This window comes from Manacus candei, unplaced genomic scaffold (genome assembly GCF_025592945.1).
Source record: "Manacus candei isolate 608988 ecotype Guabito, Panama unplaced genomic scaffold, ASM2559294v1 h1tg000037l, whole genome shotgun sequence".
Classification (NCBI taxonomy): domain Eukaryota; kingdom Metazoa; phylum Chordata; class Aves; order Passeriformes; family Pipridae; genus Manacus; species Manacus candei.
In genome coordinates, this window is record NW_026138085.1 from 16134150 (window position 1) to 16276964 (window position 142815).

Sequence of the window (142815 nt, forward strand, 5' to 3'; positions counted from 1 at the left end):
ACAAGGAGTGTTACTTTGCCAGGGAAAGTGCTCAGCAGTTCCCACTGCTGCCATACACATCACTGAGGAAGTCAGATGCTCTGGCAGTAAGATCCCAGTCCCAGCTGAAATGCCAGGAATTTTGGCATTACCACCTTCCAGTGAGATTAATGTGTCACCCTTCGTGGCCATTTCTCATTCTTTTGCCAAGTGTGAGATTTTCATCAGTCAAATTCACAACAGTGTATTTTTAACTTTCAGGATATTTGCCTTATGCTCAACTCCAGGGAGAAAAGCCAGTTTAGAATGACATTTCCAGAGCTCATGAGGTATTGTGGATCATTTGGCCAAATCCAATTCTGTGAGACTGAAAAGGGGAAAAAAGAAAGTTATGGACAGGGAGAGGGATAGAGGAGAAGAATAGTAATCAGGAAGAATGGGTGCTAGCTTTGATGTGATAAAGGCATTGATCAAAGAGGGAGGTCACAGCATGCAACAAAATAGGACATGAAAAAATAAAATCTGCTCTTCAGATAGAAGAGATCAGGGCTTGTTGTTATTGTGATCACAGGGAGAGCAGGGAAGCTTGTTTCTGCTGAATATTACATCTAATAGATCTAACACATCTAATTGTAATATTAATGTACTGTAATCTTACATCTATGACATCTAATCTTCGCAGGATTGATCACTACCTCTTCCCAACATTTTTCATCCTTCCCAAGTCACATGTGATGAGGAAAGGTGGGGAAAGGTGACACAGCTCAGGGATGGAAGGGTGAATGTCTCAGCTACTAAAAATGGAGACAGTACTTTGTGTATGAACACAGTGTTACTAATGAGGAAACTCAGGTTTATCAAGTGCAGCTCTATCCACCTGGGGGTTATTCTAAGTAATTTACCATTGTTACTCCATTTTGCATGTTTATATATTTACTATTCTTACACTCACAAATATTTTGACTGTCATTGAGTTGGAATGACTGGTAGTTTCTGCTTAGGCAAGGTAGGATTTCCAAGGATGCTCATGCTCAGGACTGAGGTGGGCTGACCTCACAGGACTTTGTAACTCCAAAGCTGAGGCAGTCCACACATTTTGACTTTAATTAATATCTTTATTTTTATTAATATTAAAATGACATCTCAAAAAAAGAGGAGACAGTTCTATCTAGACTCTATATAATAGTGCAAATAATTTCAGGTTGCTACAGCATGTTCTTCCAGACCACCCTTAAAATAAAGCTTTTGGTGGGAATGCTGTTATGTAAGGCTGCAAATGAGATTTGGAACAATAAAAATAATTATACAACTTGCCACCTATTTGTAATACCTAAGATGGAAGGCAGTGAAATTCTGAATGAGAATATTTAAAGAGCAAAGCACAGCAGTGAACCCTCCTGTTACAATGAGATCTGATTCAGTATTAGGTTAAAAATAAGGTCAGGTTCTTATTTGTAACTAGCTATTACTAATAATACACTTGTTAACCACAGTGAAGCAAAATCAGGACCTAAGAATAAGTGTGCCTGTGCAGTGCATTTCTCCTTTGTCCTTTAGCACACACACAAAGAGATTTCAAAAGAAAATACCCCTCCCCAGGCTCTCTATTCAGGGGAAGCATTTAAGCAGCAGCCAGGACACAGCACTGCTTGGAACTAAGCTTGAGAGCTGGATGGCAAGGCAGCAGTTTAGCCAAGCCATCTTCAGCAGGTCATGTGTACCTGTTTTGTCACACAAGACACCTGTGACATCTCCAAACCAACACGGATATTACATTAACATGCACTAGAGGTCATGGGTTCTCCCCAACTGGGTTCATGCTTCCTTCACTTCAAGATGGTGGCAGGAAAGTGAGGGAGGAATAATTCACATTTTCTTGCTGCAATTCTTTTTTGCACAGTTTCTGTAGCTTAGCTGCTTGGCCCAGATCAAGGTCATTAAGACAGTAACTGTGATGTAATATGAACTGATGAGTAAATATCTGAAAAAAAAAAAAAAGAAAAAAGCTTTAATATGCAGAGAATCTTCTGCATTCATCCAAATAAACAGGGTACAAAATTGCTCCAGCAGTTGCTTGGCTGAAGTGTAACAGGATCTCCAAGAGGCACAGAATAAAGGTAAGAATGGTTAAGTGCACAGGGAACGACTTTGCAGGGGCACAGTTAAAGAGCAGAAATGTTATGATAATCACAGGGAAAACGTCACTTGGATTTATAGACATTTAATGGGATAGCAGTCTCATTCCAAGGAAAACGATCCTCGTTATGTCCCTGAAGCCTCCCCAGCTACATTAGCCAGCTGCCTTCTTTTGGATTAATTCCTGCATTTTGGCCTAAGTCTGTGTAACAAGAGGAAGAGAGAAAATGCATCCTGCAGAGGTTTTAGCCAGAATTCGGCTGCCTCATTGTATTGTTCACAGGAGTGAGCAGAGCAGCCCCTTGCTAAGGTGTTGCAACTTAAAAAGCCCCACCTCTTACAAGTCCTACGTTTTTCAGATTCCTAAAGCCAACCATCTGAAAGCCAGAAACTGGTTTCTCCATGGGGTGCTGGCACAAAAAGCCAAGATATAATATATCTATCCCATATCTGACACAGGAAGCTTTACGTAGGAATTGTCTGTACAAGGCATGTGGGATGTGCCAAGTTTGTACCACTCATAAAAAACCCACTTTGGATCGTATTATCTCCATGACAACTGCTTGTGTGTATTAATAATTTGTTGTGTGCTTAAACAGAGCCTATGGGAAGGACTGAATAATAGGAGTTCTTCCAAAGCAAGCACTTGTAAGGCAAGCTGTGCTGATCAGAGTCACACCAGCGATCAGCGAGCCTAAAGCCTCCCAGCACGAGCTTAGCAGGACGTTTCACAGATGCTTATCTGTTTAAGAGGAAGGAATTTAAGGATGCGCCTATGTATCTATTGAACTGGGCTCTCTAATCCCGACTCTAAATGCTTCTGTCATGTTTGGAAAGTGAATTAACTTCAGGATCTGTTTCCTCACGGGGCTGAAGCCACGTGTTTGTCCACCTGGCCACAAAGTGACAGTATTTGTCCTGGCAGAGGTAGCATTGTCCAGCGCTCTATGGATTAGAGCTGTTAGGTGGTGGATGGGAAGGACCATGTGCTCAGCTGCACAGGGATGTACCCACTGCCCCAAGGCTCCTTCCAGCCAGCCAGGCTGGACTCAAAGGTTAAAGTACCACACTCTGGGGAGAGAGCAGGGCATAAAATATTAGCAAAATACTAAACCCCTAACATTTGAGAACGAGCACTCCGTTCTCAGCCTTTTAAAGATTCTTGACTATGAAATATCTGTAACCATAGTGATTTGAAAATGTGATTTTCATGGTTACTTTGTAATTTCTTCTTTCAGTAAGACACTGCTCTTCTGGCTTTATCTGCAACACCAGGGAGGATGAACTAGCAGATCTCAGTAATGTTTTGTGGTATATGAGGTGATTAATAATGAGATTCCATCCTTTACAGGAGCTGTTCAGCTCAAGTGAGTGGGCCTCTGCTGATAGTGGTACTACTGATGTCAATGATTCTGTCATGTACTATCTGGACTCTGACATGAGTCAAATACACAGAAATAGTATTTGTTCATGGTGATGTAACAAATATCTGATATAAATTGTGTTCTTCTTCCAATCTTTTGCAATCATTCTACTAAAGATGACAGGATTTGTCTGACTTAATGGGACTGTTAAGACACCAAACTTGTATTTTGTCTCAGTAAGTGGCCAGTATCTGAATATGCAAGAGATTACATGATATATACTTCTGACTTCATTCGGCCAGGAAGAATCCCTTTCCCCACAGAGGCAGTTGACTCCCATACTGATGGATGAGTGGCTATACTCTTTGCTTGCAAAAATATTAATCAAAAATATTAATCAAAGAAGGCAGCCCTACATCAAAAGGTGGCAGCTCATTATTACAACATTGTATAGCCTTTTAATTGTATAGTATAGTCTTTGTATTGTATGGCCTTTTAATTCTGCATTTAGTATTAAAACACCATAGCAACAGACACTTGGGACATGCATTGACGGATAATTTAGAGTCAGTAAAATATTCAGAGAGAGACAAGTGTGAAGAAAACTGATTTACGTGTTCCTTACTCTACAATGCTTAATTGACACTACATTGCATAGTTGGACAATGTGATATAAATCTGCATAGTTTAAACACTGATGTCTCATAGTACAATGGAAATGTTGGTGTTACTGCATTAACTGATAGGATTATTGCAGTTGCTAACACGCTCATCAACGAGTTTGGGATTAATTTCAGACTGTTACAGAATTAGTTGGCACTATAGGTGGCTTTGCAAAAAGCTGAATAACCTACAGCTGGATGTGTGTAAACAGCAGTGCAGTGAGTGCCCAGTTCACCTCTCTCAGGAATGCCACACGTGTGACACACAGGTTTGACTCAGGTGTCAGCACAGCACTGTGGCCTCACTACCCCTGAGTCATCAGGGCAGCCACACCCAGCAGCTCCCTGGTTACAAACCACACACACACAAGCCTGGCATATATTCACATACTAAATATGACTTATTACTGCCATCTCACAGTTCACAATTTAATCTTCCCGTGCATCTGAAGCACTGACAAACCCCCACCTTACGCAACAGAGCAGGTATTCTTTCATTATTGTGTTCTCCTTTGAAGGCTCTGATAACTATCTAAGAAGAGAAAAGCAACTGTGATTCTCTAAACTATTGATTATCACTCTCAGGCACGAGGGAGGAAAGAGATCTGATTTCTGATCTATTCAAAACAGTATGAGGAGAAAATGCACAGCTAATGCTTGAGATGGAGATGGAAACCAAAGTTTTCCCCTTCTCTGTGACTGTCCAGATAAATGAATCCCGAATTTCCTTTGCTGAGTCCCGAGTTCTCCCCTAGTCAGTGGCTTCAGCTGCAAGCAGGGAGTGCTGAATCACCTTCCCCTTCCCAAGTGGCATTTGTCACTGTGACTGTGCCACTGAGTCTTTTGATTATGACTGAGCCTTTTCAAACAGAAAGTGTTCCTTTCTCTAACACTGTGCTCCCGGGAACCAGCACAATTGCTCTGAAGACAGCAGTGATTGATACTCAGTCTGTGAGGAGCCCTGGCTAATCCACACTGGCTGTGCTTTCCCCACACCTACCAGATAAAACATCGCAGGACTTCAGGCGCAGTTCCATCAGCAAACAAGCCAGGTTAACAGTTTCCTGCTGCTGAGAAGGTTCTATGTCTCCTCTCTCGCTCAATCTTTCCTTTTCCAGAAACCCAGATGGGTGCAGGGAATGCAATCCTGCCCCGTTCTGAGCTCTAAGATTGGTACCCAGCACCCTCTTTCTCAGCTGGATGGACTGCCTGCCCCAGAGTTACAGCTGATCACCCAAGCTGGACCATCCCCACAGCTCCTGACTGACACCACAAGGAGTTCAAAGATGTAATCGCCTCAAGTTTCATCAAGAATTTCAGTATCTGTATGGAAAATACAGAGCTAAATGTGCTCTTCAAACATCTGACTATGTCAGAAGGTCAGCAGTCATTAAAGAAAATGAACTTTTGCTTGGCAAGTTGCACAAGAGTTGATGTTATTGCTTCATGTTATTTGCTCAAGATTATTTTGGGACTACTAAGGAAGATGTGAATTCTTGAAACCTATCACTTCTCAGTGAATAACACTTTTCCTTCTACAAATTTAAGCACAAAACTAAGTACATCTGAAGATGGGAACCTATCTAAAAAGAGCAACAACATTCTGGAAGGAAAACAGAGCACCTGAGTCAGGTCATTCAAACAAACCCATGTCTACCAGGAGAGTATGACACCAAGAAACCGAGACTGACCTACGAAAGTAAACATTCCTTACCCCTTGCTCACTATGGAATCCTTAATTTGCTTCAATAGTAGGCAAAGAATTTAACAAGTCAGACTCTGTATTAGGCAACTGATGACCAAGACAATTAGCGCAAATTAACGAGGAAAAGTCCCTGTACCCTCTTGAAATGAACAAATCAACATTTTGTCTAAATTTTGACCCATTAAGTGAAAAAATAATTTATTTTTTTTTTTACTGATCGTTTCATGCCTTTTGGAAGTTATTTGAGGGAAATCTTGCATTGACTGATTTCTCTCCCATTTAAGATGCAAATTGCAATAAGACACATAATCTATTACAAATCGCTGATGCCTATTTTCTTCCATTCCTTTTTGTTGCATCTTATCCCTGTCTTACTGACATATTTCCCATTAGGAAGAAAGGAAGCGTCTGAGAGCACTAAGGTAGCTGAGGTCCACCACTAGTTTCCTGAAAGGACCTGAAAAATGTCCACCTTCCTGAAAGGTTCCTGAAAGGTCCACCACTAGTCTCCTTTACTGAAAGCTTACACTGCACTTTGTGCATTATTCCTGTCCAGAAAGGTCAGAATAAACCCCGGTCTTCCAAGAACTCTTTCAATATAAATTATTTTTTAAAGAAACGCCACACAGCCTTTCTAACCTAAGCACTACATGGTGGTACAAGCGAGCTGATATTATGCTTACGATTTAAATCTGAAAAGCTTTATTTTTAAATACCAACACCAGCAAGCGCCCTCTCCTTCCCTGTTCCCTGGAGGACAGGGGAACGGTGCTCAGGAGTACGGAATCATGGAATTGCTGGGGTTGGAGGGCACCTCTGGAGATCGCCCTGCCCAGGCAGGGTCACCTGGAGCAGGTGACACGGGGACGTGTCCAGGCGGGTTTGGAAGGTCTCCTGAGGGGGGGACTCCACGCCTTCCCTAGGCAGCTGTTCCACCCTCAGCCTTAAGCAGTTCTTCCTCATGCTGAGGTGGGACTTCTTGTGTTTTAGTTTATGGCCATTTCTCCCTGTCGTGTGGCTGAAGAGAGCCTGGCACCGTCTCATTGGAGATATTTATGTGCATTAATTACAGGGAGAACCACAAACACTGCGGAGCCGCACAAAGCCATTGGAGACCCGCGTCCCGCCTTGTGCCCCGCGAGGAGCCGGCGCTGGGCACACGGGGACGGGAGGGGTAAGCACGGCCACGGCAGCGACCCCGTCACGGCGGTACCGCCGCTCCCGCCTCAGGGATGGGAGCAGCCCCGGCAGCCAACTCCCCTCAGCCCCTCACGGGCTCCAACCCCTCGGCCCGCGCGGCCCCTCAGCGCGCACTCGCGGCCCCGCCCGGGTGCTGCGCAGGCGCCGTGCGCTCCCGCGGCGTCCCCCTCCCCGCGGCGGGGCGGGCGGTGACGTCAGCAGCGGCGGCCATTACACGGTGCGGAGCGAGGAGCGGCAGCGCTGCCGCAGCCGGAGCGCCCCGGGCCGGCCCCGTCCCTGAGCCCCGCGCCCGCCGCCCGCCCTGACGCGTCGCGGCCGCCGCCGCTGTGGGGAGCGCGGATCGCAGGGGCCCGCGGGGCGGTGCGGCAGCAGCAGCCGGTGAGGAGGAGGAGGAGGGAGAAGAAGAGGAGGAGGAGGAGGGGGAGAGCGGGATGGAGGAGAAGGTCTTCACCAAGGAGCTCGACCAGTGGGTGGAGCAGCTCAACGAGTGCAAGCAGCTCTCCGAGGGGCAGGTGAAGAGCCTCTGCGAGAAGGTGAGGGGCTGCGGGGCCGGGCGGGGAGCTGGGGCGGGGGAGGCGGCGGGCGGGGGGTGCCCGGGCGGGCCGGGGGCGATGCGGGGGCCGGGCCGGGCCGGGCCAGGCGGGGAGCGGGGCCGGGAGCGATCCGGGAGCCGCTCCGGGCTCGCGGCGGCCGCTCGGCGCTGCCGGAGCCGCGGCCCCGCCTCCCGCCCGCTCAGCGCCTCCTAAAATGGCGCCGCGGCCGCGATGGATCCTCGGGAGAGACCCCCGAGAGACCCCCCGGGTGAAACGGTAAATCACCCCCCGGAGCGAGAGGGGCACAATGGACATAAAAGCTTGCGGTGATGGGGTGGAAATCACACGCCTTAAAGAGCTGCTGCTTTGATTTTTTTTTTCTTTTTGTGTTTTTCATGATATGAATAAGCACCGATACGTTTATAGTTCATTGAAAAATAAACTGGCATCAGGGCTGTGGTTTCTCTGAATGAGGTTCTGGATTTCATGGAATTCACAGAATAAACGTTCGAGATCCTGCATAACTGGATGTGTTTTTAAGGTGATGGATGGTAAACATTGGAACTCGGATGTTACAGAGAGCTGTGTTGATTCAGGCATTTGTGGCATAGAAAGGTTGGAAAGCCAGCCCAGGATAGATTGGTTGCCTTTTGGAAATTCAAGAAAAATTTTGTTCTGGTAGCATCCATATGCATTTTCCAATTGGATTCTAATTCTGGGTGTAACTTAATAGCTGAGTTGGGTTTTTTTTTTGGTGGTTTTTTTTGTTTTTTTTAACTGAGGGTTTTGTGTATTCTTACATTCCTAAACTGAAAGATGGAATATTTGTGAATTGTATGGGAACTGGACATTAAGGAATACGGGGAGTTATCACTGTACTGAGTTCTAAAGAAGCCTCCACACTTGCCACAGAAAGTAGTTAGAATATTTTAAATTTGGAATCATGCCTTCAAATACTACACCATGTTGTTTTTGAAGCAAATTGTTTCCAGAGGACTGTCTTTGAACCTAATAAAGAACTTTTGGCCAGACGGGTTCTTGCTCCAGTACAGATTTTAGTTCACTTGTATTCCAGCAACTCAACATTTTTTCCGTTTGATCCAGGCTGTGTATTTTAAACGGAGCTGCGAGCAAGTGGCAATGTCACTGCCTGGATGTTTCCATGTGCTTCTCCAATGACAGTGGTCCAGCTTCTTCCTTGTATTGCTTTGTTTCAGAGGCGAGTGTGTCACTTGCCATCATCTCTAAACTGAAGGGTGCAGAGTCCTGAATCCCACAGGAGTGGGTGCGTTTTGTGGGGCTGGATGGTAACTTGCAGGACCATGAGGGATATACAAGAAGCTTTCAGTTCATGGGGGTTTTGGTTCAGTGAGGAGCAGGCATGCCACTAGAAATTCCTTACAGAGGATACAGTAGTCCCAGTCATCATTGTTGCACGAGATGACGTTTTCATTTTTTCCCAGTGAAGAATGGAAATGAGCTTTATTTGTGGATAAATGTGTAATGCTCATCACCAAGCTAATGGTAAAGGAGAAAAGAAAGTTGTATGTCCACCTGCTGGGTGTTGACATGAGAGACCAGGAGAATGTTTGAGAGAAATCTACCTGAAAAATATCATTTAGTAGCAACCTTCAGGTTGTCTCAAGTCGGGTGTCTGTGAGCAGCTCCAGACCAAAGGTGGCTGTTCTCTGGATAGTGGGATGGAATTCCCTGCGTGTGCCGGGTGTGGGCTCAGCACTGTGCAGAGAACAGCCACAGCCTGGGGATGTTACAGAAAGGTGATTTGTTGCTGGTAACTACAGATGGATTTACTGGGACTCTCTGCTCAGAGTTGTTTAGTTTCTACGTGGTTGCTGATGCAGGGAATTGGAAGCAGGCCCTTGAGGTCTGAGTTTTCCATCAGGTTGTCTCTGCCCCTCAAGTGGGAAACTGTGATTGTGGAAGCAGGGCATGAGCAGAGTTCTGCACCTTCCTGCTGAGGGACAGCACCTGCTTGAAAGTGTTTCCATGTCTCCAGCACTGACTCTCAGAACCCTCACTGAGTTATGCTTCATTTGGACTAGTTAAGTAGTTTCATGGATGTAATCACACCAAAAGGTGGTTTTTCCACAAATAGCTTAATGTCTTAAGGGCAATGCCAAATATAGCTCGTGTTCCAAAGGACAGTAAAGACCCTACTGGGTATGAACTGTTGTTCTTCACCACATTTCATTGTAGCTAGGGCTAGTTAAAATAAACAAATAAAAAATGTCTTTGTGAGAGCTTTTCCCCTATAACATGTGGATGGGATGATCTCCCTGACTAGTATTTCTTGATCTGCTGGGGCTTCATGTGTGCAGTGTGGTGCCTGTGTAATGAGAACAAGCCTAAGGGCTCTCTTGTATTTCAGTATTGATACCTGAAGAACATAACAGCATTTTATGAGCATGATAATTAAGTGTGGCCTTTTGTGCATCCCAGTTACTGTCTTGGTGCATCTTACATCAGCCATGGTTACCTGGGTGATGGTGGTGGTGGGAACTGGGCAGAAATGTCTTTGAAATCTGGGAGTAATTTGTAACCATGAATAATACATAATACATTCACAGATGATTTGAAATAATATCAACCTCTGAGTGGCAGCTAAATTATTCTGGGCTTAATACATGCTGTGTGTTTAATGTTGCATCAGTTGAGTGACCGACTGTGTGTGCTTTGCTTCAGCATTTAAGTGCAAGTTCTGAAAAAGTGGTCAAAATATGCCCAGTATAGTTCACTGTTACGTGTCAGCAGTGTTTGTCCTGTTAACACTGAGTTGTTTATTGACAGAGGAGAAAGGAAGTCCTTTATTGCCAGGTGAGGGTTTTTCCACTGGCCATTTTGAATGAAAGGATGCTGGTTTGGAATTTCTTTTCCATACATTGTGAGGGTAGAGGGAAATGGTGTTGCCTCGTTTATAGATGGCCTTTATGACAGGAGGTTGGGGGTGTGGTGCATTGCTCAGGAAGGTGGGATGACAGTCTAAAAATGCACAAAGGAATGAGCTGAATTTGTGGATAGTTTCCTTTGGTTATTGCAGAAGGGATCTAGTGCAGGTGGAGGCAGAGGTGTCAGAGTGTCTCCCCTGGAAACACTAGTTTGTGATTAACTGGGTTTGAGCACAGCATCAGGTTTTTAGAGAGAGAGGACAGTTGGGTCATATAGCTGTGTAAAGTGTTCAGGGCTCTTGAATTACTGGTGAAATGCCTCTGAATGGGCAGTGCTGCTAGCCAAAATATTTTTAAACTAAACAAAGGGCTGATATTGGGAAAGGCATTCAAGAAACCTTGATTCAGGCTTTGTCTCCTGCAGTTTTTGATCTGTAACAATGATCTTGGTTACATATGCTTTTTGATTTGTCATCAGTGCTAATTTTCGTAGAATAAATACGTTTCTGGGCCATACTGTTCTCTGGTATGTACCTTGTTCATCGTGTATTTTTCTGATTTTTTTTTCCTGTTGCAGAATTTTGAATTTGTTTAACACCTGATATTCCAAGTTAGATTTTCTCTAACCAAACAGGCTTGTACCTACTGCAGCTGTGTGAGCTGCTCCAACTTGTGTAGCTTGAGTGCCTTAATTCTGAGAGGGCAAGTATGTTACTGGTGAAGCTTTCTTTTGGGTCAAGAAAAGCCTCTGCAATCAAAGTTCAGTTCCTCCAGTGCATAGGACTGGCATGTTTTGTGGATCTCACTCCTGTGTTTTAAGCTGAGTTGTCTGCCCAACTTCTTTTTCAGACAGAGGCACATGCTCCCTTCTGCCTCCTCTGCTGTTCAGGAGTCACCTTTCTTAGCTGATTATTTTTGGCCAGAAGTGAATGTTTTAAACTGTCTCCAGCTGCATTTGCAAGGGCTTTTCCATTAGCTAGCTTCCCATATCCATCACGTATAACTGTTCTTCAGACTAAGATGATTGTGACAATTATTGTTCCTGTCTGAACTTGCTGTAGATCAACCAAAAAAGCTGCCCCAGCAGAATTCCCTGGTAGTGAGAGTATCTGTGTGGTGGGCTGTGCAGTGGGCAAGGTGTGTGTCCCTCCAGCCTGGCCCTGGCACAAGAGGAAGGTGCAGCACTGCACTTCTGCCTTGCTCCTGCACTGGCTTCTGGATTCTCTACTGAGGGAACCCTTCACCTGCTGCCAGTGGCAGGAGGGCCCCTCTGGAGCTGTTCAGGGGGCTCTGGGAGACCAGAGGTTGGTTTACATCTCCTTCACTGCTGCTTTGTGAAACATCCCCAGGGGCCAAGTCATTGATGGGGGTTATGTAGTTACACCTTCCATCTCTGAAGAGTTACAAGTGTAGTGTACAGAGCCTCTTGTAACATTTTAATAACTCTGGTTTCGATTATTCCAGAACATTTTCACCAAAAAAGTCAGTCCTTTTACTCCCAGTGTCCTGGTTTGTTGTTGATTTTTTTTGTTTTGTGGTGGTTGATAATATAAAATGGAAATTCTTTAAACAGAAGGCATTTGAAGTGTCAGCCTTCCAGTCTTCTCACCTAGTCCTGATTATACTCACAACACCTTGATGTGCATGTGAGAATTTAGTCTTGTGTGTGCCAGTGATTGTAGCATCAGCAGCTTTCTGCTTTTTTTCGGTTCTAGTAAATTCTGTAAAAATTGAATTGTGCTGGCAGTGAGGTGTTTTGGTTTTGGCTTTTTGGTTTTTAATTACAGCATTAGTTGTGATCAAATAGGAGTGAGAGATATTTGGGTTGTTTTGGGGATAGCTTAAGCTAACAGAAGTAAGCACTCCTAAGTCAGAGCAAGTTCCTATTTGAAAATACCTTCCAGTGCTGGTTAGCTCTGAAGTACCTCTCTTGGGTTTTGACACACGTGCCTGCCCCATCCTCCATCTGGTGTTCTGACTGCACCTCCACCGTCACTGTGCCAAGCTGTGGTTGGAGTTGTTGGAGCAAAAGGGTTGAAAACCTTTGGAGTTCATTGTATGAAGCTGGACTTGTGGATATCAGGCACAACTAGTTTAGGAATGGCTTTAGCCTGTTTCTTTTTTTACAACTGGAATGAGTCAAAATGAATACAGCTTGTTCTACAGATGGGACTGAAAACAGTGTAAGTGGTCAGCTTCTGCATTACTGCCCTGGCTGCGTTTCTTGGAAGTCCCATGAGGGGAGGAAGGCATCTGGATTTCCCAAGCTATGTGGCCCCCTATGTTTTGAAAAAGCTTTTCTAGACTTTTTTTAAAATTTAAAATTAAACACCCTAAGATCTTTTATATGAAGCAAAATAAGGACATTGAATTTTTTCAGAGAGGCTCCTTCCTTCAACTACTGATTGTTAAATAGCAGTTCTCCTTCTCTTATATCTGCATCTGAGGGAAAGAATATTCCATCAGTTACACTGAGTTTGTAAGACTGCTACTGATTTTTCCAAATGGAAGTGTTGAGGGGACTGTCAGGGCTACAAGTGGTGTCAGTCATGACTTCATGATACAAAGGCATACAGGGTTATTTGGCAGAAGTTCAGTGCTTGCATGCTTTCTTGTAGACCTTCTAGAATTGACAGGAGATAAAGGAAGGTGGTTATCTCAATCTTAGCTGCAGTACTGGCATTGGGATTGCTCTTCTGGCTGGCTAACATCTTGTATTTAAACTGGTCTGTCTTTGAACCAAACAGAAGAGATGAGAACTGAATGTTTAGATGCTCGTCAGAACCGGAGAGAAAGCAGATCTGTCATCTTCTGTTTCAGTCCTGGCAAAAGAGTATTTTGCTGCTGTGACTTCTCTGTGGATGGAAATCCTGGTTTTACTTACTTTGGAATACTAAATAATTAAATGTCAGCAGGGAGCTTTGTATTTTAATTTTGTTCCTACTTATACATTCACATTGAACTCCTTAGTGGATTGCCAAGTTCAGCAGAAATCAGTTCCCCATTTGTGTCGTGTAATCTGGCTGCTGCCATGGCTTCTTCACAGAAGGGTGATATTGGAGGCTTCATTTACCTAGTTTTGTTTAAAATGTCAGACAGTGAATGAAAATACCTTTTGTTTTAAAAATGAGTCCACTTTTTGTTGGAACACGTTCTCTTTCCTCCTCAAGTAAAGGGGTGATGGGGGGGAAACCTTTACATTGAAAAGCGTGGACTCTGCAGAAGAACTTGCTGACTGTAATGGATGACTTTGCTTGGGACTGGAATCTCTTCCAGGTCATGATGTTTGGCCAGCTAAGACCAGTATTCATCCCAATTAGCTGATCACTGTGCCTTTAGTCACATCCTGTGCACCTTGGCCACAGGAAATCATGGGTGTGGTCGAAGGCTTCGATCTCATCAAAATGTCTTTGTGGTAACTCCCAATAACTATTTGTCTGGGTTACTGTGGATGCCTCTCATCACACACTTTACTAGACAACGTGGTGGGCTGCAGGTGTGAATTCTGGTCTGCCAGGAGTGACACTTCACCATCTGCAGCCATGGCTTTGGAGCTGTGTTGTCTAATTAAAAGAATGGTTGTATATCCTTTACTGAGTTAGTGGTGATCTTTGGTAAGTGCTTCATAGTGCTGCTTCAGGCATTGATTTACAAGTCTACACAGACACACTGGTGTTCACTGTTTGATTTAGGTCTTGTTATTTTTCTTTTATGTGCCCCAGAGTTTTTCAGGATAGGTAACTGGGCTGAGTTGTCAGAGCTCCTGCTACAATGTAGGGACCTAAGAAGGGGCTGGAGTAATAAGAAATATCTGGTATGTTCTGGAAACACAGAGGAATTTGGTTGCAGATTAATTCAGAGGATTTTGCAGAAATGGATCACTTGAAATTAATTCTCTGAGACAAGGTTGAGGTACTCTGCTCAAGAGGGAAACTCGCTTATCCTCAGTGTAGCGAGAGTTGAGAAAGAAAGAAAAGGATGGATTATGGCTTTTGTGGCACTTACAACTCTGAGCCCTAATTTGTGGCATAGAGGATAAAATTATATATAGGGAACAGGGGAAATAAGAGAGATGTCTGCATACACACAACCCCTGCATGTCATGAAATATGTTGTGAGGCTCTGAAAATCATACTGTAATAACTTTAGTAGTCATGCATTTTTTTAAATTCTCATCCATGGCTGTTCATTCACTTGGATCTTGCATTGTCTTAAAACAATGAAGCTGATCTTTGTGTTTTAAGAACAGTGCTTTGCATAGATGTGCTTTGTAAACAGAGGCACCCAAACAGTGTGGTACTGTTCCACTGGCCCTTTAGATGCTGTGCAGCAGGCCAGGAACAGTTTAATTCTGAAACACTAGGTTTTAGGTATTTTTATGCAGTGCTGCTTGCTTCACAATAAAGTGAAAATGCGCTGTTTTCTTGTGTGTTTAAACCAATATTGGTTTTATTCCTGTTATGCTTTGGGATCATACAAGTTGTCTTTTTACAATGTCAGCAAAATGGCTGAGCAAGCCAGTATCAAGTGAGAATGAACTCCAGTTGCTGTGACTAAGCTGAGGTGTATTTGATATGTGCTTATTGTGTGAACTTTGAGATTGTTCTAAGTAAAATACGTGACTTTCCACCTCAGCAGTAGTGTTGTGACAACATTGCACTTGGTTCTTATGCTCTTCTTGTGCAACTGTGTTGCACAGCTACATGGTTTTTTGCATTAGACTTTATTGATGCTTGGATGTAAAATCAGCATTTACCAGCTTGAAGTAATTGTGTTCTTTTCATCTTTGTATCTGTTTGCACTTGATTTTGAAATCTGAGAAAAAATAGTTGGACTGCTTTGGAGTTTAGGGTCTTACAACTGTAATGTAGTAGATTGTTGGTAACAAGTTTTTGCTTAAGTTAATTAATCTCTAAGTTGTAGAATATCACCACAAGTCAAACTTCTGTGGTGTGGGGTACTTACAAGGGCTGAAGGTGTACAGAAATAATGTTAAGAATTGTTAAAAACTGAAAAAAGGCTGAAATACAAAAGAATAAGTGTCCAAGAAAAATCTGTTTCAGAATTGTATAGTTGTTTGTCCTGATGATAGACAATGAAACCTGGACATTTCAAGATGTTGATGTCAAAATACTGCAGTGTGTTGCACTGTTATCCTTAGTGGCAATAAGTCACTGAGTTTTTGAAGTTCAAGGGGTTGTGGGTGTGCTTCTTTCTCTTTCTTAGTTCACCTTTGTGAGATGCTTGGATCAGTTGTTTTTTGCCTTGTACTGAAGGATGCTGAAGATTGCTCTGCTGCTTCCTCTCCATGAGGAAGTGCAGGAGAGCTGCTGGTGGGAAGTCCATGTGTTGGAGGGGAGGATGGGCAGGGAGGGAGTTGTGTGATGTGGCTGAGTAAGTAGCATCATCATGGATCTGGCAAAAGGATCAATAGAGAGGGAGTGGAACTAGGTGAGGTTGCACAGGGTGGTGTGTGATCCAGTACAAGGTCAGGGGCACAGAGAGTGCAGTGGTGTTGTTAGTGATCACTTCCCTTTGTGAAACTGGAGTCTTCCATGTGCTGCTGTTTTACCAACCTGTGTTCCTTCCATAGGAACGAATGTGGAAATTTGGGGTTTGGTTGATGGAATGCTTGTTGGTGGTTTGTTTTCAGGATGTTACTTTTCCCATGTTCAGCTCTGCCAAACCTCTTTTCTGGAGTGCTTAATCACTTTAATATGTACCACTCTTAGTGTTGTGGGACATAAGGCTGTAAATGGACTAAGCAGTTAGTAACACAGTATTGCATGAAACTGGTTTTAGAACATGGAGATGTTGGAATCCCTGCACCAGCATTCCTCCACTGCAGGATTTAAATAGAGATTGCTGTTCTGCAAGTTGACCTGGAACAGTCTTTTTCCATCAGAGTAGCTGTCTGAGTTATCTACGTGTTTGGTCACGTGAGTATCTGAGTGATTTAATATTTCAGAAACCAAGGAAGCAACAGCTCCATGGCTGAGAAGTTCTGCCATTCTCATCTCAGTCAGCACAAACGCTGCATACCTTTGATGAAAAATGAATGCTGCATTCTTTGTGCAGTGCTTCAAGTGTGTTAAGAAAATACAGTGGTAGAAGCAGTCTAATTAAAGAGTAGGGTTTTTTATCGGGGTGCTATAAGCATCTGTAAGATTCTCTGTCAAAAGGATAATTAAGCTGGCTAAAGCTTCTGAATGTAAGAGCGTATTAGAAGAGGCTAAAGCTGTTAAAACACCTTCAAAACATCCGGTGAGTGTCACTGCATTAAAATGAACTTAAGTCAGGCTATCTTAAAATAAATCTACACTTTTAGCATCTACCACAAGCCAGCAATGACCTATCTTTAGTAGGAGGCACAGCACGAGTGGAAATTGTCACAGGGGGGTTGACTTCTGTTGTAAATATGTCTGTAAATGCGTCTGCAGAGTGGTTCCAGCCTGGGCTGGTGCTGGGGCATCTCAAGCTCTGTACTGTGCAGGGTGCTGAACCATGTTACACGCTTCTATTTTTTTTGCAGTGTTCAGTAAAACATTTCATGTTCCATCTCATGAACCTCCATCATTAAACTGTGTGGTGCTTCTGTTTGAAGTGGTGACCATGGTGGTCAGCTAGGATGATGTGAGGGGACAGAGAGACCGCTTTTGGGTGGGAGAGTCAGTCACTGTCTTGTGATACCTTGTAGATACCTTGGGTTATAGAACAGAATACAGTTCTTTGTCATTCTGAATAGGAGCACTGACGGTTGAAAAGCAGGGAAATCTTTGTAGATGGTAACTTGTAAACTTGTTACTATTTATATTTCTAATACCTTCTTGATATAGAAAATTATTGTGGCATGTGTCTGGTGACTGTTCTGAGAACAAACTGTAACAACTGTCTTTGGCTATTTTAAAATTACCTTTCTGATGCTATATTTAACCTGTGCTGCTTCATACAAATTGCCTTTGTGTGCAAGTTTTATGTACAAAATTCTGTGGGGAAAAAATGGTGATGACAAAGATGTTTCCCAATTTTGATTTATAAGGACACAACTTGATGTTATTAGTCTGTGTTTAAACACAAAACTTGTTGAGAGAGCTTGTGCAGGTAATTACCTGCTCTGTAATTGCTGGTACCAGTGAGGGCTTATGTTCTCATTCTGCTTCATGTAGGACTCACTGCCTTTGTGGGTGAGTTGGTGTCTGTGCAGATGGATGTCAAGATGTTGGTAGTGTTTTAGCTATGTCTTAAGTTTGGGCTTTTGGAGGACATTGGCAGGATTTTTAGATTTAATTTTTCCAAATACTTACAAACCTTTTTAAGTTCCAGCAGTGATGATAATTTTTTTATGTTTTTGTAGACAGTCTGAAATTTCACTGAAGTTGGAAATTACCTCTGAAATACCATTCTCAAGGAGAGAAAACCCCCACCAAACCAAATTTCTGTTGCTAATACAGGGCTGCATAAAGCAAAATATTATTTTAAGTAAAGGGAAACTCTTATCTCAAATGCCTCAGACAAGGAAGGGACAAGAGTTCCTGAAGAGAGCAGGTAGTAGAGAGCAGGAAGTGGTAGAGTGTGCTTTGAATAAAACAACTGTTCATAGACAAACTCACAATGAATGTGTCTTTTGTTTTGTAGGCTAAAGAAATTTTGACAAAAGAATCTAATGTACAAGAAGTGCGATGTCCAGTCACAGTCTGTGGAGATGTCCACGGACAATTTCACGACCTCATGGAACTTTTCAGAATTGGAGGCAAATCACCAGACACAAACTATTTGTTTATGGGGGACTATGTTGACAGAGGCTATTATTCAGTGGAAACAGTCACATTGCTTGTAGCTCTTAAGGTAACTTTTCTTCTCAGCTGCACAGTTCTGTATAAACATATACAATTACTCTGCTGACTACACTTAATATCTATTATGATTTTCACTATGCTGGTATTAGAGGTACACAAACTGACATGTTGGCTGTCTTTAGTTTTCTAAGTCACTCCTTAAAATAAATTAATGTTCAATGCAAGCCTGAGCTTTATCTAAAATGAATTCTTTTTACTTGCCTAAGTAGCAGTCTTTAAGAATTTGCTGAGAGAGATCAGCTTAATGCACAGTTGTACTGAAGTCCACTAGTAATAGTAAATATAATTTGTAATTAATCCCAGAAATATTTGGCAGTTAAAAATTATTCCTTTTTTTCTCAAAGGCTATAGGTGAACCTTAATCTTAAGAAGGGCTTGGTTTTAATTGCTTTATTGATGGGGATTAAGGGGTGCAAATTGTGGTTTTGGGAAGCCACACGTGTTTTGATGCCTCTCCCATGCACTGCTGTGTTTAGGTCCGTTACCGCGAACGTATCACAATTCTCCGAGGGAACCACGAAAGCAGGCAAATCACACAAGTCTATGGGTTCTATGATGAATGTTTAAGAAAATACGGAAATGCAAATGTTTGGAAATACTTCACAGACCTTTTTGATTACCTGCCTCTAACTGCCTTGGTGGATGGCCAGGTATGTTGACATTTGACAGAGTTAAATGTTCTTGGTTGTAAAGAGAGCTCCTAATGCTGCATTCTGTTGGCTCTCAGTTGTAAAGGAATCTTGTGCAGATTTTCTCCTAATCATTTATTCTAAACCATTATAATTGCACTCATTAAATAAATAAACTTCATATGTCTGAACTCTTGCAGATTTTCTGTCTACATGGTGGCCTCTCTCCATCGATAGATACACTGGATCACATCAGAGCACTTGATCGCTTGCAGGAAGTTCCCCACGAGGTACTGAAAAATCATTTTCTAAACCAATGAGTTTCATGATTCAGCATGTGTTGGGTGGTTGGGTTCACAGGCTGAAAATGAAATTCAGATCAGCTTAGCAATAAGAAAGTGCCTGTCTTCCTGTTCTGGGTTTTTGAAGGAAAGGTGAGGGACACCTGCCTAAAGAAAGAAACATATTAAGTCTCAAAGTGTTGCCGCAACAAGTTGCGTGGGAGGGGAGTGTGTGCAAGTTTTTTGTGGGTTTTTTTGGTATTTTGTACTTCACCTCTGAAACCTCTTCTGCATCTCTTACAGGGTCCAATGTGTGACTTGCTATGGTCAGATCCAGATGATCGTGGTGGCTGGGGAATTTCTCCTCGAGGTGCAGGTTATACATTTGGACAGGATATTTCAGAAACCTTTAACCATGCCAATGGCCTTACGTTGGTTTCAAGAGCTCATCAGTTGGTAATGGAGGTGAGCAGGACATCCTGTGTGTTCCAACCTTGAATTCTGAGCTTGGTCCATTAATTCTCTGTGTACCAGAGGTGTGCACGTGCTGCTGTCACAACTGATGGTCCAGCTGAGAGTCTTCCAGAAACTTAACCTTGACAGTATTGATGTGTTACTGAAAGAGCTTCTCAGTTTGACAGTGGGATAACCTTTATTTTGGCCTTTTCTTCTGAAAATTTACAGTAATGTCCCAAACCAGGCTTCAGTACTAGATGTGGCATTGCTTTCTGTGTAGATAAAAAGGTTCTTAAATATGTGTTCCTTGAAAAAAGATGGTTTTTTTTTTCTTTTTATCCTACATGTGTGCTTTTGTTGTCAGTCTGTAGTTATCTCTGGCAGTTCAGATCCTTAAATGTATGTCTGGATTCTGGTTTTGGTGATCACAACTGAAGGTTCAGAGTAGACTGTGTGCTTCAGAATTGCTGTTTTAACTTTCTAACACTAATGCAATGGCAAATTCTGCTGCTTTGTTTTGTTTTTTTTTTTTTTTTTTAATGTTTAACTCACATCTACTAGTAAGAAGCAACCTGTGAAGGCCAAAATTCCTTTTTCTCTCCAGAAGTGAAATAAAGACATGGCCTTACCCTTATTTAAAATGGGGTGCCACAAGTGCCACTTAGGGCTTTGCACATTAAAAATTCGATGAGTAGTCAGGTGGTTATGTGTGGTACAACAAGTGAACTTGACTGTCATAATTCTTTTCTTTCCCTCTCCAGGGGTATAACTGGTGCCATGATCGGAATGTAGTAACAATTTTCAGTGCTCCAAACTATTGTTACCGTTGTGGCAACCAGGCTGCAATTATGGAACTTGATGATACTCTAAAATACTCCTTGTAAGTATGTTTAAAAATGAGAATTATATTGCCTGTGGTTTTAAGATATAGTTGTTGTAGCAAGTTATTTAATTATTGTGTTAAGGTATGGGGTTTTTTTTCCTCCTCTGTGCTTTTTGGAGGTGGAGTGAGTGTGGTATTGTTGGGTTAGTCACATTTAAAGTCTTGGAGTCAAATATCTGGGACAATTGTTGAGATCTTCTTTGTCAGATAAAAGTGAGACTCCTCGTTTTTGTTTTGTATAACTAATTGGAGTTTAATGAATTACTACAGAGGTACGTGATTTGAGAGTAGGAGTAGTCTGTCACATCTGAGGTAATGCTCTCCTGTAGGTCTAGGCCAAGAGACTTTTGGAATCTTTGAATTCTTCAGATGTTGGGATGTCAGCTTTTTAAGTGAGGTTTCTAATTAACTACCACAGCAACAACTTCACTAGTAAATGGGGGAAAAGCTTAGTGTAAACTGACCTCTTTGACAATTACTAGAGACTTTAACTTTCTAAATATATGTTAACGTTTAACCAGTTTGAGTCTTAAAGCTAAAATTAATATCTCTCCAGACCTTTTAGTAAGAGGAGTTTTAAATGTGGGGATTATAAGTTCATACTGATAGAAGGCGTGGAAGAGGTTGAACGCTTGGTCTGCAGGACTTCAGTTGGGTGGTAAAACTTGGAAAGCCTTACCTGGGGTAAACCACTGCTGCTGTAACTCGGGGCTGGAAGGTACCTGAGGGGAAGCTGAGCCCTGGTGTCCTCACTGCTGTGTGCTCTCAGTTTGCAGTTCGACCCGGCGCCGCGCAGAGGGGAACCGCATGTGACCCGCCGCACCCCAGACTACTTCCTGTAAAGAGATTTTAGACCTGTACAGTATTGCCATGAACCATATGTTGACCTAAAGAAAATGGGAAGAGCAACAGTAACTCCAAAGTGTCAGAAAATATTTAACATTCAAACTTTGTTTTCACATGGACCAAAAGACGTGCCATATTCAAATACAAAGCCTCTTGTCGTCAACAACTGTGACCACTTTAGAATGAACCAGTTCATTGCATGCTGAAGCAACATTGTTGGTCAAGAAACCAGTTTCTGGCATAGCGCTATTTGTAGTTACTTTTGCTTTCTCTGAGAGACTGCAAATAATAAGATGTAGACATTAACACCTCGTGAATACATTTAACTTTCCATTTAGCTATAGCTTTATTCAGCATGACTGTAGATAAGGGTAGCAGCAAACAATCATTGAAGCTTAAAGAACATTTTTAAAATAAGTACCAAGGCCTCATATTTGTTCTGAAACTGTTTGTTTGTTTTATTTTCAGGGAATACTGTTTAATTTAATTGTATTGATTTTTTTTTTTTTTGTCTGCACTCAGTTCCCTTTTCCACTCTGCCCTACCATATTGTCCCTTGTAATTGTCCAAGGATAGTGAATTACTTTGAACAGAACTGTTTTTTTCTGTAAAACAATTGTTACTGCAGGACAGAGCTGCAGTGTTTTTCATAATAAACTTGTGAACTAAGTATGGAAAAATGTCAAAATCCTAATTGCATCTCAGGTCAACTGTGGTTTAATAAACTAACATGTAGCTGGATGGGTTTTATAAACTTGCATAGAAATTTCCACCTTAAGTAACTAAAATGAGGTGATCTGGAGTGTGCTGGAAAACTCTGACCTTTTGAATCCTGGGCCTGTGTCTTGCAGCTGAGAACAGCTCACTGGTTACTCACATGTTGCTCTTTCCCTCTTGGTGCTCTACTGAAATACTCAAAAATGGAAGAATATAGGATCACTTAATTGATTGTGTGGCTTATTTTCAAGTGTAAATCTAAGTTTGAGTCATTTACAATGTAGGTGCTAATACTTAAAATCATTTTTCTGAAAAACTTAAGAATAAAACCAGTTTTCTAAATATTAAAGGAAACAACGTGAAGTTTAGTACTACGTGTATTGCCCAAGCTTCTATTCTGAAAAATAGTGGTATGTGGTTTATGTTAACTTCTGTTCAAATATTTCCTTTCTACTAACTTGTTTCAGAATTAGAATCCCAATTTGATAATTTTGTTCAAAACAGAAATTCAAATTTTTTACCTTCTTAAAGCTTGTGCTTCAAACTTCTTGGGCATGTTGAAAAGACACACTGGGATGTTGGCTTTATGGAGGACTCTTAATATTCATGTTGTTTGAGACTTTAAATTTTTTGGGCACAATGTAGATTCTGTAATAACATGGAGATTTGTTTTCTACTGCTTGTTTCTAAGGGAATGCACTGAAATTTTGCAGATTTCCAACCCACCTGGAGGCCTGGTCTTAGACATGCTTTTTGGGGCTTTCTTGCTTTTCTGAAAAGCTGAAGGCCCACTTAATTCTTTACCTTGCAACAAAGGTGCTGCATTTCACAATGTTCCTTCACCCCCTTTCAGAAAGGCTCAAGGGGTTACTTTTCCTTCAGCAGAATCTCACCCTCGTGTCATAGGTTGGGTTCCAAATGGCTGCTGGGGAGCTCAGTCTGCTGCAGTTTGATCTCTTGCAGGAAGAAGTGCATGCTAAAAATAAGTGCATCTGAAGTGGCTTTTTTTAGTATATTGGGAGCTTTTGCTTTGATTGCTGTTGAAAACCAATCCTTTGCCTGTGGAGAGCAGTTCACGTTCCATTCCTGTCACTTGCCATTCCCTGTGTTTGTGTAGATAGAACTGTGCTTTCATTGACACCATTCCTTCAAGAGGAATGTCTTTGCCCTATTTTCTGTTTTCCTTGTTGCTTTAATTGGCGTGACTCATCTGCTCTGAGCCCCTTCCTTGCTTCAGTTTCTGTACACAAATCCAAGTGCTTGTTAGTAAAGTCCATGGACAATGTTGGAGTCACTCCAGTTTTTGTGCTTTCCCCAAATTATGCTGTGAGGGTCTGTGTGAAGATTCCATTGAGAAAACCACATTGTGAGCAAAAACTGGTTACCCTGCTGGAGTACTAACCAGCTAAAAGCATGTTGGGAAGATTCAAGAGGAGAAAGAAAACTTCAAATTGGTGTTTTATTTATTGGTAGCTGATCCATTAGTTCACCTGAGCAAGGCTTCCTTCACTTCAGCCTGTGAGGACACTGGCTGCAGAGAAAGGAGCATGATTAGGGTTTGTCCTTGTTCTGGAGATCAGTGGTGATGTTTCCTCTGTCATGACAAAGACTGATGAATTCCAAGAAATGCACAATAGTAGCTGAGAATCCCAGATTGTGGTAGTTCAGTGTTCAAGCAGGAATGTTACACCCAGGGCTGACACTGGGGTTTAGTTTTGAGAATGAAATTACTTTTCTGTGAACCACTTTAAAGACTTTCTCCTTCTTCTTTCTCAGAACTTGGCCAGAGCCTGGAGAATCCTGGTGGACAGATGGGTGTGGGTTTTGGGTTTTCCCTGTTGTGTTTTGCTTTAGACAATTGGCCATATCAGCTGGAAGTGAGCACCCTGCACTGGTGGAGGCCTGTCCTGAACTAAGGGACCATTAAATCAAGAGACCAAATCACACTCCTACACAGGAAAACATCTAAGTAACTTTGGTTTTGAAAGGAAAAATGAGACAGATTTGAAATGCGTGGATTTGCCAGGGTTTTTTCCCCCCTTTGCCCTCTTTCTGCCCCTTTCTTCTGCCTCTTCCCACCCTGTGCTTTGTTCCCTCTTGCTCATGGCCTCCCTGGGGATCGGGGCTGGCTGCTGCCACAGCCCCTGCTCGTCTGTGACTGAGCTGCCTCTGGAGAGGGATGTTTCTCCAAGGTAACCAGTGTCTGTGACTGTCACCTCCTGCTCATGGATGATTGTTTCCAGCTGCTGATGCTTCCATACACACTCAGTATCCCAAGTGTTTGGGCAGTGTTACCTGGTTTAGGTCTGATAATACCTTGGAAAGATACTGGATACATGGGAGAGAGGGAAGACAGAGCCTTGCCTCCTTCTTCCCATGTGTCTGGGTGGTAACAGAACAAATTCTGCCCTGGGGAAAAGGTGGTGAGGGGACACCCCTCTGCTGAAAGCTGGGACATTTTACCTGCCTGTATCTTAGTCTGCTTACTGTCAAAATCCATCTGGAAATAGAGAAAAAACTGCTGAGAGCTGCCAATCCACATTCCATGAGAGGGGAGTTTTGTTTTTGTAATAGTCAACTGAAATACTGAAAGGCATTTTCATAAAGCAGTTGTAGGTTAAGAGCCTGGGACAAAGTCTTTGACAGTTTAAAAATTCAGCCAGAGTCTTAAAGGTAAAGAATTTCCTCCTGTAAAAGACAAAACCAACCTTGTTACTCAAGGGCTGGGTTTATTTTGGGCCTTTTTTTCATAGTTTGATAAACACATTCATCTGTTTTTCCCCCTCTCACCCCTTTGTTTCCTTAGTAATACTGGAGTGCAGTTCCTGCTGTTGGAGAAGCTGTGACCTCAGGAGGGGGCTGAAGGATAAATGTTCATTCAGGAAAAATGGTCTGTAAGAAGAGGCAAGTGCGATCACAGCTTTGAATTTCAGATTAAATACTTCTCCAAGTTCAGTGAGTTGAAGGTGTGGCCCCACTCCCCACCTCCTTATGTACCTGTCACACACTCATTTATCACTTGAGTTACTGCCTGTTTTCTCTGAGTGCAGAGCACTCATTAAAACTCGAGGTGTGTTTTAGAGGTTGTTGCATAAGTTTAAGCAAATTTTACCCAAGAGGAGTGGCTTTTTAGTGTTCCATGGTTTTTGGCAGCCATGTACATGGTTTTCACGAGCTTGGATTTTGGAGCCAAATGCAAACAACGATTTTTGAAGCCCTGTAGAAGGCATTGGGTGCCTTCTGTGTGCTACAGCAATCTCAACACGGAGTATTGGTGCTCTGCAAGTTCAGGAGAAGGTTGGAAACGGGTAGAGAGCCAAGTAAAAGTCACACTGGGCTGTATAAAAATCTTTCAGTACCCATGAACACACCAGCAAAGCCCTGCAGAGTCAGCAGTTCATGAGTCAGCCTTCTGTGGTTTTACAAAAAGTTATTTCAGTGCTCTAATTCATTTGGCTGTGCTCCTTTTTGGATGGGAATAAAGGCAGGCTGCTCTCTTGAGCAAGGGACCAGAGTGCTTTGGCATATGGACAGGAAAAAAAGGCTGAAACAACACTTCAGGTTTGAAATTAAGCAGTGCTGCATGTTTTAGCCTTTTAAAACCTGTGCTGCAGCTTAAAAGCTTTTTTCTCTAAGATGGGTTGAACTACTGATCTCTTAATTACTCTCTGGTGAACAGAACTGCTTTGGGGTGGGAATTAAACTGATTGCTGCTGGTGTATAAAACATTAGTTGGTTATAGTATCTGGGACTGTGATGGAGCATCCTGGATGAAGACTTGCAGGAAAATGATTGTGAGGAGAAAACTTTCCTTTTTGCAGCTCCTCATATCATTACACAAGGTTGTATAAATCGAACTAAACCTTTGCTATCTGGTTATCTTGACTTCTGTGTTCATCTTCCTCGTCAGATTTCCCCCAACCACATCTGGATTTTTGGAGGTTGGGTTTTGGGGCTTTTTTAGTTGTTTCATTAAACCTATAACCTATTTTCTGGATTATGCATTTAAAACCCAAAGCGCTGAACTGTCAAAGAGGAATGTGACTTGTTTACATTGCTAATTGCATGATCGATTGGGCTGAAAGGCTTTAGGCTGGCTCCCAACTGCCTTTATTTTTCAGGAGTTTAAAAAAACACCCCCCCACACCCAGCCTAACCATAAACCTTGTGGGAAACCCTTTATCGCGGCAGTCAGTGCAGGAGTGGGCAGTGACTGCTGCTCTCTTCCTTGTTTTATAAGGAAAAAGCCCTGTCTGGGAGGATCCTGTGGTGTTTCATTCCACGCTTGACCCACTTTACAGGCAGCTCTGCTCCTTTTCCAGCGCCGTGTTGTCCTCGGGGAAGAGGAGCACAGCCGGCTGCTGCTGGAGCGGGACCGTGCCGGGGGAGGGAGGGGGACCACAGCTTCCCGGGAGAGAGAGAGAGAGGCTGGGGATGGGTTCTCTGACTGTCTGGTCATGAGTTTATCCAGCTTTAGCTCTGCCCCTTTTTCCCCGGAATCTCTTTTAAAAATGCTTTGAATTAGCCTGACTTCTGAAACACACTGTCTTTATTCCCATGGACTTTGAAACCTCAAAGCAACTGCTCGTTATCATCCGTGGCGTCAGAGCCAGCCTGGAATCTGCTTTTTGGACTTTGAACAGCTCCAGGGTTGGACACCAGTGCCAGGCAGCCCTGTAGAGCCAGCACAGTTCCCTTCCCCTCGTGCTTATATCAAGGATATTCACAGTTCTATGCGTTACCACTTAACGTCGTTCTTAAGGCCACATACAGCGAGCCTGCGCTTCTCCCGGAGTTCTTGGAATGCTCGGGAGCGCATCTCCCGGGGCTGAGCTCCCTCGGAGCGAGCCCCGGCGCCACCGCGTGGCACTGCCCGGCCTGCCGTGACCCTGCTTAGGCGAGGCTCTCACGCGCTGTCTCCGGGCTGGGCTCCTCTGGAACGGTCCAGATGATTTCAGAGGATGCCAAGGCACAACTGGTACAAAAATCACTGTTTAAAGTGTGCGGAGGTGGAGGGAGGATGAGGTTAGGAAGTAGATGCTGCAAATAGGTTTGAGGTAGGTGTTTCTATTTTTAGTCTTCCCCCCCCTTCATCTTTAGTTTTTTAAACTATCTTGAATCCCTGCAGTTATGTAAGGGGAATGTGAGCAGAGTTAGAGGAAGAAATAGAAGCTGATAATGAAAAAAAGCCAGTTGGTGTCTGCTTGGCAGAATTTGGTTGTTGGGTTTGGTCAGTCCATTGGTGTCTACTTTGCTCTCATGAGACCCCACCTGCAGTGCTGGGTCCAGCTCTGGGAACCCCCAACAGCACAGGGACGTGGAGCTGCTGGAGAGAGTCCAGAGGAGGCCATGGAGATGCTCTGAGGGCTGGAGCCCCTCTGCTCTGGAGCCAGGCTGGGAGAGCTGGGGGGGTTCATGTGGAGAAGAGAAGGCTCCAGGGAGAGCTGAGAGCCCCTTCCAGGGCCTAAAGGGGCTCCAGGAGAGCTGGAGAGGGACTTGGGACAAGAGGGAGTGGCATCCCAGTGACAGAGGGCAGGGTTAGATGGGATATTGGGAAGAAATTCTTCCCTGTGAGGGTGGGGAGGCCCTGGCACAGGTTGCCCAGAGAAGCTGTGGCTGCCCCATCCCTGGGAGTGTCCAAGGCCAGGTTGGATGGGGCTTGGAGCAACCTGGGCTGGTGAAAGGTGTCCCTGCCATGGCAGGGGGTGGAACTGGATGGGCTTTAGGTCCCTCCCAACCCAAACCTTTCTGTGACTGATTCTATGGCCTGGACTCTCATCCAAGTGCTGGGCTCTGTCACCCACCATCTCATGCTGGGGTACAACGGGAATGAAAAGTGACTCCTTCTCAAGGATGCTGCTGCAACAGAAGTTTTAATGAAGTGGAAATGCAATAATTAGCTTTCATATAATTGGCTCTTTCAGATTTGTACTGAGAACAAGAATTTTCCTCTTCTGCCACTGCATTGTTGCAAGACTGCTTTAAACAACAGTGGCACAGGCCTTTGAGCTCAGTGGTGTCTTCCTACCATCTCTCTAACATGAATAATTCTGATGTTTTCTGGTTTTACACTGAATCAGTCACTTCAATTGTTTTCAAACTTGTTGATGTGGCTGCTTGTTTTAAAAAAACCATTCCTTATCTTTTGTATTCCTGGCGGGGAGGAAGAGGATTTTTGGATTTTTGCAGCATTCTCCCCTAGATGTAGATGAGGTTTTTGTTCAGATTCTATGGTTGTACCTGGCTCAGGGAACCTCTCTCTGGTTCAGAGAATCCAGGCTGAGTTCTGTGCAGTTTCATGGAGCAAAGCTGAGCCCTTTCAAGCCTGATTGTCATTAGACCTTGACAATCCCATGTCACGCTCATAGTATTGAAAAATAATCAGTGTGTTATCTCCGTAGTCTCTAAATCACCCAGCAGCAGCAAAAAAAAAAAGGCAGTTTCTCAGTCAAAGTGTGAGGTGTTCTGAGGGGCGGGAGGCTCCGTGATTTTTGCCTGGGAGAAGCAGCCAGGAAGGGAATGCGGGGCTGTGGAGCCGGGGCAGGGCTGCGTCCGAGAGCTGCTCCCCCCGCTCGGCGCGTTCAAACCCCTTCCCCCGCTCAGCCGGCTGAGCCCCAGCCCGGGGATGCTGCGAGTATGTAGGTCAGAGCTCTTCTGGATCTGATTAAGCGTTAAACCAAGCTCAGTTGCTCCAGTCTTTTCAGGTATTTGCTTTAGTGTTAAGCTTCCCCCTCCCTCGGCTGCGTTCGCAGCGGTTTTTACCTCAGTTGCGGCGTCCCCGTGGCCGACACACGGTGCTATTCTCTGCGCTCGGGGGGCGATGCTCGCATTGAGGATTATTTTGCGTTACAGTCGTTACCTGCGCGCGGCACAATTGAAATCGGGCCGGCCCTTTTCGGAACAATCATGTTCTCTGCCTCGCAGCTTTAGCCAAGGACGGGTTTTTTGTGCCATTAACGCTGCCTCGCAGGCAGCACTCGGGCTATCGGCGCCGCAGCAGCTGCTCTTGCGGGGCAGATAACGGGAGGCATCTGGAGCGCCGGGGAGGTTCTTTGTACGATATGTGGGGCACAGCGGGAGGTGCCGTCCCGGCATTTGGCATATCTGTGCCAGCCGGCTGCCTCTTCTTGGGCCGTGCGGTGTTTATGCTGCTTTGACTTTCCCAGACTTCGAATTCAACAGCGAAATCCCCCGAGGATGGAATTCTCTCCTTTGGAAAGCTGTAGAGAGCTGTATCGAGTATAAAACTCATCAGGAGTATAATTTTTAATTTAATTCACCCGCAGCTATAATTAAGGAGGGAACTTCGCTCTCTGCCTGTTCGAGATTCCATGAGGTTTGTCTCCTGGTGAGAGCGAACCCCATCCCCCCTTGGCCGAGCCTGATTTGCAGTCTGAGAGCTTGTGCTCACTGGTCATGAGCCAAATCAGAAACCTTGGGCTTTGGCAACATCGGGAAAGGGGATTGAGGATTTTGCAGATATGTTCTCCACAGACCACCTGCTGTCATTCTCTGATCCTCTAAACCAAGGAGTATTAATATAAATAAATTAAAAAAAATGAACAAACAACAACAAAAAAAACAAACAGGAAAAAAGGAAAATAAAGGAATAAAAGGAAAATAAAGGAATAAAATAAATAAAAGGAAAATAAAAAGAAAATAAAGGCAGTGTTGTTTATATGGAGTGAATGTGGTTCTCAGCATTGGAGATGGAGTGATTGAGGGGGAAAGAGGTAAATGTGACGAAGGTACAATCACAAGGTCTCAGTAGACATAGTTTGGAGGCTTCACACTCTATGTATGTGATATAGGGTTGTCACTGTGTAACTATCTTCCCTACTTAAAGGCCACTTTGCCACAGAGGGCTCAGCACCAGAGTGTGGAGCAAGTGCTGTGAGAGCACAACACAGTGCCCTGGACACCTCATGGAACCGCAGAGTGGGTCAGGCTGGAAGCGACCAAAGAGGGCCATCTGGTCCCACCTCCCTGCTCCAGCAGGGCCATCACAGAGCACATGGCATTGTGTCCAGAAGGTTCTGGAATATCCCCACTGAGAAGGCTCCACACCCTCCCAGGGCAGCCTGTTCACTGCTGGGTTCACTGCACAGCAAAGAAGTTCTTCCTCGTGTCCAGGTGGAACATCTTGGGCATCAGTTCCTGCCCGTTCTTCTTGTGCCATCGCCGGGCCCCCCACCCCGAGCAGAAACTGGTCTATCCTCTGTCCTCTCTCTGTAGACACTGATAAATATTTCCTGCACCCTCACGACGGGGTTTCCCTGCACGCGCTGCCGCAGGGGTCCCGGGACGGGCCGTGAGAGGGATCGGGGCCCCGACGGGACCCCCGCGGGCCCCGATCCCTCTCACGGCCCGTCCCGGGACCCCCGCGGCGGCGCCTGAGCGCTCATGGAGGCCCCCTGCCCGCCGCACACTGCCTGACAAACTCAGCACCCTTCGCTCCGCTCCCCGCCTTCCCCCCTGCCCCTCTCCCCGCTCTGCACCCCGCGGGAGGCAGCGCGGGCCCGCGTTTTCACCGCTCTGCCGCGCTCGGCGCCGTTCGGAGCGCGGTGGCGGGGCGTTCCGCTCAGGCGTCCGCGGCGGGCAGCCCGTCGGTTGCGAGGCGGCGGGTCCTTGCCCTTCCCCCGCCCGCTATAAAAGCGCCGCCGCAGTCGGGCCCGAGCGCCGCCGCCACCGCCTCCTCACGGTGCGAACGGAGCTGCCGCCGCCTCCTCCTCAAGGTGAGGCCCGAGCGGCGCCTGGGGTGTGCCCACGGGAGCGAGGGAGACACTGTGAGGGGGCGGTGGGAGCGGCCTGGCGCGGGCAGAGCCCGTGGGGTCGTTGCGGGGGCCGCGGCGGAGCGTTGGGCGCTCCTGGGCCCTGCGGGGCTGAGGGGCTGAACCCGCCCGCGTTCGGAGGGGATGAAGCTCTCAGGGGTCCCATGTGGGAGCCCCCGGGGGTCATTGTGGGGAGCGCTGCCCGCGGGGGCGGCCGGAGGAGCCCCCGGGACCCTCCGGTGTGTCCGGGGCGGCCGCGCCTTGGGGGTGAGTTGGTCACCTGGTTACCGCGCCGGGATCCACCCGGGATGGGGCTGAGCGCGGCGTTCCAGGATTATCCGTGTAAGTGATCGCCGTGGTTCAGGTCGGGCTCTGACCGCCCCCCCAGCCTGTTCTGCTGCTGTCGAATAAAGCTTTTAGGACTCTCCTGCTTAGTCACCCAGCGGTGCTGCTGCCCAGGGACCGGCACCTGCCAGAGCTCTGCTGCAGCTGCTGAAAATGACTCTTTTAAATATATTTTCCACGCAACTGAGCTCTGTGGTGTAAAATAACGAAATGTGGGTGAAACCCCAATTTGTTATCAGTGACAAGGCAGTAGATTAACTTCATTCTCACTGTTTCAGACCCTCAGCAGGAGCTGAAGGGCTTGTTTAGAAGCGGGTTTGGGTGACACGAGGGTCTCGCTGGAAATCCCCGGGCAGCATCCCCCCCTGGCCGGCTCTGCTGAGCAGGATTATGTAAGCCAGGCTCAGGAGGCTGGGTTTGTTCTGGAGAGCTCCCAGGCAGCCACTGCAAGAACAGATGCATCAAATTTGATGTGTGCCTACAGCACTTTTTTCCAGAGCATCACTCAGACTGCTAACCCAAGATTTTATTTTATTTATAATCCAGGTTTTATTTCTGTGCACGTGTGTGTATTTATACGTTTGTACCTTTGGAACAATCATGACTGTGCCCCTCCAGAGCACCCATCTTAATTAGAAGTAGCACTGTCATATAGGGTTTCATTGCTGTGTAAACATTAACTGGCTGCTCACTGCCAAATGGAAATTAAAGCAATGAGTGCTCCAGGCTGGTGTGAGCTGCTTAATAACGTGTGTTGGCCAAGCCTCCCTTGGCCTGGCTTTGCAGCAGCTCTGTCAGGCTCAGCCACACTGATGAGCTTTCAAAAAGGGGTAATGCAAGTTTGCTGCAAGTGGCCCAGCTAATTCACTGTTGGTGGCTCAAGTACTGCTGCCAGGAACTGGTGTGCAAGGCTCCTAAGTCTGGTAGGGGAAGGACGTTGGAAAATTGAGATTGATTTGAAATTCTTTGTTCCTAGAGCTGTTGAGTGCCTTGCAGGCTGTACAAACACATGCTTCAGTGATCTTGAAGCAGGTAACTCCAGGGAAAAAATGAAACTGTTGCAATAGTTTGCTGCTAACAAAGGAACTTAGGACACATCCTACTAGCTGGTTGAGAATCAGTTTATGAAAGTTATACGGGCAGACAGTCGTGTTTATCATGTCCTTCAGCTGGTTCCAGTGCAGTGATACCCCCACACTCTGCATGTGCAGTGTCCTGGCTGCTGTGTCATGTGCTTTACTTCTGGGTTTGAGTTGTTAAACATCCAGAAAGATGTTTTCTTGTAAAATTTGTATTTCTGCTGATGACATCTTCAAAGCCTGCTGCTTTTTATTGTAGGTATGATCACAGTTTGTTTGAGAAACTTTGTTAAAGTGCATGGTCATGTCAGGTACTAACAAAGTGCTGATCTAACTTCCTGCTTTGCAAGAGCAGCAGTGAGTGCTGAAACCTTCCTCCTAGGGGTGTATTGCTTTTTAATCTCCTGAGAAAACCAAACACTGTTCTGAAGGGAAAGCCTTTGATCCTGAGTAACCTGGTTTGTTTAACTCTGTTTGGAGCAGGGGAGGCTGGACTAGGTTGTCTAGAGTAATTCCTTCCAACCTCAATGTTGTCATTCTGTTCCAGAGGCTATCATTTGAAACTGCTTTTGAGATCTGACATCATTTGAGCAAAGTGAGTAGCAGTTGTTTGGATTTGGAGATAAGTAGTGTTTGGGGAGTGTTGAAAATTAATTCAAGAGAAAATAGCTCCAGTGTTGCACTGTAAAAAAAATAAAAATACAAGCACTATTGACTGATGAATTCTATGTATTTTATGCTTTCACATTAAGAAAAAAGCTCTTAAACTAGTGTTAGGCTTTGATCAATCCGTGTTTCTTAATCGTGAGGATTAATGAGTTTAGGGCTGTTGATTCAAGCAGTGAATAATCCGAGTGTGCTCTAAGTGGCACCAGGCTCTGCTGTTGAGAAGGAGCAATATAAACAGCAAAGGTGATGTACCTCTTTGGGTCAGCTAAACTTGTAACATCTGCTGAATGTTGGGTGGAAATAACTGTCAAATTCTCTTGTAGATGCCTTCAATTAAACTGCAGAGTTCAGATGGAGAGATCTTCGAAGTTGATGTTGAGATTGCAAAACAGTCTGTGACCATAAAGACTATGCTGGAAGGTAAGTGTGAGACCCTGGGGGTCACAGTGTGTTCAAAGAGGCCTCTTGAGCAGGAATTGTGACCAGAGGAGACAAACTGGCACTGTGCTGGAAAAGGATTCCCAGCCCTCTGGAGCAGCTTGGTGTGTCCTGCCAGAACAGCTGGAACAGTTGCTGCTGTAGCTGAAGCTGTTCTGGGTGGATGTGCTCTTGCAAAAAGCTCTTGTTAAGAGTACTTACAGGGATGCCAGTAAAATATAAGCACCCCACTGCCTACGGTTTTGCGAAAGCTGAGCAAACAGAACATTAATAATATTAACAACTTTGGTTTATTTAATCACCCAAACCAATCTTAGAATGTAAATATCACTTAAAGGGAGTGGGAGATCATAAATAATGCAATAAAGAGCTGAAGTGAAACCTATATTGTGAGCTGGTAGAAGCAGTTAAATTATTTGGGATAAATACTTAGTTCTGATCTCCTGCTGACATAAATTTGAAACAAAAGAACTCGTGGCGGGGGAGGGGAAATGTGCCAGATGGCTGAGATACAGAGCAAACTGTGTCTAATCCCTCCAGTGCAAATCCTCATTGTTTACTGGGGTTTTTTTCAAGTTTTTTGATGTATTCTTGAATTAACTTAGGAAAAAAAATATTTCTGTAGATGTAGTTCAAATGATGCTCTTGGTTATAAATCTTTGGTCGTGACACCTTAAAAGAACAGTAAAAATAGGGTTGAGATACATCAGGCATTGAAGTCTTTTTCTGTTAATAAGATGCTGTGGAACATGACTGGCAGCAGGAGCAGGAAATGGAATGCATTAGGGAGCACAATTCCTCTCAGTTTTCTCCTGCAGGAGCTGTGTCACTGCTGGTGTCCAGTGACACTCAGGTGGGGATGGAGGGGGAGATAAACACGGGGAGTGTGTGAGCTGGGCACCATAAACTTGCCTCTGCTAAACTGGGGGAGAACCAGTCTCCCAGTACAGGTGAAATGCAGGTTATGTTTTGGGTGCTGCAGCTGAGAGAGGAAGAGCTGAAAGGTTGGGTTGTGTTGGGTATCAGGGGACCACCAATAAAGTACCAATTTTCTGATAATGGGTGACAGTGCTGGTTTGGAGGTGATGGTGACAAGTCGAGCAGAGTTGACTGAACTTGAGATATTGCTTGAATTATTTCCATGTACCAACAGTTTTGGACTGGTCACTTTTTACACTGAATCCCCCACCATGCTCAAAGTCTGCTTCTGAAGTCTCCATTAGCTGGGGGCACGAGCAATACCTTTTAGTGGCAGGGTTTTAGTTCTGAATTGAGGAAGCTGGTTATTTCAGACAAAAAGTAGTGTTAATGTCCCACTGGTAACAACAACTGACTTGTCTAAATACAGAAAAAATACATGGGTTTTTTTTATAATGTTCAAATTTGATCAGTGACAGTGATTGTTTGGTCTTAAAAATGGAGTTCCTTGGTGATGTAGAATTGGCTCATCTGTGCATGTAACGAGTGAAGTTTTGTATAGTTCGTTACATAACTAATTACAAGATGTCTTTGACAGCCAGGGTGTCATCCAACTGTTGGCATTTGGATAATAAAAAAGCATATTCTCTAACCAAAGATGGATAATGTGCTATTTGTTCTGTGTATCAAATCCAAACTTTAATTGTGCTTTTCTCTCAATTTTTACTTCGATTCCTTAATTATATCAAGAGGGTAGAGTGACAAATTTTATCCAAAACTGTCTGGAGCATGCTGACAAGCTTTTAAAACAAGGAGTGTCAGAAGTGTGCTGTATAAATGCTTTTTTGATGAAAGGGTTTGTGCTGCTGTCTTATCATGTGAACTTTTTCAGCTGGGAAGGATCAGTGCAAGGCTTCAGAGCCAGAGAATGGCATCTCTGTGGCTCCAGTATTTACTGCTCATACAGAGCACAAGGCACTGTCTCTACTTACCACAGTAGATCTGAATTCTTATTTAACAATCACTGGAATGGGAGCTCTCAGTTTGAATTTGTGGATTGACCCCTGTAAGTGGTAAAAATATGTAAACATTTATCAGATTGTTGAATGTTCCCTATTCCCAGAATACTGAACTAGCAAGTTCTGCTCTAACAAGTACCTGACTGCTTCTGAGTGGTGGTTTGTTGATGCTCTATGTGATGAGGCAGCTTTATTAGCCACTTGGCCTAATCTTGGTATAACCTGGGATGTATAATGCAACCATAGCTCCACAAAGCTTTCTAAAAGCTCCTGATTTCACCATTTGGAGATCCTTTGCTACCAGTCATTCAGCCTCAGTGTTGTTAAAACAGTGAATAACTGGTGAAGCATCCCAGTTCAGTAAATGGTCTTGTCTGCCAATTGCTTAGTCATCTTTCCATTTTTAGATTTGGGAATGGATGATGAAGGTGATGATGACCCAGTCCCTCTTCCAAATGTTAATGCAGCTATCTTAAAAAAGGTAAGATGCTGGAAGTGGTTAGTACTGTATGGCAGTAATGGAATGTGAACTTCATCTTGGGAGTTGGGTATTGTGAACTGTTGGATAAAAAATGCTTTTCATGTGCTGGCTACAAGGTTAACCAAATCCATGTGCATGAACATGGGATCTGGGTTATCTGGGAAGTGGGGTGAGGCTGGCAGGAGCTAATGGCAGAGGGGACACACAGGGTGACCTGGAACAACAGCTGGAGGCCAGACAGGCTTCCTGAGGTGCTGGGGTGATGGACATGTGTGCACACAGGCATTTCATGGTGTTAAAGCACTGATTTTAACTGGATTCTGTGCACTGAGGTGGCTGTTCATGAGATGCAAGTGTTCAGAGAAAGGATTCAGGACAGGCAGTGGCAGTAGCTGTGCCTGGGTGGCAGTGACAGAGCTCAAGGGACACTGTGTGCACTTGGTGGCATTAAATTCACTGCCAGGCCATGGAACTGAGTCACGAGAGAAAAGTGGGGTAGTGTGTGTTTGTCTGAGATGCTTTTTGCTTTGAAATAGGAAGTGCAGTGCCAAAATAAGCACTGGTCTGTTGTACCTGTTTTGGGGTAAATACAGGGTTGGGAATTCTTTCCTAGTGAACAGACACAAATAACTTCACACTTGTGGAGTCTCTTGGATTGGTGAAATGGAGCAGGATTTTGCTTGCTGTAGATCCATTCTCCTTTTAATTGTCTGGTGATGAGATTGCATGTTCCCAAGCTTGTATTGTTTGGTTGTTTTTTAAAGGCAAACATGCCAGGTGAACTTTGTTCTGGGGTGAGCATGACCTGCTGGTAGCTGTTACCATGCTGCACTCTTCCCCTGTGGAGTATCCTGCTTAATAAAAATTATGTTTCTGCAAACAGATTAAACACTGCAAAATGAAGTTTAGTTTTCTTGGTATGGTCCTATGTGTGTTATAACAGGGTGTAATAACTTTACAGCACCAGCAGCTGGCTTTTAAGATTAAGTAATTAATGTGCTACTGACTCATTGAGATTCCTGAAGGCTGGGAATTGGGGATTGGGGATCAGTTCTTCTAAAATTAAAATATTGTTGATTTGAGCATGTTCATGCAGGATTCTAACATTAATCTCGAAAAAAATGTCCATTTCTTCCTAAATGAAGTTAAGTTTTATAGTTGGGCCTAATGGGAGAATCACTTGGATAAAACTCTAATATAAAAACTTTAATGTCAAAAATTAGGTGATTCAGTGGTGCACCCATCACAAGGATGATCCACCTCCTCCTGAGGATGATGAGAACAAAGAAAAAAGAACAGATGACATCCCTGTGTGGGATCAAGAGTTTCTGAAAGTAGACCAAGGAACCCTCTTTGAACTTATCCTGGTGAGTATGTTCAGAAAGTGCAAAGGCTGTGCCTGTGATCTCTGTTAGTGCACTTGAGAAACAGCCTTTGTGCTTCTTGAGTAACTTCTTCATTGGGAGGGGGGTGTGGGGAGGGGAAGTGGTTCTGATAACTACTGACTAGAATTGCTGAGGATGTTGGAATGCTTGTCAGTGTAATGCTGGCATTAATTGTACTCATTTATCAATCAGTTTTCTGAATATTGCTGTCTTTTATTCTTGTGGCTCTTGAGTCTGAGCTGAGGGTTTATTTCTAGTAATGGAGTTCTGGAGATCTGCACACAAATTAAAATACAGCTTGGACTTACAAATTTGTACCTTGTATGGTCCTGTGAGCCCACATTACCTGCCTTGGCTAGTTAACAGGACTGCAGCCCTTGGATCTTGGATGTTTGCAGACTCCTGAAAGCCCTTTGCAAAAGGAGCAGCAGGAGTGTGTATTTTTCATGGTACAAATGACTTTCCCTTTTGTTTGGCAAACAAGTTGTAGGTAGTGTCACTTGAAGGTTGTAGCTAGAAGCTTCTCAAAGTGGAGATGATCTCTTTGCAGTTACAGTGTTCTACAATTGCAGTGTAAGCATGACTTTGGTAGTACATCTGCAGAGGCAGAATATTGATATGGAGGCTTTACATTTGGCAACTCTTCTGCAGGCTGCAAATTACTTGGACATCAAAGGTTTGCTTGATGTCACATGCAAGACAGTTGCAAACATGATCAAGGGGAAAACTCCAGAAGAAATTCGCAAGACATTCAATATTAAGAATGACTTCACTGAAGAGGAAGAAGCACAGGTACTTGATCTGGGTTTAATTACAATTGAGCTGGTTTTTTGTGCTGGATTAGTGTGTGGTGCTTCAGAATTTAATGTCATACAATTGACTCGTTGATAAATGTAAACTAATGCATAAAATTCTCATAACTGGGTTGCTACTGGTAGAAAACTTTTTGGTGTCTACTGCACTTGCAGCCCATTGCCTGAAAAGGTCAAAACAGCATATTGATTTTTCTAGCTCCAACATGTACCTGGTAAGAAAGTGTATAGGATTGTTTGTGGCAGCCCTAGTTGGCTGTTTGGGAGCTGTGGTCGGAGTGCTGGAGATGCACTGCCCTGTGTGGCTGGAAAGGTAAGATGTTTGGGTTCTCATCTTTAACAAACTCGTTGATCTTAAAACTTGAACAACAAACCAACTGCAAAATGGCAGAGCTGGGAAAGAGCAGAATAAGATGCCTTGGTTAAAGACACAGGCAGTGACTGGACACTTGGATTTGTCTTCAGTGCTATGTCATGAAACGAGCAACTTAGACTTAAACTAATCCACTTGCTTTACTTGGTGGAAAATTTCCCAGTGTTGCTCAAATCTAGGCATAAGTTTCCTGGCTTACACTGATAAAAAGGTCAGTTTGGAAGACTGACTTTCTAATTGCAAACCCTGCATGAAGAGTTAAAGCTGCTCCAAGTTGATGCCTCGCTGCAGGAAATAATCCTGAATGTTTATGGGAATTGACAGCCAACTCTTAGGAGTTCACTGCAACATATTAACATTCAAACTGTTCTTTCAGGTACGTAAAGAGAACCAGTGGTGTGAAGAGAAGTGAAGTATTTGTGCCTGATACTCGAACACTGTAAGGATTGTTCCAAATACTAGTTGCACTGCCCTGTTCATAATTGTTAATATTAGACAAATGCAGCAGCAAATGAAGTTGTGTTAGCAGGATATTGTTCCCTTTGCATGTGTAGTGGTTTTTTGAGTACAAATCTAAATCTTCTGAGTTTTTACTAGCGTAATTGGATGTCTTTTTACTTTGCAAAGAATAAAATTGAATTAAGTGTGGATTCTGTATGGGAAGTAGCACTTAAGGTTATCATTTTCATTACACTTTTAAACTATTCAAGTCCAGTTACAGTGCTGAGGATTGACTCCGTTGTAAATAAAAACATCTATGACTTCTTCCTCAAGAAGAGCAAAACACTTGTATTTACAGGGTATTGATAGTTTCAGAAAGAAAACCAAACTAGAGCGTGTCTTGGGGAACTAGGTAATGTAAAAAAAAGTTACTGGATTTCTTCCAAAAACATGGTGGAAAAAATTAGTGTTACTTAAAGCTATATAATTTTCAAGGTGGTTCTTGTCCTGCATTTAAACAAAAAAAAAAAAATTAAATATTTGACCACTTGCTTGTCCTGTTAGTCTTGCCTTATAGACTAGTGAAAATGTGATCTAGAACTAAGCAAGCTCCTGACAGCTAAATTTGAATACTTCAGCCATGTCTTGAAGACCTGCCTCTAGCTGGTAGCAAATAAAGTGTGTTGCTTTATGCACAGGATGGGTGTGTTTTTATACATGTTACTGTTAAAAGTGGAACCCAGATTTGACCAAAAATGACTGACATTACCAAAGTTAATATTATTGACCTGTGCATGCCATTAGTGGCTGGTTTTTAGGCAGTTTTAAAGAACCCTTGTGATGTAGCTCTTGAAAACATGGTTTCATGTGTCCACAGGAAATCTTATGCCTCTGTATGTGATACTTCAGCTTGTAGAGACTTAATTATTGCATACAAAGCTAATGCAATATCAAGCTTAACTTCTTTGGACAAAGCCACTTGCAACTAGTTAAACAGTAACTGGTTTTCTGATTTTTATTTTATTTTTTTTTTTTTACAGTTCCCTTATAGGGAGTAGGGGATGGTTGTGTGGTAGATCTTTGAGGTGTGCTCTTAGCTTGTATTGCATTCCATTCTCTGTATAAACCTTAGAGTAGAATGAACCTTAATAAACATACTTATCTCACTTTAAATATCGGTGTTTCACTTCTGAATTAATAAAGGGCTTTTAAACTTTCGTTTGCAAACGGTTCTAGTTATTTGGAACTAGACAATCTTGCTGCCACTTCTTTCTGAGTGTACAAATAACAACACTGAGGCAGTGGGTGACTGGAATAAAGCAGATGTAAAGATTCTGTTAAATGACTAATGCAGGACAGTGGGTAACTTTCAGATGAATTTGAGTGATGGTTAAATATCCAGATGGATATGTTTTTTGATGCTTACTAACTTTTAAGTAGTCCTTGATGTAACCATTCTGAAAGCATTAATAACTTTCTCTAAAGCAGCATTCAAACCCAAGCTTTGGATGCAGCTGCTGCTCACATCTGCTTACTCCTGAGGTGCTGGGCCTGCCTTTGTGCTGCTGTGTATTGTGTGGGTGTCTTAGATATTGTCAGTGGGCAGAAAATACTCCACTGCTGCTCCTGGACATGCTGAAGCCTCTCCAGCAGCCTGTATTGCAAACAATACACCTCAGTTTAAAAGTGCTCCCAGAGAAAAACCTTCACGTGACGTTTCTGTGGCTGCAGCTGAATATTCAGTTTATCCTGGATTCTTACAAGAAATAAATCCGTGTGTGTACTGCTCCAGAGTATTGCAGTTCACCCTCAGAGTGCTGTGTGGCTCATGCAGAAGCCTGTCCTGTAATTGTGTTTGGTAGGAACCTGTGTGAATTCCTTCAGGTGCTTGTCATGAGACAGTGTCCGTGTGTGTCAGCAGCCGCCGCCTTGCACGAGGCCTCAGGGTGCTGTAGGATAAGGAAGAGGCAGTTTTCTTCCTCATTGCATTGCTTGTACTTTGTTTGCCATGCCATGACCACACCTGGATAAAAGCTGGCAGTTCTTAGAGCAGCTAGCCCGAAGCCCAAGCCGTGGTGGCCAAACGCTGCAGCCCAGGAGCCTCTGCTGAAGCTCCAGGCTGTGACAGGTGGCTGTTGACCCTGAGGCAGCTGTGGAGGTGCAGGATAGGGCTGCTCTGTGCTCAAGGCATTCTGCAGCTTTGACAGATTTTTAATACTCTTAGTAGGTTGTTAGGATTCCATCCTGGTTATTTTCTCTAATTGAAATTCCCCTGTAGTAGTGACTCAGGCTTCAGCCAGATTCACATTCTGTAGCTGCCTGGCCGGGATGGCAGCAGGAGAACTTTGGGGTTTTTTAAATCTCTCAGTTGTCTCACCCACTCCAGTGACATTATGCTGTGCTGTAGAGAAGGACACTGGGGAGGTGCTGAGACAGCTTGGGCTGCCTTGTGTTTCCTGCTTCAGCTGAGCCTGTTCCCTGCCTGCTGCTCCAACAGACACTGCCTGGGAACTCTGACATTCCAGAGAGGGGAAGACTGATTTCCCACTGTTAAACTTTCTGTTGCTGTTTAACTTGCGTGGTGCTTCCTTAACTTTATTTTTTTTTTTTTTTAAAGTCATGGCATGATCAGGGATCAGGCTTCTCTTGGCTGAAGGGATTAATCGTGGGGGAAGGCTGGGTAGCAATAGGAATTGTAGAAGGTGTATTTCTTTTTACTCTTGCTTTACTCTTGCAGTCTTACCCATTGAAGACTACTGGCAGTTATTCTAAAAACTATTCATACATGCAAATGCTGAAGGGGAAAAAAAATGGCAAGCAGGAATCCTCTTGAATGCTAAGAAATAGTTATATGAGAGTTTGAGAGGATTATAATTTCCAGTGGCCTCTTTTGAACAGCCAGTCTGGCAATTACTTTATTTATAAAGCTATAAACATATTTTGAACATAAAAGCCAAAAAATACAAACTCAGTGAAGTAAAAAAATTACAACAAATGATGGATAGTCATTGGACAAATGAAAGTACAGCTGCAAAACATTTATCCCTGCTACATACATACAGTGATTTTACTTGGTTTAAAGAAGTGGTACTTCCATGACTTCTACATTCAAACTGATTTCAGGAATTTAAATGTGTATTTCAGGAAGAGTTAAAATTGCTGTAAAATAACTAAAAAATTCTTGTTGAGATAAAAATGTAAGGGCAAAGTTTTCCTTCTATTAAAAAAGAATATTAACACAAAATAGCAACACTTCATATAGCAGTTCTAAAGACACTTTTTTTGGTATTAATAAGAATAACTTTGTTTTGGCATCAGTTATCAGCTGTGGGGCATGGAACAGAAGTCAGTTGTGCTGTTTTGTCTTGGAAAGGGGCAGCTTAGAAGATATCTCTTCTGTGTTTTGGGATAAAAATAAGTCAATTTTCTGTTACCCCAGTATGAACTGATTACAGCATATCACAAGGGGGTGTTCTGAGTTTATCCTGTGGGTCAGTCTGGCTATAACCTGTATGTACAGAGCAGAGCATGGGCAGGACGAGGCCGTGGCTGAGATGGGTGTAAGTGCTCCAGCTCTGGAAATGCTTCTGTGCCACCAGGGCACAAGGAGGGGCTCCTGGAGAGGGGAGTGGTACTTCCACTAAGGAGATTTGGCAGCAGTGGGGTGGAATAACGATGAGAGGAGGCTGTAATGCAGACGGGCCTCTTGCTGGTCGGGGCAGCACCGAGGAGGGGCCAGAGGAGCCTTGAAATAATGGGAGAAAGTCCCAGAGTGTGAAATGAGTGAGGGCTGCTCTGGGTGCTCGCGCTGCCTCCTCCTCGGCCAGGTTAATACTGATCAGGGCCTTCCCCTCAGCTCCCTCTGCTCTTACTCACACCCCTCTGCTTTTTCCTTTACACCTGCCTTTGCTTTGCTGCTAAGTTCCATCTTCCACCCCACCACCGAGTACCAGTGGGGTGTTGAGTTACACCAGCTTTACACCCGCTGTGGGGCTGGTCTGTTGTCTGTGGTGTTCCCTTGTACAGCACCTTACAGCAGAGGGGCTCACAGCAACCAGATGCTGAACTGAGACATGGCCATTTTTTTTAAAAAGCACTTTGTCTTGTTTCTTTTTTAAATCAAGTGATTGGAGAGACCATGTCAGATCTGGCAAAAGTCTGCTGAGTTCCTCTGTTCAGCACTGGAACATGCTGTTGGCTAAGCTTGCTAAAATAATTTAAAATGAGCAGATTGCATATTGATCTAGTGCTATGTAATTAACCCTGTGAGTGCAGTCAGTACAGGTGGCATTGGGTCAGGTAATGCTACTTCTCTGAGGGTTAAAATGGTTCAAACTTTAAAATGACTCTTTGCAAACTCATCAGGTTTGTGCACGTAGCTTTCAGTCAGTGCTTCTGAAGTTACATTTACACAGGAGAGGAATAAAGCAATAGGATTAGATCTTCTAAACTAAAACCAGAAAAAAAAAATCTACACTGCTGTAAGCAAAACTACCTAAATAAAGGGAATAAACCCAAAGCTGCTCTACAAACTAATCAGGTTTGGCTTTTTTTTTTTTTTTTTTTAAATTTTAAATCTTTGAGGCGTAAACTTGTTTAAAAAGTTATGTTTAGTCCAATGTAAAAAATTAGGGTTTGTGTTTTTGCGTTAAGAAAAAAAATATAAAAATATTTTGTACATTATAAAGGTCATCTTAAATTTCTCGCAGTTCTACAATAATATTACTACATAATTTGTATTCAGTACTCCAGAACCTATCTATCAAATAGGAAAAAAATAGACCCCCCTCTTCCTTTGTGTGGTGTCATTTTTCTCTTCAGCAGTCTGGAATATATTTCTTTCAAGCAGGAAAAAAAATTGCACTGGACTAGATTGTGACCTCTGTGAGAAGTCTGTAAACCTGAAGTAAATCCAGAACTTGGAATTATTTGGGATTTACACCAGTTTGGGGAGATCATAATCCGTCCACAGTGTTTTTTGTTTATCAAACTCAAAATATAAATACAACACCAGAAACCGACAAACGTTTTCAAGCTGGAGAGAACACATCAACATTTGGCGTCGTCATGGGGGCGGAGGGAGAATCTTTCAGAAAAAGCTAGAATAAGGTTTTTTAAAAAGTTACACACTGAATCATGAAAAGCAGGGTTCTGATCTCACCGAGGGTACGGACAGACTTGGCCTGCAGCCAAGGGCAGGGCAGTGCTGCTCTCCCGGGGCTGGCAGAGCTGTGCTGGGGCAGAGCTCACCCTCTCCCCAGAGCCTCTGCTCAGCAGGAGGGGCCGCCTGGGCCAGTGGGATCCTCAGGGCCTTGCCCATGGCCCACCCTGCCAGGGCCCCCCCTGTGGAGGGGCACAGTCAGCCAGGGCCTGCAGCATCAACACAGGGATTTCTGAGGCTTTGCCCAGCCTGTCTGGTGGGATTTCTGACCGTCCTCATCTGCAGAAGACAATCTAACAGCCAGGGAGACCCTGCCCCTGACCAGTGCCCCCAGTGACCATCAGCCCTTCCCGGGGTCAGTCCATGCTCCTTCTGCTGGTGCTGCACCACCGTGGAATGGGACATGTCTGTGTTGCCTGTAAACAATATCTTCCTGTTCTCAAACAAGAAGTGTAAAAAATTCCCCTGGCTGGTTGAAGTATTTCATTTCTCTATGAACCCGGTCAGATCAGAGCGCTGGCACCGCTACAGTTACTTTTCAGACAGAAGGGCTTTTAAAAAACGCTCCTATTCCAGCTTTTCCAGCTCCCTGGTGGAATGGCTGGGAGAGATCCGTGAGTGACTACACTTTGAAGCAGCTCAGAGGGCAGGGGGTGGAAGCCAGGGTTAGATGGACAGCACCTACCACCTACAGCAGCAAGCTGGGGACTGGGCTCTGCTCTCCGCCACGCTGCCAGATAATGCAGTAAAAAAACAAAACAAAACCCCAAACAAAACAAAACCAAAAAAGCAGCACAGGGCAGGGACAAAAGGCTTGTTTACTCATCAGCACTTTAAATTTTGGCAAGTACTTATTTTTGAATTTTTTTTTTTTTTTTTTGAAATCGCTTTTCTACCTTTATCACCCGTCCCCTCCAAAAACAACCAACCCCAACCAGAGGAGTTTTTCCATCATCCTCAGGGTCATCCCGTTGCGTGTTTGACGGTGAGCTGGGGGTTCGGCCGGGCCCCTGGTCCTTGTCCGGAGGAGCCGGGCGGGCGGGCAGGGACTATGTCCCCGCGGGGGCGCGGCTGTGCGCGGGGGACGCGGCCGCGGAGCGCCGGGAGCCGGGTCTGGAGGGGCCGGAGCCGGGTCTGGAGGGGCCGGAGCCGGGTCTGGAGGGGCCGGAGGCGGGCGGGAGCTGCGCGGGCACCGGGCGGGGGTCGGGCTGGTCGCGGTGCGCGGGGTCGGCGGGGGCTGCGAGCTGCTCTGACGGGAAGGCGGAGGGGAGGCATCGGAGTGCGTCCGGAGGGGATGGAGGCGAGTCTATAGCACTTCCATCGGAAGAAACTGGGCTGGCACAGCGTCCTTCTCCTTGTAGGTACCGAATGCACTTCTTTTTCCTCCTGGAACAGCGGGGAGAGAGGGCTCGGTCAGCGACGGGGGGGTCACCGGCAGCCCCGGTGCTGCAGCGCTGCGGGGACACCGCCAGGAGGCGCCGGGAAAGGATCCAAGGGAAAGGGTCCGAGGGAAAGGGTTCGTAGGGAAAGGGTTTATAGGGAGAGAATTCGAAGGGAAAGGGCTCCAAGGGAAAGGGTTCACAGGGAAAGGGTTCGAAGGGAGAGGGTTCAAAGGAAAATGGTTTGTAGGGAGAGGGTTCCAAGGGAAAGGGTTCCAAGGGAAAGGGGTTTAAAGGGAAAAGCGTTCCAAGGGACAGGGTTCGAAGGAAAAGGGTCCCAAAGGAAAAGGGTTTTAAGGGAAAGGGTTTGAAGGGAAAGGGTTCCAAGGGAAAAGGGTTCAAAGGAAAAGGGTTCCAAGGGAAAAGAGTTCGAAGGAAATAGGGTTTGAAGGGAAAAGGGTTCCAAGGGAAAGGGGTTTGCCAGTAACGTGGGGAGAGGAGGAGGTCATGAAACCAAAATCAAAAAACAGTAATAAAAATGAAAATAGAAAAAAGAGAAATAATAAACCCCAAAATAATAATAAAAATAAAACCCGCAAAATGAAAATAATAATAAAAAACGGAACAATATAAAATAATAAAATAAGAATATAAATAATAATACTAAACACGATAAAAATAATAAAGCCCCAAACAAGAATTAAAAGCAGCCCGGGAGGTCACTCCTCACCAGCCACCACCCCGGCTCCTCAAATTCCGGGAGGCTGTGTGGGGTGACCACCTCATGAGTTCAGGACCAAAGCACTGCCCCCCCGGGGTCACCCCTCCCCACAGAGCCCACCAGGGCCCACGGGACACACGTGTGCTGGTGCCAGGGGTCAGTCACACCCCTGTGCTCAGCAGTGCTGGGTGGGACACTGCCCTTCACACCAGCCCTGGCTTTTCTCGTCCCAAAATCTGAAGGTTCCAAGAGCCCATTTCCCAGCACTTTCCTAGACTTGTGCACAGTATCATCTACTGGTTTGGGTTGGAAGGGACCATAAAGCTCATCCTGTTTCAACCCCGTGCCATGGGCAGGGGCACTCCACTAGACCAGGTTGCTCCAAGCCTTGTCCAACCCGGTCTGAGCTCTCAGCTTTTCCTTTGGCAGCAGGAGCCCCTGCTCTCAGCTATTTGTGCATCTCTAAGTATTTCCCAGACACTCCCACCTCCAAGAACAACTCAGTGATGCAGCTGAGTGGAAAGTGCTCAACAGAGATCCAGGAGGAGGGAAGGAAATGGCCTGGGACTGGCTGGAGGTGGTCAGAGGCTGTCTGAGGTGTTGCTTTGGATGCTGGAGCAGTCCAGGTACAAAATGACAGATTTGGCAGCAGGACCTGAGTGGCCCTGCAATGGTGCCAGACTCAGTTCCACGCTCCCACTCTGTGGAGTGTGACACACAGAGCTCAGCAGCTGGGGAAGGATTCGCTGACCAAAAGGGTTTTTCCAGGAAGTACCCCATGGCAGCTCTCCTCCCCCAGCCCTGCTCTTCTGGCAAGAAGCCCACTGGGACTGGGAAGGTCCTGAAGACAGCAGCACCTCAGAGCAAGGACCAGCCTCCCCTCATCCCTCCTGGAGAAGATGCTCAGGTTTCCCATTTGTTTGGATGTCACGATTTGGGGGTCTCAAAAATCCAAGTCACAAATCATTCTTGCTGTAGCTGGTTTAGGACATGATTCCTCCACATCCCTGGACAGTTCTGTTCAGTGTTTACCCTGAACTCCAGGTGTCATCTCATGCACCTGATTGTTTTAACTACCCCTGGCTGTCCAGAGTCAGTCCCTCACACTGTTTTGTCTTTTACACACTCTGTTGAGCTGGTTTTCCTTCTCTCCATGTGACAGATCCCTCATGTCACTTGCTGTGGGTCCTTGAGCACCTCTGCAGAGATCCTCAAACAAAAGAGCCCTCAAGATGTCACCTTAACAGTAGCGAGGGGACAATTCCTCTGCTGGAGATGGCATTAATGACTTTACAGCTAAAACAGGTAGAAGAACATCTTCCTCCCACCCAGCTCCCTGCCTGGGCTGTCTCATTTGAGGAAAACAGATCAAATGAGAACTTGCTAATGCGGGCACACACCTTTCTTTGATCTCCCTAATGAAAAACCAGACAGTGTGAGAATGTGTATGAACTAGTCCAGTATTAAACATGACTTTCACTGGATGTGAACAGGAGCAGTGCTGTTACTGCTGTCAGTGCCATCGTTAGCCGTGGTGACCCAATTAATGCGATAGAAACACAACGGCCTGGCTTTAACTCGCAGGGTATTTTCCACGGGTGGTAATTCCCCAGGGCAGACAGGCCTGAGGAGGAGCTGTGCTCCCCACAGACACCTCAGGAGTAGCTGCAGGATGGAGTTTCAACGACCTGTTTGAGATGACACGAATCTGTCCATCAATTCATTGATCTGATTTACAGCAATGGGGAGAAAAGAGCAGGTGTGATACTACAGACTGCTGGTAATGGACCAGTCCGTGGGTTATGCTGAGGTGGATGGTTTATCTAACCCCTTTAGCTAAAGGGGTTTATCTCCCTCCTTTTAGCAACTTATCCCTCTCCCTGTAGGAACTACAGCACTCTGGAGTGTTTGTCCACGGTGTGAGAGAGAGGGTGAAAGCTCTAAAGCAGCAACACCCCGTCTTAACCAGGTAACCTCTCTCCTGTGGATGGAAACCCTCCCGGGGAAGTTGTTCTCTGCAGGTGAGCAGAGCAGGCAGGACAGGAGCCCTGGAGTGTTAGTGCAGGAATTGCAGAGCAGCTCTGGCTGACCAGGGTTTGGTTACACAGGGGACACAGTAAGAGCATGCCAAGGTCTCTGAGCACTCCAGCAGCCTGTGTTAATTGGGAAGCCGTGCAGAGGAGAAGCTGAATTCAGAGTTGCAGTGGAGGCAGAGCAAAGGTGGAGGAACTGCCCACAGAGGCACAGGGTGCTCAGCCTGGCTGCAGGAGGGATGGGGGCCTCCAACAGCTCCCTCTGGACATTCAGGTATTAATGAGACACTAAGGGAGCTCTGTCCAGATTCTCAATCAGTTAAAAAATGGTGCGTGATGACACTATCTGGGGTGTAAAAGATGAGCAGGGAGCTCTGCTGTTGTGGCACCCCGAGGTGCAAGAGGGGAGCTCACCTGGGGCTCAGCCACAGGGACCAGAGCTCGTGGTGCAGCAAAGTCTGGGCCAGATTTGGGTGCACTGAATGATTTCAGTCACTTCAAGCTTCATTAAGCACATCAAGCAATACTTTACTTCCAGCTTTTCCTACAGTTCTCAATGCATTGGTATAAAAATGTGCTGTGAATCACAGACCTCTGTCCAGGCTGGAGCCTCCCTGTGCTCCAGTGCCCAGGTCCAGAAGCCCCCATGGAGCTTTTTCTGCCTGGCTGCCTTTGCAGCCCCCCTGAGCCAGGCAGCACTTGGTTGATGCACTGAACTTTCCTATCTCCTGGCCATGTCCATTCCCTGGAAGCCTGAGGGTCAGGGCACTGCACTGTTTTGCTGCTCGAGGCTGTCCACCCCACCCATGGTGGGTACTGCGAAATTTAAGGGTCAGGAAGAGCTGGATCCTGAAATACATGGTTGGCCCAGTATAAATGGGAAAAAGAAACCCACTAACTCCTCACTGCTGGCCCTAGGGTGCTGATTATGTGATTGGAAATAACTAACGGGGGGGAAAAAGCCCCACATCAGGGTCACAGAGGTCTCCACCCTGGAAATAAGCTTTTAAGACCAGGGAATTCCATCAGCTGAGGAATATGTACAGCACTACACCAACACTGCCCCGGGGGTGTGAGAAACCCAGCGTGCAGCCTGACCCCTGCAGCTCAGGCAGCAGCTCCGGAGGATGCCCAGGGTACACCCAGGGTACACCCAGGAACACCCAGGGAACACCCGGGGAACACCCAGGAACACCCATCCCCGCCCGGCCGGAGCTGCCCCCGCCGGCACCGGGAGGACCCTGGAGCTGCCCCCACTGTCCCAGGAGCACCCCAGCAGCGAGGAGATGCCGATACACACCTGCACGGGCCGCACCAGTCCGTTTGTTGGTTGAGGCCAAAGCGAGCTCTGCATTTCTTAGGAGAGGCAGGATCTGAACACAGAAGCATGCGCGGCGAGAATGGGCAAGGCAGAGGCACAAAGAGGAGGAGGAGCAGGAGGAAGAAAAGAGGCAACATCATTTTAGCCACTTGAACACACGACTAACAGACTACAATCCCATTTTTTTTTCCTGCTGGCACCACCTCTCCTGGAAAAAAGTGATCGTTAGGTAAATATCGGTGATCACTGCTGGCAGCTGGAGGAGGAGGTTTGGGAAACAGCGCCGGGAAACGTGGGCAATTACGGGGAAATCCACGGACCTTCGAATTTCTTAAGTTTGGAGATGCTGCCAAATTTCAGAGGCACTACCCGGCTCCTGTGTCTGCATCCTTACCTGCTCCCTGCCTTCCCAGCAGTGACTGCCAGGACTGCCAGCGAGCTCGGACTGCGCACGGAAGAAAGAGGAGGAAACGTTGCAGAAGCAGCTGAAAGCAGAGTTAGCACCGAGGAGACCTAGGCCAGGTTATTCCCCTCTGTCCCCCCCATCATTCCCCTTCCAGTTTCAATGGAAAAGCTCTTCTCCATGGCCTTTCTAAAATGTTGCAGTTTTACTGTTTAATTAGGGGACTCATTAGGGTGAAGCCCTATTTGCTTTCAGGTACATCCTGTTTTTCTCTAGTGCTGTGAATGGGATTTGAACAGCATATTTCTGTGCTGGATTCAGCCTCCCTCTCTCAGGCTGTTGTGTGTGACTAGCAGTTGGTTTCAATCCATTACCATTTTTGTATCACACAGACAGGACACATAGGGGAAACATAAATATATATACACACTACATATAAGCCTGAAAACTTGTATTCCCTTTATCAGTCTAGACACTGAGTAAGATCAGTAGTGTTAATTAAAGTGAAGATATAACTGTGACACAGTCATGGAACTGCTTTTTATGGACAATTTGAAGACGTCATCTAGTGGTGATTCATTAAATTAATAAATTTGCTTAGACAGCCAATAGCTTATCATATGGATGGCACAGTTTCATCCAGAAGTAAGAGCAATGAGCAGTAATGGACTGGTGAGCTGGAGAGTGGGAAAAGCTCTTTGTGACTCTATAGGCAATCCCAGAATGGAAACACTGGGAAAAACAGTCTAACTTCATGTGTAAGTGCTGCCACAGTGAGGCAAGGACAGTCTCTTGATGGCTTATAACGAATATTTATTGGTACAGATATTATTTGTTCCTGATATGGCAGAAATACTTCAGAAATCAGCCCAGGAATAGCTTTGGATGATGGGGATATGTCTGAAATCTGTCAAAGGGGCCTTTCCTCATCAGCACTGGGGTTCAGGGAGACAGCTGGTACTGGGTTTTAGTATGACTTTGCTTCAACCTTGGTTACTTTGAAAAGAAAACCAAACTTGGGGTAGCCCCATGGGTGATCTTCAATCCTGTCACTGCATTTCATCCCACCCCCACTCCTGATGCATTTGAGAGCTTTCTTTAATTGATGACACTGATGGGGACATGCACCCTGGATGTTTTCAATAGATTAAGTTTAGTGATAGTTTATATGAAGTTACACACTCACCAAAATCTAATCTTTTCCATTTTCACACACTCCCCATCTTCTAATTCAAACACGTTCACGAAAAAGTCACAGAAATGTTAATTTGCCATTTCTTAAAAAATATAATAAATGTGTGTTTCTCTGGTTAAACTCAGGAGAATAAAGGAAAACATGGTAAAACACAACAACTGCTTTGGATTATCCCCTCTGAGGGGGAATGCAGGGACAGCCACCCCACACACGCGAGTTTACCTGAGTTGGAATCTTGCTGCTTTTCCCGTGTTCGTCTCTTCTTTTTCCCCTGGGAAATCAAAGGAAAGGCTGTTATCCGTGCTCCAGGAGAAGGAGGGTGCTGTGCAGGGTGTTTGGGGCTGGATTGGTGCTGCTGGCTCAGCCCATTCCAGGGAGAGATGAACTAGGAAAGGCTGCAAAGGAACTGCTCCAGTTTATCTATCAACAGTTGATGCTCCTGCTGTGTTCTTGTTCCTTTTCCTTCTTTATGTTTCTAAAAAACCCTCAGCCCATTTTAGCACCTTCCCTGTTTCCAAAACATGCTTTACTGTGGTGCCTTATACCCAAACAGAAATTGCTCCTTAACGTTCCCTGATTTCAAACGGGAAAGAACGTTTAAGGAAATCCCCAGAAATTTATTTTCAAATCACACTGACCTATTTCAGTGCTTTTGCAGCTCTGGACCCATCTTTCGTTCTTCTTTCACTAACAAGAAAGCCCTGTTTTATCCCCAAACTGCCTCTCTTGATTCACAAGACGCAGCAACTCCCCTCCTGCCCTAATGAGCTGATTAATGAGGGCACAGCAGTGCAGGAGCAAATCTGTCTGTGAGGAGCAGCAGCTCACAGGGCTGCCTTTGACCTGTGACTTTTTATATGACTTCTTGTGGTTTGAGTGAAGGTGGAAAGCTCTGAGCTGTGGTGAGCTTTTTCTTCAGTGGGGGAGCAACTGTATTTCCTGCCCAATATCCGCATCACGTGCTGCAGAAGTGACCTACATTCCTCCTCCTCCTTCTCCTCCTCCTCCTCCCTGCTCAAGCTCCGCAGAGAAAAGCATCTCTTCAACAACCACAACACCCAAACCAGCTGGTCTGCAATGCTGGGAGGACCAATATCCATCTTCTGGAGCAAGGAACCAGCCCGTGATTCCCCAAGGAACCAGATGAATGATGATACAGGTTGAGATTTCCACGGAGGGTGTGCTTGGTCTTGGTGCCATGCCCTCCAGGTGTTAATGTCCTCCAGATGTGTGCCCACCAAAATGTGGGCTGGGGGTTTCCCTTCACCTCTGCTTTTTCTGCATCATCTCTGCCCTCTGTTTTTTAGGGGGCTTTGGGGTGGTTTGGGCTCTTTAAGGGTGTTTTCCTGCCCTTGGTGGAGTTTGGGCTTTCTGGAAGGAGGGCTGTGGTCAGTGTGGGATGGATGGGAGCTCACTGGGCAGCTCCCAGGGGAAAGAAACTGTCTGTGAGGGAAATGATGGAGCCTTAGATCAAAGGGACAGAGTCCTTGAGTGGATGGACAGACCTCTGAAGACTTACGTGTGCTCCTCTTCAGGTCTCTAACGAGCTCATTAGGCACAACAGTCAAGAAAGTCACAAGGAAAAGCCCTTTTCAAAAATATCCACTATTTTAAACCACAGAATACTAAAATGGTTTGGGTTGGAGGGGACCTTAAATATATCCTACAATCCTGTTTCAAACCCCTGCCATGGGCAGGGACACCCTCCACTAGCCCAGGTTGCTCCAAACCGTGTCCAACCTGGCCTTGGACACTTTCAGAGATGAGGCAGCCACAGCTTCTCTGGGCAACCTCCCTCCCTTACCATCCTTACAGATACCTCAGCTGCTGCCCAAGATGTTTTATGTTTCCATAAAACTGTATTTCCAAGGACCATCCCCATCACTTCAAAGCTCCTCTTCCTTACTCCTTGTATTTGCTTGGACAATAAGCAGACAAACCCCTGTGGTAGCTGGGGCTGTACCATTCATCCTATAGACAGGCAATAAACCAGGAGGGTGCTCCAAATACTCCTCAAATGTGAATTCTCACAGCGCTGGTGCCACCAGGAACCTGCCTGTGCCCGGCGGGCTGTTTGGCAAACACCAGCTGTCACCCCCGGGGTCATTTGGGGCCATGCCAAGGGAAGGGGGCCCGAGCAGGGCGGGCACTCACGTAGTTGTCTCTGGCAGACCAGCCAGGGTAGAGCTGCATGTGGAGCTGCCGTTCCTTGCGAGCCAGTTCGTAGTACTTGGCCTGTTCCTCCCGGGACAGCGCGTGCCACTGCAGGGACACACACAGAGCAGTGAGACACGGCCCCGCTGCCCCCTCCCAGCCCACCCACCGCGGCCATCCCGCCCCGGGGCACACCCGACCCTGCGTGTTTAAGGGATAAGAGCACCCAGCCTTGAAGCAGATGCTTGTTATGTGCTGAAGAGCAGCTGCAAGGGACGGGGATGTGGCATTGGGGGGGTGGTGCTGGGCCCCACGAGCTCTCACCCTCCTTCCCAGGATCTGGTTGATGGCAGCACTCTCCTTCAGGGTGCACTCGGCGATGACTTTCGCCCGCATTTCTTTCATATACAACATGAAAGCGTTCAGGGGCTTCTTGATAGTGGGCTTCTTGGCTTCCTTCTCTCTCTTTGGTTCTGGTTGAGGTTTCCTTGGTGGGACCAAAGGAGGAGCTGTCAGCATCAGAGCCATCCCCCAGCCTGGCTCAGCAGAAAACTCCCCCCCAAACCAACCCGATGGCAGGGGGCCAGAGCTCTGCACCTCAGGTGCAGACAGAGCTCGATGTTCACCCACCCTGCCCCCAAAGGGGCATTAAGAGGGATAAATGCAATGGGTGCCAAGGTGCCGTTTCACAAGCCCTGCACTGCCAACTCACATGTTTCGGTCATAGTGCTCCATGTCCTGCTTGCCGGAGTGGGGCACGATGGCGGGGTGCGGGATGCCGGTGGTGTGCATGCCAGAGCCCAGCATCAGCGGGTGGGTGAACCTGCAACAGAGAGCGGGTGAGCCGTGCCGGGAGGGCTGTGCCGTGCCAGGGCTGTCTCACGGGATGGCACTCGGACGTGGCGGAAGCGGACGGAAAGCAGAGGACACGGAAAGCACGTGGGTGCTGCCAGGCTGGCGGGGGGTGGGCAGTGCCCACCACCCCGGGTCACCCCCGTGGGCACGCGGCTGGAAAGGATCCGGTGCCACGGCGAGGGAACCGCCCGCAGCGGGAGCCGGCCTGGCCGAGGTCCAGGGCACTTCCAACTTCAGCTTCAGCTACTCAGATCTCTGTTGCTGCAATATCTTATTAGCACTGCACAAAGAAACAACAAGCTCAACCGGGGCTTTGGATGGGAGAGATGAGGACCACCCCACACCTTCCTTTAAACAGAAACAGCCTAAGTCTGAACACGAACCCGACTGCAACTCTAGGAGGTGCACCTTGCCTGAGCAATGCTCTCCACAACACAGGCTGAGATCATGAGAGGTCTTGCTCGCTCTCAGGCTTCATTAGCTCTCTCTGGAGTTTTGGAGGGTAAAGCCAGCACAGTCAGCTTTGCCAAGCTTGCCACTTTATGACTGCAGCTTGAGATGGCAGAATTGCCCATGGGAGATGAACTGTTCATTAGATATGCTGGCACGAAAAGAAAAGCTGTTTAATTTAATCCACCAGCACAGTCTGATCCTTATCTGACCAGGTGTACTTTCTCGGCTGCAGCACTGCTGCAAAATCCACCCCAAAATCCTGCAAGCAGGAGCTCGGGGAGGCTGCTGGGGCTCTGGGGGGAACCGTTAGCTCCTCTTGCCTTCGCCTTCGAGGCTGTGCAAGGCTGATGCCTCGTGAGCAAGGAGGGCTGGCAGCACTCCCTCCCCTCTTCTGCAGGACTAGGGGCTCCATGGATGGGGGATGAATGGCATGGATTGAGGGTTGCATGGTTCCAGGTTTCTGCATGGCTAAGGGCTCTCATGAGTGAGGGTTTGCCTGGTTTTCCTGCGGGAAATCTCCACTAAAAGCTCTTCAGGACAACATGAAGCAGAAGCAAAAGCTGGTACATGAGCCCAGACACCCCTATGGAGCCACAGGGGTTTTGCCCAGCAGCACACCTGGAAGGGCTGGGCTCTGTCATGCCCATCCACAGGGGATGTACTGTGCTCACCTGAAGGCAGAAGCTGTGCTTTTGTCTCACAGAACTGACTTGTGCCCGATGGGAGGGCAGCAAATCCCTGCCCATGGCCTGTCCTGCTTTTAAAGCAGAGACCAGGAAAACAGAGGGGCCTCTGCAGAGGAAAGCTCAGTGGTGGTGGCAGCAGGGAATTAGGGTCAGTGGCACGGAACAAAATCCTGAGCAATGGATTCCAGCCCTTTTTCCCAATGCTGAGGGCTGGGGTTTCTGGCTCTGTTTAGACTTCTGCTCTGTTAAAACCCAACTGCTCTGCATCCTTCATCCTCGATGTTCCCCCGAGCACCCTCTGGACCAGACACTGCCTCAAAGCGCCTTCTCTCCCCACGGCTGCCCCGGGGTGGGTGCCTGGCTGTCCCTGGGGGCCGTGGTCTGCTGCAAGCTCCTGCTGCACACACTGCAAGCTGCGAGAGCAGCCGAGCTGCTGCCCTGTGTCACACAGCTCATACTCACCTGGAGAAAGAAGCCCCGGCAGAAAGCGCGGACGAGTACGGCTGTCTAAATCCACATGACGGGAGCGGATAGACAGACTGGCTCTGCCTGGGATCAGGAAGAAAGAGGCTATAAAGTATCCACAGCTACGTGGTGTTTCCTAAAGATATCCTTTGCTAAGGGGACTCGGAGCACCGATGCCCCTGGCTGGCAGGACGCTCAGGCTGTCCCTTGGATTCAAGGGGCCCTGCAGGACTCGGACATTATTTTGAGAGAACCTGGGCCTTCCCACAAAGGTTGGATTCGATTCTGACCCCCCTTCCAACCCTGGCGCTGAGCAGCTCTGCAGCTTTGAGTTTATCTGGTTAAAATGCAAAATGCAGAGGTGTGTGCTGAAAAATCAGCTGCTGTTGCACAGAAGAAGTTGCTAAAAAGAGCACAGCTTGACCAAAAACCTAAAGCCTGGTCAGAGTCTCTGTGCAGTGCACTAGAGGCTGCAACAGGAGGATGAACATGAGGAAGAACTTCTTTACTGTGTGGGTGACTGAGCACTGGAACAGATTGCCCAGAGAGGGTGTGGAGTCTCCCTCACTGGGGATATTCCAGGACCATCTGGATGCAATCCTTTGCCATGTGCTCTGGGATTGCCCTGCTTGAGCAGAGAGGTTGGATCAGATGACCCTCTGTGGTCCCTTCCAGCTTTACCCATTCTGTGATTCTGTGATCACGGAACTTCCTGGTGTCTGGAGAAAAAGTACCTACTCTCTTGTATTCAGGGATACTCTGATTTCCCCAGCATATAATTTCAAGGATGCCCATCAGTTTTAAACAGCCAAAAGCTCATTCCTTTTCAAAGTGCTTTCATACTGGGGACTGGGCATGTACCAGACCTGGAGCTGGAAATTATTTCTGAGATAGTAAAATAACTATGCAGGAAGTTCCTTGTTGTTGCCAGCAAGGGAACCCCCACATTTTCATATGGAAATAGCTCAAAAATACCTTGGCTTGTTCTGCAAACCCACCAAAAGATGCTTCCAGCCTAAAACTGCACATGGAAACTGAGATTATAGAATCACAGAGTGGTTTGGGTTGGAAGGGACCTCAAAGCCCATCTTGTTCCACCCCCTGCCATGAGCAGGGATACCTTCCACTAGTCCAGGTTGCTCCAAGCCCTGTCCAACCTGGGGCACGATGGGGTGCTTACACCTGCACTGGTGCTTGTGCTCCTCTGGCCGGGCTGCACAGAGCTGTGCCTAAAACCAGCACCAGCTATTTTCAGCTCTAATAACTAAAAACCCCACCAAAAGTCCACTATCATCAAGTGTGGTGCCCTGCAAAGGGCCGAGCTCTGGGGTGCCTGGGATGTTTCAGGGCCAAAGACAAGTTTGTGCCCTGCAGAGGAACAATGACAGTGGGGCAGCAGTCATGCCCCTGAGCCACGCTGGGCAGGAAGGAGCTGCCCAGGGAGCTCAGGGAGCTGCTGTGCCTCGGCTTGACCGAAATCTGCAGGATCTGTGTGCAGGGAAGGAGCCGGGGCTGTTTACACCCTGCCAGGCAGGAGCCCTCTCCCACCCCTTAGATGTCGGCGGGTATAAACACACCAACAAACAGCCAAGTGCCGCCGCACCGGGAAACCCAAACAGCCTTTGAAGTTGGAGGCGGCTGCCCCAGGGCCGAGAAAACACTCGGAGCTAATCCAGAAGCGACCTGCGTTACTCCAGAGGCTGGGATACACCGGGATAGGAACGGAGTCGGGCACTCGCAGCTTCATCCGAAGTCCCTCTGACGTGCAAATGAGTGCAGCTGTGAAATCAGCCCCTGATGGTTGGGAATGCACGACTGCAGCCCGTGACATGGAATTACAGACTGGCTTGGGTTGGAAGGGACCTTAAAGCTCATCCATTTCCACCCCCTGCCATGGGCAGGGACACCTTCCACTATCCCAGGTTGCTCCAAGCCCTGTCCAACCTGGCCTTGGACACCTCCAAGGATGGCACATCCACAGCCTTTCTAGGCAACCTGTGCCAGGGCCTCACCACTCTCTGAGTAAAGAACCTCTTCCTAGTATCTAATCTAACTCTCTCCTCTTCTAGTTTAAAACTGTTCCCCCTTGTCCTATCACTATCTGCCCATATAAAAAGTCCACCTCCTTTTATATAAGCTCCCTTTGTGTACAGGAAGGGGCTGTGAGGTCTCCTCAGAGTCTTCTCTTCTCCTGACTGAACAGCTCCAGCTCTCTCAGTATCTGCACACTATCACAGATGCTGGGAGGGCAGCTCAGACACAGTCATGGATGGCAGTGCCGGGGCTGCCGTGGCACCAACGCTCTCTGCCCAGGGCACAGGAGAGTCACACCATGTGCAGGTTCCTGGCCAAGGTGAACTGCCAGGCTCCATGAGCAAAACTCACTTGACTGGACTCTCGGAGGCTTTTATCCGACTGTCATCCCAGATAATTACAGAGAGAGTGATTGCAGCTCCTCCTCCCGAAGCGCTCGGTGAGAACAAAACCCGTTTCTGCCCAGCTCCTGCCTGCCAGCTCGTGCAGGAAAAGTTGCTTCCTGTGTGTGGCCATCCTGGCTCAGCAGCTGACTTGGTGGCACTGGCACAGGTACAGAATCATGGAATGATTGGGCTGGAAGGGACCTTAAAGACCATCCAGTTTCAACTCCCCTGCCATGGGCAGGGACACCTCTCACTATCCCAGGTTGCTCCAAGCCCCATCCAACCTGGCCTTGAACTCTTCCAGGGATGGGGCAACCACAGCTTCTCTGGGATGCATCCTTGGCATGACCATCCCTGGCACACAGCCCCTGCTGCCATGAACCTGATGGGATTTGGTGCCGACACTGGTGTGCTGAGCCTCAGCTGAAAACTGGGCACTCCAGGAGTGGGTTTGAGGCTCTTTCCATAAAGTTTAGGCAAGGAAAAGAACGAGCAAAAGCTCTATTAGGCACACGTGCCTCGAGGTGCTGCTCTCTGCATGTCAGGCCGTTGGTTGCTTTACCATATCTGCTCTATTAGTCACTAATGAAGGCATCTGAGGATGCCAAACCCTGTGGATGCTGAAGAAGCTCTCAGCCATGCAAACTCCCTCTACCACCAACTACCCCACAAAATCTCCACAACAGCCACACTGCTCTAACTCCATTCGCCCAGAGCTGCCTGAACACCATCCCATCCCAGGAGTGGACCTTCCTTTTGACAAACAGGCTCGTTTCTCTCCATCTCCCAACTATTTCTTTCATGTTACAGCACAGTCGCCCCAGTCCTTGTTTTCCCTGAGGATGAATCATATCATCTGAGGAGTTAAATCATCACCCAAGAGTAGCAGATTTAGCACAGAAGGTGAAATGTAATCTCTTTGAAGCTGAACTCTGTATCAAAGGCCTCAGCTCCTGTTTCCTTGTGGTTAAATATCTGGAACACGAAATTCATAAACAAAACAAAGCAAAAAGCTCCCCTCTCCCATTCTGCAATTGGTTCTTGTACCTGGAGCAATCTGTGGGGCTTTGCTGATAAAAATCCCTCAGCACTGGGAGGATCTGGCCACCTGCCCCCATCACCCTCCCTGCACTCTTTCCCTGTCCTGACCACCCTGAATTGCCACCTGCAGCCACCACCCTTTCTGTCAGCCTCTGCCACGCCTCCGTGTCCTCAATGGGGGTTAAAAATTAACCCGAGGAGTGAGGATGCCCCCACGGCAGCCCCGGCCAGCCCCGCTCCCCCGGCCAGCCCCGCTCCCCCGGCGCGCTCGCGGTCACGGGGACACAGCCCGGGGACACGACCACAGAGCACACACTGGTGTATTTTTAACTTGTGTGCCTGGGGCAGGTTTCCCAACAGACTCTGCTTTGCAGGATGCTCCTCAGGGCTGGCCCATGCAGGAGGGACATTTTGGGAGCGCTCCAGCTCATGGTCCCTCCTTCCCCATCCCCACTGGGACAGCAGTTCCCACCGAGCCAGCAGTGCTGTGGCCAGGTTGTGGGTACTGGGGTCGTTTGCTGGGCAGGTCTCTGCCACGGTGTACTTCTTCCTTGTGTGTCAGACCCTAAGAAACACCATGGCCTGGCAGATAGATCATCCCACAGGATTACACTGTGCTGGTGGCAGGCTAAGGAAAAGCACTATTTGTGCTGCAAACTCCATCATGGGAGAAAATTACCTCCCACTCAAGAGAGAGGCTTTTGCTGGGATTAGGAGGAATAGGTAGGAACCTCTCCCTGGGTTCCCTAATCCACACAGGCAGTTGGATGTAAGGCAGCAGACAGTTTTGGCTCAGGCAGGTTGTAACACCTCTCCAGGGGTGCCGGGATGAAGCCCTCAGCCTCTGCACGGATCTGCTCCCCATGTGTGACACAGGACTAAATTCTGCCTGTTCCCCCAGCACACAGGAGGGATGAAGCTGTGGGGGGATGAAGCACCGTGGAGGTCAGGGAGGGCACTGTGGGTGCTCAGTGACCCGTCTGTGCGGAGCGTCCAGCGGGTGGGGCTGTGTGGGCAGAGCCCTCCTCACTCACCATCCCATCGAGGGCGTGATCTGTCCCACTCCTCCGGGGGGCAGGGGGTAGAAACCAGGGATGTCTGACGTCTGGGAAGGACGGTGCACTCCTGGAAGAAGGGAGAAGGAGATCAGATGGACCCAGCACCGCATTCCCCAGCTGACATGGATCACTCCCAGCCCAGTCCCCTGGCTGCTTCATCTATGGACACTTGTCCAGCAGGTCATATATATGTGAAATATCTGTCTGCAAGTGGCAGGATACTGCAATTCCCCTTTATTTGCTGTGGTTCTCTCCGTGGGGATGTGGTGGGTCACTCATGTTGCTGCAGAATCACCAACTCGGGTAAGGTGGTGGGGAATGCAGCTCGTTCTTGTACAAGCATCATCCCTGCTCCATGCCACCCTGAGGACAAGCAGTAACTTGCTTTGCCAAGGATTTAGTTGACTCCAGGCATCCCTCTGCCCTTCCCAGAGAGCCTCATGAGGTGCTCAATGGATGGTCCAAGCCGTTCCTATGCCCCGTCCCCATCAGTCACCCGTGGGACCCCCCGTGAGCAGGCAGTGGGGATGCTCCAGCAGGCACCACTTCTATCCCCATTTTAAACAATTCGAGTTCAAAACAATTGTTCCGTGGGCTCTGTGGGTGCCAAGGAACTGTGGAGGTGGGTATGGTGCCAGCTGGGAATTCACCCTTCGCACGGGGAATCCCTGTGGGATCTTCAAAGCCGCTGGCACGGGCAGCATGGCCAGGGGACACAGCCCAGCACGGCTCCCTTTCCACCTGGACTGGAAAACATCCTGCAGAGCCTGAGGCTGAGGGTGGGACTCAGACAACCAGGGAGCTGCTGGCAGGAACAGCCTCCAGCTGACCCCTGCACTGGGAGACTGGAGGGGCACTGGGGCTGAGCTCTGCTGCACAGGGGTGTAATGCTGGCTGCTACCCAGCCTCAGACAAAAACTGGGGACAGGGATTGTCCACTGGCTGTCCTGGGTGATGAATACATGGAATAAATTGGCGATGAGTCGCAAGCAGCTGCAAACTCAGAAGTCTGGATTATTTTTTTAGGTGTATTAATGATTAATTATTAATTAGGAATGACACCAACAGATTCCAAGCATCTTATTAGGAGGTAGCTAAAATAAATATATAACTGACCTGAAAGGAACATATAACTTAGTATGAGATTTGCTTCAAGTGGGACTCAGCAGCCCTCTGAGGGTCAAACAAAACCAGCACTCACGTCAGGCAGCTGCTGGAATATCCTGAGATTTGCACCTCCAACAGTGCAAGTTGCATAAGCCAGAGCACAAGTTATTCTTGCTGGCCCAGTGGTTGGGGCACCAACCACTGACTCAGAATTCCTGCTTGTATTTCCTTGTCTGCGTGTCCTTGGGCTACTGTGAATACTTTAAAGGCATGCTGGGAGAATGAGTATGATGGTGACTCTCAAGTGCTTACACTGGGTGATAATGGGAGCTACTTCAGTGATGGAAACAGAGATGGGACACATCCAGAAGGAACAGGGAAGAAAACCCTCACCCAGCAATACAGGGATGGGGCGTGATCCCAGCTGCACCATGGAGGCAGGTCCCAGCTGAGGATGATGGTCTGAACCTCTGCACAAATAGGACCTGGGGGTCTCTGGGAGGGACAGACTCTCTGTGTCTGTAAATGCACAGGATACACGGGAAAGGGGAGACTGGACAGTGCCTGCACTGAGGGCACACGTGGGTGGGCAGCCCAAGGACAGCTTCCCAGAATTACTGACCCCCCACAGAACGCTCAGGGACTGCCCCAGTGCCAACTGCAGCCTCCACAGAGGGACACAACCAGCTCATCCCTTGGGTGAGCTGCTCTTGTGCTGCTCAAGGTTTCCCAGGCCGGCAGTGAGTCCCAGGAGGCAGCTCACAGCGAGGGGCAGGGCTCTGCCAGGCACTGCCAAGGCAGAGTGAAGGAGGGTGTGTCGGGTCACCACCCCTGCAGACTCAGAAATCTGCAGTCTTCCTCTCGAGACTCAAACTCTGCTGTTAGCTGAGCTTCAACAGGTTTATTTTGTTAACTCTTCCAATTTTTCTACTGAGTTTATTATGCTCTTGTGGCTGACAAGCAAAGTGTTGGCTGGATGACAACCAAGATGTGCCTGGGTATCTCTTACACCAGACCTAAATCCTACCCATTGCCATCCCTGGTGAGTCCAGAACGTGGCCTCTGGGTTCAGACCAGGGATCACTCAGCCAAGAGCATCCTTGACAGCCCATTGTTTTATCAACAGTGTTAACTTGGTGAAGCTGATGCCTCCAGGACAGTTTGGATCTCTCCTAGGTGGAGGTCTTTGCCCAAATCACAACAGTTGGTTTTGTGCCTCTGTTTTGGCACTGATTTCTGGGCTCTGATGGGCCCTGAACTCCTTCCTGAATACAAAACTGTGAATTTGCATGCTTTCCCACGAAATCAAGATCATGGTTGTGTAAAAGCCTGGATAATCTGAAGAGAAGTTCTGCACTAATGTAGGCTTGAGAAAAGTTTGATTTTACACTCACTTTGCCAGTAACCCATGAAGAATGATGGAACGATAAACTGGGGTGAATTCCTCTGCACATACCTGTCTTTCACAGTTCAGGGTATGTCTTACAGTTCAGGGTTTAACCTCTGCCTACTGTACTTTCCTCTGCAGCCTCAAGAGCCAGCTGACGTGGCCTGAGCTCACACAGGAACCCGAAGAGCCAAACCGTGTGACAACCACACAACGTGCGGCTACGGGGACACACATGTCACAATCCAGTCAGCTATCAGACACCGATCCTGTTTAGTCAAAATATTTCCTGTTTCAAGCATTTATTTTCTCAAAACGACAACCTGACAACAGTCTGGGTATGAGTCAAAGGAAAGATTACTTTCCATTTTCTGGTTGACTCTCGCGCATCACCGCGCAGCCTCTGCTCTGGTCTCAAGGTACAGGACAGCTTGTACAGAGAGCTGAACTCACCCCATCAGCAGGGCTGGCACTTTGGATACCACACTGCCCTTGCCCAGGATTACAAGGCATTGCCAATAAGCGAAATAACCTCCTACTGCTAAGCAACACCCCAGCTCTTGACTTTTCTCACTGATTTGGGACCAGGAAGGTGACAGCCTTCACCTCAGTGGTCTCCAGCACTGTCCCCCTCCCACCACACAGGCCCCCAGCGCTGCCCCTACCTTGTTTCTGGTTGATGTCAGCGGGCAGGTGGGGCGAGTGGGAGCCGTGGCTGAAATGGTCGTTGCTGTACGGGATGAGCGGGGTGAGCGGGTGGACTCCGTGGGATGGCTGCACGACGGGAACTTTGTTGGACTGCAAGACACAAGGAGGGAGAGCACTCAGAAATCATCAGGATCCATCAGCAAAAAGGGCCAGTGAATCGAGTCCAGGCCCTTTGCAGTCCTGTGATCGGAGGTGAGGCTTGGAATGACTAAAAACACTAAACAAATCACGAAACCAACATTACAGCACCCTGCTAGAAAAATCCATAAATGAAGCAGGGACAACAGCTGGATATGATTACATGGATAGGTGGAAAACAGATAAAATCAGCATGAAGTTTTCAAAATTCAGAACTTTCTTTTAATTCATTTCCAGTACCTTTTATTCCAGGATGAATGCTACAAGCATGTTACCCAATGCAGTGCTCTTGTTCTCTGTTGTGCGCTACCACAGGGTCTAAATCTGGACTCTCACATCTTTCACATTCACTCAAAACCATGCTTGGGCTTTCCTAACCAGGGCTCTCATGCAGGCACAGACACAGAATCATCTGGGTTGGAAAAGTCCTTATAAAGACCAAGTCCAACCATTAACCCAGCTCTGCCAAGGCCACCACTAAACACTGAGGGCAACGCCTTTGAAAACATGACGTGGTCACCAGTGAGCCCTTGGGCTGAAATCCCCCTTGGACTGAGGTCCAGCGCTCAGGGAGAAGGACCAGGGGGAGCTGAGGCAGCACTGGGGATGCATCAAACCCAGGAAACCAAGCAAAGAAAAACCTGTCTCCTCTTGCAGCTGCCCCTGGTTAAACACGGTGTGGCCTTCGGAGCCCAACACCTTGTAAAAGGCTCTTTTTGGGGAACATAATGGGAAGTACTTCTGTGTGTTGGAGCAAAGAGAGGGGAACCTATTCCAAAGAGCTGCACAGTTGTAAGGACCAAACACAAACACACACACACACACACACACACACACACACACACACTCTCACTCTCTGCCATCCACACCAGCCTCCTCGCCCCGAGCGTCTCGCACTGCTCCCTACATGTCTGGTTTCGCCCAGGGTTGCCTTTAAGCCCAAACTGACAGGGCAAAGCCTTGGTGGTGGAGTGTTAGGATTTGTCCCAGATAAATCCAGAAAGAGAAACAGGACAGATAGACAAAATGGGGAGAAAATGGCAACAGAGCAGGTCAGGCAGCTCTGCGGGGGCTAAGAGCTGTGGGCATTGCCAGTCAGACCTCTGGTTCCACCAGGGACTGCAGATGATTTGCTGTGTGACTTTTGACAAGTCATTTAGGATCCCTGGACTCGATTCACTGGTGCCTTTCACTTTGGTAGTGATTTTGCTCAGGCAGAATGAGCACAAAGCTCCAGCTGGCTTTGGTGGAGGTGGCACAGACGGACACAGGGCTCTGGTTGACTTGTCCTGGACCTCTCCCAGCTGCTCCAAGCTGCTTGCACAGCAGATTGGGAGTCCTGGCCAAGTCCTGTGTTTTGCATCCCTGCTCTGAGAAGGAAACCCGTGAAGCGGAAAGGAAAACAGGCCGATGGAGAAGCCACTTTACATCTGTCTTTCCCACAAAGGTTTGCTCATGCAAATAAAAACCAAGAGGCATGCAGGTTTGCATTTGAGAATGAATGAATACCCTAATTCCTGATGCTTAACAGGGGTAGATTTACTGTGTACAGTGGGATAGTGGGAATGTAACCCCCCTTCCCAACACAGACTGGTGTGGTGCAGGCGTTCCTGTCCTGCAGCAGGGCCATGGGTTGTGTGGTTTTCCCACTGAGAGTGGTGCTGGGCTGGCTCCTGCTTACTTAAATACATGTTTGGAGCTCTGAGCTTTTTCTATTCTTAGCCATGAAATGAGACAAAGAATAGCTTTTCAGTGATATTTCTAAAATTAGCTTTGGCTGAGCTTGTTTAAGAGCCACAAAGCCCAAATGAGGGATATGCTGTTTTACATGTACATTTGAACATGACACTGGAGCAGAACAAGCTCCGTGATGGGTTGTTTTGAAAACTAAACTTGAGCATTTCTGCTGCTCAAAGCAGGGCAGATCTTTCCTTTCCATTTGCCTCGTGCCTGATCCAAAGCACAGCACCAGCCACCAGCCAGCCTTGCTGCCTGATGACTGAGAACAGCTCTCAGAGCAATGACAGAAGACACAGACCACTACAGCTGCAGAGGAACAGTCCTGATGCTGATCCACAGGATACCTCCACAGGGAAAAGCAGAGAGCAAAGCTGCTCACTGCAAAGGCATGGACTGTCCTGCTTTCCATCAAAGCAGAACATGGAAGTGTTCAAGGCCAGGTTGGACAGGGTCAGTGAAAGGTGTCCCCGCCCATGGCAGGGGAGGATGGAATGAAATGAGCTTTAAGGTCTCTTCCAACTCAAATCATTCTGTTATTGTGGTAACCTGGTGTTACAAGAAGGTTGCACTCGGCTACTCAGATTTTCCATCGGTTCAGATGGCAAACAAGATGCTGCACCAGCAAGAGCTGCCATCCCCATGGCCCTTCTACATTTGCCCTTGCCTCACTCAAAAACTTTTCTGCTCTCTAAAGCCATGAAGATCTGGTGGGGAAGGTTGCTCAGGAAGGAAGCCAGAAAAATTTCTGCAAGAGGCTGTTTATCCCCCTGCCCCTTCCTCCATTAAGGAGTCTGTCACAGGAACGAGCCAACCAATGGAACAAGGAAATGCTGCACAAACATCTGGAGAAACAGAGAGAACTCCTTCAGTGCTGGTCCCCAGTTCAAACACCACAGCTGCTAATGGTTGAGGTCCATGGCCAGGACTGCAGCTCCTTTTCTTCCTACAGCTGTGCTGTGAAACCACACCTGGCTCATAGAAATCCATATGCCAGAGAAATGGGATCAATTCCTCTTTCTTGCAAGGTCTAGACTGCATTCCTGCAGATCAGCTGCAGCACCTGAACCTTGAAGAGGCTTTTCAAAGCCAGGACTTAGCAGCTGACAGTGTTTTACGCCATAAAAATAACCTGATGTAAATGTTTTCTTCCAAGTGGAGGTTTAACAAGAGGGCAGTGGTTTGGTGTCCTCCCAGCAGGTCCCCTGGGAGGACGTGGGGTGCTGCTGGTTGGGACTTCATGGGGATGTGCTGTGGTTTGGTGAAGCATCTTTTTTTGTCTCTTCCCCAAAGCTGGGTTTCAGTACAGCCCAGAGCTGCAGTGACAGAGCTGCTGACTGCCCACCCCCCAGAATAACACAGCTGGTGCCCAAGATCACAGGGCAACCCCAAGCTGTCACCTCTTGTCCTTCAGCAGCCATGGGGGGCCATGAAGGGGCTCCAAGGACAGCTCTGCCTCACCTCTCCAGCACAGCCCTTTGAGGGCAGGTCAGAGAATGAGCTGTGCAGCCACGCCCTCATATAGAAATGGAGAGACACCTTTACAGCAATAGTAGAATGGTATTGGAGCAGCAGGATGGGGTTTGCAAGCCTGGAGGGCCTTTTTCCCTCTCAAATTTGCTAATCTGCAGCTCTGCTGAGTGCCCACCCCTCGGTAAGTGCTGCCTGCTTGGTGCCCGTGTGCTGGGCCAGGCACTGACGTGCAGCACATCCCCCTCCCGGGACCAACCACCCCCACCACCCTCCCTGAAACCAAAAACTCCCAACACTGTTGTGAGGGAAGGAGATCCCACTTTGAAGCCAAGAAGTGACATTAATAACCAGAGGTAATTGGAGGAGCAGAGAGAAAACACAGTTGCATTAATTATTAAGGAAGACTAATTGTTGGCAAGAAAAAATTAGGAGACACCGCTCACGCCCGGGTGTCTGATTGCTATGGGAGCTCCAGGCTAGCTAGAAAAATCTCTTTGTGCTGAGCACACACAAACCCAGCAGGTATTTCACACGAGGATCACCCTCACCATCAGAACTCCAGTGTTTTTTGACTCCAAGGTGCCTGATCAGGCTCAGCATCCTTCGCCTTTACTCCCATCCCACACCACACGTGCTCTGGCTGTGGGCAGCACTGGGGTTATATAAGCTGCTGGTTGAGCAGAACTATAAATGAGGGGGTTTTGGTCAAAATGTGGGTTTTTCAATAGAAAATTGTGTGAGATTATAATCAAACATCTTCTGGAAAGCACCTCGTGTTAGCAAGCATTTTGATTCATTTTTTAAAGACTGATGTATTTAGTCATGACATGCTAAAAATGAGTAGCTTTGCTTTGCTGGCTAGCAAAATTCTTCAGTTTTTAACTCTGTGAAAATATTAGAAAAAAAATTGAAGATTTTTTTTTTCTGCTTGGATCACTTTAGGAAAAGAAACAAATGGAAAAAAAGAAGAGAATATTTTGAAACCTGTGAAAAGTATTCCTTGCTACAATGAACACAGCCATCAAAGGCAGAACTGGTCACACCAAACTTCCTGGGGATCTGCTAAGGAACCCAACAGCTGCTTTGGTGGATGGGAATGACTTTAATTAATTTTCTGATAGAAGACAATTCACAACTAAAATAAATCAGCTGAATTCTACTGCCCCTTCCAAGAGCTGGTGCCCAGTTTGGTGAAAAACATTACATTTCATGCTGTTAGATTTTCTCTGGGGACAAGACTCCGAAGATGCCGTGCTCCCCATGGAGGATAACAGGGTGCTGCCTGTCTTGCATGAACCACAGCTCCCATAGCATCAGCCAACACCCTGGAGAGCCCAAAGCCCCGTGGTCAGCCCAAAATCAAGGAAAGCAGGGAGGAGGCTGCTGGGAAGCCCTGCACTGTGGGAGCCAGGGATGCACAGGAGTCTTGAGAGAGGAGGAAGCCCCAGGGCCCCTCTGGGCATCCCAGAGTCAGGTGCCCCCATCACCCCGGTCATGCTGGCCCTGGCAGCACCTCCAGCCTCGGGCAGGCTGGAGCACCCTGGGGGTGCAGGATCTGAGTCCCCAGCACGCAGGGTCAGGGTGCAGGGCCAGGGGAGTGCTGTGGTTCCCAGCCCGCCAGGGAGCCGAGCCACAGGCAGGTGAGATGAGTCACATCACTTTCAAATTTCCCCACATGGCCCGCCCCAAAAACAGAGAAATGAAAGAGCCCTGGGCCAGCCTGGCCATGGCCAGTGTGGGGCAAGGGGCCTGGGCAATGGATGGGAGCTCGGGGTGGCAGCTGTGCCGAGCTGGTGGCCACCACCACGTGAGATCAGGCTGGCAGCTGTGCCAAGTTGGTGGCCATCACATGGGAACTCAGGCTGGCAGCTGTGCAGTGTTGGTGGCCATCACCACCATGGCAGAGCGGGGATTTGGCAGTCCCAGAGCCCTGTGTCACCAGTTGTGTCCTGCTGCTGGGAGCATCCCCGAGGCTGTTCCTGGCTCAGAGCTGGCAGATGGGTGGGGTGAGCTCCACCCCTGCTCCTCTGCCCTGCACACAAGCTCCAGTCCAGCCTCAACAAGCTGCCCCATGAGCGTTTGCTCCGACGTCACTTCTCAGAGGGGGTGAGATGAGTCAATGCATCGTCTACGAGAAACAAAACCTACCAAGCTGCAAAATTCCTCTTAGCTGCAAAATTAGTCATCGTGCCAGAGAAAGGTAGAAGGTCAGGTTGCACCGAGCATGCACTGCTGCTGGGGAAGGTACCTGTGACTGGTGGGACTGTGCCTTGTGCTCTTTGCCCATCAATCAATCCAAATTAGCAAGTGATTAGTGACATATCAGGGACATTAGGACAGGCTGGATGAGGCCCTGGGCGACCTGGTCTAGTGGAAGGTGTCTCTGCCCATGGCAGGCAGGTTAGAACTGGATGATATCTAAGGTTCCTTCCAACCCAAAGCACTGTGATTCTATGCTATTATTAAGGACATTATTAGGTACATCATGTCCCAAGAGGGCTCTCAGGACTCCCAGGGGAATACTGTCATTTGGGGCACTCAGGGATCCGGAGCTCACACCTTCCATCCAGCTCTGCAGAGTTTCAGGATTCCTCTAAGTTCTGGAAACACCTCCCAGCTCAGAGCCCCGGACCTTCAGACACATTCACCCCTCACTGCCCCAGGGTGTCACAGGAGGAGATGCTGTGATAACAGATCACCCCAAACACCCGCTGCAGGCGTTTGTGGCACTGCCGGGACCGGAGCCCTCGGCAGCCGCGGGCGACGGCAGCGCCGACTCATTTCTCGCCTCAGCTCGCTCTTTTCTCCTTTCTCACTTTTGCTGCAGTCCCAGCGCCCCAGCCCGCTGCCGCAGCACAGAGGAAACAGGGAAAGTTAAAGCCACCCACGCCCTCATCCAGCCATGCACCCCTCCAGCAAAGCCCAGCTTTGGCTGCAGCTGCAGCATCAGCATCTCCCTGGCCCCTGCCCGGGCCAACCAGCGAGGCTGCGGCACGAGGGCTGGACCAGGCCCTCACCCTCAGCACCACCAAGGGTTCCTCCAGGGACCAGACAACACCTGCCCCATGGCCACAGGAGCCCCATGCACCCCATCCCTGGCTGGCCCCAAAGTGCTCATGAGCAGCAGTGAGACGAAGAGGAAAGTAATAATATGCAGCTCTTAATTCTTGCATTAATTCTGCATGTGAATCGCAGCAAGGAGCTGACTGGTTTAAGAGACACAGTGCACACACAGGCAGATATTGTCTTTGCTCAGGTTTTTATCCAAATATTGTCCTCACTCAGGTTTTTATCCCTGCACTCCACGTTTTGTGGTTGATGGAGCATTAATTCCCTCAACTCTTCCCTCTCCCCCTGCTTTCTTTCAGCTTCATGAAAATGCAGCTCTGCTTTGAAAATGTTGATGGGGCACCTGGACAGACAGCCCCACTATTCTCTGCACACTCAAGGGGATGTGCTCTCCTTAGCAGCCAAACTCAGCTCCCCTGGTGCTGATTCCCCTGGGACTGGGATGTGCCTCAGGGGACAAGTTCCCTGGAATTTCACACCTTCCATGTCCCAGCACCGAGATCCAGACACGACAGGGGCAAATCACAGAATCATGGAATGGTTTGGGTTGGAAGGGACCTTAAAGCTCATCTTGTTCCAACTCCTTGCCATGGGCAGGGACACATTCCACTAGACCAGGTTGCTCCAAGCCCCATCCAACCTGGCCTTGGACACTTCCAGCGACGAGGGAGACACAGGGAAATAACTTAAAACCCTTCTAGAACTTCTCAGTGACCTTCTGTGCTGCTGCTGGTTTCTGGTTTTAAGCAATAATGGTTATTATTTTTAAGTTAAACTCTTCAGGGGAAATCAGATGAGTTTTTCATGGGCACAGAAGAGCTGTTTCACTTCTCAAGTATTTATGTTCTAAGAGAAAGATGTAGGTGGTTCTTCGTGAAAATTACCAAAAAAAAAAAAAAAAAGAAAAAAAGGCATGGAAAAATAAAGATCAAAAGTCCCTCCCAGAGGCTGCTGCATTAGGGTGACAGGGGCAGTTACACCCCATACCAGAGAGGTGGTACCCCCAGAAAAAAGAAATTTAGGCATCACCACCCAATGTTCACAGTCCCATTCAGCAGAAAAGCCACCTCACTCCAGAAGCTTCCTCAACCCTGCAGAAAGTCCTCTTGTGCAAGGCTCTCTTTGCTTGGGAAGTGCTGTTGCTGTGAGTCTCAGAGCACCTGCTCAGGAGGGGACAGAATCACCCCCCAGTCCCAATGTGCCACTGCCACAGAGGGCAGCAGTGACATGTGGCTTCATGGAAACAAGTATAGCCCAGGGGCTGCCCCACAGCACCAAACCCCAGCTAGTTTCCTCCCCAAACCAGGGCAATATAATGCCAGGGGCTGCCCCACCCCCAGCTATTCCCCCTGTTCTGCAAACCCCACCCCTGGTTATTGGCTCTCTCGTGTTCTGGGCTATGGAGAAAAAACATTTCTGGCCCCGTCGTGCTCTGAGGTTCTGAGAATTTGAATCAAGAGCTGCAAACCCTGGAGTTACCGGTAACTGAGGCTCTGAATGCCAAGGCTCTCACTTGACCTGCGGGGGCTGATAGGATCTGACCTCCTTTACCTCACTTCTCGACGGCGAGCGCTCGCTCCAATACCCAGAATTAATCAGGAAAATGTCCAAGAGGGCAAGGCAGGAAAGCAAAACAAAAGTATGTCACAGAGGTGAGGCTCACCCTGTGGTCAGGCTTGAGACATCACTTCCTGAAGGACCAGGGACATTCCCTTGTGCGCCCAGCAGTGCCGGGACCAGCCAGACCTCAGGGTGCACAGGCTGAGGGTCTGCACTGGGAGAGCTGTGTCCCAGTCCCAGGTGCTGGTGGTTTGGAGGATTTTCACCTCTTTGGAGAAGCCATTTGCAAATCCCAGCTCTAGCTGGGTCTTGGATCTGAACCCAGATGGCTTTGGCATCTGGTTGTCACATCCTTAGGTATGAGGAAGAAATTCTGAGGGTAGTGAGGCCCTGGCACAGAGAAGTTGTGGATGTCCCATCCCTTGAAGTGTTCCAGGCCAGGCTGGATGGGGCTTGGAGAAGCCTAGTGGAAGGTGTCCCTGCCCATGTCAGGGGGTGGAATGAGATGAGCTTTAAGGTCCCTTCCAACCCAAAACACCCCTCCTCTCCAAGGACGCTCTGCAGCAGCAGATGGAAAAACCTGTGAGATCTCTGGTTCCATGGGCCAGCCAACGAGCCCAGCAGGAACCCTCCAGGTGCCAGGGATGTGCAGTTTTCTGGAGGCAAATGTTTGCTCACAGAATCCCTGGGCATGAGCAGAGGGCTCCTGGCTGCTGGCTGCGTTTTTTCTTCCCGTGTAAAACAAAAACAAAACCAGCCCATGTACTTGAAAGAGAGTGGGGGAGTTTACAAAACACAACCCCCCAAAAAACCCTGATGTGATCTGAGGCGTTTCGATTCACCAAACATCAGAGGGGGTGAAACCTGCCCCTCCACATCACAGTGCCAGAGTGCAAGGCCACCGTGGGTGACACCATCCTGCTGGTGTCACCCCTGTCACACCGGGACATGGGCAGGAGACACATCACAGGACTTTTGTCCTTGGCCATTTATAAAGATGATGGGGTGCATTTCCAACACGGATGGCCAGGAACGAAACCGAGCCTTCCCTGGGCTCCCTCCCAGACCCTCCCCAGCCTCCCTGCCAGCCCCATGTGGGATGGGTGTCATTCCCACCCTGGCACTGGCTCTGCCAACCAGGGAAGTGAAGGGCAGGGGTGAGGGGCATCCCTCCCTCCCCATAGGGACCCCTCTGGGGACCCCCGGGCTGGAGAGGGGCGAGCTGCCCGCTGCCACCCCCACGGTATCCCAACCTCACTCACATTTCTTTCCCAGTTTCCATGACAAACGGCTCCCCGGGGGCCGTGGAGGGAAGATAATCCCCCGTGGAGCCGCAGGGACGCTCTCTGGACACCCTGCAGCAGTAAGGCGATAGCAGCTTTCCTGGCTGCTCACTTTCAAGGGTGACATGTTTACAAAGAATGCTACAGCCGCTAATCCTGGATGATACCCTGTGTCTGCCTGGGAGAAATCCTAATTTTCTCGATAGGAGGAATTAGTTCCTTTAATGCCTAATACCCTTTTTTTTCCCTCTGTGAAAGCAAGCAAGCATTATTGTGCAGAGCGGAATAAACATTTTAATTAAAATGTGGAATTTATCTTCCAGTCGAATTCGTCTGAGCCCCCGACGACACGTCAAACTCTGCCTTCCCATTTTGAATCTTCCTCTGATCTCTTAATGCGAGCAGCTGAATTAAAACCTGGGCTTGGTGGATTTGCATATAATTAGAGAGCAAGGGAAATTAATAGGGAATTGAATGGGCTTCTCCTCTGCCCATCTGATGTTTTTACCAGATTAAAAAGAGTTGATTTTTTTTAATGACTGTAAAAATGTATTAAATATTATTTAAACTTTTTTTGTTTGGTTTTGTTTTGTTGGGGGGAGGGAAGCAGACAGACTAAAGAAGCAAACTTATACATATGATAATGAACAACTCCTATCGTGGGAAGCAAATATCATTGTAATTAGGATTAGAAAGGAATCCTAATTAATCTTGTCCTGCCACTTGACTTCTAGAAGTTCCTTAAATGTTACCTCCTATGAGATGTAAAACAAGGAGCAGTTTAAAGGCTCGACAGCTAATCCTGGTGGCCTCAGCAGCACGGGGTGAAGGCTCCTGGATGAGATTTAGGATGGAGAGGTCTGATCCCGTGAGCTGGACTAGGACTAAAGGGGAACACACAGCTCTGCTGCCTCAGACTCCTAATTCCTCACGACAAAGTAGGTAATGAGAGAGCAAACCAGGAGAGATGGGATGCACCAAGCACCACAGCAACCCCCCACTCCATACAAGCATCTCTCCAGATCCTCTTCCATGGTTTTTTTTTCAGTATTGTCTGTTTAGCAACACTTCTGGGGTCTTTTTCAGAATGGGACTACAGGTGAGGGGGGGAATAAATGAGGTAACTCCAGTGCTGTGCATCCCCACCCCATGCCTCGATTTCATCTTCTCCACACTCATGATGATAAAGATTACCCACCATGCTGGTATTAAGTCATACATATTTTAACTCAGCTCTTGTCATGTGTCATCAAATCCTGTTTTTCAGGTATTGAGATTCACGGATTTAATTGTGTAAGATTTTACTACGGGAGTGGATGGTCATGAGATTTTTTTCATCTTTGTGTCTCAGCATGGAAAGCAGGTTGGAGAGAGCTGGTTTCCAAACTTCAGAGCCTGGATGAAAGTCTCATTTTCCAAATACAGCTAAATACAGTGCCAGGAGATGCCATAACGGGGGATTGTAACTTGGCCTAGTAATGAATGCAGCAAACTTTATGCTAAATAATAAATAATAAATGAATCCTGCTATGGCTGGGTTGCCTTCTCAGCATATTTTTACTAAGAGCTCCCATCATTTTTTGGCTATGGCTTTCTGAAAGTGACTGTGAACAACAGCCCAGGAATAACCTGATTAGGACAGACACGAAAAATTTTCACCTCGAAACCAGAGACCACACAAAATGTGCCCAGGCTTGGATTTCACCTTAACCCAGGCTAATCAAAAGTTCACAAGGCAGGACTGATCAAAGGCTTCACACTGAAAGAACGAGAAAGTCACAATTTCATATGGTTTTCATGAGAAAAATAATCAATGAAACTTTTCTCTTTCAACTTGGTTTTGCTTTGAGTTCGGGGTTCATCAGAATACAAGAAGCCACAGGCACAGACCCACGAGGGCTGAGATCTTAGCACAGTTCTGATGATCTAGTTCTTCCTGGGGGAGCTCATGACCTGGCCCAGGACTGCAGGGGGTCAGGAATTTTAAGAAACATTTATTTTTGTCTGAAAAACCAAGTCATGGAAACCACAACTCCTAGCAGGGTGCATCAAACAGCTTTGCTGGGAGAAGTTTTAAGTCCTGGACAGAGACTTGAGCCACCTCCTGGTGGATGTGCTCGCCTTCCTGGGAGGCAGAAGAGCCAGATACAAGCCACGTCCATCCCAAACCTTTCTTTGTATTTTCATGTTTTGATTCCCATCTCTGATGAGATTTTCCTTTTCCTTCCCTTTCCTTTTTTCTCTTTTATTTTCCTTTTCTTTCTTTCATTTCCTTTTCTTTCTTTTCTCTTTTCTTTCCTCTTATTTCTTTTTCCTCTTTTCTTTTCCTATTCTATTCTCTTCCTTTTAAATCTGCCAGCCTCAAAGCTCAGCTTCAGGGGAGATCCCACTATCTGGCAACATCACTGGTTGGAAGAAACAGAAAACAAACCCAAGGACCTCACCCCATCTGAGAGTAAATCCCCCCAGGGCTGTACCCCTGGCTGACCATGGAGAGGGTCCCAGTGGCCAGTCCCCAACTGGGGAGAGCAGCCCGAGGAGGTGGTTGGAGGCACCCCCCTGTTCCCATCACCCCAGCTGGGAGGTGTCACCATTTCATGGAGGCAGCGAGGGGGAAAATGTTAAAATGCCACCTTTTCTGGCTGAGGTCAGACTTGTTTTCCAAAACAACTCGCCCTGGGAGCTCGCCCTGCCCCGCGGTCAGCCGTGACACGGCACCCCATGGAAAAGGTTTTCCAGAAAAGCCAAACAAAGCAGAACTGGGCAAACAGAAGGGTGTGTGTGGAGCCGGTCCCACGGGAGGCAGGGATCAAGGTGGCTGACGTGCAAGCAGGTCACTGCTGCTCTGGTGCCTCTGCCAGGTCTGCCCGCGCCACGCAGGGCACTGGTGCCACCAGCAGTGTCCCCAAGGCAGGTGACTGTTTTCCTTGGGGCAGCTCATTTCGTGGGATTTTCTGGGAAGTGGAGGGGGTTTCTGAGCTCCTGGGGTCACCACAGGAGAACGTGGGGACTGCAGCCCTCTGCGACCCAAGAAAAACCTCGGGGTTTGCACAGAGGAGTTTGATGAACTCACTGATCTGGGGCCTGTTCTGTGCCAGCAGCTCCCATGGAATACAAACTGACTCACAACAACTTCCCCAGCATTTACACCCATTTGGATGAAAAGGAGAAGAAAAAAAATTCAAGAAGAAAGAAGAAGAGCAAATGATAACATGAAGCTCCTGGCATAGATATTTTCCTAACCAGATAATTACCCAATTCAACCCACCACCAGGGATCAGGTATTTAACTGCAGGTCATTTTGTAACACAGACCTTTTTTTAGCTTACTTGCCACGGCCTCTGATCTACTGCAATAACTGGCAGCTGTATTTGCTGAATGATGAAACTGAGATTACAGAGAACATAGATCATACTAAAAATACCCCAAAACACCTGTGTGCATACAACCTCCACATGCCTACAGTGACATTTTTAAGCTTAGGTATTATTTAGGGCCTGAGCTCCAAGTCCACATGTCCCACATCTGCCTTCTGACAACCTAGGAATGAAAAACTTATCTTGCCACCAGGACAATGATCCACAGGCAGAAGAAATCCTTGCTTCAGGACTTTGCTACATGATTAAATCCTATACTAGTATTGCATTTTTTTCATAGCAAAAGTTCTCTTCATTACCTACAGATTGTACATTTGCTGAAAAATCCAATTAAAACACTACTGCCTTTGGGTTTGGATTTACATTCTTTCCAGCAAAGTTTGCAATTAAAAAAATAAACTCAGCTATCTTCTGGCCGTCATCTAAGCTCCTCAGAAAGGTAAAAAGCATATAGATTACAGAGGATTACACCTTTTTACACCTCTCCATTCTAAGTGAGGTGCTACACAAGGAAAGCAATTTCTTTTTAAGAGACATTCTTAATATAATATTTTCCCTTTAATTTTTTGGCTGTCTCTTTCCACTGTTTCAGGACATAAAGCAACCTGGGACTTTAGAAGGAAAGCCCATCTCAGAACAGGTGATCCCATAAGTCCCCACCTGAAGTGTTTGGGGCATCTCCAGACCCTTTTAGCAGAAGAGTAACAATCAAATGCATAGGACTGAAAATAAGATACAATTCATGCCAAAGAGAAAGTTTTGCCACTGGTTTATCTCATCTAAGGCCAAGGACATGTCACTGCCTCCAGTGCTGGCAGGTGTCCATTCAGGTCTTAAATCACAGACTCATTTAGGCTGGAAAAGCCCTCAAAGATCATCGAGTCCAACTGTTAACACAGCACTGCCAAGGCCACCACTAAACCATGTCCCCCAGGCCTTTAAATCCCTCCAGGGGTGGTGACTCTACCACTGCCCCGGGCAACCTGTGCCAGGGCTTCACAACCCTTTTGGTGAAGAGATTTTTTTCCTAATGTTAAATCTAAACCTCCCCTGGTGCAACTTGAGGCTGTTTCCTCTTGTCCCATCACTTGTCACCTGGGAGAACAGGCCAACCCACAGCTGGCTACAACCTCCTTCCAGGGCTTTGTAGAGCAAGAAGGTCCCCCCTGAACCTCCTTTTCTCCAGGCTTGAGCCTCCCCAGCTCCCTCAGCTGATCCTCATCAGACTTTTCCTCCAGACCCTTCCCCAGCTCTGCTGGCCTTTTCTGGACACACTCCAGCACCTCACTGTCTTTCTTGGAGTGAGAGGCCCAAAACTCCACCCAGAACTCAAGATGCCTCCTCACCAGTGACTGCAGAAGTGGGAAGAGCCAGAGTTTTCCCCCGAGATGAATACTTGTTTGCTGTGTTACAGGGAGAGTGGTGACATGGCTATAAAACATTGCCTTTAGTCCATCTCTCTTACCATCACATCTCTCTGCCTCAGTGGGACTGTTTCTATGTGTACGGGTCTATATTCGAATTTAACAGAAATTGCATTTCTTAACTGTAAAGTGTATTTTTAGGGTGGAGACTTGTTATCTCCTGCATCTGAACAACGTGCAGCTCAGCAGGCTCACTTCTGCTTGTGATCTTCACCAAGCAAACAGTAAATATTGCTTGTAACAGGAGACTTTATTTAAGTATTTCTATATATTTGATACAATAGTGTAATAATAACTACCAGTTACTGATCAAGGTCTGACAGGCAGCTCAGAGACATTTCTCTGTTTGCTTGCTGACCCCAGAAAAAGGAGTGGGGAAACTACCCAGGAGCAGAGGCAAATGAGCACTTTTCCTTATTTTGTCTTTTATGACAGCAAATTTTGCCACTGATTTCAAGAGGAGTGTATTGTCTGCCTCTCTATAGCCACCAGCATAAAAAGCTGAGAGGATCACAAACTGGTTAGCAAGAGCATAAATACGTGCACGTACACGAATGCCAGGGCAAACACGTGCACAAACACGCAGGCCAGGGCTCTCCTCCTGCACCAGGGAATCACAGCATCATGGAATGGTTTGGGTGGGAAGGGACCTCAAAGCTCCTCCAGCTTCAACCTCCCTTCCACGGGCAGGGACACCCCAAGTCACTACAAAGAAGAGGGGGAGCCCCTCACTAGCCCCCCTCATTAGTCCTCAGGCTCATTGGGTTATCAGGACCCAACTATTCCCATTAAACAAAATCCACCGGCATGTTCCTTTCATAAAAAAAGTATTAATATTTTAAATTACTATAATTTGTGCTTGGGACTAATAAATCTTAATTATTCAGCAGAAAACAAATTGTAGCGTGGAATTTAATCCCTCATATCTACTCTATCTACTACAAACGAGCTACCAGTGATCTAAGCAGGAGCTACCTGGCAATCAGTGATTACACGATTTATTTTTTTTAATTTTCATTCTCCACTGGGTATTATCTGAACACCTGCAGTGCCTCTGTTCTCACCTGACGTGTACTACTCTGTGCTGGCTGCAATGACATCTGCTGGTGGCTACAAACCTCCTCAGCTGGCCCTGGTAATTCCATTTATCATAATAAAAGAGGCAGCTATGTGCTCCTGCACTTTTGGGTTTGTTGTGGTATTTTTTTTTCCTCCAGAGCCATGGAACAGTATTTATGTGAAAAGGAGTAATTCTGCCACACCTGAGCAAGCTCAAGAGGTGAGGCTGTCCAACCCACCCCAGCAGCCCATGGAGCACAGCACTGCCCTGAAAAGCCTCCGTGGTTTCTCCAAAAATCCCGTGTGCCACGGGTAAAAAAAGGAAGGGGTGGGTTTCACTGGTGTGGAAGAGTTAGTGTAATTATAAGTTACAGGATCATGGCAAAATCCAGAGCAAAGCAAGGCATTTCCCGTGGCAGATCTCCAGCAGTTTCAAGGGAAGATAACCTCAGTTCTGTCTGGGTGGCACAGACACGTGTTGGACAGCATAGCAAAGGACCACACTGACTGGAGTTCTGTAGGACTTTGGGCCCACAGACCGACAAACTTCCTTTTTCCTGCCCTGGGGGTCTGCTGACACACATTCCCTACCTTCCAGCAAGGCTGCCACTGTGCTGGGGGCTGCTTCCCACAGAGCACAGGAGCTGTTCCATGGAGGAGAGGATGGGCCACATCAGGTGGATGTCAAGGCCAGGTTGGACAGGGCTTTGAGCAACCTGGTCTAGTGGAAAGTGTCCCTTCCCATGGCAGGAGGTTGGAACAAGATGATCTTTAAGGTCTCTTCCAACCCAAACAATTCTGTGATTTTATGATTGGGATGGACTGTTGCTGCCAGGGCTGTGGGGCCACAGGACAGCCCCGACTTCCCTGAGGTGCCACACTGCATATTGAGTGCCCAAGCATCTCAAAAAAAACTTCCTCAGAGAATTTGGATCTCACTGAAACCTAATTGTCTTTATGCTAATGGCTGAATTAGTCTGAATCCTGGTTCCCTTTGTGCTGGGATTCCTGCTACCAAACATGAGGAGCAAGGAGACACACCACCAAAGCCAACACATTTCAAAATGCAGAGCCATGCTGCAGATGCCAACACCTGAAGGAATTTGTCACAAACCACCCTCCAAACGGGCCAGCACTCACGGAGGGTGAGGCCTGATGGCATCTTTCTGCTGAGACTGAATTTCTCCTGCTCCTGCTCCACGGACTTGAACGCTGATTGCAACAGCCCTGCCCTGACCAGGGTAGGGACACGTAAGGAAGTATTTACAGCCACCCCTGCTGATGGGATTTTTTGCTGGAAGGGATGTTACTAGAAGAAAAATGCTGTAATATAATTTTAAGTATTTCTAACAAAATGTTACAGAGTAGGAAGAAGGGAACATCGCCCGATACCACAACATAAGGGAACCACTTCTCATCACCCCCTACTTACACATGATGGGGCTTCTCTCTTCTGTCATATTGCAATAAGGTAAGAGTTAACTTCAGTTCTGGAGGTAGTCACTGAACATTTTTAACAGGAGGGGGCTGCAGGCAGATTCCTTGCAGGGAGAAACCTCTAGGACCAGCAGCCATCCCACACCACAGCATGACCCAGCCACAGCCTGTGGACTTCCAGGCAATGCAAGAAGTGAGATCAGGGCAGGATGGAGACTGAGGGACACGAAAAGGTTGTTCAATTTTGCACGGCACAAAAGACTACCAGTCTACGAGTTTGGAAGCTTTGAAGAGCCCGATTTGAAAAATCGAAAGAAATGAAAATAAAATAATTAAATAAGTCAGATGGCAGCCAACAGACTGCTCACCTAGCATTTTCCCACCTCGGGCAGGAGCTCTGATTAATGCTAATTAGCTTATCTTCACATTAGATCCTGATGATTCATCACTTACTACCCCAGGAATTATGACGCACTGGGGAGAGATATATTTGTAGATTCCATGGGTGTATGCCATGTCTGGAACACTTAAATGATTTTGGCATGAAAAGGGACCAACCACAAGCCCAGCTAATCAAACCAGCATTTCTCAACCTACACCTTCCAGTAGTTATAAAGAAGATTCAGAGCAAAGACAAGGCTATGGCACTGAAGACAAATTTATCTGCCTCATCAGTGGTGTAGAATCTTTGCAGAACAAAGGGCTTTATCGGCAACCTGCCAGGAGCCTGTGGCTGCTCCTCGTTTGCATATAAATTTAAAAAGAATTTTAATAAGTGTTAAATGCACATGATTATTTCTTATTTATAGCCCGAAAGTAGGTGTATGCAGCGCTTTATAAAACACGGAGAGGAGAAAAAGCACCTTTGGGAGCCTGAACGGAAAAACCAACAGAAAAAAACCTGCGAGCGCTTGGCTGAACTGGCTCCTGGGTACCCGGCTCTGGTCCCCCACGGCCACGGGCACAGCGGGGCCAGCTTGGAATGGCAGCCTCCCCCCTTCAGAGGTGATGCATCAAATGAGAAGGGATGTGCTCGCAGCTGTGTGCTCCTCCCCGCAGAGGTGTGCAGATGGCCGGCCACCCCCCCTGCCGCCCGGTGACTGTCACTCGGCACGGGGCTGGAACCGAGCACTGCATCCCCACAGCTTCGGTGGCGGTGCTCTGCAGCACGGGAGGCTTTTGGGATGGACCTGGGCCTCAAGCTGCTTTGCATTCAGTTGTGAGCAAGCATGCAAGCAGCCTGGAGCTTCTCTTCTTCTGAGAGTCTTCAAACTGTTGATAACATAAATCCAAACCCCTCTTTTTATATGTAAAACAGGAGTAGCTGTCATACTCCTTCCAATGAAATATTCTATTCTTTCTATTCTATTCTATTCTATTCTATTCTATTCTATTCTATTCTATTCTATTCTATTCTATTCTATTCTATTCCATTCTATGCCATGCTATTCTATACTATTCCATTCCATTCTATGCCATGCTATTCTATTCTATTCTATTCTGTTCTGTTCTGTTCTTCTTTTCCTCTGTCTCTCTCATTTGTCACTGAGCTGCAAGGAAGGGAAGGTCACTCCCTCACGCCTGTCACACACCAGGACCTGCCACCTGCCTGTGTTTGCTGTAAGTAGGATAAAACAAACAAAAAAAAAAGCTGAAATTTTCTGTGGGGGTTGAAGATTCAGCTGTCTTTCAAAAGCAATGTGGAGTCATGAAACAGAAGAGATCAAAGACTTATTTGGAAACTTGAGAGCTATTATTGGATACAGTCCCTTCTTAGTCAAAGCATCTTTATCTCTTCTGGAATTCAGAAGAATTTCCTCAGAAACAGATCCTTGCACCACTGTGGAGCTGCAGTCCATCAAACATCTTATTTACAGGTTAATTAAGGAAACTGTTCTAGCCCAGTCATCTCACAGTGATGACATCAGATAATCTTCCTTGAAGCCTGTTTTTTCCAAGGAAGACTTTCATCAGAGTGTGCACCTATGGTACCAATGTTTATTTTAGCCATGTGAGAGCTGGCAGGGAAATCTGGGACAGGACACTCACAACCCACTCGCTTGGGAAACCAGCACTACTGACTGGAGACATGGCACACTGTTAGCACTGTCCCATGTTTTCCTAGCTCATGGCTCCTGTGAAACAGGAGCCTAAACTAAATCCTGAATTAATTTGGAGAATAACATTAATCCCAGACTCAACTCCAGTCCCAGCTCATGGCACTCTGGATCTTAGTGTAGTTTCTACCCAGAAAAAACATTCTAGCAGATCCACCTGGACTCCCCTGGATTTAAGGCAGGCTGCATATAGCTTCCACCTTTATGGCTGGGGTGAGAGTTTTGGCCAGGATTAGTATTTGGCAAGGGGTAGGAGATGGTGTTGAGGCTGGAGTAGGTGTTGGGATTATAATCCAGGTCAGGAAGAACAGATGAAGCTGGGTCATGAGAAGGTTCAGTGGAGGAGGATGAGCAAAGCATAGGGAGAGGACATGAAGCTCTTTGAGACCATTTTCCTCTGGCACTGGTGATGGCTGCATGGGAAGGTCCAGAAGGAACTGATGGGCTAGGATAGTAAAGGGATTTGGGGGAGACAGCATCAAAATTGAAAGCTCATGTTGAGTCAGCCTGTGACTCCTTTGAAATCTGGGGTCACCAGGAGTCACTGGAGCAGTGAACAGGTTGAGGTTGAGGTCAGGGTTAGAGTCTGAATCCAGCAGATTATAGAGTGGGCTCTGAATGTGTTGCCACATCTAGAGCCATTATATTTAGTTTGGGAACTGGGAGAGGTTTCTGGGGCTGACACTGAGTGTAGGATTAAGGGCTTGAACAAGGAGAAACCACAGAGATTGTACTACAGGCATCACTAAAGCAACCTGAGAACTGCTGAGTGCCCCTGGGCCACACTTCCAACCACAGCCAGCAAGGCACTGATGGTCAAGGCTCAAGGCAGTAGGTAAAGCTCAGAGAGAAAATGCCAACTGAATAGTGTACCATGGGAATCCAGAAGCACCTACACTGTGTCATGGCTTTTCTCAGCCCAAATCTTAATCCTAAAATTGTCCCCTCCTATCCAGTGTCTCCCAGCAGCCCATACTCCCATGCAGGTCATTGCTCTGTCCTGGTTCCCAGGCTCCCTTCCAGCTTTAGGTCTCTACCAGCCCAAGCCTTCACCCTAAAACACATCCTAACTCAAAAAAAAACAGATTTCATTTTTTTCCTAAACTGTACTTTCAAGCCAAATCCCCACAAAATTGTTGCCACGTGAAAAGATGATGTCTTGGCTGTCCCAGCTGATTTTCTGTAGCCAGCTCATTATGGTCTTTGTGCTAATTAAGAATACGAGGAGTAAATGAGAATGAGAAACTACCCAGGGAACCTGTTTCCTCCAGGGCAGGCTGAGTGACCTGTGAAACCCACACGTGTTGTGTTACAGACTGTAAACCCTCAACACTGCGGGAGGAATCAAAAGTAAAAGCAATTATGAGGGAAGGCAGTTCCCTCACCCACCCCACTAATGCACCATGATAAACACACACAAGCGTCCTTTGCACAGCTCTGTACTGGGAGGTCTCTTTTCCTTTCCCAGTTCCCAAGGTGGAAACTTTCCACTCCAGATGATGCCTTGTAAATGTGGTCAACCACCCTTTCCCCCCCTGACTTTTTGGAGTAACAAACAAATAAAACCACCACCGAGATTTGCACCCTGGTCTTCCTTTCACAGGCACAGGTCACTGAAAACGGGCAGCAGCTGTAACTGTGCTCCCAAGGAAAAGGCATGAAAGGACTCTTGAGCCTCCTTGCATTTTTGGGCATTATAACCTGGATCTTGATCTTCAGTGTATTTGGAAGCGGAGTAGAGGCAGCCTAAATGAGTTCTGTGCACAAGTAATCCTTCCTGTCTCCCTTAGCTCCTGCACAAGGGCCATACCCTGCCCTCTCCAAGCTGGAAAGACAGTGTCATCCATGTGGGATGCTGAACTGTATAGGTCTTGTATGAGCAAAAGCAAGGAAGATTTTCATGCACTTACAAATTAAAGAATTAGAAAGACTTGACCTTGCCTACCAAGATTTGTAGAATCCCAGAATGGTTTGGGTTGGAAGAGACCCTAAAGCTCATCCTGTTCCAATCCCCTGCCATGGGCAGGGACACCTTCCACTATCCCAGGTTGCTCCAAACCCTGTCCAACCTGGCCTTGGACACTTCCAGGGATGGGGCAGCCACAGCTTCTCTGGGAGACCTGTGGCAGGGCCTGAGCACCCTTAGGGCTAAAAAGAGGTTAAATGTGTGCCCAGTATGTTGGGATATGGCTGAAGTCACCTCCATGAGAGTTGAGTCCCTCCTGCCGTGCAGAACCTTCTCTCCACAGCTCAGGGGGCTGGAGCTCCACTCATCCACTGCCCTAAGGCAGACACAAACTGCTGCTCACTCCAACCCAACTGCTCTGCAAACCAAAATGGTAGGAGGACATCACCCTGCAGCAGCCTGGGCAGGTGTGTGCTTATCTGTATTTGTCTCTGTGCACACCGAGGAAGTTAATTTTAGTTTCACATCTGAAATTCTTCACTGCCTGAGCTACATACACACTCTCCTCTTTGGTCTGTGTGTAGCCAAGTTCAGGTGAAAAACACCATGTCTGTATTTTCCATGGTAAACCACACAGGGTTTAAACTCACATCACTGTATTTGCAAACATGCAACTTCTGCATGCACTGAATCCTGTTTCGTTTGAAACCCTCACCCCCAAAGTATCTGACGTTAGAAAAAGAAAGTTGAATTCTCAACCACAAGCAAAAAAACCTCACACTGGCCCCACTGTATCCTGTGCACCATTAGAGAAATAGGAACCTGTGTTTTGATTTCCATGCCATGTTGTCTTTCTGGTCTGGCTAGGGTTGGTCTAGACTGTATTCTGAGCAGAAGGAGAAGCTAATCCTTTGCCACCCTCCCCCTGTGCATCCCTGTGATATGGGATGAGCCCAGGCGTTCTCAGGCACAGGAGCAGGAATAATCACCCTCCAGGACCACACATTAATTTGTTCTGCTCTGTTCCTAAATTCAGTCTCTCTGCTTCAATTACTGCTCTTCTCTTCCACCCAACCCGCAGCATGAGATTTTGCAGGTTGGGTATTTCAGGCTCTCCAGATCCTAATTCCCCATTTCTGCTCCCGGCCTCCCATGCTATGGGAGCCTTTTCTTTGCTCTATACACTGCCTGAAGAATGGGAAGCAAACCCAGGGCTCTAAAAACACTTTTTACCACCCAGACACTTCATTATATCGCTCCCTTTTTAGCAGGTGCTTTAAGCAGAAACATTTGACCGAGGGAAAAGAAGATTAATCCAGTTGTGAATGACCAGATACTCTCATTAGCACTGGCTGACAGGCTTTTCTTCAGAAAGTTGCGCCACTGAATCTGGCTTGCCTACATTCTTTGTAGGTAATGTAATCCTCATTTAAAAGAGAGCTGTGGCTGTCCAACCTCACTTGTTACCTCCCTTCCACAAACAGCAGTGGAAGGCAGAAGATGTAGAAATTAAGACTTTATCATTGGCCTGCACTCTGTGACACGGCACAGGCTTTGTTTGCCTCGACAGAAGTGAACTAAAAAACAGAGAAAAAAATGAGCTGAATTCCTCATTCCAGCTTCTGCAGCATCAGCAGTGTGGCAGCTCCAGGCAACAATGCCCAGCATTTGGGGACAGGATGAATTTGGGATACACCCGGCCCTCGCCACCGCTCCAAGTACCTCCCTGCGTGCTCCCTGTGAGTAATGAGCATCATACCCTGTCGACTCATCCATTACTCACGGCTAAATCCATGTGTGGTGGCTTGGAAATGAAACATAAAGAGAGATTTTTATATAAATATCTGTCTGAATGTGTTGCTGAGGGTATTAGCCAGACTGAAAAGGAAAGTATTATGCCAGGCCAGGTTAGCACGCACTCGCTGGGAGGGCACAGGAGTCATTCCCAGAGTTTCCAAGGAGCGACCCACTGCTCGCTGATGGGTTATTTCCAGGCATTTCCACTCCTACCTGTGATTACAGCAGCTCAAGCTTCTCCCCTCCCTCTCTCTGGGCTTTTTTTGAGTGACCCAGCTTGGATCTCCATAGCTGGTGGAGGAGAACACTTCACCCGTGCTCTCTCCATCAGGCAGCAGAGCTGACTCCCTCCTTTTCAGCTGATTCCACCCACCCTCTTTGCAAGGGAAAATCCAAATCTCTGTGAAACTGCTGTGAAGGGAGCGGGAAAGCAGAGACCAACACCCAGCAGCTCTCAGCGTGCTCTGCTCATCATTTAAGAAGCCGAGTTTTAAAAAATGTATCAGAGCAGCAACATTTTGCTCCTTTTCTGCTCCCTCCCGCTCCAAAGCTCATGGAACGTGTTCTGTCTTAACCAAACACCCCGAGGGGCAGAGCAAAGCGCCCCAGTGACTCACCCTAAACAGCACCCACGTCCTGCAACCCAAGTGACAAACCCGGCAGCCATTTGTGCTGCGTGTGGAAGTCAGGGCATTCCACACGTGTGAAACACAGAGACTGACAGGAGCTGATTCCAAACAGCCCTTCCCATAAAGCTGATCAAGAGTGGCTGTGCTGCAGAGCTGCGGGAATAACGGAGCCCCAGCTGGGATCCCTGGGTGCTGCTGTCCTCAGGCTCCGACCTCGTGTGCTCCCCTGGGAGTTTGGTACCTGGGACACCCGTGTCACTTGGAGCAATTCCCTGTTTCACAAGCACTCTCTGTGCTGCTGCACCTCCTCCCTTCGTGTGTGATCTGTCTGCTGTCAGCACGCCAGGAATGGGGACATGGAGAGGGCAGAGTGGCCCAGGGATGCACCCGGAGAATGAGGGCTCAGCACCAGGGGGCACAGGGATGCAGGAGAAGGATGCACTGCAGGCACCATCCTCTGCCCCAGGAAGACGCAAATAATACCCCCACTGCCACTCTAACCTCCATCTTCCCCCAAGGAGGGAATTCTTTTGAGGACTGGGGAAATCCCACAGCATCACTAGATTTTTCCAGGAAGGCTGGAGGATAAAAAAGGCACCTGCCTCCATTCAAGTCTCTAAAGCCTTAGAGGCCTCTTTGCCAGCAGAACATCAATGAAATAATACTGAGTGGTTTGTGGGATTGGGATAATTTTATGTAGAAGCATTTTGAAAAGGCTGGATCACCACCACCTGGCAACAGTGTGAGTCAAAGATACATCCGAAATCCTCCTCAGTGGCAGAAGAGGTGCTCTTAACACAGCAAAGTGCTTAAAAGGAGATAAACTTACAGCTGCTTTCCAAAATAAAGTAATTAACTATTTTGTCTTAATTCAGGTGGATGAGCATCAGGAAATGACTCTGGAAAATGCCCACACTGGGTTCCAAGGTTGTCAGCCCTGTGATTTCATGATGCAATTCCAAGGCTGTTTTTTCAGTGTTAGTCATGCAACCTTTCTCTGGGATCTGGATGTCAAGCTGGGTCAGGCTCTCTCCTTCCTCCACCCGGTCACCAATTCTAAGGAATATATAGGTCAGATTCTATGCAGACACTCCTGCAAAGCTATTACTTCAAATTATACGTCAATTATGCATGTTGAATTTAGCAACTCTTCCTTATAAATGCAAGCTTGCTTTGGGACTTTAAAACCCTCAGTATCTGCAGTAAAATATTTTGCTTTAGTTGTTGTCCTGAAACCAGACAGGACCAGCAGAGAATGAAAGTTCTCTGCTGTTCCTTCTTCAGGGAACTGTGTGGTGGCCTTTGGAATCAAATTCTGATGGTCACAGAGATTCAGAAAATCTCAGCACCACAGCTGCTCCTAACACTGAGGGGAAGGCAGAGAACTGAATGGTCAGAAAAAGTACTGATGTTTGCAACCTAAAGAGATGTTGATCTAGAGTTTTCTACCTCTTCAGCAAGAACCTTGAGCTTCAACCATGTAGAAAAAATGTCCAGCAAAGAAAGCTACGTTCACATGGAACTCAGGTAGAGCTGGAGAGGCTGGATTAGAGTCAGGATCTAAAGAAAACATTAAAGAATCATATTCCTTGTTTTGCATAGGGCAGTGCACATGAAAAACCACCTAAAGCACAGAAATGAGCATAATTCATTTTCTTCCACCTAATCTGGTCATCTGCAAAGAGACCTGGGTAGCATTACACACATGGCAAACCGAAAATGCAAGAAGGCAAGTGCAGCCAACGATGCCAACAAGTAAATGCAGAAATTCAAGCAGAATGAGATGAAGATGAAAGAGAATTTCCGAGTGACGCCGTTTGGAGTCGCTTGCAGGCCTTCACAGCACCACGGCCTGGTTGGCTCCAACAGCAGGACACAAGATTTTACCACTTCTGTGTTTTTCCTTCATAAACTAGAGATTATAGACTTGTGGGTTAATTAAGTAGAAGAACTAATTCTCTTTCATTGTTGAAGCTCAATACTGACAAAATGACAGAAATCCATGACCGACCAAGCAAGAAAAAACCTCGTGTGAAATGCAGACAGAGCCAAACTGGGAGGCAAAGGTGCCCCTGACTCTCCAAAGCAAGATTTCACTCAGTGTGATGGCCTGACTGCCCACACTGGGAGCACAGCAGACTGCAGGCTCCTGGTACATCTGGAGAAGGCACCACGAGCCCTGCCAGCTCCCAGACCACATGAATCGTGCCTCAGGATTCTCAAATTCAAAACATGCAAGACAAATGGTCCCCTTTGATACCACAGAGGTCCTAAAATGTCTTTGGGTCTGGGATTCAGCTTTCACCACTCTGTCTGTGGATGAAGTCCCCTCCCAAGAGCCAGTCTGCAGTGTCTGGAAAAGCCACGGCCTGTGGCAGAGATGGGCAGCACCAGGGTCACTGCCTGGGAGTGTTTGGGACATGTAATGATAAAAGGCTTTTCCCACCTCCTCAGAGGTGGAGGTGTTGGGCATGTGAGGAAGTGGAGAATTCACAAGGTAATTTAGCAAAGAAAAGGAAGTTTGAGAGGCTTTGTGGTAAAGTCAGTTAAAGCAATGGTATAGCACTGAGGTAAAATAACTGAAGATACAAATCCCTCATCCACTAATCTCTGTTTAATCAATGCCATTGAAAGAGGCTGAGAAAAAAAGTCTGTATTTCATTCTGTCAAAACCAGACATTTTTGGGTCTTGATTGCAGGAAATACATCATTGGAAATGTTGCATCCTACAGGGAGCTGACCTGCTGGAATATCCTACAATTTATCACAAATTTTAAAATTTTATAAATGCCTGAGACTGCTCAAGAAAGGCACATATATGAGTGGTTGTTACTGAAATGCAACAGGACTTATACAGCAGAGACCTGCAGGTACCCAGTCAGCAAAGCTTTTATGTAGCAAAACAAAAAAAGTTTACAAATTAATTCCTTGATCTTGCAGGTATAGATCCAGCACGTGCAAATACAAATACATACAAATAATTTTATGCACCATTTGTTGGGCTGGTTTCAATAAATCCATAAATGTGAAACCATTTACCTACATGAGCATCTGCAGGTCCGAGCCTTACACCCAGAGAAAACTTTGGGAACGCTGCCCATGGAAGAGGCAGCAACCATCAATTTGGCAACACAAGGTATTTACAGTTGTAAATCTCTGGTGTCCACACAAATCAGATGAGACCCAAGCTTTTAATAATTAATACACTGGCACAGGTTGCCCAGAGAAGCTGTGGCTGCCCCATCCCTGGAAGTGTCCAAGGCCAGGTTGGACAGGGCTCGGAGCAACCTGGGTTAGTGGAAGGTGTCCCTGCCCATGGCTGGGGGGTGGAATGAGATGGGCTTTAAAGTCCCTTCCAACCCAAAACATTCTGTGATTCTGTGACTTTGGGACTTTGACAGCTTGTATTCATTATTGAAGAGAAGTACAGAACTGAAAAGGGATTAAACCAACATAACATGCAATCATGAAACAGCTGCCTGCAGAATTATATCTAAAAACCTACACAGATTTTAGAGAATGATTCCTCTTGCCATGAGCATGTTGATCATGGTATGGAAAGGAGTAAAGAATTCCATCTCTGAACTGTATTAGAGAATTACACTCCCTGCCACAGAAATCTGCAGGCTAGATAAAAACACCATAAAAAGATGATCTTAGACCTTCTGGGAGCCTTACACACGGGCACAATACCACCTGGAAGTAAGTTTCTTAGGAATCTGAGGACACGGTTCTTTTTTGGGAATGACATGGTTCTTTTTTTGGGAATAATTCACAAGCAACAAGAATAACCAAAAAGTAGGAAGAGCTGCTGCTGGAGAGAGAGAGCACAGCAGTGGATCAGATAAAGCAGGGAAAACGCAGAGCCCCGGGATAACGAAAGCTCCAGGGCTTTCCCAGCTGTGGAGAGCACACAGAGCATGCCCCTGCCAACTCACACCAGCACAACATCCAGCCCTAGACACAAAGGTAGCTACCCAAGGATGTCATATTCCACCTTCAGAGCTAAAGAAAACAAATTACCCACCAGTAAAGGGATAATTTTTGCCACTAGCGTGTTCTGCAAGTGTAGGATACAGCACTCCCAGCTTCTGCCTTTGCTTGTCATTTTGTGTGCTGAGATAAAGCACCTCTGCACAGCCCTTACACTAAAGGCAAATTGTAAATGCAGGGTTATAATTTATTTATGTGCATTAGAAACTAGCTAATTTGCACTAGTGACTAGATACCCTATTGGAGGTTTTCATATTTTATGAATCAGCAAGCGAGCTAATGAACAAACAATTAAAGAGTGAACAAAGAAATGTACTTTGTTTGTTACTCTTAGCGAGCTCTAATAATACATTATATTAGTTAATACATTTGGTTCAAGTGATGCAGTCTAGACAGTAACCCACACCATGTGCTGAGATATTTTAGAAAAGAAGGGAAATGTCTGTGCAGGGTGTGATAATGAGAAAGAAGGCAGGGCTGTGTGTGCAAGGCAGGCAGGGAGGGTCTGTCTTGGGATGAGCAGACAACCGAAAAGGAGGAATGCTGCTTTGAAAGGTCTGGGTTGATATCACAGAATCACAGAAGGCTTTGGATTGGAAGGGACCTTAAAGCTCATCTTGTTCCAAGTCCCTGCCATGGTAGGGACACCTTCTACTATACCAGGTTGCTCCAAGCCCCGTCCAACCTGGCCTTAGACACTTCCAGGGATGGGAATCCTTAAATATATCTGTGGGTCAACAAACATGCAGCTGTTATTTGCACAGAGAAAATCAATATATTTAGAGGAGGTAGAAACAGAGGCCATCAGTGCTGCCTGGGTAAGTGCAAATGCAGCCATCAGTCGATGGGACGTGCAGTGGGAAGGCTGTGACTCTCAGCTCCCAGAAAACAGGAGAAGGGAGGTGCTCCAGCAGCACATCTCCCCTGCCCTCAGACCAGCCTGGCCCTCTCCAGCCCTGGCAGGAAGCGTGGGCAGGGTGCCACGGGCTTCACAAGAGATGTGCCCACAGCTCCGGGCTGGTTGCTGATGGGGCACCCCGGGCACCCCGACCCTGCTGCCAAAATCTGGGGCCGTGGCTGTGTGCCCACAGCTGGGCTCTGCTGGCAGCTCCTGCACCCCGACCATCGCTCCATCAAACCAGCCCAGCAGCTCCACAGGCGACCAGCAGCTCCAGCTCTCCCTGGCTCTTTTCAGGCCAGCTATAAAGCTGGTAAACACTTGGACTCGTCTGACAAAACATTCGAGCAGGAGGAAGTGGGGTGTGTGCAGAAATACTCCATTACATATTGTAATGGCAGACATTAATTCAACGTTAATAACACTTTGCACTTTTCAATCACATATTCTAAAACCCTTTAGATAGGTGGGGAAGCATTTGGCTGATGATTACTGGGCAGAGCCCAAAGGTGTATTTTTCCCTTAGGCACGAGGAGATGAAGTGACTTGTCAGAGTGGCAGAGCTGGGAAGAGAATCTACATCTACCCATTTCCAGACCTACATTCCCATCTAGTTGCCAGAAAGAGGAGTTAATTTAAATATTACCGTTTGCTGACCTACTTACAATGCTACCATCAAAACTTGGAAGCCGTGATCAAGTATATTCCCCTCTATACTTGGGTTTTTTTAGGATAACACTATCTTTGAAGTACGCCTTTCAGCTGCATTAAACATATGGATCATTATTATTTGCTCCACTTTCTTAACGAGTCCCTGTTTGCTGCAATTCAGCCGCTGCAGACTCTGGATAGACTCTCAGCCCCACAGCCCTGAAAAACAGCTTCCCAGCTCAGGGATTGCTCTCTGTTACTGTCACCCCATGGCCACCACCACGCCCTGCCCGAGGAGCCGGCGGTACCCAAAGACACAGCGCCTGTGCAGAAAGAGCAGAAAGTGTGACTGTTCCTGTACCTGCTCCTGTTTGTCCTCTTCCCCTCGGTTTTCTTTCTAAACAACCTTCTCCCTCCTCAGCCAGCCCAGCTTCAATACTCAAGTGGGTCACTCTGTCACCTTTTATTGTCAGCCTTCCTCCCTTCACCAAAACCCCAAACACTTTCCTGCCTGCAGAGAGAACTGCAGGCACAACCGAACGTCAACAACCACAGCAGTGTGAGAGACGGATCCGCAACACTCTGAATCTCCTTCCCGGCGGCAGCATCACCATCAAGGCTCTGCTCCCACAGCTCCCCAGCTCCTGGTGCCCCACAGCCCACCAGGCATCCCCGTGCCAGGCAGGGCAAAACCCCGACGGAAGTTTAAGCCGCTGTGCCAGATTGAGAAGCTGATAGCAAAAATCTGATGTAAGAGGACAGAGGAAATGGTCAGCACTGTGCCCAGCTTTGAGGGCTGACCTCCCTAAGTAGGTCACGTCCTGTGGAGGGGAAATCACGGCTGCCTGACCCCGCTCAGGCAGAGCCTCCTGGGCACGGTCACCCCGACCACGCTCCGCTTGTCCCACACACAGCCGGCAAAGCAGAGCTGCCTGCGGCCACGGAAGGGCAAAATCCCCATCTTAATCCCCTGGGCAATTCCACCCCGACCAAAACACCATCCCCAAACCTCCGTGTGCCTCTCCCTGCGTCTCCGGGAGCCGTTAGACGTCCTCAGCCTCGCCGTAACCTCACTCTATCCAGACTGTTTACAGACATTTTATCGAGGTGCACCAGGTGTGGATGCGGTTACCGACTTTGAGACCGTTTACCTCATCCTCCCTTCTGCATCACATTGTCACCAGCTGTATATAAAAATCAGATAACGATGGTACTTCGGTCACAGCCAGCTCAGCCTCTGTACCCTCCCCTCACACATGCACTGGAGGCCGTGATGCATGTACAATCCTGGCAGCAAACCACACACGAGCTGCTGCAATCAAATATCTGCCTTATCTCATTTTTTGCTGAAGTAAATTACACTGAATTTTTTTTTTTTTTTTACCCTTTTCAAAGCTGATACACAAATGACAGGATGTTGTTGAAGGAAAATATGAGCTTTCATAAGCTATTATTATTAGCACATGTGCACCTCTCTGCTGCTTTGATCTTACTGTAGGTTTGTGTTTATTCCTCCTGACTCTGTACCGACTGAACTCAAACCCGATGTCTGCCCCGATAGAGATCACGAACAATTAAAGTTGGATTTGTTAGCCACAACACCATGGAGCCAGAGCTATGGGACAATTAGCAGGGTGACATTTCCCCCCAACACACTATATGTAGTTTTCCCAAAGCCTCTGGGCCGTGACAAGGTGTTTGCTGTGGAACGGAAGGGCGGTGATGTGTGCTGAATGAGGGCTCTTTGATATTTCACATGTAAGTCAGAGCATGTTCAGGTTTTGTTTGCAGCGGAACTGTGCTGCTTCTATTGTTTTCTGAGCAGAAAAAAAAAAGAAAAAAAAAGGCAATCTTCAAAAAAACCCCTTACAGGCTGCCTTAAAAATGTTGTCAAGGATTTACAGCCATCTCAGCTGGGTTTAGTGACCAAAATAAGTTTATATATTATTAGGTGTAGGGTTTTTAATACTTTGGCTGGCAGCACAGAGTCAACCCTCCTGCAGGAAAGGAATTCCCAGGGTGGTTCTGCTTCGGTCATCAGGGGAATCCTCTGCTGAGCTTCAATCCATCACACACTCACAACCTCTCTGAAGGCAGAGAAGTTATAGAGAGAATACTCAGGGTGTGATTTGGTGGTGATGCACAGAAAGAAGAAAATGGATCTTAGTCCCTGGATTGAACATGCAAGGCCAGTGACCAGAAACAATCAAGTGGCTTTTCAGTTAACAAATATGACTCTATTATAAATTAAATCCTGGGGACTCAAGGCCAGGGGTGATGGGCCCTGAACAACTCGATCTGGTGGGTGGCATCCCTGTCCACGACAGGGAGGGTGGAACGAGATGGTCTTTAAGGTGTCTTCTGACCCCAACCATTCTGTGATTCTGGGACTCTGTGACTCCAGCACCTGGCAGGATCCATTTGTGCTTGGTGCTGTGTGGATTTGCAGCAGGGTCCTTCAGCTGTAAAGGCAGCTGAAAACAACCCTGTTTACCAAGGCAAATGGGGGGAATGAGTTAAAGAGAATAAAGTAACAAGAACGGGACAGGTGTTTTATCCACTGGCTTCATGCACAATTAGACAATAATTTTAGTGTGCACTTAAGCCCAGCCATGCTCTGACACATCAACAGGCCTTGGGAGGCAGCACATGGGGACAAGCACTGCAGTGGTGGGAGCCTCACGTTTAGAGGAGAGACTGTGTTCATCCTCCCCTGCATCTGTGGTGCCACAACCCCCTTCTTTGTCCCCACAGGCCACACGGACATGCATCGAAAACACCCCTAAAAAATGGGGAGGTTGATGTATTTTTAAAACCCTGCTCAGCTCACTGACCTTCAAAGTGCTCCACCAGTGTTTGCAGCCCCAGCCAAGCTGGTGGCATGTCAGGGTTCGGGCTTGAGCAGAGCGATGCCACCAAAGTCTCAGTGAATGCCACCAGGTTTGGTGGTGACACGCAGGTGGCAGGTGGCTCACAGTGCTGGCACGGGTCCACTGCAGAACCAGATGTTGTTTGTATTGAAGGGCGATGGCAAACTGTGCAACAGCAGCATCAGGAGGCTGGAGAGAGCCACGTGAAAAATACACCAGGGAAAAAAAGTACGTCCAGGAAAAAAAAAAATATTCTTGATGAATGGTTTCGTGAAAGTTCTGACCTGGTGAAAAACGTTACTTAATCAACAAACGGAGTGGAAAACAAACACTGAGCACAGACAGTTTTTCAAAAAAATAGCAAAGACAAGAAGTTTGCAGAACTCTGAAAATTCCCTAACGACTGTGGAAAAGGAATTGGGAACGGCAGCAATCACAGGAGACAGCGGCTGCCAGCGCTGCTGAGTGATATTTACATCAATGTCCTGCCAACAATACCATTACTGGATTATCAGGGTGGATTAAGCCTTTAGCCAATTACCCCGACTGGTAAATTGTAGATTGTCTAGACTTTTTCATGTTCAACAACATGCATGAAGTTTCTCTTTATCGCTGCAGCATCACACGATGCTCTTGTGGGATGTAATCCTGTGCCTCCCCGGGAGGTTCAGGTGAGCCCTGCCTGCAGCTCCGGGTTGCCTTAGTGTGGCCCTGTGCACAGACAGATTTATTTCAGACAGGATTCTCATAAATTCAGAACGACTTCCAAATTTCTTGACTAGGAGATCAAAGAGGCGAGCATTTGCTTCGTGCCATCTGGGGAGCTGCTCGACAGGGCAACGCAGTCTGGGGAGGGGGGAGGAGAAGGGAAAAAAGCAAGTCTTGGAGATTATGCCCTCAAAAACAAACTCAAATGCCACCCTCACATTAAAAAGCACTGGTTGGCAGTAACAATTAATTTCTTAACTGAAACCCGCCCAACTGTGTCCAAGTGTTTTAATTTGCCTATTGCTACAATATGCAAGGGAGCTGGCAGTAATGGATTTGCAATTAAAACTAAAACTGGCAAAGAAATCGCAAAGCTGGCAAAAGAGCTAATCTGCAAGCCATGATCACAAGATTACGAAGTGTTTATGCACATGCTAATTACCCGAGCACATCGCTGAGAATGGCTTGTAGGAGAGAGCACTGGCTTTGCGTGATCTAAGTCCCCGGATCCACACGGCCAGCCCAGTCGGCATCCCACCTGCTTCCCACAGCTCCCACGGGCTGGGGAACGCAGGGAATCACCGCAGTCCCTGCGTGAAAGCAGGAAGAGGGACAAGGGACTGACAGGCAGAGGGTCCCTGTGCCATCCCACATCACAGCTGGGGAAGGACGGGTGACAATCTCCTCTCAAGCAGCAGTCACTGGGAGCTGTGTCCTCGACTAGAACATGGAGACCATCGGTGTGAAATTAAAATCACCCTGAATAAACCAGCACCCAGTTATTCACCCTTTCATCCTGCTATCTCTTGGCTCTATAAATAGTTATTCCAGCAGGTCCTGGAGACTGCTGGTTGCACAGCACACAGCCCCACACCACAGCCTCCGAGGGCAAACAGGCACCTACTGCCACGGGCATGAAACCTTCACAAATTACCTGCAAGGGACAGGTTGGGAAGGGAAAAGGGCTTAAAAAGTGATCAAACATCCGTGCAAATAGCTCATAACAGCAAGTGACAGTGGTCAGGCACCGTGAAGAGCAATTTTGAACCACAGGAGAGGATTTCAAGGAGAAAACAGAGTGGAAGAGTAGTCCCAGAATAAAAGGCTGCTGGGAAAACTGAGATTCTTTAATATATAGGATTAAGGATTGCCAGTATCCTCAGGGAGGAAATGCAAATGGGGTTTAGACCATTTTTTCCATAAAAATTAGGAAGGAGAAAGAATAGACTTTGAAGTTCAACATGTTAGCAAATGAAAGCAACAGCAAAGGAGACACAAAGAGAAAGCAAGCCCTGGACGCCTGGAATTATGTCTTAAACACTTGGTACCGAAAGACAGAACCTGAGGTGATGAGGAGACTTCCCTCTATGCCGTGCACAGATCCCAGAAAATCTCTAGATTAGAAACTGCCTGAGAAAAAAAGTATTGCACAACCAAGGCAGGATGGAGTTGAGCATCCAAGCGGGATTCTTCCTGCCTTATTCAGCCAGACTGGGAGGATGAAGCTGCTGGGAGTACAGGAGGGAGCACACGGTGTGTATGCCAGGCTGCTCTTGGATGTGTGGAGCAGGGAAAGGTTCTCTTTGCTCCATGAAATGGTGGCTGGAGCTGGCACAGAAGGAGGGGACAATCAACAGGTACCTATGGAGATGTGAGCAATCCAACGGGCACCTCTACAGAGCTTTGTGAGCTCGGTTGTGTTGATGGAGACTGATCATTCCCGACACCCTCATGGCTGCACAGAGGTGGTGAAGGACCAGGAGGACACTGTGAGGACACACAGCAACAGCCATTGCTGGGTCTGGTAGAGGATGGACGGTCTTTGTGGTGACTCCTCAGAGGTATCAACGGTCTCACTTGATTCTGGGAGGTGGCTGAGATGGGCAGTTTGTATTTGGCTGGTGGTCATTCCAAGCTGTGTACTTGTGCAAGGCAATTACAGAGCGAGTTCAGCCCATCATTACTGGTGGCCATGGAATGCCATGTGTCAGGAAATGGCACCCGACCATCACTGGTGCTGATAAGAGCTGTGGAGTTAATGGGTGCTATGGAAAGGGAGGTTCAAGAGAGAAGTGCTTCAAAACTTGGCTTGGAAATTAATCTATCCATCCCTACCTGTAATGCACTGTCAAGCAGTTCATGTCCAGCTATTGGGGTAACTAAGTGAAACTCGGGAGTCCATGGCCTAGAGGAGATGATGCACCATGGTAAAGCAAAGGTGATACAATATTGGGTCCTTCAGACTATGAACTCCACGGCTCTAAAGCTGCTCCTTGCTCAAAGTCATGTGTGGACTCTAAAAGTCTAAAGATTATAACACAATCACAAAGACTTCTGTTGCTTTTTTTTTTCTTTTTTTTTTTTAAATACATTTGAGAGAAATTTTTCCTAACATCCAGGGATTTGGTTGGCTTCTCTGTACTTTTTATCCAGCACCTAAGCCAGGCTCTGCTGCTGCTGGGGTCTGCCATTCTGCCTCTCGCAAGGAAAGCCCCAGATACAACTGTTGCCTATTTAGAGTCATCTACAAACCAGTTTAATAAAAGCTGACTGCATCTGCTTCCATGTTATTAGTTCTGCCCCAAAACTCTGTTCCTGGCAACACAATGTTCCACGCTAATGAGCCAAATCTTCCCCTCCCATGGCAGTACTCCTAAACCTCCACACCATTCAGTTCACAAAGTTACCACCCTGTTTTTCCCTCGGGGGAGGGAAGGATTGCAGCTGCAGAGGGGGTTCTTCAAATAATATGAAGGCCAAAGATCTGTGGGAAAATCTGCTCTCAGACAAATAGCACTTGGGGGCATCTGCAGAGAGAACCAGCCCCTCTTTACTTCTGTCTGGGTCCCACGTCCTTCTGGCAGCCGAGTTTTTTATGAACCAGGCTGCCATTAATCCCCTGCCAGTTCCTACACCCTACCATCCTCTGTGGGCAGACAGCACCGAGTGGGAGATAATGCTGCAGGGAAGTGGTATTTACTTCAGCTGGATTTTGTGGCCTTTCGGGAGAGTTTCGGCTCAGGGCAGTTATTTCTCACCCGCTCCTGCTGCAAACAGGAGGGATTTGGTGCAGGCCAGGAGATCAGGGTGGCTTTTCCTAGCTCCTTTTCCAGTGAATTTTCACCCATTCTTACCAGTTCTCTCCCTGCAGCCCTGAGCGTGAGATAAACAGCGATGCGAGGCTGTCGCGCTGCAGTGATGCTGCCCAGATTAAAGGGAAATCAGATAACTCATTACCTAACTGAAACTCGCTGCTAGACTGCTGGAGAGGGCGATAACATCTGCGAGCTGGAGGACTCTGCTGCCCTGGCAGACACCCTGCGGCACCCCAGCTGAGCTGGGGGGGCTGCACCCCGGCCCTCCCGCCCGGCTGCCTCCACACCTGGCGTGGGGAGATGCCTCGGGACGCGGAGGTGCCGGGATGCAGAGGTGGAGATACCCAGGATGGTGAGATGCCCAGGATGCAGAGATGCCCAGGACACAGAGATGCAGAGATGCCTGGGATACAGAGAGAGATGCAGAACCTCAGCCACCACAGACACGTGTGGTTTTGGCCTCCCCACACTCACACCTGGAGCCGCCAGTAAGGAAAGTTCAGGCGTGGAAGTTGACACAGGCACAACTGATGGCTTTAATATTCTACAAACGATGCACTCCTAGAACAGTCATCTTTATCCCATCGTGCCGGGTTTCCTTGGGATTCTGGAAGTTGGACTGAACTCATCTGACCGCCTCCACTACTTGCTGTCTGCTATAAACCTTTCTGCACCCCATGCGACAGCAGCATCTCCCTGGAAAAGATTTCATCCACTTCAGACTTTGCCTCAAGCCATTAGCTGACAAACTGGCAGGGAACTACTGTTAACAAATGATTTCCTAGAGATTACTGTTTAAGTAAAAAAGGTTCCAAGATAAATAGACTCATTCTTCATGACAAGGAATTTGAATTATGCATCCAGAGGTTTGGTACATGTGTCCAAAAGCTACGCCGTGTGATCCTGGAGGTTGTTCTCATCACCATATTACAAGTGGGTAAATAAATGACATTTTGTCCCTGGTTTAATAAGGAGGATTTGTGCAGCTTGTGTATTTCAGACATGTTGGACCATCCCATCACTGTTCCCATCCAACTAATGCCACTCTATGAAATTACTGCTTAGGCCAAAAAGGTGACTTGTTTTTAAAGCAAGAAAAGATGCCAATTGCCTTGAAGGAGTTGTGGTCTTAAGGCCACCTGCAACTCCCTAGAAGGTTATGAAATTGCAATTTGTTTAATATCTTGAAGTAAATGGTCTAACAAGCAGCACAGATTACTTGTTTTTGGCTAGTCCTTCTCTGATCGCTTCTGACACAGCCCCTCTCGCAGTCCCCTGCGCGGGATTTTATGGTGTTTTTCAGTATCCATGTGGCTGTCCCTGCAGTGCTCTCCAAACATCACTTACACATGAAATGATACAGCTCCACAACACTCCTGGGGGAAACTGAGTCACAGAAAAACAAGCTCCTGCGGGACCGGGAGCAGGAGCCGGGATAAAACCACGCTTCCTCCGCCACAGCCCTGCACGGCAGTTACAAGACTATCCGGTTCCTCTGCTATAAAACTTGGTAACATGCCTCACTTCTTACCTGATTTTGAGAACATCCTGTGTTAGCACATAAACAACTGGTGCTGCTCGTGTCTGTTTATCTGGCTACTCACCCCGTCTGCCACGGCACCTGGTGCTCCCGGGGAAGAGGATCCCGTATCAAACGAGCTCCTGGGCGCAGGAGACAGGCAGCTCCCGCCCCCGGGCACAGCAACGCACCCACCCAGCACCCAGGCACTCACCACTGGTTTCAGAAGGAAATTTGGGTCAATAGTGATTCCTTTTGATAGGGGAACTGATCTTTCAGGGATTCGCTGCAGCCTGCCTCATCCATCACTGTGCATTTATATGCAGATCCGTGTGTAAGATGAGCAGAATCACAGGATATTCTGAGCTGGAAGGGACCCAGAAGGATCACTGAGTCCAGCTCTTAACTGAATGGCCTGTACAGGGATCAAACCTGTGACCCTGGCATTATTAGCACCATGCTCAAACCAACTGAACTCATCTCGGTACAAATATCACATTATAATTTGAAAACATCTTATTTCGTGAAGTTCGAATACATGCATGTAGTTATATACTATTTCCAGTAAATGTCATTAACCAAACAACCAGCACTGACATATCAGGTAATTTTCTGTCCTCTTGAGTCAAGAAATTAGATTTTCCCTACGACAGCTCTTGTATTCAAGTGCTGTCCTAAGTCCCAGTGAGGGATATTTAGTGCTTTTACCTGAGTAGTGAAAAACTTAACTTGCCAGATAGAACCTCAGGTTCAGCCACCAAATTAATCATAGAGAAAAGAAAAGGGCTTAGGCACAATGTCAGCTTCAAGCCAGAAGCATTAAAAACTTTTTAGCTTTTCTAAACCCCACTGTCTGTTGCATTATACAGAGCATGATGACAACAGGAGCCAAAATGTCTTAGTACTTAGTTGCAAATAGATCCTTAAATGACTGACAGTGTGGAAATCAATGCATTTACTCTATAAAACTAATGCCTTGTCAAAGTGTTCCCAGGTCCCCTAGTCCAGGATGTTCCAGGGAGCTAAGTCAGCAACAGCAAACCCACTTCTGTGATGTCACTTTACAGCATTTGGTTCTTCAGAGTTTCCAACAGCCTGCAAGAAAATCAACTGATCAAGCTAAAAACTGGAGAGCCTGTTTGCACTGGAAGAGGACTCCAGACCTGGACAAGGGAAAAGAGCTGCCCTGAAGTTAAAACAACCTGGAACAACTGTATGGCTCCCTGTAAATCCCTTGGAGAGTTTGTATCCTGCCCCACGACAACCAGAGATACATCTGATTTGAATGAAACCTCAGACTTCATGATTTTCATGCCAGCTATTTCAGAAGCAATGTAATTTTCTACAGCACCCTGTTATTTCACTCACCATCTCCACAGATTTTGCTCCAATTCCACAAGCAAACTTATTTTGAGGATACAGACTGTTTCCAACTGGTTTTAGAAGGGCCACACACTTAAAATCGAGGACAGGCTCCAACCACAGCCTTCAGCCACCCTCATGTGAAGGTGCACATCCCCATCATAATCATGTAGCTTATAAAAGAAAAATGCAAACGAGAGATCAGCACCGAAGATTCCAACGTTCTTCAGAAAACCATCCCTATAGTGATGCTTTCAAACAAATAACGAGCTAAAACCGAAACACAACAGCAGTAAAGTCAAATCTGATGAGCTCTTCAAAAAGATATCGAGCGATATCAGCTGGCAGGACTCTGTTGTGTGTCCCAGAGCTACGGCAGTCGATCCCAGCCAGGGCTTTGCTGCGAACACACCGAAGCCAGGAGGCTGCAGCCTTTCATATCCCAAAACAAAATCCAAGTTCTGATCGCCGGGATGAGGAAGAAATTCTTTTGTTGTGAATACACTGCTGTGTAATTACTGCAGATTTACCTCGTTTACTTTCTTTTGAATACTACAGCAGATACAAAGGCTGGGGAGATGTGGCAGCTTCTTGTGTTATCACCTAATGCTCCAGGTTTACATTCTAAGACTTAGTTCCCCAAAATACCAGGGATGCATGTGTCTGTTGAAGGAAAAAGAAAATAATTTCCCTGCTAGGAGACAGGGAAATACAACTGATGCTGCCAATCACTGCCAAACTGATAGCAAAGAGTTTCATGTAAAATTAAAAAAAAAAAAAAGTAATTTGCCCATTTTCTCAATAAAATCAAGGTTAGAAACATGGGGATAAGATCAGAAAGGAATGCCACTGGGTAAAGGACTATTCATGGGACGAGAACATGGAAAATTCCATAAAGCACAAATGTTGCTAAGAATATTCAAAAGTCAAAGCTTTCTGTGGGTGTGCATGCATAGAGATGTCAACACAACTATTTCATGATCACCGAAATTGCTACTAGCCTGCATCCTCTCTGAATGGCTATTTTTAGGACCCAGCCTTTCATGTGGTATAATGATGTGGATTTTACAAGAGCATTTATAATGTGTTTCATATGGTGCACAGTCCTGGAGAAATTGCTTTATATCAGAGAAAGTCAAACTAAAAGGTTTGGGTGTTTATTTTTTTTTTTAAATTTTATTTCTTATTTTATATTATTGCCTCTAGTTTTGATTTTGGCTAATACACACATTTTAATTTATCTATTTATTTAATTTATCTAAGCACTCCCAAGGAATACTCAGCACAGCACGATGTGATCTTGCAAAACATCACTTGGATTTCGGAATCCACATATCCCTTTGGATGGTGAGATTCCAAAACTGGCAGTGCCACACTCTGTAAGTTGTAGCAGGAAGCCAAAGCTCAAAGGCCAATTTTCATCCTGGGGTATGGTGGTGTCAGGGATTGTGCTGTGTCTCCCGTGTTAGAATCCCAAGCCAATGACTCCTCTCCACTATCTCCACTCCTGCACCAGTAATTCCAGGGCAGCAGCATGTTAACAAGGGCCACCTCATCAGCCTCTCCATGCTAAGAACAACAAATTTTCATGTGGTAGATCTTACGATGGTTTATTTCCTAAACATGAAAGGAACCTCCGCAGCGCCGTCTCCTCAGTGTCAGAATAAAAATCCCACATTTCTGCTCCTTTCTGAGCATTTTGCTGCAAAGAGACTCTCCCCAGCACTCCTTCCACAAGTGCCTTTATAATCACATCTCTCTTGTGCCCATTCAAACACACTTTATAACCTTGGGCCTTCACGTTTTACTTTTGTGTGAGTCCCCTCAGAGCACAACCTCAGTTTACGCTACTCCTCGGAGCAAACCACAAACTCAGCACAGAGCAGACAAGTTGAATCACTTAAAAAAAAAAGGTCTTTTTTTTGGTCAGTCCATGATTACTGTGTAGCTCTTCAAGGCAGACGTGTACTTTGTATATTATATAGTTCCAGATTCTTCAATGGAACAAAGGAGATACTGTTGAGACGGTTTTTTGCCTATCATTTAATCAAATGCAAAGTTGTTATAACCGGAGGGGAAAAGTGCTCCAGATTCTAGTATCCAGTTTTACTTTGGTTTCAGAAACTTACCACAGCATTGTTGAGTTTATTGTTTTCTTTCACAAAATACTAATTTTGGGACCCCGTGAAACACAATGAAGCAGATTCCTTTCGTGGCAGCTGAGCTGTGTTTAGCACAGAGGCGGTGGACGGGAGAGGAGCAGTGGTTTAAAGACACTTTGGTGACCTCTTCCCCAGCACTTCCAGCCAGCAGGATGCTCTGCATGGGGACAGCTGATTTTGCCAGGTTTTGCTAACCGTCATCATTCTCAGTACTGAACAAGTGTCTCACTTCCCCCATAAAATCACAGAGGCAGTGGTGGTGGAATAGTCCTTTATAACTTTTGGAATGGTCATAAATGGTGTGTCCAGAGCAGGCCAGCCGAGCTGGGGAAGGGTCTGGAGCACAAGTCTGATGAGGAGCAGTTGAGGGAGCAAGGGGGACTCAGCCTGGAGAAAAGGAGGCTCAGAGGTCACCTTCTCACTCCCTCCTGACAGGAAGGTGGAGCCAAGTGGGGGTCGGGCTCTCCTCACAAGTAATAGGTGATAGGATAAGAGAACATGGCCTCAAACTGCACCAGAGGAGGCTCAGATTGGGTATCAGGGAAAGTTTTTCACTGAGAAAGTTGGCAAGCCCTGGCACAGGCTGTCCTGAGAAGTCACCATCCCCAGAGGGATTTAAAAGACATGTAGATGTGGCACCTGGGGACACGGTTTAGTGGTGGGTTTGGCAGTGCTGGGTCAACAGCTGGACTTGATGAGCTTACAGGGCTTTTCCAGCATAAATGACTCTATGATCCTAAATCATAAAGACCCAAAGGCAAAAACCAGTGACAAAGCAGCGCTAAGTTGTTCCACAAGGAGGTGAAGGTGAGAGCTCCTTGTCCAAGATCATTAACCAAGGAACAGTTCCCTCTGCAATCAAGCCTCAGAGGAGCACGAGGTTACAATCCCCTCCTTTAAGGGATGGAGTGGGTGGGTTTGTGAGCCACCAGCATGGGCTGAACCGACAGGCTCACGGTGAGAACAGGACCTTGGGTGACGTTCACGGAGGGTTTGGTCCAGACTCTGCAGGTTCTCAGGACACCTCATCATTCACCCCATGAAACACCCACAGTACCCAGGGGCTGGAGGGAGCCGTGCCCTCCCGGACACACCGCTGGACAAGCCAGCAGGCGGAACAGTCTCCACTGATTCAGCTGGATTGAAACTGGAAAGTAGGAAGAGAACAGCTCTGCATCCTGTTACCAACCCTCTGAGTCACCCGTCCTCCTACCAAACCTTTGTTTCATCCTCCAGACACAGAGTCTAATGAGCAAGGATCATGTTATAGCCTATTTCTTAAAGAGAAATTCGAAGAATAGCACATGAAAGAGCCTGGGGGGGGGGGGACTCACGTCCCAGCTCAGCACCAGCCTGGGATTTGATCAGGCTGAGCAGCTTTCCCCGCCACAGTGGCTCTGCAAAGAGCTCAGGAAGTAACTTGTACCTACTCTCCTATTGCTGTGCCCTCCACCCACCATTGGTAAAGGATGAGGTAAGAGCATGTGTACATCAGGTTGGGAGAGATGCTGACCTAAGCCATCTCCTGGCTCCCAGAGCAATGAGGTGGAGTGGCAAAGGCATGGGAAACCAAGGGCCCTGAACAACCCAGTGGGTGGCATCCCTGCCCATGGCAGAGAGTTGGAACAGGATGAGCTTTAAGGTCTCTTCCAAGCCAAACCATTCTGTGATTCTATGAAATGAGCAGCAAACGAAAGGAGAGGGAGCTGCAGTGGCTGTGGCCAGCCCAAAACCTCGGAGGAGTGGGATGAAGAGAAGCTCCCACATTACCAATGCCTTCAAGAAGACAGTGCTGAGGACGTCTGTCATCTAGTCCCTCTTCAGATCAATAGAACAGAGAGGAGAGGACAATCCTTGAGGATTTGTTGAAGAAATTTTCTCGTGACTCAGACGTGGTGCAGGAGGTTTTAGTAACTAAAGAGCAGCATGTGCCTGACTGTTGTTCACCCAACTCCAACCTGTCCAGCAGAGCCTCCCTGTGCTCACAGGTGCTCGGGTCCTTCCTCCCCTCCTCTGTGAATTGCCAAGGGGGCTCAAAGGTCAACCCCTATGAAACAAAGACTAAATTTGGCCTTGATGAACCACAGCCAAAAGGCAGAACTGCAGGCACGAAATTAATGGCAAAAATGGCAAAACTGGTGGTGTTTCTCAGCACTAGACTTTGCTCTCCCAATAACCACCATGCCATGCACACACAGACACACACAGTCCACGCCAGATTGGGATCTTAGGCGTGCAGCTCACACCACCTGAATCCCGAAATCCTGCTTCCCTTGCAGATCACACCACAGATAGAGAGGGTTCAGCCTGTGATTAGGATCTGGTCCTTTGCAGATGATCTTTGACAGCAGGCAAGGGAGTCATTCCTACGGAGCCAGCAATGTCTGTTTAGTCACAGGAACACACCAGGGTTACTGGGCTGGGTACCTGGGAACAGCACATCCCACCCTATGGATTGGTCAGGGGCTTCACCCCAACACAGGAATTCAATGGTGTCTGTGGAGCCATGGCAGGACTGAGGAAAACATGAGTGCACTGCAGAGCTCCTCCTGCTCTCCCTTCTCTGGGTTACAGCTCCACATACCAGACCAGCTCTGCACTTTCATCTCGGACGTGCCACTCAAACCCAAATCACTTTGTTCTTCACAGTTAAAATTTCAAAAATACTAATCATTAACATGGATGAGCTTCGAGAACTTGAGTTGATGTTAAGTTTTTGCTTTTCTCTCCAAATTCTCAGCCAATTGAGCTCATAACACTTCACAAACAGCAACAGTTGGAAGCTTGCAGGAACGGTGCCTTTACCATACACATCTCACAGCAACTCCCCCCCCCAAAGCATCCCATGCCTGGGAAGCCAGTTCCAGGGTAGCCTGTGAAGGAATCCCAGTGGGAGAGCAGATACTGTTGAACTGTCTGAATCACGTGCACACTTATTCACATGCACAGATTTACATAAAACTTGCTTTTGTTTCCCTGTGACATTTTTCTTTCTCTTTTTTTCATTCCAAACAATTTTAAAAATAAGGTTATATTAGACCACACACAGGCAGTGCTGTATCATGTCACTGCTTCTTAAGCAGAACTCTCTAATTTATTTCAAAGGGAAGTTCTGCTTCAAAATTGAGGGTGTGATATGAACTCAGAAATTAACACAAGAATTTTCCTTGGGGGGGAACCAAGACTGAATCAGACATGCAATAAATGACCTCGGAAGCCCTGTGCCTTGGTACATCCACCTATCCAACATTATGCTTTAACGTAAAAAATTATTTTCATTATTATCTTATTTCAAGCTAGGTAGAGGAGCTGAAAGAATTTGGATTTGCTTTGGTCAGGAGGGAACAAATTACTCATCTGTCTGTGTGCCAGGAGGTCCATCAGCAGCCGCCGCGCTCCTAACGCTTTCTGCCGGGAATGTGACAATTGATGGGGACAGAGCACCGTCCCGGCGAGGTCCCGCAGTGCAAACCCTGCTGCCAGGGAACCTGGCTGGGATGCTGCTCTCCCACAGCAACAGGCACTGCTGGGAACACACCGAGCTACTGCTGGCTTCCAGCTGCCTTCCCTCCCTCCCTCCCTCCACGCACATCTGGAGAGGGATGCAGCAGTCCCCTCGCAGCGACAAATCCCCGTCACACGGCGGCTCCGGGGAGTTTTCCCACTGGTTTCAGCAAGATCAGAACCCAACACAGGAAAAAGCAATACTAAACTATTGCCCTGACAGTGCAAGTCAGGACAGAGAGACCTCGCAGAGAAGCAGCTGAGCTGCAGATTTCCTTCCGCCAGCTGCTGCGGGGGCCACAGCCTCCTCCTGCCCGGGGATGGGGCAGCCCTGGGGAAGGGGATGCAGCAGAACCAGCCGTGTCCCGGGGCTCAGGGGCTGCTGCCTCAGCTTCGGTCCGGCAAAGAGCAGCTCCAGACTGCAGCTCTGTGCTTTCTGACCTCGTGTTAGACATTTGGGGCCCGTGGCCCCAGGCCAGCAGTAACTGCACTTTCATCTTGCCCTGCCCAAGGGGACATTTCAAACCCTCTGAACGAGCTCCAGGAGCCCAGCGGACCACGGGGACCAGGCTCTGAGCAGGGGCACTATTTGTGAGTCCTGCTGTCTAATCTGGGGACTTGAGCCATGCAGGGCTGGGGAGGTCCCCCCACCCTTCTGCTCCCACGTAAGCTCTGGTTAGACAACTTAATAATTAAGAAAATGAGGCAGTGTCTGTTTTCCAAAGAAATGGAGGCTCTTGGACTTCTGTTTTTCATACAGACAGAAAGCCCAGCGCCTCAGCTTCACATATAGAACATTTTAATCCTGCCTTCACCTCACATGCTCAGCACACACACCTGAGGTGCACAGAAGGTGTGAGGAGCACCCCTGGGATCTCTTCTATCAATGGGAGTGGGGAGAACTTGTGCCCTACATAAGGACAGCATGGCTCATTCCCCTATTTTATAAACCTATTTACAAAAGGAACTTAAAGGAACTTATAAGTGCTCCTTCTACCATTTAACTACCACATGGTACAAGATATAACAATGTTCAGAAAACCCCCGCAGGTCTAAACTCAATTATACAACTGTAGCAAGAAAAATATTTTAATCTGATCAAAGTGTTAACATGTTTGACCATGTCTGACCTCTAATGTTTGTAACCACCTAAAAGGCTGATGTTCTTACTAAGGATGTACCTTAATTTGATTTAAAGTCATTTGTACTATTTAAAAAAGGATATAGTTTTATGATTTTATATTTAATTTAGAAAAACAGTTCCTCAACTTGCTCATATTCTTTGGAAGTTTCTCGCAGGTTTTTAACCCATAAATCCCATATATTTCACTCCTGGAAAAAACTGGACTTTGCATGAGACGGGAGAGTGAAAGTGGAGCCATGAAGCACCATGCACACAGCACCTGAGAGCCAGGTGAGAGCTGGCTCTGCTGGGGCCTGGCAGAATGTTGGGGTTTCAGGTGCACACGGGCTGTGCTGAGAGGCTCTTGACACCCTTGACCTCCCCAGCCCAGCAGCTGATGGGGTTCACAGCTCGCTCCCAAAACCCAGGCTGGGCCCACTGCCTTGAAGCAGCTCCAGGAGCACTTTGGCTGCACCCCCTGTGAAAGCTCTACTGCCAGTCCAGGAAACCTGTGCCTGCTCAAAGCAGCATCACTCCAGCTGAATTATCCCCCACTGGCATTTGCCACCTGCGGCCGAGGTGGCCACCCTGCTGCAGGGAGCTCCTGCCACCCTCCTGCTGCTGCTGGCCCTCCAGGGACCATCAGCTGGGCTTGGCCTTGCTGCTGGTGGCAGGTACCCAGACACCTCCAGAGCATCGCTCTGGAGCGGCACCAGAGCTCGTAAATAACACGAGTGGGTGTGTTTTGGTAAAAAGAGGCAATTTTGGCTGGGAGATGCGGGGAGCCGAGCAGGATGCTGGGGTGAGCAGCCTAACAGTTAGTGGCTACAACCACCTTGAGGGAAACAAAGCAGAAGTGATGCTGCTGAGAAAATCAGAAAGCAAATAGGAAAGCAGCACTGCCGGTAGCAACACACCCACCCAGGCAGGCACCGGGGCTGCTCCAGCAGTGCTTGCAGGGCCCTGACGGGGTTCGTGGGGAGCCCACCGAAAAAAGTGTGGTTTTACAGAGCGTTGCAGGGCAGGGGCTCAGCCCCAGCCTCGGCTGCCCCTCGCCTTTCAGGGAGTTATACTCTGTTCTCAATCAGGGAAATTACTATTTTCAATGCAAAGCCCTGAAAGTTTGCCAGAGTACTCTTGGGTTAATCTTTTAATTTATATATATTTTTTTTAAGATTCTAAAATTAATCCCAACTGCAAACAACCGTTTCCAGGAAGCCTCATTAACCAAAATACAATCTCCACTATCAAGAGCACGCATGGCTGTGATATGTAATCCCATTCACTCACACAACCTTCCTCCCCGACTCTACTTGTGCTAAAGTGTTAATTAAACACACTTTTATGGATGGTTAAGTATCTGCAATCTTCGGTCACAGATCTGACCTCCCCAATTATTGGAAGCAGCCACCAGATTATAGCCCACACTTCACATAATGTACACAGCAGCAATAAATCTATATGAGAGCAATCCATAATTTACCATGATAACCTTTGCACAGTCAATGGAAACACAAGACAAAATTGCCCAGAATAATACACTGGAATAGCTATTGCAATAAATTGAAAAACCACAAGACCAGCCTTCATCTGAGGAAGAAATCTTCCCCTGTCTGTTAGGTAACAGACTTTTAGCTGAAAACATCAAATCAGCTCTTTAAGTCATACAACATAAGCCACGGCAGGACCTGAGCAGGCCCAAGGGCAGCTGGCTGAGGCACTGGATGATTTGGGTGGCTCTCAAGGGGACTGGATCATTCCTCCTCTGCTATTTCAGTTTTCTCCCCTTTGAGTTCTGCACAGTCTACTTACTCCTGTCTGCTGCTCTGACAGTAATCACTTGGATTTTATTCCATTATCAAGGGGAGAGGCGATTCCCAAACCACAACCTACTTTTCAGCCTAACTGCTAATAAATAGGCTATTGCACTTTGCTGCCCATCTAGGAAGAGTTTAAGATTAAAAGAAATATTCCACTACAACAAATAGTTGCTGGACTAACGTAACTCTGAACTCACCCAGATTCTATCCCAGGGAGCACACTAAATGTGTTTCAATAAGACAAATTTAACATAATTTAAAATTTATCAGGAAGTGAACAGCTTCATATTTTAGGGGATGGGGCAGTACCTGATACCTGGATGAAGGGAAACAAGGTGAGAAGCACCAGAAGAAATGCTTATTTGGGTTACACTGGCCCTGCCTTGCAAACACATCTTTTCCTGTTGTAAACTGAAGGAAGACTTCAAAATTTAGGGACAGAGCCTCAGTATTTGCAAACTTTGGCAAAGTCACAGCAGCCTGCAGCCAGAGAAACTGATTCCCTGGGAAGAGCTGAGCTGGGTGCAGGAAGGTCTCGCAGGAACCCGTCTCCTGCTGCCCAGGCCAGCTGGGTCAGGTGTGAGGGTACGGCACTGATTCCCACAAATAAAATATTGAGTTCCATACCCCACAGTCCACCAATTTTAAATAACACCAGTTTAACACCCTCCCCCTCTTGTGAACAAATGCCTGGAATTAAGGACGGTTTTATAGATCCTTTTAAACCTCACCCCTTTAAAGGTTAAAAATCTAAACCTGAAATAAACCAAATTACGTTCCGTCCTCCCTTGCCGACGGCTGATGCAGAATAAAGCAGAAACAAACGCAGCAGTGCTGGCTCCCCAGGAGCCACACCAGCCCCAACCGACTGCTGCAAAGTCAGGACAGTGTTTGCTGAAGTTCTGATAGAGGCGGTGACGGGAAAAGACAGCTTGTGTAGAGAAGCCTTTAGTTTAATCACTCACGTAGCAAAACTTAGAAACAGTACGACACACAGAATTACTAAAGCTGATTTAAACCCAGAGGGAAAAACTTTACAGCAAGAAGTCAGGAATAGTCCTCCGGCAGCGTGAAGCCTTTTCCTACAAACCTCTATTGCCATTTCAAAAGCACAAGACCCACTTTTTGGGCCATCATCCACCACAGAGCCCTAACCCACAGCACACCAGAATCTGGCTGTTTAACAAGCAGACACATCGAGCTCAACTTCAGCTGCGGGACACATCCCTGAACACAAACACCAGGAGCTGCTCCTTCCAAAGCCTGTGACCCAGAAAAACGAAGGGGCATTCTTCCATTAGACATCAGGGTTTGATTGCTGGAAGAGTAAAGGCAAACCTAGAGGATGGGGAGGTCGGGAAAGCAGCTCCTCCAGCAAACTCGGAGCCAAGCAGGCGCTTCCTGCCGAGCATCTCTGCCCCTTCCCATGGCTTCTCCCTTCGGCTCGGACGGAACAGCGCCCAGGTATTGCAGAAACTGGGCTCCCATTTGTTGGGAAAAAAGCACATGTAGGTGCCTGCACAATACCCACAACATACTTCAGCAGTGAGAGAGGCCATGAAAATTCTCCACGAGGAGAGGAGGAACTCACCAGAGGTGACATAGATCCATTGGGCAGATACGGATCTGAGAGCATCAGGAAAGGGTAGCCGGAATATGCAGATCCTTTATACATCCCTGGGTCCTGATGTTTCATACCTGCTGAAATCAACGTGCCCTGTCAAAATTGGCCTAACGACAGGTGATTCCCCTGCCTGTCGGGGGTCCCCAAAGAGGTTACAGCATATTGTGGGAGTCTTTTTGTCCTGGACTCCCTGGAGAAGGTGTTGAGGGGTGCCAAGGTACCCCATGGGTGTGGGATCCCAAACTGGGGACACTGGGAAGCCTCGGTGCTGACAGACACAGCTTTCCCACGGGGGGCTGTGGTGGCCAGGCTGACATCCCTCCCTCCCGGGGGATGACAGGGTGATGGGCTGGGGGACCGGGGGGATCACCACCCCGGGGAGGGCGAGCACTGGACAGGGCACACGGGGGAAGACCAGCGGGAACCGGGAACGAGGAGAGGGGGACACACGGAAACACGCGGGGACTGCCGTGACTAACCATCATCCATGTGGTCCGGGAGCTTCTCCTGGTAAACTCTCTGCGGATCCTGCACTCGCCGGAGGGCCTGCATGGGGAGGAGAGAGAGGGGCAGCGCGGGGGCGGTGGGGAGGGGGCGCGGGGCCGGGCGGGGGGCGCGGGGCAGGGCCGGGCTCACCCACCTCGGGGTCGGCGGCGGCGGCGGCCGGGCTGCCGCTGCCCTCGGACTCGTTCACCAGCGAGGACTTGAGGTCGGCCAGGTCGCGCTCGGTGAAAGCGTTCTCGGGGATCTTCTCCTCCTGCTCGCCCTCGTCCTTGAAGGCCAGCATCTCGTCCGTGGCGCCCAGGTCGTCCCCGCCGCCGCTGCCCAGCTGCGGCATTTTCCTCCCGCCGCTCCCTCCCCGCCGCGCAGCAACTTTCCCGGCGAGTATTGTTCTCCCGGATCAAGCCCTCCGCAATTATTATTATTCTTTTTTCCCCCTCCCTCAATTATTTTTTTTTCCTCCTCTTGGAAAATAAACCAAACCTATATGTAAAAAAACTTGCTCCCTCTTGAATTTCTTTTTTTCTTCCAGAAGTTTTTTCCTCCCTTCCTCTTAACTTTTAAACTTTTTCCTTTAATTTCGCTCCCCGCTTTCCAAATTCCCTCGAAACCCTTTCTTTAGACAAAAAAAAAAACCAAACAAATCAGAATCGCTTCTCCCCCTTCTTCAGTCTTTTCCTCCCCTCCCCGCTTTCCCCCGTTCCCCTCCCCGCTCCGGCGGCTCTCGGGGGGCTCGGCAGGCTGCGGGCGGGCAGGAGTCGCGGGATGCCGGGCTCCGGGCCCCCCCCGTGCCGCCGCCGCCCCCCCGCCCTCCGAGCCCCGGGAAGTTTGGCTGGAGCAGCGGGCGCCGGCGGCTGGCGGAGCACGGAGCGCCCGGTCCGACTGTGAGCGCGGCGGCGCGGCGGGCGAGCGCTGCGACATCAAAGCGGCCGCCGGGTGATTGGCAGCGCCGGGGAGGGGCCGGGGGCGGGCACACGCGGGGACACACACACAGGGACACACAGACGCGCGGACACGGGCACACATGCTCCGCCGCACACGCGCCGAGTCCCTGCCTTAAAGGGATGCTGCGGCGGGGTGACCCCCATCCCGGCCCGGCTGCGGGGTGGGCAGCGCTGGGGGCTCGGTGCAGCCCCCCGGGTGTGTGTAACGTGTGCTGCACGCACAGGTGTGCACACGCGTGTCTGCTCGCACATGGGCACACGCACCTGTGCCCGCGTGTGCGCACAAGCCCACGCTCACACGGGCCTGCACACACATCTGTGTGCATGCATGTGCTGCACGTACATCTCTGCACATGAACATGCCTGAACACACCTCTGTGCACACACACACAGGCCTGCACGTGCATCTGTGCATATACATGTGCTGCACGTACATCTCTGCATGTGAACATGCCTGAACACGCCTCTGTGCACACACTCACAGGCCTGCACACGCATCTGTGCATATACATGTGCTGCACGTACATCTCTGCACATGAACACACCTGAACACACCTCTGTGCACATACAGAGAGGCCCTCACACACATCTCTGCACACCCACGTGCCTGCACACACATCTCTCCATGCAGACCTCTGTGTACACACACCTGTACGTGCACCTGTGCCCACCCACCTGCACACACGCCTGTGCACACCTCTGTCTGCACACGTGCTTGCACACACACTTTGGCACACACTCAACCTGCACACACTGCTCGTGCCCACACTGTCCCTGCAGGTGTCAGTGTACAGCTACACAGACCTGTGCACACACATCAGCACACACAGCTGGCACACGGGAGTGATCCCACATGTGTGTGCACAGCCGTGGGATCGACACACAGCCCCAAACACACCGGCAGAAAGGAACATACAACTGTACCCATCAGGGTGCACAGCTACAGTCTGGCACACACACATCTGCACACACACACACATCTGCGCACACACACACCTGCACACACACACACCTGCACACACACACACCTGCACACACACACACCTGCACACACACACACATCTGCACACACACACACACATCTGCACGCTCACATTTGCCCGTGAGTCTGCAAACACAGGTCAGCAGCACACAGACAAATACAGAGGACAGAAGGCCGTACATGGAACTGCAGACACACATCAGCACATACGTGTGTGCATACTGAGACACGCCAGGACATATATGTGTGCACACGCACGTCAGCACATGTGTGTGCACACTGAGACACATCAGGATGTGTACACAGTCACACACTGAGATATCAGGATGTGTGTGTGCACAGAGAGACACACATGAACACATGTACATATGTACACAGTAAGACATCAGGATCTGTGCACACAGACACACATGAACACATGCATATGTGCACACATGCACATATTAACATATAGCTGTGCACATACAGACATCATCATGCATGTGTGCACACTATTACATCAACACATGTGCACACACACACGTCATCATGTATGTGTGTGCACACACAGACACACTTCAGCACGTACATGTGTGCACTGAGACACATCAGGGCATGTACCCGTACACACAGAGAGACATCAGGACACGTATGTGTTCACAGATAGACACACATGAGCACATACATGCACACACTGTGGCATCAGGACAAATGTGTGCACACGCTGATACGCATCAGGGCATGTACATGTGACACAGGCACACACAGCACACAAACACACACACACGGGTCACACATGAGTGCACACACACACATGGGTCACATGTGTGCACCCACAGATCATGTGTGTACACACACACACACACGGATCACATGTGGGTGCACACAGAGATCACATGTGGCTGCATACACACACGGATCACACGTGTACACACAAACACACACACAGATCACATGTGTGCACACACAGATCACATATGGGTGCATGCACACACAGATCACACCTGTGCACACACAGATCACGCGTGTGCACACACACATATCACACATGGGTGCACACACACAGATCACACGTGTGCACACACACACACAGACCACACACGTGTGCACACACGCGGGTCACACGAGCGTGCCCTGCCCACCCGCGGGCACACCATCGCCCCCCGGCCCCTCGGCAGCACAGACGTGACGTGGGGCTGCAGAAAATTATTAGTTTTCCTGACTGGCCCCGAGGGTCAGGAAACACGAAATTACCATCTTCGCAGCCAATTTCGGAGGCACTAGACACTTGTGTGTCGGCGTCGGAGGGTTTTTCAAGCAGTTCCCATGGAAAAGGAAACTCCCCATCTCTTCTGATCACATACGACAGGTCCTGTGCATGTCTCCGGTAGCTTAAAACAACACACCGATATTTATTTTCCTTAATTAAGATTGCATAAGATAGCCCTGGGTCCTGGAGACTTTGCTACAGACTGTAATGACGCCATGTAAATTGTTTTTTATGACCCAATATACAACATATTGTCACATTCAGCCCTTGAATAGGAAGCTAAAAATCTCGGCCCCTATTTTTCTTGTTAATTAGGGTATTATTACTAGGGATATAATCTCATTACTTTTTGGGGAGGAGAAGAACTAGTTGGAGCCACTTTGAAAAGTACTTGAATATATTTAAATGAAGCAAAATCCGTCTTTCTGCTAATTGCTGATTTTGCATGACATAGAATTATTGTTCTGATTTCGGGGGCACAGTTGATGCAGGGCTGAAGGAGATGAGAGGGGGGAAGGATGCTGTTTGCTTTTTTCCTGCTCGGTTTTCTCCTCCAAATGAATGAGCCGCCCCATAGGAAACTCCGTCTGCAAATTTCCATTCTTTTAAACATCCCCAAAATAAAACAAGATGCAGCCACTTTGAGGAATAATCATTTGAATGAAATATTTGCTACTTTAAGATTTTTTTCCCCCTTCTTCTTTCAGATGATCCTCTTGTTTTGCATGTGAAAAAAATCGTCTGAGATTTACAGCCCTCCCAAATGGAGATAAAGCCTTGGCAATGAGTTGGAAACCTGTTGTAATCTGTGATCCAGGAAACAAAGAGCCTCATTAATGCAGAGACTTTGGTGAGCCTTTGATGTTAGCTAGCATAGCATTCACTCTCAGTTCCATTTGCATTTAAACATTCATAAAAACATCATCTCTGCTTCCTTTGCCTTAAGCAATTTAGGAGTAAAGTATAGCTTCTATTTAAAGAAACCCACTGTGGTGAGGCTTAGAATACAAATATCACATAATCTTCAAGCAGAGCAAATATTTTATCCTACATTTCTGGTGGGCACATTTAATAATATTATATTTAAGACCCAAAATAAAAGATCCATCTTATTTTCATTAACCTTACACCACATATTCGAGTCAGAAGAGAAAACGGGCCCTGTTAATTCTAAATATACTACATTCCAATTTGTGGAAGGAAGAGAATCCAGAGGATTTTACATTATTCACAAGAGCTGAATTTTTGAAAACTGGGTGCCTACAGCAAGGTGCCTAAATCTGTATTTAAGCACACAACACTGAAAATTGTGAACATCAGGTTTATATATATATATATATATATATATCTAGTTTTCTGAACTGCAGAATCTTCATCCTGGTTTTAGAATGGAGTAGATAGAGATTTTAAAAAATTTAAAATTTTATTTTTAACAGAATTATAAAAGTAAAACACTAAAAAAAAATCAAAGTAAACCTAACATGGAGATTTTCTTTCAAGAGAAGGCACTGTTGCTCCCACACGGCATCCTGAGGGAACGGCATCACGTGGGGAATTTGGGCAATCACTTAGAAAGCAAAGGCCTGTGTATCTTATTATTTTCAAAAGTATTATTCCCCAACACAGCTGTGAGAAGTGGAACAGTGCAAACAATGCTGGAAACGTTCAGCTGGGGTTGTCCATGTTCCCTGTACCATTAAAAATAACCGAGCAATGGAAATCGATCCCGTGTCACATCAGGAACTCTTGATGGTCCCACACTTAGAGCCAAATACAAGGAAATCTTTATGTTTGGTGCCGTGAGTCAGTGCAGCCAGGCTGAGGTCTGAAGCATTATAAGCGAGTTTCCTATATGATGAATATCCGAAATTAAAAACTGAAATGGAAAACACTTAAAAACAACTTTACCTTGGATAAAATATTTCTGGAGCTGGATCAAAGGAAAACAAAAAGCCTGGCTTACTTGTCAGATCATATCTACGCTGAACTTCAAGGTTTGATTTGTATTATTTACATGGAAAAGGTCCCAAGAAACCAATTTGGCACTAAATATCTTCATTACGTTTTTTCGCTTGTATGGGTGATTAAATCAATCCAGGGTTCCTGTTTTAATTTTTTTTGAAAGGTGCAGCCATCTGTGAATTGAGGAACTTTTCTGATGTCATCTTGGTGCTTCAGACATATTTTTCCCCCCTCTTTTTTATTTTTTTTTTTTTTAATAAGGAAACTTTTAAAGGAGCATATTTGCTTCACTATTAGAGTTTCTAGCTGTCCTTCCAGTAACTGTTTAGAATTAAAGGTGTATGGTAACTTTTTAGAACATTTTAACTGTAACACCTGCAGGTAACAGTAAACCAGATTAAAATATAACCAAGTCTGTCTATTAGTCTGCCTGTACCTCATCCTGCATTTATCAACATGTTCCCTGAATGCCGTGTGTGAAACTCAGCACATGTATTTCATACTGTGCCATGCACAGCAGCATTGTGTGGCTTTACACGTTATGGTAAGTGAAGCCTCTCCTTTAAATTCAGTGTAAATATTGCCACTAATTTCTCCTAGACAAGTGTTCCTCTTTCTGTGCTTTAAAAGGGGCTTCCTTGGAGTTATTTAATTTAGTTTAATTTTTTTTTTGTTCATTTACATTAATCAGTTTGGAGTGGCTCCCATTTTACTCTCTTTGGACACATTTTCATTTAATGTGGGTAAGGGACACATCTATCCCTGGCAGGCTGAACATCCCACGTCAGCCTTCCTATTTCATTGCAGCAAATATGTTTCCCTGACATCCATATACAAATCCAAATATGCTTTAATTTAAACTCAGATTTATTTCAGCACGTTTTTTGTAGCCTACATTAATCAGTTACCTACTAACAGAGGAGTCTTCTACATACTTACCATTCTTTTGGAGAGAAACATTTGCACAACCATCCCACAAGGATGGTTTGATTGATAGATTGGCAGTGCCAACGTTTCAGATGAGACGGATGAAAACTCCTGTGCAGGATTCCAGCTGGGAGCAGGAGCTCCTGGAGGACAGGCTGGTACCAGCTGAACTAATCCTGGCAAGTGACCAGCGTAAATCAGGCCACTGAAAGCTCTGTTTTGCCCAAAGGGGTTTACACTGGTGTAATTACCTCAGCATAGTCATAGCAGGAACATTTCCTTAGTCTAGACAAGCTCTAATACATAAAATAGATCTATCGTTTGCAACTGAAACATCTCGACCCAGCTGAGGCAGGAGCAAAGCCTCGTGTCCTCCTTCCCATGTCGCCTCTCCTTCCATGGTGTGTGCCCAGGTACAGCAGGATTTGGGGTTGGGTTGGAGCATCCTCCAGTTCTGTTGGTCTGTGACAGCAAAAAGGGTCAAGCAGCCACTCAGCCGTTTCCTGGCTGGATTCACTCTGCCCATCTCAGTCTTGCGGGATTTTAAGTGTTTATTTGACTTCTTGCATTGATCTAAATGTACTTAGAGGATTCCCTGACAGCTGCCAAAAGTTTGCTTTTAAACTACCAACAGAAAATTGACTCCCTGACATTGCAGTATTTCGGTTGCTTTCGAATATCTACGTGCTTCTCTGGAAATGTTTCCAGCTGTTGGGACTGGAGACTCTGGTTTTCCCCTCTGGGAGTTCAGTAGCAAAGGCACTGCAGTCGGCTGGCTGGGGCCAGCATCCTGCCTTCTCCAGGAAAAGAGGATAATCTCTCTCAAAAGACTTCATCAGATGTCAAAAGCCACAGTGTGAAATCCATTTGGGAGCCTATGATCTTCGGATCTTGCCCTGTGTGTACGGCACGACGTGGCACAAGCCATCATCAAATCCCCCAATTTTGGGTTTCTTTTTACCCTCTGTTTTGGTTTTGTCAGACTGTGAGACCATCTCTTCAAGCAATTTTCACTTAACAAGGCTTTTCTTTGTTCCTGATACCAATAACACTTCAGATTATTAAAGGACTTTAAAAGACTAATCTATTTTTCACTCTGTGTGTTTTGTTCACCTCTTGCTGTTGGAACTGGACCAAGCAACTGGCATCACATTTAATATTTCTTATTACTCTCACTGTCGGGTTCTCAGGCACTTTCCCAATGCTGAAAGATCTGAGTTTCCAACAGGAAGGACTATGTTTATTTGTTTACAAAAACACTTTTCCAGGGCTGCATCCTGTGGTCACACAATCATCCAAGGAGTCCCTGCTCTGATGACTCATGTCTCTAAATTAAAAGGATCCATGAAGATGGATTTGCAGAATCATACTCACTGCTTCCACAACCGTTTTTCCGTAAACTATAGGGAAAAATATGTTGATTTTCAGGTCTATAAAGCTTTATTTTTTACCAAACCAAAGTACAGAGCTCCTTTTTTCCTCTGACAGTGTCCTTGACATTTTAACCAAATCCTTCCAAGCCGGGTGCCTCTTGCTGTGCATTTGGTCCAATTCACATAAAGTACACTTTGTCCTGGGATTCCTGTTTGAACATTGAATGGAACAAAGTACAGGAGAAATCCAAATATTGTTCTTTTAGCTCAGGCTCTGCTCAGACATGCTGTCCAGGCTGCAGTTGAGCCTGGCTATGAGGTTGTGACCCAGACCCAGCTTCCAGCTGCTTCTTCCCTTGTGTATCTCCCACTGAAGGTGATCATATTCCACCAGACAGGGCAGCATAATTTCACATGTAGGCACTCCCCAACCTGCTTCTGTCTGAATGAGCTCATTTCTAAAGGACAGCCCTACTGTGTAAAAGGGAATGAACAAGAAGTTAGTGGAGGGAAATGGTGAAGTGTTTAAAAAAAAACAAGTTCAGATGGCACTTTAAGATATAATTTAGTGGGCAAGGGGATATTCAGTTGAAAGTTGTACTTGATGATCTTGGAACTCTTTTCCAACCTTGCTGATTCTGTGATTCTGGGATTCTAAGAATCATCTTGGAAAGTCTGGGTTATGTGGTTCAGAACGAGGAGCATTGCTGCCAATGGGGTCAGGTGGCAGCAATGAACTGCTGGACTGAGTGGCAGACAGTGACACTGGGTTTGGCTGTGGGGACCTGGGACATCTGAACTGCTGCCTCTGGATGCTTGAGAGGACAGTGAAAGGAACAAGATCCAAACTAGAGGTTGCCTCACCAAGAGGTACCTGCGGGGACTGGTGCTGCTGAGGAAAAGGGAAAGAGTTTAGGATTATTACGACAGCCTTGGCTGCAGCTCTCCCTGTGATCCCCACATTAGCACATCAAACCTGTGCAGAGCAGAGCTGGAGGCTTTGGCAGGCTCCTGCCTTACACCAACACCCAGTTGGGTCTCATGGCAGGAAGCCCTCCCTGAGTCTTTGCAGTCAGATCAACTCCTTCCCAGTGCTGGAGCCACGCAGGAAGAAAAGGGGGATGAAATGGAAACAGCTGGTAGGAAGTGAGACTAAAGAGAAGTTGTCAGGATAGTACTGGTGGGATACAGGGGCCAGATCAGAAACCAAAGGAAAATTATTCCAATGTCTAAAAGCCACCCATGTGATGTGTGGGGTATTGATCACTTCAGGTACATCCTGCATCACTCCCCATGGCAAAAGACACCTTTCTCTGCACTTATTAGCGTGGTTTTTCCTGCATTATTTTGTTTTTTTTTTCCTGCCTTATTTTGCGGTTTTTTTTTTTCCTAATGATTTTTACCTGTTGTGAGAAAGAATAAAATGACTGAAAGGATGAGGAGGAAAGTGAAGCATAGAAAAGAATATGGGATGAGGGGGGATGCTGAGTTTATAAATGTTCCCATCAAAATTAGCGAAAGGGAAAGGAGGTAAGAACTGAACTTATTTAAAAATCTGAATCCAACAAGGCAGAGCTTTCTGCTACTGAATGTAGAACACTTCCCTTACTACTTGGAATATATTTTTACTTATTTTGCAGACATTATTTCTTTCAGATCTTTACTGATGACTTTCTGGAGACACACTGACAAGAAGCCGGGGTGAGCCTGTCAGCATCCTGCTTCTCTGCGCTTCAGGCTGCAAAATGAAAGGAAAGTGAGGACGTGTAAAAGCGGAAGGGAGGATTATATTCCTGTATCATTTATGCCATCCCCTCCATCCTTGCCACTTCCCTCTTGCCAGCAGTTTCATCTCTTCCTCCAGTTTGACTGGATGTGGGGGTCCTTGTGCAGAGCACGGCAGGGCTGCTCTTACCTCCTTCTCTGTGCTTCTGAAATGGCTATAAAGAAACCAGATTAAAGCAGCATTAAAAGCTGTGTTACAAATCCCACCATATTAAGCAAGACAAATCTAATAGCTCTTTTTGGGCTAGCTGAACAGAAGGGGTGCCTTGGAGTTGAACTACATGTTTCAACAGTATGTTGTTCTGAAAAGTGTTGTATATGTGCCGACATCCGCTGCTGGCATGTGGACAGAGTGAAGCTTGCCAGCTCCTCCTAATCTGGAAAGAGGAGACATGCAGTGTTAAGTACATGTGTCATCACCAGTCATTCCCCCCCCTCCAATTTTATCATTTGGTTGTGCAACACATTTGAACCAAGTCAGCCCATTTAGTTTAGATGAACTTAGGCCAAGTAACTGTACTGGAGCTGACTTCAGAGGCTTGAGAGGAGTTGTTGGAGTAGCTCTTCCATAAGTAAATGCAAACACTGTGTTATGCTCCTTATTCTACTCCTTAGACAAAGGCCTTTTGGTAGGGTTGCAGTCGGAGGGAGGGAGGGAAAGCCCCTAAGAAAACAAACAAACTGCAGCTCATTGCATCATATGACTTTTGGCTCCCATCGTGTTAAATCTTACAGGCAAAACAGGGTCAGGCCTAAGAAGGGCTTACAAAGGGGACTCCAAGGAAACCCATGCTGCAAGGGATGGTTTTGGTGACTCAGTAGGTGACACAGGTTCTTCTGAGTCAGGACTGAACCAGTGTTCTTGCCTGACGTTAGCACACCCCAGCTTAGGACGTGTTTCAGACTGATAGCCTGACTACTCATGCCAGTGAGGGTCCTGGAGACTTCTGCACTCACACAGGTGGTGATTTTAGTCTCCTGGTTAAAGTCCAGCTGTATTAATTTTGTTTTCCCCCTGCATCTACTTTGCCTGGTGTTAATTATTGCCCCCTTTAAGCTGTGACCATGGTCAGTACCACAGCCCTGAAGTGTCTCTGGAGCTGGTTGTGCTGATCCTTTAACTCATCAGTTGAAAGGGAACACCTGGGTGACTCCAGCATCAGCTGCTCAGAGTTTAAGTATTTAAGCAGGGGGCTCAGAACTCCCTCCTCTCCCTGGCGAGGCTGCAGCACTGGTGGTGAGTGAGCTCACTTGTTGTGTGTGTCCATGGGGGCTGGAGACCCACTCTGGGGTGACTGGAGCTGTCTTGTGTGGCTCTGCACTGTCCCACCAGCACTCCTCTGTCCATGGGGCACACTCAGGAGTTACCTACAGCTCTCCTCTGTTTTTCTTAAGTGGCTTTGGTGCTCTTTATCTTGCCCAGTAAGTGGGCTGATAACAGAAGCTGAGTGCAGTCAGGGTACATCTTAGTGGACCCTTGTCCAGACTTTAGCTCTTAAGACCCTCAGTTTTGAACTGTATGAATTTTTATGTCCTTAACTCTGAGGTGAGTCCATTCTGATCTAGAATGATGCAGTAGCAGCAGATGATGCCTTTCTGAAGGCTATGGAGATGTGGAAGGTGTGCAGTTGCCATAGGCAGTCTGGTAAGAGACAAAGAGGAGCTGTGAAAAGTTTTGGTGATTAGAGAAGAAAGCACAGGAGTAGAGACTTTAGAAGGATAAGAAGAAAAAGTATGTAAAAATGTGATCACCCATTTTAATGGCTAAACATGAATTATGTTATGAGATGCTTTCATCTTAGTGTAGGTTAGCATTCCCCAGCTTTTTATATTTGTATATAAATATTTTTCTTGAAGTAAAGTCATCCTAATTGGAAGTAAAAGCTATTCTATGTAGTTTATTTTAATACTCTAATATATTTCCCCTAGTTAATCATTGCTATTTCTAAATATAAATTTCCTTTCCTTTTCTTTCAAGTCACTTAAAATGAAAGGGCCTGCTTTACTCTTTGACCTTCTCTAACAAGCAGACCCTTGAAATGCAGCATTTCCAGAAAGCAAGCTGTAGGAACAACAGATGGATTTAGTAAATTACAGCCTGCAGATGAATTGTATGAGGAGTCAGTTTGGGATGGAGGCTTAAAATACACAGAAATTTTCTGTGCTGTAGCTTGTTTCTTGCTGTCAAACACTGCCTGGTAAATGTGTAGCTTGTGTGATGTTGGCTTTCTGTAGTGATTGATTTGTAGAGCCGTTCCATCCCAAATTACCAGCTATTTGGGTCCCAGCCTGCAATCCTGCTCAGCCAGGAGACTCTGTCCTCTAGGTACGTTTCGGTATTTTGCATTTCTTTTATTTGCTTAAGCTATTCTGACAGACTACTTACCCTGATCAGCAGATTCTAAAACCTGTTTGTGGTTTCCCAGGGATTTCGTAGACAAATTATTAGTATGTGTGTGTATTTGCAGGACAGGTGACTCCTAAATGATAAAAATGTAGCTCATAATCAAAGTGCCTTTCTTGTAACAATCATCTTGAGCGAGGCATTTGCTTATCTCCCAATGTGTTAATCCTTTTCAGGACTAACAGCTGATTTTTTTCAAAAGCCTGGTCTTTGGTTCTGCAGACCTTGTTGACACAACTAAATCTTTGTGAGTTCCTGAGGTGTGACTGTGCAAGGACAGCAGGAATAGGAAGGTCCCCTCAATAGGTTTCCTCGATGTGATTTAGCTCTTGCTCTGGGGTTTGAAGCTCCATAATGTCTGTGATACAGAGCAGCACCAGCAGCAAGTTGTCATTGTGATCAAACACAAAGCTTCTGTGGGGAAGAATAAATTATTTGCATGGGTGTGATGAATACTTGAAGGGAATTTGATAAGTGGCATGTTGAGCACTGGGAAAATTTCTGAATATGATCCACGTTATTCTTTGCGGTGTCAGAAACTTAACATGGAAGGGATTTCATCCCTGGCTCTGGTTATTGCACAGTTATATTAAAGGTCTTATGAAATGAATCTATCTAAGAGAGAATGGTAATCAATATGAGATCAGACAGGCCTAGGGTTTTTTACATAAATAAGGATTTATTTCTACTCCTGTATTTGTAAGATGGTCAATAATTTCCCCTTTACAACAATTTCCCGTGATATGTCTGAGTTTGCAGTCCTTGAAGTCCCCTGCATTTAAATCAATCTGAAAGACTCCACTGAGTCTCTGTATCAGGGTTTTGCATGGAGCCCATGGTTTTTGGTGTGGGACTTGCAGGAATCATGTCTGCTTGAGCCAAAATATGATTCCCTTTTGTAAGGAAAAGATGCATCTGGTAATAACAAGGATGGCAATACCAACAGCCTTGTTAACATTTTGGAAACTTGTGCAAAATACCCTCAGTGCTGTTTTCTGCTTCCCCTCTGAGTGATGGTGCCAGTGGCTGCAGTTCACTGCTGCCCTGGTTCCAGTCTGAACCCACTGGGCACCTCTTGGGGTGCAGCTCCATTCCCATCCCTAGCCATGCCCTGTCGTCCTTCCAAAGGGAACTGATGCCTGTGGGGTTGGCTGTGCTTGCAGATCCCTCCTGAAACGGAGACAGTGCATGGCAAATGTACCCAGGGACATGGATTGCAGGGAGCCCAGCCCAGCCATGTGGATCCTTCCTCTTGGGAACCCTCCTGTAGAAGTGCCTGGTGTTGTAAATGCTCTGCTGGCAGGGCAGGTCTTGGTGCTGCAGCACTTAATGTGCTGGTACCTCCAGTGGTCAGGCTGCAAATGCCATGCTCACACTTGGCAGTGGTGCTAAATTCTCCCAGCACTCACAGATCCCAGCAGGATTGTTTCCATGGGAAACTGTGACACAATGCAAACTCTAACAGCTCATTCCACGAGAACACAACCCTAGTCTGTACCTATGAGCTTCTTCCAAGGCAGACACTGTGGGTGAAGACACATTTTCCTTTCTCCTTTTCCAAAGGTCCTTGTCCCATGGGAGTTATCTGCTCAGTGGGTTTCATGGCATTCCTGGAGCTACTTGGGTGTAAAAGGTGATGCACAGTGACCTGAGCAGCTTTTCTGTGCTGTGATTTGTCACTGCTCTCAGCTTTGCAACTTCATAATACGAGTCATTGACACAAGATTTTGTTGAGTTGTCACAGTCCTTTCCTTGAGCTGCTCAGGGCAAGGCCACATAACAGTTCAAGATCCAAAATGTCCACCTGAAACTCTCCAGAGAACTGCTTAGGGAGGCAGAATGTAATTACCCACTTTGGAGTCTGGCCAGGCTTCCCAGGTTAACACCTTTCATCTTGACATCAAATCTTTAATGACCACATGTGGTAAAGACATTTGTTCAACATCTCATTTGGGAATAGGGCATTGTCTCTGTGCCTCTGCTGTCATGCTGGGGTATTGGTTCAGTATTGGTTTCAAGGAAAATTGCTCTCAAAGTTGCCAGCAATACTTCAGGGACAACCACACATTTCCTCTGGAGATCCTTATTTGAGTATAACCAGGACCTACTGGTCTGATTGTTTTTTGTTTTTTTTTTTTATTCCCTTCCTCCAAATGATTTACTCCTCTGTCCTCCTTACAAGCTAACAGTGAACACTGTAATTACCCTTATTTTCAGGCTGCCAAATAAAGTAATTAGAGAAATAGGCATTATGATTTTGGAAAGATACATTAGAAAATGAAGGGGAGTGATGAGAGCATGTTCTCACAGTGCCAATTAAAACACTGCTGAGGAGATTCAACGCTTCTTCCTGGCAATCCAAGCAGACAAAAGAGATTCACAGGGATTTACTCAAACAGAGGGGTGGCAGAAATGCTCCTCTCTGCTTCTAAGCATACAGATATCCAGCCAGGGAAATTACCTGTGGAGTGACTTTCCTGAGCACTAGGCACCATTTAGAAATGCTGGAACAACATGAAGCATCTTTAAGAAAAACATTTGTTCTGGTATCTGAGATGGTCTAGCTGAAGCAAAGACTCATGAGTTGCATTTACTTGTTACTTAGTCTTGTTTAGACTCTGTCAAAGACTTTTCTTTAGAACCATTCAACACATTAAATTTTCCATGCTATTAATTCTATTTAACTGTAACTTTTACTTAAAAAGAATTAAAAATATCTAGGTTATGGGAGTTTGAGGCACATTGAACAGAAGCACAAAAAGAATGTGTGCATGAGGGTCAGGGAGATCAGGAATATCTCGTAGTGTACTGAATGCAGACTCTATCCAGGTGCTAATTTTTAATGGCTGTGGAGAAATGCCTCTTCCTCAGCAGCAGTTTTAATTGCTGAATGAACAACTGGATCCCAGGTTTTTTACCTCTTATGATGAACTACGTGATCCTCTCCACATGCCAAGGTGGTGTATGAGGCTTCAGTCCAAGTCTTGGGGTTTTTCCCTCAATTGCACATCCACGATGCTCTTCACACCCACTGGCTCTTCAGGTACTTTGCAGGGAAGGTATTGTAAGTATTTTACATATTGAAAAAGTGAAACTTAGATACTGCTTGTATAAATTTAGGCAGAAAACTGAGCTTTTTTGCCTCTCTTTCAGTCTGACACTGGATCACACCACTGGAAAGCAAGGGAAAGTTGAGTTTGTCCATTGCTAATGGCACAGCGTTTCCTGAGCTCAGTGTGAACCTTCCTGGATTCTGTACAATGTATTTTTGTTCATATGGAGTAGCATTTGAAGTGCAACAGTATTCTAACCTGTGAACTGAGGAAAGAATTTGAGTGAAATTTTCCCCTTCAAAAAGCCTTTTTTTTTTTTTTTTTTCCAGATTATTGAATGTGTGTGTTTATCAGTACAACTTGTGATCTGCCAAACAAATCAGCCCCCTTTCTGCCTGGCATCTGTCACATTCAAACATGTATCTGCTATGTAGGGCTCAGATGCTCACAGATGTTAATGCCACTGTCTTTTTGCCATGTCCCTGTTAAACCGTTTCTCTGGACTCAGTCTGTGACCTGCCCTTGTTCCTCTTCTCAGTCCCTGTTGTCTCAACCAGAGAGGAGGAGAATGCCTCAACATCTCTATCAGTTGTGGGGCTTCTTTTAAATCTCATCATTTTTTAAAATCAAATCTCTATTTTTTTTCTACGTGCAGTCTGACTAATGACTTTTGTAAACTTGTGCTGGCAGAACTAACAACAGCTTAAATAAAATGACTAATTGTTTTCATTCATCAACTATTCATCGTAAGGACAATTATAGTTTCAGTGTTCTGCCCCCAAACGAGGGCTGAATCCTCCAGTCATGGATTATTTATATTACCTGCCTCTCTGTTTACATTTTCTAGCTCATTGATGGCTCTATTCAGCATCCAGGCCCCTTGTAAAATCTGGGTGCTTCAGATCTGGGTCAGAATTTGGGCTATCTGGGTAACTGATGCTCCTCTTGATTTCAAGCAAGAAATAAATTACAGTGAGTTCTCGTAGCTTGATTTGTTCATATGGTGGTAGGTGGCTACTAAAATGTTAAGATGCCCTCACTTGCTTTTTTTCTGCTAAACTGAAATTTAGCACCAGAGGCAAGTTGCCATACTAACACCAAGACATCAGGTTCATTTTGGGAAACCTACTAAGTATTTCCAGCTTGTCAGTAAATATTTTTCCCCCACATATAACGTTTAAGAAAACAAAAAAAAAGTCATAGAATCACAGAATGGTTTGGATTGGAAGGGACTTTAAAGATAATTTCGTTCTAACCCCCCCTGCCATGGGCAGGGACACCAGAGCAAACCTCACATTTCCTTGGTAAGCAAGAAAGAACCAGAAATAGTTCAATTTGAAAGGGTTAAAGAAAATACTCATCTGTCACCTGCTTGTTGAACATGGGTTGTAGGACAGAGTGAATGAGCTGCTCTGGGAATTGAGCTGGAGATCCCTGGTGCTCCGGGTAGGGGTGAAGGAGGAGGCTCTGAAGGTCTCACTGTCTGGGGTTTTGTCATAGTTGTGTGGTTAGAAATCGTCCCAGGATGGAACAGCTCAGCAGGGATCTGAGTCCTCTCTCCTCCCAAGGTCCACTTGTGGTCCCGTGCAGTGCCCGGAGCACAGGGAGTGTCCAAGCGACGGGAGCACTGGGAGGGATGTGGAGGAGTGGAGTCATGTCTCTGTGGGCACCTCTATCCCCAAATCCCTTATTGCTTTGTGTGCCACTTCAACACGGAAAAGGCACAGAAATTACTGGCTTTGGCTCTATCTCAGAGCCCAAATACAGACAGCTCTACTGGATTCTGTAGGATTCTGGGCATGGATTGAAAGTTTGTAATGTTCCCTTGTCTTTCTAGTGGGAAGAAGGAAAACTGATGCTTTGAAAATAATTGAAGTCTAACTAGAGAATTTCTCATCTAATCTGAATTTCATAGCTTGACCCTATTTCTGCTACTGCAGACTCCATTTCTGTGTATGACACCCTGAAAGGTGCAGTGTTCACTCCTGACACTCTGAAAGGTCCAGTATTCATTCCTAACCCCCTGATCTGCTTCTTGTCCACAAAGCAGCTGGAGCTGATGGCAAGTAAATCATGGAGAGGGGAGGGGGAAAAAAATGAAGTGAAAGTGGTAATCTTAACACTCTGCTTTGTACTTGGCAGATCTTGAAATACTTCCCAAAGTGAAGGTGCCTAATTTTAAATCCTTCAGCCACCCAGTGTGCTTGTTCAGAGGAGGGAGGAGAAGCATTTGTTTGTGACAGAGCTATTAAATGTAGGATTTGTGTCTTATGAAGAGTCAGTGTTGCTTTTCCAGGCTGATTAGAAATGGTGACTGGATTTGGGTCCCACAGCCCTTGAAATGAATGCAGAACTCACTCCACTTCAATAGGAGATGGATAGGGAATGTTGTTCCTCTTCCAGTGTCATGGCAGTGTTGGCTGGAATTGCACAAATATCGTGGGCAGGTTTTGAATGTCCTGGAAGCAATTCCTGATGCTAATGGGGAGCACAGTGATACCAGAGGTATGAATCCCCAAGAAGTTAATTTTAAACAGTGTATCTGAAAGCAATGCAGTTCTATTACAACATCGCACCTGCTTTGCATATATATAATATATATTTCTCTTTTTCAAGGCTCTCAATATGATTTATGAGCAGCAATTAACTCAGCCTTTTAACACCATGTGACAGGTGTTGCTGGGCCCATTTATGAACCAGGCAAGCTGAGGCACAGAGGTGTCAAGTGTAGTTTGGCAGCACTGGTATTGCAAAATGAAGACCAGAACCTAAGAATCCTGAATCACAGCCCCTATTCCATGAGCTGCCCATTTATTGCTAGGAGAGGAGATCATTAAAATCCACTGGGCTTGTCTGGCAGACTCTATAAACTTATGCATGCTGTTAAATGCAGCGGGGTTATCGTTATTAAATGATGAATGTAGGAGGGTTTTAACATAATGCTGAAGAAACACATTAAACCATGATGGAATGAGAATCAATATAGGTCATTAAAAAGAATTCTGCTGAAGCAGATTTTGCCTGTCACTCAGCAATGTTTATACACTGTGCTCCCTTTATGCTGCTCTACCTGTGTAATATAGGAGATTATTTTTTTTAAATGTAAATGGCAGGAGGCTTGTAAAATACTGTGCTTTAGTGCTCACAGACCATGGGCTTCCTTCTCATGGTCAGCAGGACTGAGGCTCTGTACCACAGCCTGAAGTGTAAGGAGGAGGTGTGGGCTGTGTGGGTGTTTTACACTTACAAAACAACCAAGTGTTTTGGAAAAATAAAAGGGGGTGTCTGAACCTCTATTTTCCAGCTCTGTGTGCAAAAGAAGAAATTTATAACGTATCTTGTAGTTCCCACCTTGAGGTACATTCATATCAGTAATACAGTAAGAATTCCAGAAGTTCCACCTTGCTAATTGTGGAAGGATAGAAACGTGTGAAAACTTGATAAATGCAGGATGGGGACTTGCCACGGGTTTAAATCTTGGAAAGGGAAATGCTTTATTCACATCTGAAACTAACAGCTATGCTCTGGTGGAAATAGGATTTTTTTGTGTGTTGTATGGAGTTTTCTGCTGTATGGCAGATGATTTAATAAGGGGATTTTTTTTTTTAATAAGAAAGAAAAGCAGAATGTAGATGTGAGTAATTAAATACAGGAGATCCTATTTCTGGTTTTAGTGTAAATGCATTTATTATTTGTAAACCTGACTCATTTGTAAAGACACACCAAAAAAATGGGCACACATTCAGAATTATCCAAGTCCTTTATGAGTGTGAGCTGTGCTTCATAAGCTGATATCAAAATGTCCCTCAGTTATGTCTAGGCTACCAGTACATTTATATCTTCTGTATATTTATTTTCCTATGTAACAGTATTAGACTCTGGGCAGTATTTTACCTGTTGCAAGTAAGTATTTAAAGAGAATCAGGCAAGCAGATAATATTGCTGAAAATAGCCTCAGATATATGAAATCAGAATGAAAGGCAAAACAAGTGGCCTTAAGACCCTGTAACCCAACAAAGACTTTTCAGCCCATGAGAGTGGATGTTCTAAAAATCCCTATGTTGCTCTGGGCACCTGATTCAGCTCCAAATCCTGCAAAACTGTAAGGCAATCCCTGCACCTGATTCAGCTCCAAATCCTGCAAAACTGTAAGGCAATCCCTGCCTTTTGTTTGGTTGGTGTGCTGGTTGTTTTTTTTTTCCTCTAGCTGAAGGTGCAAAGCCAAATAGGTCTGTGGTCCCGCTGCCATCACAGACTGTGAGAGTTTGCTTACACTGAAGTGACTGACAAAACCCTCAACAGCTTTAATGGGGGCAAGAACAGGCTCTCTGTGATTTAATCTCAAGTGTTCAGCTCAAGGCAGAAAGACGGGGGCTCTTTGAAAATGACAACTTGTGGGTTTTGGAGAGGCCATTAACATATTTGTCATGGGGGAAAGAGGGTAAATAAGGAACTTGAAAAGAAAGGCAGATATTAATTACGCTTCAGACAACATTGTTGTGTGCTGATGACACGCTGGAGCTCTCCAGACGACTATAATTTGCAAGTGAACCCAAGGAGTAGGAGACTTTACAACAAGCCGAGCAATTAGTTCTTCCTGAGTTGCAAGAGTGACATCATGTGTGCAAAACATGCCTTCGCCTTCAGCTAACAACACATACTCATTTATTCTTCCTGTAGGGTCACTGTTGGCTGTGAAGGCCATTAAATCATCCCTCTGATGGATGTGTTAACTTTGGGAGTCGAGTGAATGAGGGTCCCTCGAGTGCAGATGAAGGAACACGTGTCCAAAGCACCAGCTACCAACAAAGGCAACTCCAGTATCAGATTTTATGCCCTATAGCTGGCTTACAAATTCCTTGTGTTCTTTTAAACACCTGCAGTTATTTTCTGGGGTCTCGAAAGCCTGTCCCTGCTGTAGGGTCTGACCTGATTAGTGGGATTTTTGTAAATTAATTTTTGGTTTAAAATTTGTGGACACTGTTGAACAAGGTGAGGGCTTGCTTTTATGACCTCTTTATATAGAGTTCTGAAAAAAGCAAGGACTTTGTTTAACTAGGAAATGTAATAGGAATTAAACACTTAAACAATAATGTTAATATGCATCTGGCTGTAGATTTCCAGTAGTGTGTGCTTGGTTTCATAAGCTGAATCACTTATTATTTTGCACTGCATGAGTTTATCAAAGAGACTATAAGGGTGCATTTGATACTCAATGAGGAATAAATTATGGCATTGATCTGTAGAGACAATTACATTTATTCTTTAATCAGATACATAGTCCCACTGGAGCCATGTACTGCTTACACACAGTCAATTAAGCTCCTGCTTAAGTGCTTTGTAAGATCAAGAGCCAAAAAACCCAACTTGCAAAGATTTTTCAGTTCTTTTTTTCTGTTAGAAGTGTGATGAAAATTGTCATGTAGTTTTTGATTATTTTTTTTTCCTCTGGATTAATGAGAAGGAATGGGATGTGAACAAGCTTGAATTTAGAGATTCATTTCAGTGTGTGAAAAGCTGCTTTATCTTTTGAAGAAAACTGTTACTACGAATGCAAAATTAGCATTTCACCAGTACAGTTTTTTCTAAACATAGCAGTGGGCACGAAGATTTGGCAGAGCAGATGCAGAATGGGGCCACAACCAGCTCGGCAGAGAGAGCTGAGGAGTTTTGCCTCAAACAGGAGTGGGTTTCTCTTACTGTGATGAGCTTCCAGACAGGGCTGTGCATATTTTCATTGCCTTTCCCCAGTCCTGAGAGCGTTTGCCTGGTGTTGGTTGCCCTGAGTATATCCCCATCTGTCCCAAATTTGCCATTTCCCAGGGAAGCAGAAGGGAAAGCTCCTCTTTTTAACAGTGGCCCAGCCAGACCCACGATAATCCTGTGCTGCACTACTCTGGAAAAGTCCAGGGCAGTGACTTCAGGATATTTGGATCTGATCACCCACCCCAAGCTTTCAGCAAATAATCTATATGGTCCTTGTTTCCAGCTCCCATGTTTACATAGTCCCCAGAAGTTTCTAAAATTAGAACCTGAGGAAAATAGAAACCTGTTCTCCGAAGCCAGCAGGATGTTTTAATAGGAACTGTTACTGCTGTTATTAAGAATAGTAATAATCTTCTGTTAACCAAAGGCAGGGATGAATCTCTTGCTGGACTGTGCCTGGGATCTGTGCCATGTCTTTATATCCTTGCAAAGCTATGGCAAAAACCATCCAGAGAAATGGTAAAGCTGCTGATGACTGTTCCATAGGAAGCGACACAGCAGGGAACTGGGCAGCCTGTTCCTGAGACACTGAAGTTTCTTGGTTTTTCTTCTATTTGTGACAGCTCATCCCAGCAGAGAGAGGCAGATTTTGTACAGCCTTCAGTTTAGTTTCCTGCAGTAAAAGTTCCTGTTTTGGTCACAGCAGTGAGGGAAGGCAGGCATCTGAGAGCTTGGCAGTAAAAGTGCCAAGCAAAGCTGAAAGGGATGAAAAAAAATGCTGAATTCTGTGAAAAAGGTTTAACCCTGCTCTGCAGCTTCAACTGCAGGGACTTTCCTCTTAACTGAACCCTGAGGATCCCTTCAGAGGAGCCTGTTCAGTTAACTCCTTTATCTGTAGCTGCCAGCAAGGCCACAGATGCGATAGGGGAAGCCACTGGTTTTGGTGGTGTGGTCAAAGAAGAGTGAGATGTGTGTGCATGAACTGTCTTTTTTGGCTACAAACTCTGCACAGCCTGAAGAAGTGAACCTCCCACAGAGCCAGAGCCTGCCTGCTTCGTGGGCCATTCTGGTTGAATTATTCCTCTGGCAATGCACCCCCTGAGCTAAAGTTTATAATGTAAAGCTGGTGACAGGCTGGTTTAGGTTTAAAATGCATGGTTTTGATTAATTTGCTACATTTCAAGAGCAAAAACTTGCAAACTTGGTCTTTACTGAGTACTACACTGCTTTCCACGTGTTGTGGATCTAGCAAAACTGTACACCTTTTTCTCCTGATGTACTTCTCCATCTATGGGAGAGGCAGAGCTGGGCCACATTTAAATAAATACTTAGCCACAGGATGAGGAGGAAACTGAGGTTCTGTGAGGATTAGGCTGGAAGCTTTCAATGTCAAAAAACCCTGAGTGTGAGCAGAAAATGCAGCTATTCCAAACCACACATTCTTGGGTTCTGTTCACCTGGCCATGGTGCACAGGAGAGGGGAAAGTTCTCTCTTTATACCCACACATGTGTACCCGTGCTCATACCCACCAAGCTCCCAAACAGCATGTAAGGGAGGATCTACTCGGTGGTTTTAGTAAAAATGAAGTTTCATGGCTCTAATAATCAACAGCTGGGAAAATACATGCTTTCCTCCTTCATCTCTAGACTTATTTGAGAGCTCTTTATTTTGTGGCTTTGCTGGGTGACTTTCCTGATGAACTGATTTTAAAAAAATCATTGAGTTTCTTCGAAGACCGTAGTGGTTACCATAGAAATACGTTAGCTGCAAAACAAGGAATAATTAGTTTATGTTTGTTCCTTTGTGTCTCTTAATTTCTTCCATTCAGGATTTTTAAGCATATAATTATAGGGATTATTCAGCTTTGTGATTTTTTTTTTTCCCCTCCTCTATAAATTCATTTAAAGACAAAACTCTGATGTCTGTAGAGCATAAATAATAATGATTATATGGGGTAATTAGTCCAACCTGTTTGTCCACATAGCAGAAAACAATGTGTTTCTGTCGAAGGCTGCAATGCTGACTACTGGTCACTGGGCTTCCACTCTGGCATTCCCAGTTATCTGGCTCATCCCTTATGGCCACTCAAACAGTGACCCTCAAAATTCAGAAACAGACTCTGGAGAGCACTGCAGGGCACTTCCTTGTGTCATTCAAGTTCTGGGACAGGCTAAATTTGACAAGAAAGGCATCAGCAGGAGTCTCTAAGGTCGGGTGACAGTTGAGCAAGGACGGGAGTGTTGCGACACCAGGGTTTGAGGTGGTTATTTAGCACCTCTGCCCTGGCTGGATCTGCAGAGTAGGCAAAGTTCTGCCTGTCTGTGTGGAAGGGCTGAAACTTGTAGGACTTCTCCAGCAACACTTGGGCTTTTTGCAAAATAGCAGTTTTCCCCAAACACCAGGAGAAGGGTCCTGGAGCCCTTTGGTTTGAAGTTGTTCAGAGGTTAAATCACCTTGTATGATTCTCCCTTGGGAGAGATGTTCTCTCTTTAAAGCTCCAAGATGAATAAACAGGAATAAGAAAGAGTCTTATCCTAGGCTTGTTCCCTTTCTCCAGCCCAATCAGAGTGGAAATGTTCCCTACTGGAGAAAAACATCAGGAGGGGATAGGAGATGTTCTATACAAGGCAGGAATATCAGGAGGGAGCAGGATTTATGCAGAGCCTTTTGTTGCCCACAGCCTGATGTTAGGGAGCCAGGATGCTGCCTATGGAGGGGAGAGGCATGGCCCTACACTCCTGGCATCCCGAACCAGTGTCCTAGCTCCAAATTCTTCTATGGAAAAGGAAGGAATAGTGCCAGAACCCGGTCTGGTAAGTGTATTCCAGTTACTCTCCTGGATCAAGCCTTTAAGGAAAAATAAGAGAGCGTCATGTGGCTTCCAAGGGCTCAGATCCGAGCTAGGTTAGAATCACAGAGTGGTTTGGGTTGGAAGGGACCTTTCAGCTCATCTCGTGCCACCCCCCCCCGGGCAGGGACACCTCCCGCTCTCCCAGGATGCTCGTGCAGCCTGGCCTCGGGCAGTTCCAGGGATGGGGCAGGCACGGTTCCCCTGGACCATAACTGACCCCGGTGACCCCGTTCCCCCCGGGCGCGCCCGGGGTCGGTCCCCTCGGTGTCCCCGGTGCCGTCTGGCGGCGGCGGCGGGCGCTGCACCGCCGGCTCGGGAGCGGGCACGGGGATGCTCCGGGGGAGCGGCGGCGATCGCCATCGCTCCCTGCGCCACGGCCCGGCTCCCGCTGCTCCCGAGGGCACTCGGGTGATGCCTCCCTGCCGAGGACCCGTGGCTCTGCCCGCCGGGTGCGGGAGCCGCCCCCGATCGCGGGGCAAAGCGCCGATCCCCGGTTCTGGCGATGCTTTCAGTGAGTTCTGAGCTTGTACAAACCTAATTCACGCTTTGAAATAACGTCTGATAGTCACAGCTCAGCCTGGAGAAGAGGAGGCTGCAATGAGGTCTCCCCTCGGTTCCAAGTTCCTCCGGAGGGGCAGGGACTGAGCTCTGCTCTGGGGGGACCAGGGACAGCAGCCAGGGAATGGCTGGAGCTGTGTCAGGGCAGGCTCAGGTTGGATCTCAGCAAAAGGTTCTTCCCCCAGAGGCTGGTTGGGCACTGCCCAGGCTCCCCAGGGCAGTGGGCACAGCCCCAAGGCTGCCAGAGCTCCAGGAGGGTTTGGGTGATGCTCTGGAGCACAGGGTGTGGCTCTTCGGGATGTTCCTGTGCAGGGCTGAGGGTTGGACTGGATGGTCCTTGTGGGTCCCTTCCAACTCAGCATATTCTAGGATTCTGTGACCTTAATTTCCAGTGTTTGCTGCCTTTTTCTTTTTTTTTTTAAAATGTTTTTCATGGATGCACTGTCAGCTTCAGTTTATTGAAATATAAAATTAACTTCCCAATACAAGGATGACTTTTGGTAATAGAACATAATATCCGGGAATGAACACTCAGGATAGAGCACTCCACTTAATGTAATTCTTGCACAATTATGAGTTGCTTACCTTAAACATTATTCTGAGGAGTAATAAAAAAAAAAGCCTAGTTAATAACCTGGGCAAAACAATTATCCTTCTAAGAGTCTTTATTGAATCATGTATGCAAAGCAGAGGAGGTTTTCATAACAGATGTATTTAATCTTGATGCAATGCTTGGTTTTAACCCCACAGTGTCTCACAATTCAGTCAGAGCTTAGACTAGTTCTGATGTGCTTGAATAGAGGAGATGGAGCCAGAAGCCTCTGGGATCACAAACAAGACTCTGCTATTGTGGAAGCCCCTCAAAGTCTTGTTATTTTCCAGCAGTAACCATAATAATGAAAGCCTGGAAGATCATTTATATAATGGTTCAATGGTTAGTTTTCATAACTGGCTGTAACAGGCTTTTGGAAGCTCTCCCGGTGTTTATTGAAATAAATGTCAGGGTGAGACTATTGTGTTTGTGTCATAGATGTAAACTCTGGCACAGGGAGAGCAACCTCACGGCGTGCATTGCTCCAGAGTTTTACCCTTCCAGGGAGAGGGCAGCGTTTGGCAGCTCTCCCTGCTCTTTGGTTGCCATTCACAGCAGCACTTGGCTCCTGCTGGCACTGCTAGCAGTGCTCTGATGTCCTGGAGCACAACAAAAGCTCGAGTCTGTGGAGCTGCATCAAACACTACTTGTGTGGAAGCTGAGATATCAAGAAAAGTCTCCCCTGAAAGTGAGTGTGTTGGACTTTACCTCGTTGTGTCCCGTGGTGTGGTCAGGTGTAAATAGAACACTGGATCTTAGAGCTGGCAAAGCATTAGTGGGTCACCTACGCAATTTCCCTCCTTCAGAAAGGATGATTCTCCCTGCTGAACAATTATTAGGGCTTTATTGTGCTGGCTTTTGAATTCTTCAGTGCAAAAGTTTCTACAAATGACCCCTTTACCACTAAACTATTTCACATTATAATTTTCTTCTTTGATTTTTCTTTCCTCATCTTGAGCCCAAATTTCTTTTTTTATTCAGTTTGCTATAATTGCTCCCAGCTATCCATCCTATCCCACCCCACCTGCTGCCCTCCCCTCTGTGGACTGGGTGCCTGTCAGACATCCCTGAACTGTTTCCTTTGGTCAAAGATATACATATGCAATTCCTCTAATCTTCCCTCTACCACCTGTTCCCTCAGGCTCTTCATATTTTCTGAGCCCTGCTCTGAACTGCTTCCCATTTATCAATATTATTTGATGATGGGTTAGGAACTGCTCATCCTGCCATCCTTCTCTCCCCTGCCCATGTCCACACCACCCACCGAGGTCATGTTTTGGGGACAGACCTGGCTGATCCCTCTCTCTCAGCTAAGGAAGCTTTCACAGCCAGAGAACACCCTGTCCCACCACGTAACCATCTGCTCTGCAAACAGGAGTGTGGCACATCAAATGCTACTTGCAGTTAAATATCTACCTGGAATAAAGCATTAATGGCAAGCTTGACTGATGAGGGAAGAGGACAGGGTTTTTTTTTTTTCTGATGACTTAAAAATCCTTTTCTGAGGACTTTTCTAGTGTCTGAGATCTTTGCTTGCCTGGGTTTTTTTGTAGGCAGGAGCAATCAGTGAGATACAGCTTACAGGTCTTGTAACTTGTTTTTTAAATCACTATTTATCCTCCACCAGTATTATCTACTGAGTGCAGAAGACCAGAGTCTGTGCTTGCAGTGTGTCTGTCTCCTGAGTTCTGGCATTCTTGCTGTTATGGGATTTCTTCTGCCTTGTGAGGGTGGGGAGGCCCTGGCACAGGTTGCCCAGAGAAGCTGTGGCTGCCCCAGAATCCCTGGAAGTGTCCAAGGCCAGGTTGGATGGGGCTTGGAGTAGCCTGGGATAGTGGAAGGTGTCCCTGCCCATGGATGGGCTTCAAGGTCCTTTCCAACCCAAACTGTTTCATGATTCTATGATTTCTGACTGGGTGTGGTACATGTGCCAGTGTTGTTGTTTTAAGGGCTTTTATGCTTATCTGGAAAATAAGCAGTTAGAGTCTGCAGGAGAAATTGGTTTTGGGTAAGAACATTTTGGGACTTGACTCAGCCTTAGCCTCTGATATAACAGTCAGGTTTCATTCTGTAATGGACAAGGAAGTTTGGAGAAGTATATGTTTAGGAGTCTTTTTATAATAAACAAACCATGTTGGTATGTAGAACAGAAAACAACTTTTAAAACCACTAAGTGCTAGTAGTGAAATACAGTGACCACCAAGTATTTAATTTCTGAAAATAGACCCCAGAGAACTGTATATATTGAAGTGTTTTGTCAACTGAACATCTTTCTAGGAAGTTAATCTTTACAAGAACAAAAGAAAAGGCTTGAACATTAAGTCTACATGAAATAATTGTGTAAGTAAATATCAAGCTAGTTAAGGGAGCAAAACTGGGTGAACCTCGTGCACACAGCGTGTGTGAACAATAAGACTGTGACTGAAACGGGTGGCCAGACCTTCCTTTGGGATAAATCACCAGTGTAATGTGTGGATTTGGCCCAGGGTTTATGATTACAATGTCCTGCTCCTGGTTGAAGTGCAGGATGTTCTATTGAGTTTACTTTTGCCTTCACCAATACTGAGAAGAATAAGGGAAGGAGATGGGTGGAAGGCAGGAGCTCCTGGGACAGCAGTGCCTTTGCTCAAAGGATGTCCAATTCTGCTGCCTGGCTGGCAATTATTGTCACTCATCTTTTTCCTGCTTATTTTCCTCTTGTCTCCTAAGTGTTTGGAAATGCTGATCTCAGAAATGACCAAACCTTGATGTCCCTGTCAATGCTCAGATGTTCTACTGATGGAGGAGCTCAGAAGGTGGTGGGAGAGGATAAGGGACAGCCAGATGGTGGGTGGGAGTGGGAACAGGGTGACATAAGATCTGAGAACTCTGTCAGTGCTTTTGTTGTTGTTAGACAGAGGCTACAAAGGAAAATATGAGCCCAAGCATGCCATGGAGATCCTCCTGTGGAAAAGTGCTCCCTCCTCCTCACCCAAGCCAAACCTGTTCCTGGAGAACTCAGCTGGTCTGGAATTGAAAAGCAATTGAGGTGAATTCTTCTCTGTTCCCACCATGGGTCTCTCAGCAGAGTGGAGTTGCATCATCCCTGTGGACATTCTGGGCAAGGTTGGCCACTAACTGTTGCTGAGGGTTTAAAAATCTAGAAAATTGTATCATTGCAACATCCCTGAATCTGCAGTTGCATTGTGCTTGCTTAAGTGTTCACTTTGATCTTCCCAGAGAATCTGACCATAGGCAGCTGTTTAATAAGCAAGGAAAGGACTTCTCCAATTTTTTGACCCATCCCCTGAACCACTCCAGAAAGAACTACCTTTGTCGTTCAGGTGAAAAACTCTTTAATCTGCTCTTAACAACTTCCTGTGTGGGAGCTCCACAGCTTCTCCACTCAGCCTCTTCCAGTGCTTTCCTCTCACTAGGAGGTTTCCTTGATATCTAACCTGAATCTTCCTTGCCAGAGCTTAAGCCCATCCTCATCACTGAATCATCTGTGGATGTGCCAAATAAACTATTTTCTTGTTTGGATGCCTTTTAGGGACTGTGATCACGTCATTCCCTTGCTGGTGGCCCATTCATTGAGCTCTGCAACCTCTGCAACCTCAATTTTTTTAGTCCTCTCCTCTGAGCCATATATTCAGGTTGTCTGATCATTATTCTCTTTGGCTTTTGTACTCTTGCACTCTCTCTAACTGCTCCAAATCCAAATTGAATCCCTAGAATGGCTTGGTGGTACAGCTGAGGCCACACTGATGCTGATACAGCTGTTGCATTTTATTGGGTATCCTACAGGAAATATTGCATATTCCTTCTGGGTTTTTTTTGCTATCACACTTTCACAAGGTTTATCTGCAGCTGCATATTAGTGCTTACTCCTTTCATTTATGATACTTCCCCATACTGAATTTCATCCATTTTTATTTCTATTGCAAAGATCACATTGAACTTCATCTTGTTCTCTGATGTGTCTGCAAAGGCTTCCACGTTCACATCATCTGCAAATCTAAATGTGCCCTTTCTGTTTTATCACCCCTCATTTTAGGGAAAACATTGAACAGAATTGGATCTGAGAGTTTCCTGCAGATCTTTGACGAATTAATGTGATAATGAGCTGCTGGTTGACTGTGGCTATGGGTGGATCCCCAGGCACTGGGGAATGGGGGCAGCCACTTTGGCGCCCTGTTGAAGCTGAAGAATAAAACTTTATAGGGCTAAAAGTGGTCAAGTACCCCCACCTGTTTTATCTAAATATGACTGAATCTGAGGCTTTTTTATGGCTGAAAAATTTTTGTTTGTAGACAGCTCAGATCAGGAACTACTGAGCCCTCCTGAGGGCTGAAGCATTGCCTTCTTTGGGAACTGGAAGCAGCCTGAGAGCCACGGCCTCACGAGATTTCCAGCTCGTACAACCAGCTTCTGTGTGGGTAGGAAGCGTTGTGGTAAAGGGATCTGAAGATAAAAAAGGGCAGAAAACTTTCAAACAAATTGTGAACCAAAGCTGGGTGAAGTCAATGGAAACTCTCTGACTGGTAGCTCGTGGCCATGTGGGGGGGCTGGTGAAGGGGAGCATAGAAAGAAAAACTGTACTGTTGAAGCAAAGAGATTGTCGAGATAGGAGAGGAAAATACATTTCTGTAGAAACTTTGAGGGCTGTGGGAAGACAGCCTTCCAAAGGCTGCCTGGAAATGTTTAGAGAAAGCCCTTTTGAGTTAAATAATAATGATAACACAGGACTTGAAACAGAGAGAGAGGAGGTGGAACAGAACAAAAACAAAACAGAAATACAACGAATTTAGAAAAATCAAACCAAACAAACTGCTGGCTTTCTGAGACTCTGACTGGTGTGTGTGCCACCCTGCCCACCTTCCAGGGTTTCTGTTTTGAAAATAGACTTTCTCCTGTCTGGGTGGTGAGCACGGGTGCCACAGGGAAAGCTGCCCAGCTGCTGCCAGTGCAGCTCCAGGGCCAGGGGGGATGCTGGCACCGTGGGCTCTGGGTTTCCTTGGCACCAATGCCATGCAGATTCTTTCCTGTTCCCTCTGCTTGTGCATTTTCCTCCCATTCAATTAAAGGTGCTGCAGGTTGGATGCGGCGTTTTCCCCAGACAGATAATTGCTCTGCCTTTTGCCTTGTCCTCCTAATTGCTGTTAAAAGCAGTGCTGTCGGTGCCTTTTGTGAGCCTGCAAGCTCGTGTGTGTGTGTTTATATAAAGTCTGAGGGCAGAATTTGTCTGTGCTGTAATGTTTTATCAGCAGCAGGTAGCAATTGGAAGAGAATAAGTCCCTGGTTTGGTTTCCAGAGCCTGCAGACTGACTGCTCGTTACAATAATGAGAAATGCAAGTAAGGAGCAGCACATCAGCACTTGCAGGCCCACTTTCTATTGCTGTCTTCAAAGGGTTTAGGAAAGTTTGCATTCAGAGTAGGTTTTTTTTTTTCACTGATGCACATATACATGTGCCCATTACTGCCTGGGAAATGCTGTGCTGGAGAGAGCAGCTGATGGGCAAGGCATGGTTTGGGTTTGGGCACTGGGCTCAGTGGTTGTGGTCAGGTGAGGACTGAGATTGAAAGCAGAAAGTCAACAGAACTCCAGATATCCCAAGAAAGAAGCACAGCTGGGACCTGGATCGTGACCAGAAAGCTAAAAAGGGGAAGTTGTTCCACCCTGGAGCATGAAGGTGGTGTGGATTTTAACCAAAAAGCTGGAATCACCCTGACACTCACAAAGCACTCAGAGCACTATCCCACTTTGCAGATGATTCTCGTTAGTTTATGCCTTTTATTTTTGGTTTGGGGAAGCAGAAGCTTTGTCCTGGCTAAAAATAGTGGTACTTACAACCACTTACAGATTTGTATTGTGTTGCAGGGACAGAATTACTGCTCTTGGCCTGGATTTCCAGAGCTACTGAAGAGTCGGTGTGGAAATCTGGAAGTAAATCCCATGGTTATTTCCCAGTGCTTTAAAGTTTACCAGCCTCACACAGGCTGGATAAAACTGATACTGGTAAAATTAGCAAGAAATGTGTCACTACAGAGAATCTTGAAATGGCATCAAAAGCAGCCCCAGGAACACAACAAGGGGTTATGAGTAGCCTCTGTTGTGGCCAAAAATAAAATATTTACACAACGTAGACCCTGAAAGTGAAAAAGAATCACAGAAATATTT

General features: G+C 46.7%; 3 protein-coding genes across 10 annotated transcripts; 2 read left to right on the forward strand and 1 right to left on the reverse strand.

Moving 5' to 3' along the window:
* Positions 1-7248: 7248 nt before the first annotated feature.
* PPP2CA (protein phosphatase 2 catalytic subunit alpha) lies at positions 7249-25090 on the forward strand. The gene is made up of 8 exons (XM_051794163.1): positions 7249-7579; positions 18121-18330; positions 18818-18991; positions 19171-19260; positions 19555-19716; positions 20469-20587; positions 21360-21428; positions 24960-25090. The coding sequence occupies exons 1-8, from the start codon at positions 7478-7480 to the stop codon at positions 24997-24999; spliced, it is 966 nt and encodes a 321-aa protein (XP_051650123.1). The 5' UTR covers positions 7249-7477; the 3' UTR covers positions 25000-25090.
* Positions 25091-30760: 5670 nt separating this feature from the next.
* SKP1 (S-phase kinase associated protein 1) lies at positions 30761-40102 on the forward strand. 2 transcript variants are annotated; one of them, XM_051794190.1, is made up of 7 exons: positions 30797-30888; positions 32896-32943; positions 33341-33437; positions 35800-35873; positions 37097-37240; positions 37910-38050; positions 38820-40102. In XM_051794190.1, exons 3-7 carry the CDS (start codon positions 33341-33343, stop codon positions 38853-38855), a joined length of 492 nt encoding a protein of 163 aa, XP_051650150.1. In that variant the 5' UTR covers positions 30797-30888; positions 32896-32943; the 3' UTR covers positions 38856-40102. The 2 variants fall into 2 exon arrangements, with proteins under 2 accessions (XP_051650149.1, XP_051650150.1); XM_051794189.1 differs by lacking the exon at positions 32896-32943 and having other exon boundaries at positions 30761-30888.
* A 3300-nt stretch (positions 40103-43402) lies between these two features.
* Positions 43403-113153, reverse strand: TCF7 (transcription factor 7). 7 transcript variants are annotated; one of them, XM_051794106.1, is made up of 12 exons: positions 112407-113153; positions 112246-112312; positions 111734-111840; positions 63389-63521; positions 60206-60296; positions 55708-55794; positions 53964-54074; positions 53576-53738; positions 53252-53359; positions 51320-51368; positions 49479-49551; positions 43403-45431 (listed from the first exon to the last, which is right to left on the reverse strand). In XM_051794106.1, exons 1-12 carry the CDS (start codon positions 112602-112604, stop codon positions 45095-45097), a joined length of 1524 nt encoding a protein of 507 aa, XP_051650066.1. In that variant the 5' UTR covers positions 112605-113153; the 3' UTR covers positions 43403-45094. The 7 variants fall into 7 exon arrangements, with proteins under 7 accessions (XP_051650066.1, XP_051650065.1, XP_051650068.1 ...); XM_051794105.1 differs by having other exon boundaries at positions 111734-111843; XM_051794109.1 differs by lacking the exon at positions 49479-49551 and adding an exon at positions 49894-49944 and having other exon boundaries at positions 45225-45431; positions 111734-111843.
* Positions 113154-142815: the final 29662 nt, after the last annotated feature.

Bases quoted from the DNA above. Each gene is read 5' to 3' on its own strand.
- PPP2CA (XM_051794163.1), top strand. From the start codon at position 7,478: ATGGAGGAGAAGGTCTTCACCAAGGAGCTCGACCAGTGGGTGGAGCAG. The intron at 18,992-19,170 runs GTATGTTGACAT...GAACTCTTGCAG, and splicing joins CTGCCTTGGTGGATGGCCAG to ATTTTCTGTCTACATGGTGG. The intron at 20,588-21,359 runs GTAAGTATGTTT...GTGTGCTCTCAG, and splicing joins GATACTCTAAAATACTCCTT to TTTGCAGTTCGACCCGGCGC.
- SKP1 (XM_051794189.1), top strand. From the start codon at position 33,341: ATGCCTTCAATTAAACTGCAGAGTTCAGATGGAGAGATCTTCGAAGTT. The intron at 33,438-35,799 runs GTAAGTGTGAGA...TTCCATTTTTAG, and splicing joins CATAAAGACTATGCTGGAAG to ATTTGGGAATGGATGATGAA. The intron at 38,051-38,819 runs GTACTTGATCTG...CTGTTCTTTCAG, and splicing joins CTGAAGAGGAAGAAGCACAG to GTACGTAAAGAGAACCAGTG.
- TCF7 (XM_051794105.1), bottom strand. From the start codon at position 112,604: ATGCCGCAGCTGGGCAGCGGCGGCGGGGACGACCTGGGCGCCACGGAC. The intron at 112,313-112,406 runs GTGGGTGAGCCC...CTCCCCATGCAG, and splicing joins CCGCCGCCGCCGACCCCGAG to GCCCTCCGGCGAGTGCAGGA. The intron at 45,432-49,478 runs GTGTGTATCGGC...CCGCTGTTCCAG, and splicing joins GACTGGTGCGGCCCGTGCAG to GAGGAAAAAGAAGTGCATTC.